The sequence below is a fragment of the Ursus americanus genome, chromosome 7, assembly GCF_024610735.1.
Source record: "Ursus americanus isolate L20-20 chromosome 7, mUrsAme1.1.p, whole genome shotgun sequence".
NCBI classification, from domain to species: domain Eukaryota; kingdom Metazoa; phylum Chordata; class Mammalia; order Carnivora; family Ursidae; genus Ursus; species Ursus americanus.
Window position 1 is genome coordinate 31311159 of NC_142133.1, and position 123457 is coordinate 31434615.

General features: G+C 46.9%; 1 protein-coding gene and 3 long non-coding RNA genes across 4 annotated transcripts; 2 read left to right on the top strand and 2 right to left on the bottom strand.

Moving 5' to 3' along the window:
- Positions 1 to 746: 746 nt before the first annotated feature.
- On the top strand, positions 747 to 22406 carry LOC123786120 (uncharacterized). Its single transcript, XR_006777897.2, has 3 exons — positions 747 to 904; positions 1679 to 1796; positions 22253 to 22406. It is a non-coding gene; the product is annotated as an uncharacterized LOC123786120 (long non-coding RNA).
- A 30849-nt stretch (positions 22407 to 53255) lies between these two features.
- LOC148109659 (uncharacterized) lies at positions 53256 to 64724 on the bottom strand. The gene is made up of 3 exons (XR_015725079.1): positions 64534 to 64724; positions 53764 to 53872; positions 53256 to 53440 (listed from the first exon to the last, which is right to left on the bottom strand). It is a non-coding gene; the product is annotated as an uncharacterized LOC148109659 (long non-coding RNA).
- A 7743-nt stretch (positions 64725 to 72467) lies between these two features.
- On the bottom strand, positions 72468 to 81459 carry LOC123785996 (uncharacterized). Its single transcript, XR_006777849.2, has 3 exons — positions 81325 to 81459; positions 73293 to 73426; positions 72468 to 72767 (listed from the first exon to the last, which is right to left on the bottom strand). It is a non-coding gene; the product is annotated as an uncharacterized LOC123785996 (long non-coding RNA).
- Positions 80778 to 105765, top strand: SLC1A4 (solute carrier family 1 member 4). Its single transcript, XM_045788114.2, has 8 exons — positions 80778 to 81629; positions 90299 to 90341; positions 92571 to 92633; positions 94001 to 94167; positions 98511 to 98744; positions 99931 to 100125; positions 100432 to 100566; positions 102887 to 105765. The coding sequence occupies exons 1-8, from the start codon at positions 81103 to 81105 to the stop codon at positions 103119 to 103121; spliced, it is 1599 nt and encodes a 532-aa protein (XP_045644070.1). The 5' UTR covers positions 80778 to 81102; the 3' UTR covers positions 103122 to 105765.
- Positions 105766 to 123457: the final 17692 nt, after the last annotated feature.

A 123457-nucleotide genomic window follows, 5' to 3' on the forward strand; every position in this document is an offset into this window, starting at 1 on the left:
AGCCTGCAGAACATCAGGCCTGGGCTGGTGGGCACCTCTCCCTCTCGCTACTTAGGGATGTCCTCGCGGACTCCCCAGGCACTTCCTGCCTTTGGATTCATCTAGAGGGCCTGATCAGGCCTCCCAGCCCTTGGAGTCTAAGTCCCAAGAAAGAGAGAATTTACCATTGCAACATTGTGCCCCAGACAAGGTGCCCAAGGGTGGCCAGCCCAGTGCAGAGAAAGGGTGTGAGCCAAAGCTCCAGGTTCCAGGAGCCACCTGGGAGCCTGCTCAGGAGATGGAGACAGAAATGAAGAAATCAGGGGACCCCCCCCCACACATGTATGTCCTCATCACCATCGGCCACGCCCTGCTACTTTATGGGTGTGGGGAGGCTGTGAATGTTAAAAATGCATCCTTGACAAGACTTCCTCTCGTCCTCTTCTTGCAGAGTATAATGTATTTCCTGAGTTCTTGGGTGCTTTTCTTTTGGGTACCATGATCACAGGTTTGGATAGACACGTCAGTTTTTGTAGCCTATGGACGGTAGTTGTCAGGAGTGTGCAGTTTTCATTATTCGAGGAGGAAAACGCCATTGTTGGTGAGGGTTTCCTCTTTGCACATCTTCCACTCTAGTAAGTACATAGGAGATAAACTAGGTAGCTGGAAAGGTGCCCTGCCTGCGCTCCATCCTGCCAGCCCCGCGTGTATTTCGAGCTCCCTTCCCCCAGGGTTGCTAAACCCCACCAGCTGACTTCTGCCTCGAGAGAGAGGAGCTGCGGCAAATGCATGTACTGGGGGTGCTAGGGAAAGCGTTGTTGGGCTCTTCCGTTGAACCCAGGGAATTCCCTGGATGGTGGGTGGAGCCGGGCTGGTGAGGAGGAGGAGCTGCGCTTCCCATCTGCTGCGGGGCAGGTGGGGACAGGTAGGATGATTTGGTTTTGGCCCGTCCTCTGGCTAATCTGGGGAGACTTTCCCGCCCTTCACTAGTTGGGTCCTCACACCACCGCACTGAGAGGCGGATAAAGACTAGCCTCAATCACAGGCGAGGACACGAGGCTCAGGGATTCCATGACTGCCCAAGGTCTCTGGTCAAAGTCCTGAGCGGCGGTGGGGGCGGGGGCGGGGGCGGGTGTACAAGTCAAGGGCCCTGACTCCTGGGCGAGGGGCGCCCCACCCCCGACTTGGCCCGCTGGGTGCTACAGTCTGCCCTGAGTGCCGGCTCCCTTTGGCCTCCTGGCTTGGGGCCGCGAGTCCGAGCTGGGCCCCCGGGGCAGAAGAGCCCGGCGCGGACGGTAGACAGCGGGGGCTGGGGGCGTGAGGCGGGCGGCTCCGGGCGCCGGCTGGCAGCCCTTCGCCTCCGGGTGCCCCAGCTCCAGCCGGGCCGCACGGCGCCGCCAGGGCCCCAGGCTCCCCGCGGAGGCTCTGGCCTCGGCCATTGGCCACCAGGAGCCTGGGTCGGGCGGGGGAGCGGGCCCGGAGTCGGGTTACTGGCCCTGCCGGCTGCGGCGGAGGGGGAGGAGAGGGGCGGCCGCGCGGCAGCTGGCCCGTGGGGGCGGGGTGGGGGAGGAGTGCCCCCCCCCCCGCATAAGGAACCCCAACAGCCAGACGATGGCCCCCACTCTTGGCCTTAAAGGGAACCATTACCTCATTTGTATCCAAATCAACAAACATTTGAGAAGCACCCATTTCATGTCAGGTGCTGTGCTGGACCCGAGTGGGTGCAAAGTGGCAAATCTGGGGTTCCTACCCAAACTTGCGACTCATTGAGGAAACAAGAAATCCACACGGAAGAAGAACGCTGAAGACACCTGGAAGTAGGTGATAAGGCCTGAGAATCATGAGCAACCAAAGTTATGGGGATTCTAGGAAAAGGAAGTCTTCCCAGGATAATCTGGGAAGCTTCCACAGAGGGGCCGGGTGTGGGTGCCCTGACACCTCCCTCCCAGGCCTCCAACAGCAGGGAGAGCAAACCCATCATGCTTCAGGCCCACTCATACCAGCCCCGACCCCTACCCCACCTGCTGACATCCCCCAGCCAACCCTCTCCCCTCCTTGCCCTCCCAAACCATACCCCCTGCCTCTACTCTAAATCTCTAAGACTAGGACCCTCACTGCCTTCTTCCTGGAGGCCTGTCTGTCCCCTGAGGACACAGCTGTCCCCACAGCGCTCTCCCCTGGAGGTTCTTTTCTCCCTCAGGCCATGCAGAAGCGGTCCTCACTCCCTATGAAAACCTCCAATCTGTTTCTTCCGCCTTCAAACCCCAGCTCCTTTGGAATGCATACCATCAGGTTTACCACCCACCACTTCTCCTAGTTAGTGTCACCTTCTCCTCCTCCTGGTCACTTTCTCTGTTCCCTGATGCTCTTGGCAACAGGCTGTTCCTCCTCCACTGTCACCATTCGTGGTGACCTTAACATCAGTGCTGATGATCCACTCAACACCCCAGCCTCTAACTCCCTTGAATGCCTTAGGCCTAGCAATATATTTTCTCCTGTCCTGCCTTAGCTTCGTGGTCATACCTTGGACCTTGGAACCATGACTATCCACACCAGCCCCAAGATCTTAGATTCAAAGATCTCCCCACCTGTCAGCACCCTAAGTTCACCCCCTCCAGTCTTTCTTTAAAAAAAAAAAAAGATTTATTTACTTGTTATTTTATTTTATTTTTTTAAAGATTTTGTTTATTTATTTGACAGAGAGAGACAGCCAGCGAGAGAGGGAACACAAGCAGGAGGAGTGGGAGAGGAAGACACAGGCTCCCAGCAGAGCAGGGAGCCTGATGCAGGGCTCGATCCCAGGACCCTGGGATCACGCCCTGGGCCGAAGGCAGATGCTTAACGACTGAGCCACCCAGGCGCCCCTATTTACTTGTTATTTTAGAGAGAGAGAGAAAGAGAGTGGGGGGAGGCTCAGAAGGAGAGGGAGAGAGAGAATCCACAAGCAGACTCCCTGCTGAGTGCGGAGCCTGATGCAGGGCTCCATCCTACAACCCCAAGATCATGACCTGAGCCGAAATCAAGAGTTGGACCCTTAGGCAACTGAGCCACCCAGGCGCCACCCCCTCCAGGCTTTCCATTTCACCTGCGACCTCCAACCCATCCTGCTACTGTTCCTCCACTATGTGTCTCCCCTCAGGTCTTCTCCCTCAGTTCCTCCACTATGTGTCTTCCCTTCTCAGCCAGCCGAGATTTCATGATCCAGCACACGAAATCTCCCTTGCAAACATTCTTAACTTCCTTACGCTGGTCTCTCTCCATCGTAGTCACCTGGCGAAAACTCAACTGTGCTTAAATCAAACTGTTTACTTCACACCTGCAACCGAGCAGTTGCGCACCGCTGAAGAAAATTCCCCAGCTGCTCTAGATGGACTCGCTTCAAATTCACAGCAATAAATTTCAAATAGGCATTTGAACTGCTGGACGATCCTACTACAGTTTCTTAGAAAATGTCTTTTCCCTCTCCACAGTGCAACAACTTCACACTTTCTCCTCTCTCTGCATATTTTCAACACCCTGCCTCTCTCACTCTCCGTGTGACCTCAGATATCCCTCACAGAGAAAATAGGTACAATCAGACCAACTGTGTGATCTTGCTGCCACCAAAGCCACCAGAGTGTCTGCAGCTCTGTATTCTCTGCACCCGTCTGTGGCCAGCCCCTGCCTCTGCGCCCTGGGCCCCTTCCCCATTCACAGCACAAGTATTCCCTCTCTTTCATGCGTCAGCGACTTCCTCCTCTCTATTAGATCCTTCCCATCGAAGCAAAACAGGATTTATGTTTTTATTTTTACTTTTTTTAATTCCTTTTTTTTAAAGATTTTATTTATTTGACAGAGAGAGAGCCCACAAGCAAGGAGAAGGGGGGAGCTGCAGGGGGAAAGGGAGAAGCAGGCTCCCCGCTGAGCAGAGAGCCCACCGTCTGGCTCAATCCCAGGACCCTGGGATCATGACCTGAGCCGAAGGCAGCCGCTTAACTGACTGAATCACCCAGGTGCCCCAATAAAACAGGATTTAAGTCCCTAACTTTAAAAATGTATTAGCCCTGGCCTCATGTCTCCTGCCAGCTACTCCATTTTGCTGCTCCTCTGCAGAGCGAACGTTCCTGAGCAAGCCAGTTGTCTCTAGGCTGACAGTCCTCTCCCTCACCTCCCATTCTCACCTCCACCCACTCCAACTGGGCTTTTATCCTTCCATTCTGTTGTAATAGCTCTTACTAAAAAGGCCAGTGACCCACATCTTGACTAGACTACTGGCCAGCTCATGGTCCTTGTCTCCTCTGGTCTCCCAGTGGCACTGAACATGTTTGACCACCCTGTGCTGGATTGACTATTGGTCCTAATTCTTGTCACTGCCCTGTGTCCGTATTTCTCTCTATATGATATTGCAGTCCCTCCCACTAAAGGCAGAGTATACTTTCTTACCCCTTGACTTTGGGCATGGCTGTGTAACCTGTTTTAGCCAATGGAATATAGGAGGAAGTAACATGGTGCCAGTTCTAAGCCTTGGCCACAGGAGGCATCTAGGGTTTCTACCGGCCTACTTGTGCCAGTGTTATCCCCATGGGAAAAAACCTGCCCTAACCACCCTGCTGGTACAAGGATGATAAAGGACACGTATATAGGACAGACTCGGACCCAACTGCAGCTTAGAGCTGCCCAGCCAAGGTCAACCACATCTCACTGACCTCCAGATGACCCACAGATGCATGAGTAAAAGAAATATTTACTGTCATACGCCACTGAGATTTGTATAGTTGTTTGTTAGTCAGCAAGAGCAGAACAATACATCCTCCTCCTTGAAATACCGCCTTTGCTCCGTCTCCTTATAATCCGGTCTTGTGGTTTTTCCCCCCAACTTCACAGGTTGTTCTTCTTAGCCCTCTCTGCTGGCTTCTCTCTCCCAGATCTTTAAATGTTGGCATGGCTTCAGTGTCCACACCTCTCTCTTCTGTCTTTACTCTTTCCCTAAGTAGAATTATCCAGATCACAGCTTTGAATACCACCTACAGGCTTGTTCTCAAATTTCAGTCTAAGGCAGACACCCCTCAATTCCAGACCCAAACCTACCTCCATAGGTCCAACTGATGTGTGATAGGTCTTGGCATGACCACAACAAAACCACGAATCCACCTCTTCCCGCTGAACATGGGCCTCCCTTCCATCCAGTTAGCCTAAAAATGGAGGCCTCATCCTTAACTCCTCTCTTCTGTCATAGGTCAGATCATCAGTAAGTCCTATCTACTATACCTCCAAAATTGCTCCGGAAATCAGTACTGCATCTCACCATCTCTATGGCTACCACCCTGCTTTTATCTCTTCTTGCCAGGACTTCTGCAACTGCTTCTCAACTAGCAGCTAGTCTATGTGCTGCAAAGCAGCCAGAGTGATCTTTCTAAAGGGTAAAGGAAGTCTGTTCACTCCCAGCTAAGAGGCTCCAAAGGCTTCCCACTGCAACCAAAATAAAACTCACCCTCCTTACCTTGGCCCACAAAGACTGATGATCTAGCCCCTGCCTATGTCCCCAGAGCCCCTCAAGTCTCCTTGTTCCCATTGCCCCAACAACAGTGGTCTCCAATCACAGCCGGCGCATGCCTGCCTCAGGGCTTTTGCACTCTATTCCGCCTGCTTGGAGCACTTCTCCCCAGATCTTCACAAGGCTGCCTCCTCCCCACCCATAAGGTCTCAAAAGTCACCTCCACAAGGAGACTGTCTCTTTGTCTAACTAAAGCAGCCCCATCAGCCCCGCTCCACTCCCATCCCCCTACTCCAGCACATTAGTTTAGCTTCTTTGTAGTCCTTATCAACAAGCGAAATTGTTTGGCTTTGTGTCTACTCTGTTCCCTCCCCTTAAAACATAAAATCCTCATAGACCAGTATTTGTCTTGACCTCAGGCCCAGAACATGCCTTGCACATAGTGCGCTCTCAGTAAATGCATGTTAGCTGACCTACTGATGCCAGAACTGAAAGGAGAAGGGACGTGACTGGCTAGATGGAAGATGGGGAGGGTGTCCCAGGAAGGCAACTGCAGGGCCACACAGGGAGGCTGGAGAATTCAAGACATGTCCAAGGGACCATGAGGGGTCAGGCTGGCTTTGGGGGAGAATGCCGGTGGGGAGCTGGAGAAGAAAAGTCTGCATGGTGGGAGGGCTTGCACGTGGTCATTCCAAGTCCCTTGAATTAGTGGGTGCTGCTGAGGATTCTGAGCCCAGGGCATAATATAGTCAGAGCAACAGTTTTAGGGTGATGAATATGGTTGAAGGGTATGCATTTCTGAGTGTCCTTAACTAAGTGCTGTCCTGTGGGAGCGCCGAATTTTAGGAGACAAAGACATCTAGAAGAATTCAGGAGCCCAGGGAAGCCCGAGGTCTGTTCCCTCGGATTTCAGATGCAAGAAAAACCCATTACCCAACCTTTTAGGGACCAGTATTGAGTTCCCAGTTTTGGAAGGTCTCCCTGAGTAATTATGGGTTTGCTGAGCGCACAGCAGGCACTCATACACATGTGTTAACGAGCTTTGCCCTATGCCTTGGGCTCCCTTACACCCTCCCCCCAGTACACACACACACACACACACACACACACACACACACACACACACACGACTAAATTGCTTTTTCGCCCAGTGACTGCACACAGCTTTAGCAGACCCCCACCCCATGGATACACCCGGACCCAGCTTCTTGCCTTCCCAGCCCCCTCCACCCAATTCCATTGTCAGAGCTGAACAAAAGGCCCAAGGCATCCTGGGTTAAAGGATTTTAACTCTGCCAATCCCAGGAGGCTCCAACAAGAAGCAGCTTCCTGCAGGAGAAAAGTGACTGAGAAATCTCCCCAGGGGACAGGCGATTTTTTTTCAGGTCTCAAAAACAGAACCTAGCCGCCAATCAAGGCACTCCCCCCAGAACCTCACCCCAGCTCCCACCCCAGGGATTAGGAGCTTTATCTGCCTGAGACCTCCCAGCAGTCAAAAAGCTCTTTGGGTCTTTTCGCCCATGCCTTCTATTTGTGGCGGGCAGGCTTGCCAGCTTCCACCCAAGCCCGAGGAACTGTCGCCGCCACCCCCATCAGACAGGACTCCCCCTCTGCTCTGTCCCGGAGCGCCTGCCCTCTGCCTCCCCGACTTCGCCCTGCGCCCGCACTGCTGCCCCCGCCCCCGCGGAACCTCGGATCCGGGTCCGCGCGCCCCGCTCCCCAAGCGCAGCACACCGCCGGGGGCCCGCGGGAGCTCGGGGCGCGGCGTGGCCCCTCCGCCCGGCCGCCGACACCAGCTCAAGAGCCCGGCCCGAAACCCAGGCTCCTCTGGAGAGGCAAGCCTGCGGGCTTGCTGGTGGTTGGCAAGAGCATTTTCAGGGGCTGGGTTCGGTGTGCTCGCTTCTGAGTGCCTCTGTCCTCACCCAGGAGTAGCGTCTGGGGAGCCCTTGCTGGCTGCTTGGCCCCAGCCCCCAGGGTTTCTGGAACAAAACTGCATTTGGTGTCAAACCCCTTTGCCCACCCTGGAACTAAAGTTAAGCATGATTTTTTTTTTCTTCTTAAGTTTTTCACAGAGAAGAGATACCGGGTAAATTAGAAACACATTTGGGAAAAGAGTGAGCAGTAAACGCTGGCATTTAAACAACACAAAAATGCCCACGCCAGGCCACACGCCCAGACGGCCGAGACGCACCCGGCGACTGTGCAGCGCCCTCTGGCGGCGGCGCGCGGGCTCGGCTGTCCCCTACCCCCACGCTCGGAACGGGGAACGGAGCCGTTCCCCCAAGTCTGAGAAACACTGGGGCAACTTTGGAGGAAGGGAATCGAAAGCGTCCGATGCCGAGGTCCCCCTTTTGTGGTTCCGTGGCTGGCACTGAGGCCAAGAGCCCAGCGAAGGGACCCACATAAAAGAAAAACCCTTGTTCCACTTTCGATGACCGCCTGAAATTCTACCAGTACAGCCTCTCGCTTTACCTGCGGGCTTGGATTCATGTTAAAATTCAAGTTCCTCAAGGAGGCGTGACCCTTCAAAACAAGGGCAGATGGCAGGCTGTGTCAAAAAATTACCCACGTCAGCACCAAAAAGACATGATTGTACCATAATATGTACATTTTAGATGGTGAGGACATGTAATGAGTATCATTTAATCTTCCCCTCGGTATTGTTTGTTGCCCGGCACCCTTTTGCACTCTGAACAGCGGTGTTATTTTAGGCTGCCCCTCCCCCAGTGGCCATTCCCTCCAGAGCAGCTGGCTCCAGGTTTTCTAGTCCCTGGTACGTCCTAAACACACACACTCCTCCCCCCCCCCCCTCCCCTTTTCCTCACTCTCACGGCGGCCCCTGGAGTGCAGGCTCCCACAGCTTGCTGTCTGCATCCCTGCTACCCAGAGGGAGCAGAGCCCTTCCTCTGAGCGCAGGATCCCGGGGTTGAGCGGCGGGGGTGGGGGGCTGGGGGGGGCTCTCTGAGAGGTCCCCTCTGCCCGCAGGCGACACCACCCCATCTGCAGAGAGGCAGCCACCTCTTACTGCTTGGGGATTGTCTTCCCAAAGGCAGCCGAGGACTCCTGCTCTCAGCTTCCTCACTGACCGAGCTGTAATGTCTCTCCAGAAAAGTACTGCCATTCCTCCACCTGGTGGAAGCCAGAAGAGGGGAGGGCACTGGGGCCTCAGGGACCCAGGCCGGTCCCCCCCCCCCCCCCCACTTCCTTTTCCTCTGAATCTCTTTTCCCTGCCTGAAGGATTTCTCCTTCTCCATCCTGCCTGGTGGGAATTCCTCCAACCTCCCCTATCTTCCTTCTCCTTGACGTATTTCTCGCTGTATTTATTGCTACATAACAACCCGCTCAGTGGCTTAGGACAAGAAACATGCATTTATTTGCTCATGGCTCTGTGGATCTAGTCTCTAGACAGGCTCTGCCGGGCTCGCTTCTGGGTCTGTGGTGAGCTGGCAGGGCGCTGGAGAGCTCAGGATGGCCTCTCTCACATCCGGCTGCGCTGGAGAGAAAGGGTGACTGGGCCCCACATCTCTCACCCAGCAGGCTCACCTCCCAAGCTTCTTCCCATGGCAGCAGGGTTCCCAGGATGGGGAGAACAGAAGCTACAAGGCTTCTCGAGGCCTAGACTTGGAACCTATCCACCCTCGCTTCCACCATATTCCCTTGCTCTTCTGCGCAAGTCACAAGGCCAAGCACGCTCACAGAATGGACTTCATCTCCTGAAGGAAGGCGTCACAGAGTCCTGTAGCCACGTTTGCAATCTGTCACGTTTGTCCTCTCCCTTCCGGGGGTGCAGGACCCATAAACGAAACGCACCTCAGGATATCCCATCCCTTATAGACCCCTGGGACGGGCCGCACAGCACACTCTGATGCACGTAAGCCCAGCACGCCACACGCCTGGCCTCGCATCCTGCCTCCATAGTTATCGGAGATGTAACCTAGGAAAGTTACCTTACCTCTCTGGGCCTCAGTTTCCTAATCTGTGAAAATGGGAATTGTAAATATTAAATTTAAGTTCATCCATACTAAGTACTTAGGTGACATCCGGCACATGGTAAGTGCCCAATAATTGTCAACTATTATGGCACGAGGTGACCACTGGCTGCCCGCCAGGACTGCTGAGGCCCCCAGCACCGTCTTCCACACCGGCTCCGAAGCCCCCTCCCAGCACTGCTGACACAGACAGCCCCTGGCTGGCAGCTCTGCCGGTCGTACCTGGGGTCTTGGGCGCCCATTGAGACGCCAGTGAAATGGCCTTGTCGGGTTTTACCAGCTCCCTTGCTGAAGCCCAGCTCTCTAGAGCGGCATAGATTAGCTCTTACAGGGGCGCCTGGGTGGCTCAGTTGGTTAAGCCTCTGCCTAAGGCTCGGGTCCTGATGGGGGGAGGGTGCTGGGATTGAGCCCCATGCAGGGCTCCCTGCTCAGCGGGAGTGTGCTCCTCTCTCCCCCCGCCCGCCCCCACACACTCTCTTTCTCTCAAATAAATAAATAAAATCTTAAAAAAAAAAAAAGATCAGCTCTTACAAGAAGGGCTCTGAATCATATACACCTGAGGTGTGCTTCCGGCTCTTCCTCCTGAGGGAGCTACACAAGTGAAATCCTCTCTCTGCGTTTCAGTTTCCTCGCCTGTAAGGTGGGAATACAGATGGCCCCCTACTTATGACGGTTCAACTTAGGAACTTTTGACTTTACGATGGTGTAAAGGTGATATAGATTCAGATGAAACCATACTCGGAATCTTGAATTTGGATCTTTTCCCAGGCTGGTGATACTCGGCACAACTCTCCGCCGAAGCTCCCCTTCAGCCATGTGACCACGAGGGTCAACAGTCGATACACTTACCAGCATTCAGCACCCACGCAACCTTGCAGTTTTTCACGTTCAGTGCAGTATTCAATACATTGCATGAGATATTCAGCTTCGTGTTAGGTGATTTGGCCCAACCGTAGGCTCATGTGAGTGTTCTGAGCACATTTAAGGCAGGCTAGGCTAAGCTGTGAAGTTAGGCTAGGCGTATTACATGCGTTTTTGACTTAGGATATTTTCAACTTATGATGGGTTTATCAGGACTTAACCCCATCTTAAGTTGAGGAAGATCTGTAATAGCAGTGCCTCCCACAGAGCATAGAAAGCATAGTATGAAGAAATTGAGAGCCTGGGCTTTAAAAATGTTGGCACCCACAGGACACAGAACGTGTGCTGTCCCTGAAATTGCCCTTCCCAGAGGTGCTGAGAAATTGCCATGGATGAATACTTTTTCCCAAAAATATCCATCATTCATAGAGCCCTCCTTCCCTCAGTCCACCAAGATGGGCCAGGATCCCGGGGACCAAGCTGAGCTCTCCTTACCAGCGCTAGTTTAACATCTGGTCCCTCCACGATACCTCCTAAGGCCTGATCTTTATTTCATTTTCAACCTAGTATCTCTAACACTTAGCGTATGACTTGGCACGGTAGGCGCTCGATATATACCTAATGAAAGAAAGAATGAATGAGGGTGTAGGAGAGGAAAGACTGTCCCTCTACCCTCCTAGATTCGATAAAAACTGGGTCTATGAGATAAATTGAGAGCAGACAACAAACAGGAGAAAAGAGAAACACATTTATTAATTTTAAATATTACACGGACAAGGGCATCACAAAGAAAAAAGAGCGAACACCTGAAAAAAAAAGATGAGATTTCTTATCTACCATCTTAATAGAGAAGGGGAGGGAGATGCAGTCACTTAGCGGAGAGTGAAAGATTTGGGGAAAGATGAATGGGCTCTCAGAAGAACAGACAGGAGGTATGAGGGTGTGACGACGTTTGTATGGGGTGCTGTGGACTTTTAGTCTCCTCTCCTGGGTTGGAGTCAGTCTTCCCTGGTTGGCATTCATGACAATCGAGTTCCTCTTGGAGGCTCTGTCTTTAGGCAGAGGACGGCAGTACAGAGAGAGCCTGTCCCTGCGTCTGCTGTTTTTCAAGTGCCTTCAGCTCAACAGAATCCATAAACCAAAGCAGCCTATTCGGGGTGGTATGTCCTTAACTCCCTGAAGGGCTTCATTCTGATAGGTTTTTTCCCCTTGGATAAAACCAACTTCTTTTGGATGCCTTCCAAACCAAGTCACCCTGTAACTGAACTAACGTGAGTTCGCTCCTTGGTGAGTCACAGGCAGAAATTACACCAGGTGGAGTTGTCGCACAAAGGAGACTTTATTTGCAGCAAATAAGGAGATCACAGGGAATAACTTCCAGAGCCTTGACTCCCCAAGCAAGAATGAATGGGTTCTTTTTATTTAAGACTAGGATGAATATTTAGAAAGGGGTGCCTTGTCATCAGCCGTAGAGATGGGCATAAGTTGGTCCCTTGCGCCTTAAGGAAACAGGCCTACACCTGCCTTGTGGGTTATGCAAGTGAGGCTTGCGCTCCTCCTTGGATGAAGATTTTAGTATTATAATGAGGTTAAGGTAACTGTCAGTCATCCTTTGGGTCCCTCCAAGGTCCATCGGCACAGGTGTGAGTGGGGGGGTTAAGTTCAAACTGGTCTGGGTGGTATGGGCCGGCTGGGATTCTGTGTCTGGGCAGTTGTTAGTGCTTGAGGGGTAGTTTTTGTTTCCATGGTTTCCATCATGGGATGCTAGGCCCCTTGGGTCTTTTGCCTGAGTGAAGATAATAAAGTTGGAAAGAAGAGCTTAAGGAAAAATGTGGGACAAAGGTCAGTGGATACAAGCAGGTGAGCAGTAATGGTCAGGTCTTGGGGTCTAGCTGGTGACAAACGCATTAGTGCAGAAGGGAAGATGTTTCCAAGAGTAGGGTGGGAGTAGGGCAATGCTCCTGAACCTGGCTGCCAGTTGCACTCCAGGGGGAAGCACAGCTCCCCACCCCCCACCCCCCCGCTGAAACTCAGCTGTAGCCGGCCCAGGAGCAGCCAGGGTGTCCAGAATTGGGAGATAGCCATGCCTCGTGCGCATTCATCATTCTCACCACGTCTCTCCCAGAATCCGAGTCTTCGAAGCTGACAGTGAAGAGCTCCAGATTTCGTGGATGGTTCCCATAGAGTTCAGACGACAGCAGAAAATGAACGATGCTGGGCAGGGGTTACTAAGGACACCACAAAACCAGTTCCACAGCTGTTTGTGCATGTTTAGACACAACCGAGAAAAAAAATCTGCTCATCACAACTCGATGCTTTACACAATTCATGAAATGAGTTAATATTCGGAAATGTGTGCCATGCAAAATAAATGTGAATCCAGGGGCAAAGCAGAGGATGAAGACAGCTGGCTGTGGAGCACATTCCAGGGACCCATGGACTATCCCTAGGGAGCTGGGGTCCAGGAGTCCTGCTAGGAAGTGAGCCAGCTGACAGGCGGTTCAGACCTGGGGAGGGGGAGGAGCAGCTGCTTCTGTGATGATGGGACTAAAGTATCCTCTATAGAAGGGGGAGGGGGAAGAAGCAGAAGCGGGGCTCCAGGTAGGAAGAAAGGTGAGTGTTTTGTTCTGTTTTGTTGCCCGCTGCACTTTTAGCTGAGCCCCTCTGAAAGACGGATGTGTGTCCCTCTGCAAACACATTGACCCACGCCTAGATTCGAAGTGTGGAGGTAGGTGTGCAGGCGGGGATATGTAGGCAGAGCTCGGGCAGGAGCCCGGATTGAGTTTGAGAAGATGGGGATCTTCGTGGAAGGTGTAGTTCTGGGGCTGGGGAGGAAGATGGTCACCTGTATCAAATGAGACTTGTAAACCCTGGAATTTAAATTTAGACCCCCAGGAAAAGGTGTGATTGTTCAAAGAATAAGGAAGTAAGGCTGATGGTGATCTGAGTCGGGCCCTAAAATCTCTCTGTGACCCGCAGGGCTGCAACAACCTGGAGGCAAAGGGTGGCCCTGGGTCATTTACCTCCGAATGACCTGGACTGCTGGTTCCCAACGTGCTCTGGGGCTCATCCCAGATCTACCAAAGCCTGGGTACCAGGCTTTCTAGGGATTAGGCCTGGGGAATTCAAAATTTTAAATGCGTGCCCCAAGTGATTGCAAGGTGCCTAAGGACAGAGGGTCTTTAGAGTTGGTAGACACGGCTGGAAGAGGGTTGAGAATGGGCCTGAAGCTTTGAAATTAGCCTCCACCCCCGGCTGTTCTGCAGTGAGACTAGGAATCCGAATTCTTATACCATTCCACAAATGATTAGGATAACCATTCAAGTTAGGTGTCCTTGGAGGGAATTAACTGGAAAGAAACTTTTCTCCTCTGTAACTTGATTCTGCAAAGTCTTCCCACATTGCCTCTTCATTCAAACTGGGGCATTCTGCACAGACCCCCAGAGCAGGCCTGGGGCCATGGAGAGGCTGGGGCCATTGTGTTATATCCCCCCAGCTTTACTGGGGTGTAACTGACACATACAACTTTCAGATGTACAGAGTATTGATTTGATACACTGATATATATAATGCCACCACGGCATTAACTAACACCTCCATTACATCTCATCATTATCATTTCGTTTTTGTGGCGAGAACGTTTAAGATCTACTCTCTTAGCAACTTCCAAGCATACAATACAGTACTATTAACTATAATCACCATGCTGTGCATTAGATCCCCAGAACTTATTCATCTTAAGACTGAAAGTTTGTTCCCTTTGACCAATATCTCCCCATTTCCCCTACCCCCCAGCTCCTGGTTACCACCATTCTACTCTGTTTCTATGCATTTGGCTTTTTTAGATCTCACATACAGAAGTGATATCATACAATATTTGCTTTCTCTGTCTGACCTGTTTCACTCAGCATCATGCCCTCGAGATCCATCCATCCAGGTTGCAAAGAGCAGGATTCCCTTCTTTCTTGTAACTGAGTAATATTCCATTGTGTATATATATCCGTCTATCTGTTGATGAGCACTTAGGTTGTTTCCATACCTTGGCTGTTGTGAATCGTGCTGCAGCAAACATGGGAAGGCACATGTTTCTCTGAGGTCCTGCTTTCATCTCCTTTGACTATGTACCTAGAGGTGGGATTGCGGGACCATGTGGTGGTTCTCCTTCTAATTTTTTGAGGAACCTCCATACTGTGTTCCACAGTGGCTGCACCAATTTACACCCCACCAACAGTGCACAGGGGTTCCTTTTTCTTCACATCTTCTGCCAACACTTATTATCTCTTATCTTTTTTTTGAGGTTTTTATTTAAATTCAGGTTAGTTAATATTCAGTGTAATATTAGTTTCAGGTGTCCAATATAGTGATTCAATATCTCTTATCTTTGTGATGACAGTGATTCTAACAGGTGTGAGTTGAGTGGGGCGTTGTTTTGAAATCTTTTCGAATTGATAAGAAGCCACGAAATGCTTTTGGCCTCAGGAGAGGGAGTCTGGCCACCATTCCATCAGCTCACCTCAGAACAGCAGGCAGCAAAAAGTCATCTTTAATAGAATTCTAACACCCACAGGATGTGCGTGAACATATAAATGGGCGTGTGTCTACACCAGCTGAGGTCCTGCTTTCTGGTACCACTGGCCATGGAGGCCCCATCTTTGCCAGTGGGTGAATTTCAAGGCAGCCAGGCCCTCACTCCTTAGCCCTCACCAAAGACAACCTTTATTTTACAAAAAGTCTTGCAATTCTTATTCAAAAATAACACTGTATGCAGTTAATACTCTATTTAATATCAAAATGGGCAGGGGGTCCACAAGGTCAGAACTATTCTCATAATAAAACGTTATTTGCCTTTTTCCCCTCTCATCTTCTCATGACCATATGAAGCTATGTGCTTTGGGAAAATTCTGCTGATATCACAGCAGAGTAAGTCCAAAAGCAGATATGAGACTCCATCTGTCTTTTATTAAGCTAAACATTTAAAAAATTTGCAGGAATGTAAAATGGTGCCACACTTCTCAGTAACTCATTTTTGTTTTGGAAAATACAGTTATTATTAAAATTATGTTAATGTGGTAGGTTTAACATTGGAACTTTAAGTAAATAAGTGTTTTTACATTTTCAGTTTTAATTTCTAATATGGTAAATTTGGGAAGGTAGACCCCACATAAATACAAGGCTCTTGTAAGTCTTCAATAATATTTACGAGTATAAAAGAGTCCAGAGATCAAGAAGTTTGAGAACCACGGCCTTATTTCTTCCCAAATTATAGACTGCCCTATAGGCTCCACCCCCAAAGTTTTCCAGTGCAAAGCTCCCCCTCCCCGCCAATGATTGGGCTCCACCCTAGTGACAATCTAGCATCTCTCACTCCTTTCCAGAACAGCTGCTGCCTCAAGGCTCCCCCACAGCCCTTCCTATCCCTCTTCTTGTTCCTCCCTTCCCGCCTTCTAGAGTGAGAATGCGTCCTGTGACTCTGCTCCGCAAACGTAGGATGGGGACAAGGGACTAGAGCCGTTGACGAAGTAAGGGACAAAAACAGAGTCACTACCCTCAAGGAGCTTCTGATTTTGTGGGGAGATACGGACAGGTAAAGCAGCTGCCCAGGAGGTACCTGTCCTTTCCGTTTGCTAGCTAACACCCTGCGGGGAGAACAGGTATTAAGCCCGCCCTGCCGGCACCCACCCCCCCACCCCCCCGCCCAGCGGTGCCGCCCCTTTCGCTCCCGCAGCCCAGCATCCCGAGATCCCAGGCCCGCGCGCCCCCTGGTGGCCGTGCCTCCTTTGTGCAGCCTTTTCACTCTGGAGCTTCAGGACGCGCAACCAGGATAGGACCTCAATGGAGTCTAGGAATCCCAGCGCTGGGGGCCCTTCCCTGTGAGGATCTGTCTCGGTTTTCGGCTGCCTTCTGTCTGTCCCTCTGCTCATGGTTACCCCTGGATGAGTAATTCCAGCCTGCTTCTGCCTCTGCGCCTGCCGTTTTTCTTGTGTATTCGTTTCCCCCACCAAGCCCATTAGCAGGTGACAGAGAGAGTCTGTCTAGATAGAAATAATGTGCTGCGGCTGGGACCCAAGTCCAATAGCACGATGCCAAAGTTCCACTTCCTACTGGTATGCCCCGTAGTAAATAATCCGATGTCTAAAGCAGGCCTGGACGTTGGCGAATGATGGATATTCTACGGTGGGGTCAAGTTCCTTCCGAAAGGGGAAAGTGAATCCAGAGCCTCTGAATCTCAAGGCTTAGGCTGGATTCCCTGCTCTTCGGGACAGTATTTCCCGCATTCCAGTGTGGGGGTCAATACCCTAAGACCTCCACCAGTCCTTTCCAGGGCTTTCTTCCAGGGAGGTAGCCCCTCCCACCCCCACAACCCCCCATCCCCCACCTCTGCTGGCGATTGCTGGAAACAGGACCCCAAGGGGTCTGCTATCGAATCTCAAAACTCCTCAGAGTGAGTCTGCAATGAACACTTTGACCCTGGCTTCCTCAATACAGAAAGCAAGCCCTAAAATCGAGGAAGGAAACACCAAAGTGCCTCTGTTTTAATCAAACCCTAGAAATTCAGAATGAAGTGAAGATATTGAGAACAGTATTGGGGGGTGGAAGGGAGTTTCAGAGAGAGCAAGATATCCTCAGGGACCAGCCTAAGGATTTCTCCAACAGTTCTGACCCAGAGTCCATTAGCAGGAACCTCACTGCCCCATAAACAAACTCAACCATCTTAACCTAGTGGTTTCCATGGTAACCATCAAAGAGTGCTCCCCTTTTCTTTCCTACCCTTCCCCTCGACAATCACTTGCAGGCAGGGCCTAGAACTGGATTCTATTCAACTATATTTGCAAATCGTTTCCCCCCTTTTAATCCATGTTTTAAGAAAGTACAAACCATTTCTTTAATTGACATGGAAATACCCTTTAAAAATAAACCAGTAATGTCAGGTACATGGAAGCAATGGGAGTTCATTTTATTATTCTTATTGAGTATGCTTGAAATTTCCTATAATGAACAAAATTTTTAAAGTAGATTAATTTTTTATTTTATTCTTTTTTAGAAGATTTTATTTATTTGACAGAGAGAGAGACAGCCAGGGAGAGAGGGAACAGGGGGAGTGGGAAAGGGAGAAGCAGGCAGAGCCCGAGGCAGGGCTCAATCCCAGGATCTCACCCTGAGCCAAGGCAGACGCTTAACAACTGAGCCACCCAGGCGCCCCTAAACTACATTAAATTTTTTTAAAGTAATCTCTATGCCCATTGTGGGACTCGAACTCACAACCTTGAAATCAAGAGTTGCATGCTCTACCAACTGAGCCAGCCAGGTGCCCCTAAAGTGAATTTAAAAAAAAATTTTTTTTTCTAAAAAATTTTAGGCAAAAAAAAAAAACTCTCTTTCAACATATCTGAAGAAAATCTGGTCTTTGTGAAGAATGATGACAGTTTACAAAATAAATACCATTTTCTACAAAAGGAACTAATAGATTATAAGCCTCAATCCTTATTTGGGATGTGGTAAAGATGGCATAGGCTTAAGACTTTCATTCTGAAGCACAAGAAGTCTATAACATTTAAAGTATAATAAAACATAGATATTTAGGGGGAATTTTTTAAAAATGAATGAATCACCTTGTCCTTCTTCCATAACTCCCTTCCCATCTTTTACTCATGTCGCCCCCTTACCCTTCAAAATCTTTCAGACTTCCACAATGAGAAACCCAGCAAGTGTGAACACCTGCTGTCCCTGTCCTACAACAGGGGTTCGGTAAACTATGGTCCTTGGGCCTATTCTGGCTGGGTGCTGTTTTTGTCCGGCGGTTGGGCTAAGAATGGTTTGTGCATTGCTAAGGGGCTGTAAAACAGGCAAACGCACAGAGAAGCGTCTGTGACCTACACTCCATGTCCTCCCTCTGGCCGAGTCTATCTGCGGAGCATCTCTGCCCTAGGCCGGCTGGAGCCCTGGTGAAAGGTGGCTTTTCTTTCATCCAGGCAGCTATGACAAGAGGTACAGCCAGGAAGTTGCCATGCCGACAGGGAATTCAGTTCTTAAAATAGTCCACTGTGCTGAGGCATTTTCAGGGTGGGTGGGTTTGGAGGGAGGGGGTTGGGGAGAGGGGTGGGGAGAGATGATAAACTAATGAGTCAGACCCAACGGGTGACAGCTGTTCCGTCATCCCTCCGGCAATGCGAGGTGGGAAGGGGGCAGCTCTCTAAAATGAGGTCGGAAAGAGACATTTTCCATTCAAAGAGCGGGAGAGCTCTGTTTCCTCACACTATTTTCCTGCCTGACAGAAGGAAGTTCCCCCTCTCCACCCCCCACAGTGGGTCCACCCTGCAGAGAATAGAAGTACACACCCCTCACCTCACACAGCGCCCACGGATTGGGGGAGTCATTGTAGGACTGGGAGGGGCAGGCTCTCACACACGGCTGCCTCAGGGCTCTGTCCACGGCAGGCCCAAGTCTCCCCCTCATCATCACAGTTAGCGTCCTCACTGGAGGGTAGGGGACAAAATTCGCCACCCCAAAATGTGTCTCTTCGGCATGTGGATTATTGTAGGCTGATTATTTTTAAGAAACAGAAGGCCTTCCTCTCACTGCCTACAACAATTTAGATGGAGGACCTCCTTCAGGAAGGGAGCTATCGCCCTAGATAACCACAGCCATGATATGGGCTAGGGGTGGCGGACAGGGAGGAACTTAGCAAAGTCTGTTTGCTAAAATTCCTCCCTGTGTCCCACTGTTTCTTGATGGCCCAGCAAACATTTATTTACCAAACATTTACTCTTTTCCATCTTCCTGTGAATTGTGTTTCTGCCCTCTGAAGTCCCAGACCCCTACCCCTTTCTCTTTAGCTCTGGGTGCCCTAGAAGCCTCAATTCCCTGACTGCCTGCAGACCTCATATTCCTATGGAGCCCCTCAGTATGTACTTAAATTTTATTTTCTCCTGCTAATCTGTCTCATGTCAATTTAATTCATAATCCAGCCAGGAAAAAAAAAAAAAAACACCTTGAAAGATAGAGAAAAATTTTTCCTCCCCAACAGGGCCAAAATGAAAGTATATCACTAAAAATGTCTTTTATCCAGACAGACCAATCAATCAACCATCATTCTTTGAGCATTTCCTGTCACCCCTCTGTTGTGCCCTTAATGCCTGGAAGATGAACAGAGTACTTATTTTTTATTGTGGTAAAATATATGTAACATAAAACTCACCATTTTAACCATTTTTTAACTGTACGATTCAGTGGCATGAAGTACATTCACACTGTTGTGCAACTCTCCCCACCATCCATCTTTGGAACTTCTTTATCATCACGTATACTGAAACTCTACACATAAGTCTCCACTCTATACCCCCACCCCCAGCCCCAGTCAACCACTATCCTACTTTCTTCTGTATGAATCGGCTATTCTGGGAGTCTTATGTAAGTGGAATCATACAGCATTTATTCTCTTGTGTCTGGCTTATTTCCCTTAGAATATCTTTAAGGCTCATCCATGTGGATGTATGCGTCAGAATGTCCTTCCCTTTCAAGGCCAAATACTATTCCATTGTGTATAGACCACACTTTGTTTAGCCATTCGTCCATCAATGGACATTTGGGTTGTTGCCACCTTTTGGCCATTGTGAATAATGCTACTGTGAACATGGGTGTACAAAGGGTTGTTGAGTCCCTGCTTTCAGTTCCTTTGGTGGCAAAGTCCATTTTCAGAAAGAGAACAAGGAGAAGATTGAGAATGCAATCTCAGGGCCCAGAAGACACTACTGCAGCATTTTCCTACCTTTTCCATTCCACCATCCAAAGTCCATCTCTGAGAAGGCCAGCAAGCCCCTGTCTCCTGCCTTCCTCCCTCATCCATCCTCCAGCACCCTGCTCTTACTGCCCATTATCATAAGGCCATTCCCACAGGCACCACTAGTCCCAGATCCATCATCAAGGACAACGGGCAGCTTTAAGGTTGATGGTTAATTCTCATATTTTTCAGAGTTGAGCATTATTAAAATAAAACCAATGTTATCTTTTAGCATGGTTTCAATGTGTGTTTGCAGTAAAGGACTCATTTCCTGCCAGAGGCAGAGAATGGAAAGACTCAGTGCATGGCATACCACTAGGAATTTTTTGTTGGGAATGAGCACATGGTCTCAGTTGGCTCAGGCTGAAGGGAATGACTTTTATCTCATGGCTGGGCATTGTTTTGTTTTGTTTTCCTCCAGAAGTGTCCCACTAGACACCAATCGAAAGGAAGCCGGGCTGTGGATGCAGCTGACACTTAGGAAGGAAGGCAGAGCTGAGAAAATAGCAGAATATGGTGCTAGAGCCCTGATCATACAAAGCCTGAAGCCTGAACTGCCCCAGTTACCTCTGAAGGAGCTAATAAATCACCTTGTATTTCAAGCCAGTTTTGATAGGGCTTTCTGACCCTGGGGGCCAAAAACACTCTAAAAGACGCAGTCTGCGTGGTGTCAGGATTTTGGTTTTAGCCTCAAAAGAAGAGTGGAATGTCATTATGAGGTTTCAGCAGGGAGATCCCAGGGAGAGGGTGACCCAGTCAGATCTGCAGGGCTTCAGAGGGGAGGGGGGTGGGGGAATGGGATAGGCTGGTGATGGGTAGTAAGGAGGGCACGTATTGCATGGTGCACTGGGTGTTATACGCAACTAATGAATCATGCAACTTTACATCAAAAACCAGGGATGTACTGTATGGTGACTAACATAATATAATAAAAAAATATTATTATAAAAAAAAAAAGATCCGCACTTCAAAGCATCTCTTTGGCGGCAGGGTGGAAACGGGTTAGTCGGGAGCTGGAGTGGTTGTGGTTAGGGACCTTACTGTTGTAGTCCTGCTGAGAGGTTATAGAGGAGAGAAGAGGAGATCTGGGAGATTTTAAGTTGGGTAACCTTGGCAGATGTCAGTAAGGTAGCAAGGTTGACAAGCCTTGGTAATGGTTTTGGGGGGAGAGATGGAGGGTGTCGGGGTGACCTCTCGGTTTGTAACTTGCTCAGCTGGATGGATGGGGTGCTACCCACCATGACAGAGTTGTTGTTGAGGAAGAAAGATTGAACGCTGTAGTGTCAGGTTGCTGGAGCAACTGGACTTCAGTGGGAGAAGCAACAACCAACATTAGCTTAGTGCCAGCCATGAACCGAGTGCGCTTTACCTGTATAAACTCATGAGCACAATGGCCTCATTGTCACTTTACAGGTGGGGAAACTGAGGCACGGAGAGGTTAGTAACTTCTCTCAGGCCACACAAGCAGCTAGGAAATGAGATTTAAACCCAAGCAGTTTGTCCTCATGAAGCTCCCAAGGAATATATGTGCCAAGAAAGTTCCGATGAGAAACAGCAGGTGACACAGTACTGTTTTCTGGGGCCTGAGTCCCCACCTCCATGTGGAACACTCTATAGGAAGCTGAATTTTAATTCCTGGCCCAGCTCCCCTTTTGTAAGTCAATTAACACCTCGATGACTTCTGACTAAGCAGCCTTGATCCATATCCCAGCCCCAGCCCCTCTAGTGGAGTCTCCCCTTTTACCCCTGTGATCAGTGAAATCTGACCCATTGAAACCCCAGTAGGGCCACCTCGGGAGGCTGCTTGCTTCCTCCATGCCTGGGGCCCACCTGCCCTCGCCGCCCAGGGACCACAGCTTCGGCCTGCTGCTGCCAACAGGGAGGAAGGGTGCCAGGCAGAAGGAAGGCACAGGTGAGCCTGCTCAGAGGGCAGGCCCAGCCTATGCTGTGGTCACCCAGAAAGAGAGAAAGGAGAGAGCCATCCCGGGTGCTCCAGGTCCTTGGAAAGCACAGTCATTAGAAGTCTGTGCCCTGGAGGCGATCCGTTGTCCTCTGCACCTATGGTTTCTCTTGTCAACACACAGTGCTAGGTAATGTCCTCAGCAGCAGGAGTCTTCGGGAGGACCACAGGTTCTTAAGAGACACTGATTCATTGATGGCTCTTTTGCACAGGAAAGACTGGGAATGACGTCATTAGCAAAGAGTTGTTGAGCGTTTCCTGGGTGCAGCATGCTGCGTGTGGAGCTGGGGGCGGACGAAGATGACATCATCCCTCTGTCCTGGAGGGCCCGCCGCAGAGGGGAGGACAGCACACACTGCTGATGGCCAAGCAGCGGGCCAAGGCCAGTATTGCTGAATATGCACAAGGGGATCCCGAAAGGAACAGAGTCTCTTTTGGGGTAGGAAGGTGGGTCGAGAGGGCTTCACAGAGGATGTGACCCTTGAGTGGGCGTTGGAGGTGAAACTGGAGAGCTGCGGAAATGCCTGGCCCCCTCTGAGAGTAGGAAGGGGTCAGCACAGGACCTGTGCCCAGAGCTGGGACCGGGGGGAGGGGCCAGGCTGGGCAGGACCTGTCATGCCTCACCCAGAGGGGTGCAGCTTTCCTGCAGCAAATGGCTGGGTACCCAGCAAGGATTTAGCTTGACTCCTTGTGTCCATTCCTCCTTCCCTTCACACCAGGGAGGAGTAGGGAGTGGGATGGGTGAACATCTTTAAGATGTTTGCTTCCTTTAATCAGCCCCCCTGCACGCCGCTGACATTCTGGCTCCCTGGAGTCTAAGAGGGAAGAAAAGAGTGGATTGAAAATGAGAAAATACTCGTATGAAGGAGTAAAAAGCAGCTAGAAGTACAACACTCGTTTGGAGATGGAATGATACATGAGATAAAATCCTAAATAAATATCTTGCATGGTACTAATTGCATTTTAAAAGCTGCCACCAGAGAACAGATAAAACGATGCTGTATTTCATTAGTGGCTCCTTTAATTCTATGGTATTTGCCAGCAAGCCCTATTAAAGCACTCTGTAATTAAAGACCAGTTCTGGGTCCTGTAATTTAGAACATTATCAAAATATGGCAAGTGGCTGGAGGTAAAGAGATGGAAACAAACACACTTTCATGAGGTCCTTGTAGATCACACAGCATGTGAATTTTAAAAGCTCAGCTATTGTACCGCCCCTGCCAGAAGGATCTGTTCACGTCAGTGTTTTTCATTTGATGGGCGACAGGTTACATTTTTATTATCCTACAGGAGTGTGGACGGAGAAGTAAATCGGTTCATTTTTAAAATGACTTTTTATTGCGATACAATTCTTAAAACATGAAATTACCACTTAAAAGTGGACAATTCATGGGGCACCTGCGTGGCTCAAACGGTTAAGCGACGGCCTTTGGCTCAGGTCATGATCTCAGGGTCTTGGGATCAAGCCCTGCATCAGGGTCCCTGCTGCGTGGGGAGTCTGCTTCTCTCTCTCTCCCTCTGCCCCTCCCCCTCCCCCTGATTGTGCTCTGTCTCTCTCAAATAAATAAATAAAATCCTTTTTAAAAAATGAAGTGTACCATTCAGGGATTTTTAGTGTATTCAAAATGTGGTATAGTCATTACCACTGTCTAATTCAAAATATTTTCATCACTCCGGCAAGAAACCGCATACCTGTTAGCCATCGCTCCCCATTTCCCCCACCCCGCCCCTGGCAAGCACGGATCTACTTTCCGCCTCTCTAGATATGCCTATCCAGGACCTTGCATTTAAGTGGGGTCCTACAATATGTGGTCTTTTGTGACCATCTTCTTTTGCTTCAAGTATTTCCAGGGCTCCTCCGTGTTGTAGCTGGTGACAGTACCTCATTCCTTTCTATGGCCAAATCACATTCTGTTGTGGGGCAGACCACATTTTGTTATCCACCGATCAGCGGAGGGACATTTCGGTTGTTTCCACGTTTGGGCTCTTATGAAAATGCTGCTTTGAACATTCACCTACGAGTGTCCGTGTGAACATACGTCTTCAGTGCTCTCGGGGATAAGCCTGGGGGTGGAATTGCTGGGTCGGATGGGAAGCCCATGCTGGACCTTTTGAGGAGCCGCCAGACCGTGCGGCACAGAGGCGACGCCATTTTACCTTCCCACCCCCAGCGCGGGAGGCTCCTCGTGCTCCACAGCCGAGCCAGCGCCTGCTGTTGTCCGGCCGTTCTAGAGATGGGCAGTGGAATCTCACCGAGGTTCCGTGTATCCTTACCCAGGAATATAGCTATCGTGCCCTTTGCCCTTACGGTAAAGCACGGCGGTGCTCTCTGCGTCAGGCCTGCGGGAGAGGGTCGCTGCTCCGCTCCTCCTGTCCCCTCCGCTGGGAAGTGGCCTGGACCTCCCGACCCAGGACACGACGACGGTGAGTGGTTAGCTGAGCTCAGCTCTTCTACTTTCGCCTTCAACTCTCCTCAGGAGGCTTAGCGGGTATCGTGATAGAGACCTGGCAGGAGAAGACCGGGAGAGGAGAAAAGAAGGCCAGGTTGCCCAGCCGGGAGAGGCAGTTTGAGGAGAGAGGCGCCAGAGCAGGGGCCCAGTAGGGGAAGCGGATGAGGGGAAGTAAAGGGGTGACGCCTATTATGTGATTGTTTTTTTGAATCGGTGATATATGCACAATTATAAAAATCTCCCCTCCCCCTCCCTTTGGGCTCCGGCACTCCACTGTTTTCCCTAGAAGGAAGTCTCTTTGTGCATCCTTCCAGAAATACTCCATCGCAAAGGTTCTCAAACTTCCTTGTGAATGAGAATCACCTGGACCGCTTGTTAAGCCAGAGAATGCTTGCTGGAGATTCTTTTCTGAGTCAGAGGGTCTGAGAATTGGCATTTCTAACGAGTCCCCAGATCATGCGGATTCTGCATTCAGGGGTCATACTCGGAGAACAACTGCTCTAGAGTATTGATAGGAACCTTTTCCATATTTAGCCCCTTTTTCTGAAGTCACTTAGTATCTGTTCCTAGCAATGGAAATGTCCCTAAGACACCATTGATATGGCATAATCCCTGCCTCAGTGCCTTCTCTGTGCTGCTTTCTTTGCCTAAAATACCTTCATTCCTCACCTCCATACATCCAAGGCCCAGTTCAAAGGCCATCTCTTCCAGGCAGTCTTCCTTGGTTCTTTCCCTATATGGAAGAAATCCTCTGTTCCTTTGAACTCTCATAGGAGTGTTTCTCTGTATCCCTCTAAGGGCACCTATTATTTACTAGAACAGAATGCTAAATGGGGCACTTTCTGCTTTGTTTTTCACAATTTTTGTTGAAGAGATAACCTAAAGTGGGTTTAAGAGATCTTCAAATGCAGAATTCAGGTTTCAAGACCTTTGGAGTTCCCCTGGAAGGTTTCTTGGGAGAAGGCTGTGCTGTAAGCCTGGGTAGGTGAGATCATATGGGGGTGTCACCGCCTTCCCCTTGAGCTCAGACTGGGCTTCAGTGGCTACTTGAGAGCTTGAGGTGGGCTCTCAACAGCTGGGAGCCTCTGTGGCCTGGGGCCAGACTCACGCCTGTCTGAGAGAGCGGAGCTGGCCTGGGCAGAGCAAATGGAGGGTCAGTGTTTCTTCTGGACCAAGGGCAGAAGTGTTGTCTCCAGGGAAGCCATTGTGGCAACATCTGAAATCCTACCCAATGTGGCCAGGTGGTAGGGGCTGCGAGGAAGTGGGAGGTGAACCAGATTCCAGGGCTACATTATGATAGAGTCCTAGCAAGAACCAAGCAGAACTACAGGGAAGCCCCCAGTTTGGAGGGATCTCTGAGCAACACAGGTGAGCACGAGAATCACCTTTAGGACCCCGCCGTCCAGAGGACCCCAATGTTTGCAGATGAGGGCACCACCTCGGATTATGCCCTTTCTCCCTGTGGCCAGGGACCTTGTCAGCCTGCTGGTGGGAAGAGTCTGTGGGGAGGGAAAAAAGCCACCCCACTCCCTTCTCCGACAACCAGGGAGATGGGAGAAAATGTAAGCCAAGTCAAATTCCAAGTTGGGGTTATTATATAGGACTGGACATACCACGAACAAGAGACTGTGGTTGTGCCTGAAAGGGACTGTTTTCCGAGAGTGGCCAGACAGTCTATAGCCCTGCTGGGGCTTTCGTCAGGGGCAGGCAAAGTTGTCCTTCTGATTGTTTATTCACGTTGGCTTAAAAGGCAAGGCAGGCGCGCGCGCACATGCACTCACACGCGCGCGCGCACACACACACGCGCGCCCTCTGTAATCTCTCTCGCTCACTCTATGTCTTACAACTACAGTGCGGCTCTTTGGTGCCCAGCACCACGCCTGGCACACACTAGGTACGCACCCACTTCTTCCTTTATTCTTTCAGTGCGTGTTTATTGGGTAACAGGCTCAGTGCCCGCGGTGGGTGGGAAATGAAACGGATGCGCCTCTTGTCTTCCAGGATCTTGCTGTCCGCCGGGGGGTGGGGGGGTGTAAGAGAAGCCTCGGCAGAAAGGGGGGGGAGCTAATTCAAATCGGGGCCACGCAGAGAATAGGATTGGGTGCAGTGGGCCCGGATGCGACAACAGGAGTGCTAGGAACTTTGGCAGAACAGGACGAGCACCGTGACCCTCGGAAGGCAGCAGCTGCTCTGAGAACCCAAGCCCGCCGTGGCCACACTGCCCGTTTGTTCCAAAGGAGTAAGAAATCTGGATTTTTGTGTGAAATGCCCCCAACAAAACACATCTGTGGATGGGTTCAGTCCAAGGTCGCCGCTTGGGGCGCCTGTGCTGGTGTTGGCTCTCTCCCTGCTAGTCTCATGAACAAAGAGGGGCTGCCAATAATCAAGAGCCACGTGCTGCTTCTTTAGGAATTAATTAGTCAGGGTTTGAAGAAGCTTTATACAAAGAACTTAGCTTTATTAAGATACTCCTTTGGCCCGAAGAATAAATATTTTTGAAATCCCAACCCTAAGTGCTTAATCTGCTAAAATGTGCAACAAATAGAATGAATGCTGAAAAGAACTTGCTTCCTGTTTCAGAAGAGCCCCTGTGACCTCTGCAATCTGATTACAGAGAAGTGGACTTTCCTGCCAGGAAAGTGACAAGAAGCCACAGAAAAACCAAGCCCCAGTTGGAGGGGAACTAGCCAGCAAGTTGGCATTGACTGCAGTTTCATTACCTTGAAAATGATTCCATCTGTTGGAGACCTAGTGACAGCTTCTGGGGCTGATTTTTTTCTTCTGGAGCTGTTCTTTGCTCCCTGCCCTGACACTGCTGGGACCGCAAGGCCTAGGAGCCAGGCTGTAAGTGGAGCTGGAGAAGTTCTGGGAGACAACAGGCGATATGGCAGGGAGCCCAGCAGAAACAGCTACCTGAAATGCCTTCCCTCCAAGTTCTGTGTCCTGTTCCGGGGACAGACCCGCCGGTGGCCCTCTATACAGGTATGACGGATGACTCCCTCAGGGTACAAATACAGTCCCCCCCCCCCAGCAACCACCAACTTGTTCTCTGTATCTAAGAGTCTTTTTCTGGGGCGCCTGGCTGGCTCAGTTGGAAGAGCATGGGACTCTTGAGCTCATGGTCATGAGTTGGAGCCCCACATTGGGTGTAGAGATTACCGAAATAAATAAATAAATAAATAAATAAATAAATAAATAAATAAATAAATAAATAAATTTTAAAGAGTCTTTTTTTTTTTGGTCTCCTTTTTTCTTCATTTGTTTTGTTCCTTAAATTCCACATGAGTGAAATTATATGGTATTTGTCTTTCTCTGTCAGACATTTCGGTTAGCATTATACCCTTGAGGTCCATCCATGTTGTTGCAAATGGCAAGATGTCATTCTTTTGTATGACTGAGGAGTATTCATATACATATGTATGTAATATTCACATATATGTATGTGTGTATATATATATATATATATGTATATGTATATGTATATGTATATCTCCAACACTTGGGTTGCTTCTATACTTGGCTATTGTAAATAATGCTGCAGTAAACACAGGAGTGCATAGGTCTTTTCAAATTAGTGTTTTTGTTTTATCTGGATAAATACCCAGTAGTAGAATTACTGGGTCATATGGTAACTGTATTTTTAATTTTTTGAGGAACCTCTGCACTGTTTCCCACAGTGGCTACACCAATTCACATCCTCACCAACAGAGTGCAAGGATTCCTTTCTCTCCACATCCTCACCAAAACATTAACTATTTTTACCATTAATAATGTTCCTCTACCTCTTTTAGTAGGAAATCATCTGCCTCTTGAGAAGTACCCTTCAACTTTCTAAGAATCCTACATTCTCTGTCCAAAGAGGTCATTATTGTATAACCAGCACTGTTGCTTCAGCTGCCGCCACAAGGTGTCGCTGTTGAAAACTGGTTTTGCACAGGCCAGCACACACTTGCCCATACTTTGGTGATGCCCTTGCTGGTACAGGTCCTTGCCAGCCCACAGTAGTGCCACATGCCAGACTTGAAGGTGGCAATGCTTTTAATTAATACACATGTGTATTCCCAAAGCCTGACGCTGAGCCCGGGTGGCTGTTTCTGGATTGCCTTTATGTAACTTGTGTGGAGATCACCATCCCAGATTCCCCATAACCGCCTGAAAATTTCCCCTTTGTGGCTGTATGTGTCCTTTCCTGACATCAGACTTGGTCAACGACATCCCAACAAGTTTTTGCAAGTTTAAATCTCAGAAGCTTGGCTTAAGGGGACTTAGTTCCTTTCCTCCTTTAAGCTTCTGAGATGGTTCTGCAAATGTGTCCCTCCTTCAGAACTCAGCATACCAAGGGTTCTTAGCGAGGGATCACATTGCTAAACCAAGCAAAACGTCCTGTTGCTCCTTTTAATTGTCAAAGATAAAGAGCTTATACCTAGGGGGCTCGTTTGCAAAATATATGTATTTTAAAGTTAGAGGAGCAAATAACAATTCCTCACTAACAAAAAAAAGCTTGCTCCAATATGAACTCTCTCCTTCTAACTATACAGAGAAGTAGTTGTTAATGTCTCCTTAAAAATTAATTCAGACCATGGGACGCCTGGGTGGCTCAGTCAGTTAAGCATCTGCCTACAGCTCAGGTCATGATCCTGGAGTCCCAAAATCCAGCCCTGCGTCAGGCTCCCTGCTCAGCGGGGAGTTGGCTTCTCCCTCTCCCTCTGTACCTCCCCCTGCTCCTTTTCTCTCTCTCTCTCTCTCTCTCAAATAAATAAATAAAATCTTTTAAAAAATTAATTCAGACCTTGCCTCGCCATGCTGCCTGTTCCAAGTTGTTGAAGACAGGAAGAGACAGTTGATACTTAAGAAGATAAATAAATTGTCCAAGATCACACAAGGAGTGGGAGAAGAGCCAAGACAAGATCCAGATCTTTCTGGCTCTAAAGTCTGGGGACTTTGCACTCTCCACTTCCTTATCCAAGAGGTTCTGTAGGAAGAGGGAAGATCATTGGAAGTCAGGAGATGCTTAAGGGAGAAGTCAAGTCTTGACCTGAGGTGTTGAGATTCTCCCAGAAGACTGGAGGAGGGCTCCCCTATGTGGATCATGTCTAGGAGTCAGGAACAGACCAGATAGCTGTAGAGAGTTCCCAAGGAAGCCAGAAGTGCCAGAGCCTGCCTCTCCCTATATTTGTCCTACCCTATTCTTTCATTAAAGGCTTCCCAGAATGATGCTTACTTGTGCCAGTCTCCCTTTCAACAATGTGTGATCATATGACTTGGTTTTGGTCAATGAGATATAAACAGAGTTTTATAGAAACTTCTGGGAAAGCCCCTTAAAATAGAACAAGTTCTCCTCTGACCCTTCTTTCTCCCTTCTTCTATCCTGATACCTGGAAGATGTATGTGATGGCTGGTTCTCTAGCCATCATATGAGACCAGGAGGACAAGAACCACTAGAAATGACGTAGTAATAAACCTGTAACTCTTGTAACTGTGTGGCATTGTCATACCATCCCTGGACTGCCAATCTGTGACCTTTATTTAGGTACTAGGAAGAAACCTCCATGTATAAACTAGTTTGTATCATATTTATTTTGGGTTTTCTACCACACTCAGCTGAAATTGTTCTTAACTAGTGTAGCCAGCCTAGATTACTGGGGGGGATCCTTGAATGCCAGACCATAAAGTGGTCTCTACCTTATGGGCCAATGGGAGCAGGAGAGTAACATGTCAAAAGCTGTGTTTTGGTAATGTTCCAAAATTTGGCCACTCAGTACACTATCCACTGGCATGAAGAAAGTCCTGGGCTTCAGACCAGCCAGAAGATGTCTGCCTCAGCACAGTTATTGGGATGCTGAGGGAGTGGAGGGTCTGCCGAACCTGATTTCACAGTCAGTCACTCTGACATAGAAAGCTGACCACTAGAAGTTCTGCTTCCAGAAAGACTCCATAGCTTTCTAGAGGGATAGCAAAATTTTGGGACTGACACGTCCTGGCACAGCAGGGTTTGCTCTCCTGGGTTAACAGAGGCAGTGGACAGGGGGTAAGAGCCGGGTTTTGGAGTCAGAATGACCTTGGTTCAAATTCTGGCCTTCCTTTTAGCAGCTGCCTGATTTAGGGCAAGTGATTTGATCGTTCTGGGCTTCAGTTTCCTCATCTATAAAATAAGGATGCAAATGCCTATGTCACAGGATCAAGAGCGACATCAGGTGAAAAGCTTAGCATGGGATCTGGAACGGCCACACCTAAGTGTTTTATTTGGGTGTGTATCCCAATGTTTTAATCAAAATGGACCTTTTTGTAATTTGGACCAAATTATAATTTAATAACTACAAGTATTGAATACATTTTGGCTTGAAACTTTTGGATAAACTAGATACGCTGGATTCGGCTGTCAGCCTGTTTTATGCCCTTATTTTTAAGAATATAAATCCTGGAGAAAACTTTGGTCTCCAGTCCTCTTCAGAGATGGCCTTGTGTGGCATGTGACAGAGCGAGTTAAATCGTCAGTGTCTGGTGTTTAGCTCCTGTGCTTTTGGACAGCAAACACAGACGGCCACGGGAAGGATGGCAGGCCACTCCCCCACCTCTGAATGCTCACATCAACTCGCTCAGCCCTACTCTCTTGTTTCTCTTTCCACCCTACGGCCCACTTCACTGAGAAAGTAGAAGAAGCCATTAGGAAGGAACCACCTCAACTTTCTGCTGCCACGTTTCAAGTCTCCTGCTCCTCCCTCTCCATCCCCTTTCCAAGTGGAGAGTGTCCCTCCCACCACCAGAGCCAGCTGGCCCCTCCAACTGGGCTCTGGACCCCCTTTCCTCCTGCCTTCTCAAGACCCTTGCCTTTAGCCATCATCCTGGATCACTGTTTGTTTTTAGCCTCACTCTCTAGGCTTCTTCCAACTGACCCTGGAACATGTTCAAAATTCATTAAGAACAAAAAAGTTTTAAAAACTTCCTTCTACCTGTATTAATTAGGAAGTAGATTTGACTGCTATAAAACCCCACAATAATAGAAGCCTAAAGGATGAAAGTTGGGGCACTTGGGTGGCTCAGTCAGTTAAGCGTCTGCCTTCCACTCAGGTCATGATCCCAGGGTCCTGGGATCAAGTCCCAGTCGGCTCTCTGCTCAGTGGGGAGTCTGCTTCTCCCTCTCCCTCTGCCTGCTCTCCCCCTACTTGTTCTTGAGCTCTTTCTCTCTCTGTCAAATAAATAAATAAAATCTTTAAAAAAAAAAAGATGAAAGTTTACTTGTCTGTCCCACCAGCATCTAGGCCCAAGTAGCCCAGGGCTGGCAGGGTGGCAGGCACCATGGCGTCAGGGACCTCAGCCTCTTCAGTCTCAGGGTGTGGCCCTTGTCTGCAAGGCCTGTGTGAACCCACATTCCTGTCAGCAGAAGGGGAAGAGCTGCAGGGAGGACAGGAAGCCCTTCCTTATAAGGGCACACCTTCCACTCACATTCCAGTGGGCCAGAATTTAGTAACCTGGCCACACCTAGCTTCAAGAAAGGCTGGGAAATGGAGCCATTATTCTAGCACCCACCTAAACACAGAGGCTCTATTACCATAGAAGAAAGGAAGATGGACCCTGGGCGTCTTCTACCAGCCCATACCACATTCCCTCCAAGAACACCCAATCTCCATTTTCTCTTTCTCGGTCTAGTTTCAAAGGAGTTGTCCACATCCATCATGTCAGTTTCCTTCCTGTGTTTCTTGTCCATATGCTGTGAGGATTTGAAAAAGTCTTTTGTAGAAAGAAAGGGAGAATATTACACAAATCCATTACTTGAGGGTGAGCCATATTAGTGGTTGGGTGGTCTACCTGAGAAGACCATGCGTGAGAAGAGGAGGTCAGGAGAACCAGGTCAAACCACAAGAGGTACAATTGTCCAGCCATGCTGAGCCAAAGAACAGACTCAAAAGCAGGCTGAGAGAGATGGGAAGGAAGGAGGTGAGGGTGTCAATGATAAAAAGGCAGTGAGGTTGGCAGCCAAGAGGGGGTGGGAAGAGGGCTGGGTGGGCCGGATGGGATACAGCGAGAGTCCGCCTTTCAAATTCCCTATCTTCCAATTCTTTAGGTATGTGGGTGATGGGGGGTGCTTTCCCAGAATGGGGTAGCTCTTTAAAGGAGTCATATACGGGTGCCTGGGTGGTACAGCGGTTAAGCGTCTGCCTTCGGCTCAGGGCGTGATCCCGGCGTTATGGGATCGAGCCCCACATCAGGCTCTTCCGCTATGAGCCTGCTTCTTCCGCTCCCACTCCCCCTGCTTGTGTTCCCTCTCTCACTGGCTGTCTCTATCTCTGTTGAATAAATAAATAAAAATCTTTTAAAAAAATAAATAAAGGAGTCATATAGTAAGACAAAAGAGTAAGACAAAAGTCTTATATACAGTGATTCCTTTCTGCTTACATCTGTTCATACTTACAGTGTTTACAGGATAACACATGCTTGGAGAGGTGCAGATAAAATTTGTGAAACTTGTGAAAACATAGCATTTGATATCAATGCAAAGCACATGTTAAGATTAATCTGGACTATGACTTTGGGTTAGTGATTTACCCTTCTGTTCCTAATTTATAAAGTGGGAATGATAACACTACATTTAGTTTCAGTAAGGTTGGTTGAAAGTAGCAGAAAACCCTATCCTAACTGGCTTTGACAGTAAAAGGGAATTTATAGGCTTATGTAACCAACAAAAAATCTAGTGGTAGGGCTCAGGTGTGGTTGATCAAGGATCTGGCTCAGTTTTTCTGAGATTTCCTCTGGCTTTGATCATGGTGGCAAATTGTGTAGGAATTCAGATTCACCTTTGCACACCGTGCCTTCCAGGGAAGAACGTTTGCATGCCATAGTTTCTGGCAGAAGTTCTGAGACTTACTCCAGCTGGATTGGGATGCTGATTTTGGGGGTGATCATCACTTCAGCCAGGGTAGATGGGCGTAGGGCAGGTGATGTGTGGCAGCCTGGATTTAGATAAGGGACAGGCTTCCCTGGAACCTGCTGGACAAGCCTGCTGGACTTCTCAGAATCAGAGGCCGAGGGGAAAACGCAAGCATGGGGAGCAAGCTGGAGGAATTGGTCGTGACCATGTGCATTTGCTCCAGCACCTTTCCCTCTAGCAGTTATGGCTTTCTGGGGTCCTGATGGGAACTTAGAGAGGCAAAGACAGAGCCAGTTCGTTGTAACTAGGGAAATTTGAACACACTCGTAAAGGAAAAGCACATTTACAAGTGGTGGCAATGCCATGTCCATACTCATCTCCAAGAAGTACGTGGTCACCCGGATTGATATCAGTTACAAAATCCTTTCTCCAGGGCTACAGTATGATTATTTGTGGGTCCCAAGCATTTAGGCCTTTGCGATCCCCTTCATCCACAAAAAATGTTAAAAATTATATTTTATTGAGTCAGTATAAGGATGACCATTATATATATATATTTTTAAGATTTATTTATTTATTTATTTATCTATTTTAGAAAGAGAATGAGAGCATGAGCAGTGGGAAGGAGAAGAGGGAGAAGGACAAGCAGACTCTGCACTGAGCACAGAGCCCAATGTGGGGCTCGATCCCGTGATCCTGAGATCACAATCTGAGCCGAAATCAAGCATCAGACATTCAACTGACTGAGCTACCCAGGAGCCCCTGAAGGTGACCATTTTATTTTTTTATTTTTATTTTTTATAAAAAATTTTTTTAATTTATTCATTTGACAGAGAGAGAGGCAGCGAGAGAGGGAACACAAATAGGGAAAGTGGAAGATGGAGAAGCAGGCTTCCCGCTGAGCAGGGAGCCCTATGCGGGGCTCGATCCCAGAAAGCTGGGATCATGACCTGAGCCGGAGGCAGACGCTTCACGTGAGCCACCCAGGTGCCCCTAAAGGTGACCATTTTAATATTATATGCTAAAACATTTGCCCAACTTAAAATTTCCTTTTTTTCCTCCTAATTCAGAAAAGAAATTAAAGCATTTTCATGGGCCCCTAAACATGTCATGAGCCCTGGGTACGTATCCATTAGGCACCATACTTACTGTGCCTAAAGAATAAGTAGGCCCTGCGTTTAACCCCAATGCACAACAGGAGAAAAACTTTTGATGTCCACTTTCCCAAGAATCCTGTCTTTGTTATGCTGCCCATCTCAACCCTTCTGGAACTCAGTCTGCCATCTTGCTTTGAAAACTCCAAGTTTCCATAGCAAGATAGGGAATCCAGTTCTCCACCAGGGCCATAAAATTTTACAGGTAAGATGGAGGCCTGGCAGAGATGTCCTAAACATAATTACTTGGACTTCCCCAAGAGTAGGAAGGAAAGTGTTCTGTGCAATTTCCAGCCGTGAAAGCTGTCTTAAGGCCATTGTAACCTCCTGTCAGTGAATGAGGAATGGGGAAGACCCCTAAAAGGGTCCCAACTGCCTGCATCCTTTCTTCCCTTCTGTTTTAATACTAAGGCTCTATAACCTTGAGTAGGTTCATTCTTTTTAAAAAATTTAATCAGTCAGGTTAGGTTAGGTTATGGTGTGGTAACAGATGATGTCCAAATCTCAGTGCTTAAAGCAACCAAGGTTTATTTTGTATTAATTCTACACACCCATCTCGGGTGCCTGGGGACTCTCCTCCACGGTCCCACACTGATGGAATAGCCACCATTTAGCACGGTGACAGCAGCAATGGCAGTAAGAAAGAAGACGTGACAAGTGGTGAATTGGCTTATGAGTCACTTCCACCAACTTCCTTGACACCCAAACTCACAGGGCTTCATTGGGGGGTGCAATTCCACCATGTTGCCAGAAGGGGGAGAATAAGAAAATGGGTGCTCAGCCTTAGCGATTTCTACAATACTTTCAGTCCTTTTCCCCCCCATTGAATTCTCATAAAACCTGTACAGGGTCACTAATAGCTCCATTTTAGGGTTGGCAAAACAGCCTGGGTCACCGCAATCCCTGGGGACAGGAAATGCATCCACCTGCCAAGCTGTTGGTGACATCTTGTGGCAGCCAAGAAGCATCTGACTTCCTGGGAGGAGCAGGGGACTCTCCAGGGGAGAGTTAGCAGAGCGGGCCTGGCCTGCTGGGCGGAAGTGAGGTGGGGGCAGGGGGTGTACTGGGGAGGCACGGGCTGGAGGCAGGGAGGGTTATTATTGGTTATGATAGAGCTGAGGGCTTCTGGGGAAGGAAGAGAATTTCTCCTGATAGGGTCCATGGGTCTGAGGAATGAAACAATGTGAGCTCACTTTGCACTCCCAGCCAGTAAAGCAGGACACGTCACGATGAGTGTCACTCTACATGATGGGATACTCTGTGGACATGGTTGGGAAGTACAGATAATGACCTTGCATCGTGTCTATAATATACGCTAAGTGAAAAAATCAGGATACAGCAAAGACTACAGACTACAGTTTTAAAAGATAGTGTGTGTGTGTCGGGGTAGGGGGACAGATGTGAATCTCAGCCCAACAACTATATGAGCAAGAAATATTTAATTCCTTTATTTCTCTTTAATCAACTTCATTCTGCCTTGGAGCCCTCACTAGTCCTGGTGGGAATCAGGGCTCCGCAACACCACAGTAGGATGCGCCTGTAATTTGGGGTCACATGTAAGCACAGGCCCCACTGACAGCCTCCCCGTCCACTCGTGGCTATGGGCTGTAGTGCCGGACCTGCGGCCCAGATACTCCTTCCCTTAGAGGCACCCGGAGTCATCACCCCTGAAGTCTTGCCACCTTCCTTCTCGTCTTTTCTCTCTTCATCCCTGACTCTCTCTCTCTGCTACCTCAAGACTGCTCTCCCTCCTGCCCCCTTCAGGACACATAATCTCTTCCCTGGGTTTCAGTTTCTCAAAAGGAAGAAGTATTATTACAACAGATCTTGAATAAAGGAACTCCCAGCAACACGGGAACCAGATGATTTGAAATTTTTCCTACTACAAACTCCTAGAAATGCTGAGCTTTCAAGAAGAAAAAAGGAAAAGAAACCTCCAGGTACCAAGTCTAGAGCCAAGACTTTATCTTGCTTCAGGACATAAGAAAAAACAGGGAGTAGAGAAACAGGTAAACCAGTGGGTAAATCTACAGATGGTAGTAATAGTAATTTATACAACTAATGTAGGGTACGTAAAAATGAGATGGGACTAAAATGCCAGATAACAATATGTTCAATGGGAGGTTGACCATCTGATTTAATGTTCTAATGTCACTGAATTGTTTAGGAGGGGAGTGAAGATATTAATTCCCTTTAAATTTTGTCACACCAAATATGCATGTTCCAAATTCAGTTATCCAATAAAACAATAAAAATTGAGTTTACATCTTCCAGGGGGGAAGGAGATTTTAAAGAGCTTGGATTTTCATCTAAAAAGGGAAATGGAAGAAAAATGCAGAGAATAATATATAAGTTAAGAGTTAGAAAAAAAAATCTGCCCATATATTTTTATTTTTATATAAAAGACATAAAGGAATTACCTGCCAGTGCTACAATGATCATTTATGGAGAGTGAGGGTCCAGGTGAGTTCTATCTTTTTTTTCATACTTGTGAAGGGCAGCCCCCAGTCGCCCCTACTTCCTGGCTGTATTAGCTCCTTGAATAGTCCCCTCCCAGAATGCAATGGGGTTGCTCTCACGGCACCTGGCTGGCTCAGTCAGTAGAGAGTGTGACTCTCGATCTCAGGGTCATGAGTCTGAGCCCCATGTTGGGTATAGAGATTACTTAAAAATAAAATCTTTAGGAGCGCCTGGGTGGCACAGCAGTTAAGCGTCTGCCTTCGGCTCAGGGCGTGATCCTGGCGTTATGGGATTGAGCCCCACATCAGGCTCTTCTGCTATGAGCCTGCTTCTTCCTCTCCCACTCCCCCTGCTTGTGTTCCCTCTCTCACTGGCTGTCTCTATCTCTGTCGAATAAATAAATAAAATCTTTTAAAAAAATAAAATAAAATCTTTAAAAAAAAAAAAAGCAGGGTTACTCTATGCGGCCAACAGAATGCAGCAGAAGTGATAATATGGCACTTAGTGTCGAGGTTTCAAAAGGCTACAGTTTCCATCCCGGCCTCTCTGTGTTGCTTTCTCACCATTTATTCTTTGGGAAAACTGTCGTTGAAGGACTTGAACTACCTCCATTTCTACCTCAAACTTTCTAATGAAGTTCTTCTTGCCAGTTTATCTCAACTCAGGCCAAAGACCCCGTGGGCAAAGCATTCCCGATGGGAACTGAAACTACCCCATCAAGCAGTAAGGACTGCCCTGAGCCAGCAAGATGCCACCCAAGACAGGGATCAACTTGACTTTCGCTGCCTTCCTGCAGGAGCCCTGACCTTTGTTTTGCATTTTGTCTCTCTGAACTTTCAGGCCAAAAGCACTTCGGAGACAGTCTTTGAGTTGCTAGTCTGCTCCCTTGCCGGGGCTGGCCTCACTCAAAGTCTTTCTGTTTCACCGCAGCTTGTCTCTCTGCCTTTGGATTTTGTCAGTGGCGAGTGGCCCCACCTGTCTGTTTGGGACCCCTGGAGCCAGGCGCTCTTCACCCCTGTGCCCTGGCTACATCACGAGTCACCCTATTAAGATGCCCACCTGCGGTCTCCTGCCAACAGCGGCATCAGTGAGCTTGGACGCGGTCCTTCAGCCTCAGTCTGGCCTGCAGATGACAATGGCAGCCCCAGAGGATATCCTGACCACCACCTCCCAAGAGCCCTTGAGGCAGAACCACGGGGCCAAGCCTCTCCTGCTGATCAAGGTAACAAAATGTTTGTTGGTTTAAGCTGCTAGGTTCTGGAAATAATCTGTCATGCAGCAATAGAGAACAAATACAACATGTTCTGTGCAATTTTATTTCTATATAATATACATCTATTGTTCTACAACCAAAAAAAAAAATTTTTTTTTACATGATTAATCAAGAAATCTTTCGTCCCGGGGCGCCTGGGTGGCACAGCGGTTAGGCGTCTGCCTTCGGCTCAGGGCGTGATCCCGGCGTTATGGGATCGAGCCCCACATCAGGCTCCTCCGCTATGAGCCTGCTTCTTCCTCTCCCACTCCCCCTGCTGTGTTCCCTCTCTAGCTGGCTGTCTCTGTCAAATAAATAAATAAAATCTTTAAAAAAAAAAAAAAAGAAATCTTTCGTCCCAGTGTGATAAAGGACGACCCGTTCCATCATCTTGTTACGACTGGGGTCCGGGCTTCTGTACCAGCTGCAGTCAGACACATCCCCTGTGCAAAGTCAGACACTCCAGCTACACCAGTGCGGACCCGGATAGGGGCTGCCTTTAATCTGGGTTGCCTTACAAAACATCCCAGGGGATAATTCTGTTCATGTGACCCAGGTGTTAGAGCTAACAATATAAATATGATATAGCTAAAAATCAGTTAATTTCCTTGGGAAACCGGGTAACTTTTAAATGTGGTCAGCTGATTCATATATTGTATAAACTAATAAATAACATTTGATTCCAATCTATTAACTGTGCCACTGAACTCACAGAGGAGTTCCCAAATCGGGGGACATACGTTTTTCTTTTCAAGGCCAGTGGGCCTAGAGGAAAAGTATGAGTGGTGAAAAGAATGCTGTATTAGTTCCATGGCTCTGGGACAAGTCACTTTGCCTCTCTAGGCCTCAGTTTGTTTGTTTGTTTATTTATTTTTAAAGATTTTATTTATTTATTTGACAGAGAGAGAGATAGCCAGCGAGAAAGGGAACACACGCAGGGGGAGTGGGTGAGGAAGGAACAGTCTCCCAGCAGAGCAGGGACCCCGATGTGGGGCTCAATCCCAGAACCCTGGGATCACACCCTGAGCCAAAGGCAGATGCTTAACGACTGAGCCACCCAGGCACCCCTGGGCCTCAGTTTATATGTCAAATGGCAAGGTTGGGGTACATTAATCTCTCTAAAACTCTGTTAATTGATAGTTCTGCTTTAACCTATCATGGAATTTGGCTCTTCAATGACAAGCCATCTCAAAGCAAGCCTGAGCCCCCCTCATGAGGGGCACTGCTCTGGCCAGTATGATAGACACTAGCCCCAGGGCCTTTTTATATTGAAATTAATCGAAATTAATTAAAATTAAAATTTAGTTTCTTGGTGACAGTAGCCACATTTCAAGCACTCAATAGCCACATGTGGCTAGTGGCCAATGTGTTAGACAACACAGCTTTAGAACGCTTCCATCATCACAGAAGGTTCTATCGGACAGCACTCAGTGCTCAAGGTCTTGGCTTTCAGTGTGGTCCACAAAACAGGATTGGCGTCACCTGAGATCCCTTAGAAATGCAGGCTCTTGGATCCCAACCCAAGTCTGCTGAATCAGAGTCTGCATTTTAACAAGATCCCCAGGTGCTGCCTGCAGGAGTGAGCTTCAAAAGCATGACTTTAAGGAGCATTCCCCACCAAGTAGGGTGCTGCAAGGACAGAGTGGGCTCAGTGGCTCCTGCAGCTTCTATAGACTCCAGGGACTCAGCCTGGCTGTCTCTTATTATCTGCGTGGATCTTATCTACCATATAGGAAAAGCTGAGGCTATAACAAGAAAAAGCAATTACCAGGGTGCCAATACATAGTAAATGCTCTTTAAATGGCTGTTATGTTTGCATTTGATGAGATTTAAGGTTAGTGCAGACTGCGTGGCCAAAAGTGGCTCTTCCCCTTGTCGCCACAGGGTGGCGCTGTGTCACCAACGTCCTTTCTTCTTCAACAGGTTTCCTGCTGACTCCCCAGCAGGAAGCCAGAAACTGCCCTGGAACTTCCAGGTCTCTGTTTCAGATTACCAAGCACGACTGGGCAGCTGGGACACCAATCCAAGCATTCATCTGACAGATAATGGGAAAACAGGCCTCAGCTTTGTGCCCAGTTGGAATGCAAAAGTAAGGTCGGCACAAAGAATTGAATGAGGACTGTGTGAAAGTCTTATTGGAAGCAAGAGGCTTCTGTTGGAAAGCTAGGGGGAGGGAAGCCTTCTGATTTTCTAAGTCAGCTTCTCAGTGACCTGGGCTTCTCATCGCAGACTCAAGCTATGGCTCTTTGCCAGTCAAGTGTGTGTGTGTGGGGGGGCGGCTAAGGATTGGGTGGTGATGGGGCGGGATTGTGGGGATTTTTTTTTTTACTGCTGGGCTCCATCTCAAGTTTCCAATTTTGTGGGAGGGCTGGGGTGGTGTGATAATTTGCATTTCAAACAAGTTCCCAGGTGATGCTGGGTCTGCTGATCCAGGCCCTGCCCTTTGAGAACCACTACTCTAAACTTCTGAGACGCTCACATGGAGCAAATTATATAGTCACAGTTCAAAAGAAAAATGTGACCGGGGCACCTGGGTAGCTCAGTTGGTTAAGCGTCTGCCATCGGCCTGGGTCCTGATCCCGGAGTCCTAGGATCTAGTCCTGCATCCAACTCCCTGCTCAGCGGGGAGTCTGCTTCTCCCTCTCCCACTCCCCCTGCTTGTGCTCCCTCTCATTCTCTCTAAAAAAAAAAAAAAAAAAGAGGATATGACTCCAAAGAAATTACTGGAAACCACCCTCCCCCACCCCATTTCCTCCCTCCTTGCCCCACTCCATGATGTCCTTTGCTCTCTCAAAAGAGGAGTCAGAAAGCTAGTGTGGACAGGTCGGAGGGCTGGGGAGCTGGGAGCCAGCATTCATGTCCCAGTGATGGTGCCCCTTCTTTCTCTGCAAGGCTCCCAATTCATAATCTTTGCTCTGTTCTGGGAAGGGTAATTAAGACTCTCCAAGCTCACTGAGCCCCACTTTGGGCACAAAACCTACAAAGACCACTCTCTGTGCCTGGCGCCATCAGCCCGGGGCAGGATCACTCCCCCAGTAAATAGATGGAAATGGCAGGAACCTGGATTTTAGTGGGAGTGTTGGACATCTCAGAGGAAGTGCAGACAGATCAGATGGGCCCCTGATGGTTGGAGGAGGAGTTATAGAAAAAGAACTGGTGCACTTGTCACTATAGGGGGAGTTAGAGGAAAAGAACCTGAGTCCTCCTGAGTTCCTCAGGTGTCAGTTTCCATGTGTAAAGGGGTCTCCTCCTCCATACCGGGAAGAGGAAGACCATCTTAATGACCAGAGAGCAGACTCTTATGAATGGAGAAGGCCCCAGCTTCAGTCTCTATAATAATAATCCTTATCTTCCATTAATTTCCCCTATATATTTACCTTCCCACAATTTATACACCTAGAAGCCAACTCCTCCACCTTCCTTTGTCTTGTGACTTCTCTACAGTGTATCACCCTTAGTGAGAACAGTCTGCCTCGGCTCCCCTGAGCATGGAGCCTGCTTCAGATTCTCCTTCCCTCTGCCCCTCCCCCCTCGTGCGTGCACACGCGCTCCGCTCGAGATCGCTCTCTCTCAAAAAATAAAAATTAAAAAATAGAGTGGTATGTAAGCTCCCCCAGTCTCATCACTTCTTTGGAGTTTTCACTTTTTTCTGTAAGACTTCCTCATATATATACAAAACAAACATTTCTCCTATTAATCTGCCTTTTATCGGCGTGATTTGTGTGCCCTGGGTATTAAACCTAGGAGGTAGAGGGAGGATTCTTTCACCTCCCCTACACCCTAGGAAAGAATTTCCCGGAGTGGGCAGTGCGTTCTACGGGTGGCCCATGAGGCGAGTGAGGGAGTTTGGAGCCTAATGTGTTTCATTTGGATAGTTTTTTAAATAGTTACCTTTTTAGGATTGAAATGAAGATGAACTGAATTTGGTGGGAGTGAATTGATTTAGAGAAAAGTAATAGGCTATGGAATGGGTGTTTATCTGAAGTTTGGGAAACACTGGTCCGCAGAATCCGCTCGCACAAGAGCGTTGGTGAGCAGTAAGGATTTCACTGGAGATTTTACGGGGGGAGATTGAAGAGAGGTCTCTACATAGCATAGCCCGTGCCCCACATGCCCATAAAACCCCATGGAGACATTTGTGTTCTCCCCAACTCCATCAGTGGCACACAGTCACTGGGTCTTTTCATTTTCTGCTTCTGCCCCAAGGGCCCAGATTCCTGGCTCCGCCTAGGGGCTCTACCCCACACAACCCCTCTCTTCTTTCCCTTTATTACCAGGAAAAACTTAGCTGTCTCCCCGCTCCCACCCCAGATTCAGTGACTGAGGAGATCTTGTATAGTTTACATGTAGGGATCAGTAAATACCGGTAAAACCATTTTTTAAAAATTACTTTCATTTAGTTAAGATAGCAATGTGAAATGGGGCAACTACTTGGGAAAAGAGTTCAGCAGTTTCTTAACATGTTAAACATCCACCAACTGTATGTCCCAGCCCGATACCTACTCCTAGGTGTTCACTGGATTTGCCCAAGGTAAATGAACAAGTACGCCCAAAGTCTTGTACACGTACGTTCATAGCAGCTTTATTTGTATTGGCTAAAAACTGAAAACAACCCAAATGTCCATCAACAGGTGAATGAATAAACAAATTAAGGTGTACTGATTCCGTGAAATACTCTCGGCAATAAAAAGGAATGAAGTATTGATACACAGAATAACATGGGTGAATCTCACAACAAGAATGCTGAGCAAGAGAAGCCAGATGAAAAGAGTCCAGACTATATGATTCCATTTCTATAAAATCCCATAGGATGCAAACTAATCCTTGGTGATAGGAAGCAGATCACGGGTTGCCTGGGGATGGGGCAGTGGCAGGAAGGGTAATGGGAGGATCATAAAGGGGCATCAAACTCCTGTGGATAATGGATAAACTCATCTTGATCGTGGTGATGGTTTCACAGCTGTAGGTTTATGTCAAATTTTAACAAGTGTACATTTTAAATACATGCAGTTTATTATAGGTCAATTATACAGTAATAAAGTTCTTAAAAATTGTAATGCAAGTCAACAATAACAAAATAATAGAACAAAAACGTGTAAAAGATTTCTAACAGACACTAGACCCAAAAAGATGGCAAATAAATGAAGCACATGAAAGGAGCCTCAGTGCAATCAGTCAGCAGGGAAAAGCAAATTAAAACCACAATGATGTAGCCCCACACACTTATCAGAATGGCTACAATCAAAAACACTTGTCATATCTAGTTCAAGTCCCAGAGAACAGGCAGAGCTGCTGGAAGTCTCATGTTATTTGGTTTCGGAAAGCAGTTTGACAATTTCTTATAAAGTTCAGTATATACTGAGGATATGACCCAGCAGTCCTATTCCTAGAGATTTACCCCAAATAAGTTATGTTCATTTAAAAACCTGTACGTGAATGTGTATAGCTGCTTTCTTCATCACTGTCGAAAACCACGAACAACCCGAATGTTTTGCAAGGCGTGAGTGGGTAAGCAAACCACAGACCTCATACAACGGAGCGCTGCTCAGCAATAAAAGAGAAAACTCCCGAAGCACGCAACAACACAAAGGAATCTCAAGATAATGATGTCGAGTGAAAGAAGCCAGACCCAAAAGGCTACATACTGTAAGATTCCATTTCTACGACAGTCTGGAAAAGGCCATCTAGAGCGACGGAGAATATAGCTCACTGGTTCCAAGGATTCAGTTAGAGGGATATTTTTGTTTTCTAGGTGATAAGAACTAGGTGATTGTGGTGGTGGTTACACAATTCTATACACGTGGCAAACCTTGCAGAAGTCTACACCAAAAAAAGTGGATTTTACTAACTGTATGAAAATTTAAGAATAAATGTTGGAATAATAATTCATCGTGTTATAGAAGTCTGAAACAATAAAGAAGCGTGGGAAGGAAAAGGGGTAAGGGCTCTTTACGCAAACACGACGCAGAACATTGGGCCTCACCATTGTTAGCTATTTACCAAGCATCCTCTCAGATTACTTCCTACAGGTACAAATGAATTTATATAGGGCTTTCGGTCTCCCAGAAATGGATTATACCGTACATGTGGTTCTGCAGCTGCTTTTTTGTGCAAAGTTGTGAGGGTCTTGGAGCAGTAAATCTTAATCCAGTGTACAATTTGGTGTAACTTAAAACCACTGTGCCCTTTTCTGGATCACATAAGCTATGATGCTATTCCCGTGCCACCATTCTGGGGAGAAATCAGGCTGGGCCTAAGCCAAATCAGGAAATCCTCAAAGAAAATTTAGAATTAAATACCCATTTCCCTGCTTTATTAAATTCTTCATAGGGATGATAGTTGATGCGCTGTAGGGAAGGAAGCACAAGCTTCTCTCCAGACTGGGGGCTGGGGTGGGAGTATCTTTAAAGAAACCTGATAGGGGCGCCTGGGTGGCACAGCAGTTAAGCATCTGCCTTCGGCTCAGGGCGTGATCCCGGCGTTATGGGATCGAGCCCCACATCAGGCTCCTCTGCTATGAGCCTGCTTCTTCCTCTCCCACTCCCCCTGCTTGTGTTCTCTCTCTCGCTGGCTGTCTCTATCTCTGTCAAATAAATAAATTAAAAAAAAAAAAAAGAAACCTGATAAGCATGGCAGGGCTGACCATGGTCAGGGTGGGTAGAGCCAATGCCAATTTTCTAAGGCAAGGAAGAAATTTAAAAAAAGAAAAAAAAAGATTTATTTATGAGAGAGAGTGTGTGCACAGGTGCAGCACGTTGGGGGAGGGGCAGAGGGAGAGAATCTCAAGCTGACTCCCCGCTGAGCAAGGAGCCTGAGGTGGGCCGATCCCACAACCCATGAGATCATGACCTGAACCCAAACCAAGAGTCAGACGCTCAACCAACTGAGCCACCCAGGTGCTCTGAGAAAGAAAATTCTTATTAACACAGCAGAATGTTTTAAATCTGTTCTTTGAGATCCTGTGATATGCTCCCTTTCCTTGATGCAGCGTCTAAATCACGTTCTTGTCCTCTTTGGGACCCGGCCCTGAGGAAGGAACAGGCTCTGTACTGGGGTAGGTGGGCTGGAGTCACAGCTCTCACCTTTGCCGGCTGGATAACCCAGGGCAAGTCGCATGACCTTCCCTACTGGATGCACAAGCGTGTTGTGCAGATTAACAGGCAAATGCCGGGCCCTCGGTAGCCACTCAGTAGGATCAGTAATTTTACTGCTGTTCTATGTGAATCCTGCCCCTTGCTTCGTGTGGAGGTCGCTGACCTCCGATCTAAGAAAGGTTAGATTTCCGTCTTGTGGGGACTTCCCTGAGTGGCTACTAAATGGGTTTTGCCGATCGCCTGCCCCTCCTCGCAAGGCAGCTGGGGCCCCTCTCAACTTTCCAGTTCAGCACCCACAAACAGCTGAAACTTGCAATGAACTCTCGGCTCGCGGGGCCTGTATCGATTGTGTTCTCAAAGCCTTTCAAGTGGCCGCGGCCTCTAGTCTCCCTGTCATGCCCGGTTACAAAACGTGGCAGCTTCCCTCCACAGCTGCCGGAGACACGTATCTTTCTGGAAAGAAACCCAGGTCCCTGCACCCGTAAGGTCAGCCTTGTGTTTATCTTCAGACCGCAAGGTCTCTGCACTCAGCACCTTCCAGCAGATCATCCCACAGATAAGGGCTAAGGGGTGTGGTCAAGGACTCGGGCCTCATCTCTACCTTCCTCTCCCCATCAGTTAGCAAATACTGACCTCACCCTGCTGTGAGCAAGTGGGGAACAAGACTCTACCCTGCGCAGTGCTCTCAGGACCTTTTATGGTCCGGTGCTGCTAATTGGCTGGGTCAGTGGGAAACCGAGGGCAGACAACCTCAGCTGAGGCCCCGCACCATTCCAGCCAGTATTGAAACCAGGTCAATTCTTCCAGCCTAGCGCACCATTGAACTCTTGTGGTGGCTGAACGGTCTGCTAGTCCTGATAGCTAAGTAAGGGCTTGGGAGGGCAGGAGGTTCTGGAAAGAAACCCAGACCTAGGGTTAGCCTTGTGTGCGTCTTGAAACCACAAGGTCTCAGAACTAAACATACCGAGAAGAGACGAGGCCCATGGCCCAGCTGGGAGCCTGCAGCTGCCACCACCACCCCCCCCCACTGCTAACCAGGTGTGTGGCCTTGAAGTCATTCCTCTCTGTGCTGGTTTCACTTGCCATTTTTCTAGTTCTTACAGAAATAAGGCAATAATCTCAGAATATTTTCAAATGTGACTTTTCCAGTTTACTGAAAATTCTGCAGGGAGGAGTGAGGGGAATAGCCACCAACCCAAAGTGGGAACTACTTTTTCTGTTTTTAACCTAGCATTTTATGGGTCCTCATTTGCATGAGCGGTCCCCTCAAGGGGCGCCTGGGTGGTTCAGTTGGTTAAGCTTTCTGCTCAGGTCATGATTCCGGGGTCCTGGGATGGAGCCTCACATCAGGCTCCCTGCTCAGTGGGGAGCCTGCTTCTCCCTTTCCCTCTGCCCCTCCCCCCCCACTCGTGCTCTTTCTCTGTGTCAAATAAATAAAAATAAAATCTTAAAAAAAAAAGAGGTCCCCTCAAGATCCCTCCATAGACACCTCCCACCCCGTCACACCCACTTTTCCAGAAATGTTATTGGGATTCACAGAAGAGGGAAGTCTTGTCCTTACAAGTACACAAACTTTTATTATACATTTGAAAAATAGTTCAAGTAGCTATTTTGAAAGCAGGTAGAGTCATAGTAAACAAAATATACTCTTGAAAAGAGATTCTATATAAAACAAGAAGAATCTCAGCAAACAAGATAAAGCAGACATCTGAAATAATTCAGTTATACTATAAATTTAATTATATAAAGGGGTCATGGTCATTAAAGACTTGCAAATTAAAACAACAGCGAGATACCACTACATACCTATTAAAATGGCTAAAACCCAAAACACTGACAATACCAATTGCGGGCGAGGATGGGGAGCAACAGGAACTCTCCTGCATTGCTGGTGGGAATGCAAAATGATACAGCTACCTTGGAAGACAGTCTGGAGGTGTCTTACACAGCTAAGAATACACTTACCATAAGATCCAGAGATCACCTCCTTAGTATTTACCCCAATGAGTTGAAAGCATACGTCCACACAAAAACTGCACATGCTTATTTATAGCAGTTTTATTCATAATTGCCAACGCTTGGAAACAACCAGGATGTCCTTCAGCAGACGAATGGATAAATCACAGTACATCCAGACAGTGGACTGTTACTCGGTTCTAAAACGAATTGAGCCATCAAGCCCTGCAAAGCCATGGAGGAACCTTAGATGCATATGACTAAGTGAAAGAAGCCAGGCTGAAAACCCTGCATGACCGCTAACCCTCAGCGGTCTGGAGTACAGCTCTGGACTTCTAATAGGTTTTGATTTTCATTTTCCACACTGTGGCCAAAGTAATCCTTTTGACATGCAAGTGAGTACAATTACTCCCCCTGCACGAAACCATACTGTGGCACTGGCTGCCTCCAGATAAAGCCCAACTCTGTTCATCTTCTGTCTTCATGATCTAGCCCCTGCTCGGCTCTCTGGACTCATGTCTCCCCACTTCCTTCCTCACCCTCTCTGTTGGGAGGTCATGGAACTGCGCTGGTGAGATCTGCTGCTGCAGGGGGCGGAGTGGACTGGTGGCCTCAGCTTCCATCCTTCTGGAAGCTTCAGTGCATTCACAGCAAGGCCACTCACCCCTTGAGCTCCTCCCAGTCAGGAGCCGAGCCCAGCAGGGCTCTGGACCAGACCCGTTGCATATCTAATCTCTTCTTGGCTTCTGCTTCTCCGCAGATCCAGACTAACACACACTTAACATATTGAATTACTTGCTGTAATATTCTGCTCTCCTTCCACCAGCCTTTGCCATGCTGTTCCCTCCATCTGGAAGATCTTCTCTTCCCTCCTTGATTCTTTCCTTGACCAACCCCATCTGTCCTTCAGGATCCAGCCTAGAGCTCACTTCATTCATCAGAGATATTTATCAATGGCTCCCTGTGATCTAGGCATTGTTCTGTGCACCAGGGATACGTAAGGGCTAAAGAACCCGCAGTCCCTGCTCTCCTCAAGCTCACTTTATAGGAGGTAAATCGGGACACCGGGGTGGCTCGGTCAATTAAGCGTCTGCCTTCAGCTCATGATCCCAGGGTCCTGAGATCAAGCCCTGCACTGGGCTCTCTGCTCAGCGGGGAGCCTGCTTCTCCCTCTGCCTGCCGCTCCCCCTGCTTGTGCACACGCTCTCTCTCTCAAACAAATAAATAAACAAGATCTTAAAAAAAGGGGGGGGGGTGCCTGGGTGGCACAGCGGTTAAGCGTCTGCCTTTGGCCCAGGGCGTGATCCCAGCGTTATGGGATCAAGCCCCACATCAGGCTCCTCCACTATGAGCCTGCTTCTTCCTCTCCCACTCCCCCTGCTTGTGTTCCCTCTCTCGCTGGCTGTCTCTATCTCTGTCAAATAAATAAATAAAATCTTTTTTTTTTAAAAAAAGGATAAGATATTAGAATAATGAAGGGGGTGGGGGGGGAGTTATTTTAGACAGAAAGATCAGGGAACGCTCCTCGGGAGGAGGTGACATTTGATCAGAGCCTTAAAGGATACGAGGGAATGGGTCATGCAGATGTCTGGGGGGAAGATATTTCCAGGCAAGGAGAGAACATTCCAGACCACAAGAGGGAGGCTGCTCGGGCTGGGAACCCCAACTCTGGGGAAGGTGCCCCTGTGTGTGCTCCTACTGCACCTCCCGCGTCCCTAGCAGAGTGCGTGTGTACTAGTCAATGCGTTACGGTTAACTTGTCTGCCTCCCCTCCAGACAGTAAGTCTGAGGACAGCGACCCTGCCTGCCAGGCTCATAGGTAAACACTGTATCCCCCAAGCCTGGCACAGGTTGGGCACTCAGTGCTGATGGCAAATGCTTAATTATGGGATAGCCATCAGTTAATTGAGCACTTACAGTGTGCCTGGCTCTGTGCTAAATGTTTTGTGGGTCTTTTCTCACTTAATATTCCTAAGAGCAAAGTAGGTAGCATTATCATCCCCCTACAGAGGGCCACAGTGGGGCCCACCACGCTTTCTCCGCAGGCGCGAGGAAACTGAGGCACAGAGAGTCCAAGTCACTTACCATGGTGATAGAGCTGAAAGTACATAAAAAGTGCACAGAAAAGGGTCAGGCTTTGAACCCTGCCAGGCCAAGGACTTAGCCACACCACTCAAGAGCCTCTCCCATTTCTTCCTTTTTTTTTTTTTTTTTAAAGATCTTATTTATTTATTTGACAGAGAGAAAGAGCACAAGCAGGGAGAGCAGCAGGCAGTGGGAGAAGCAGGCTCCTCACTGAGCAGGGAGCCTGGTGCGGGACTCGATCCTAGGACCCTGGGATCACGACCCGAGCCAAAGGCAGGCACTTAACCAACTCAGCCACCCAGGTGAGCCAAAGGCAGGCACTTAACCAACTCAGCCACCCAGGTGCCCCAGAGCCTCTCCCATTTCTAACATGAGGCAAGGCCTGAAAAACTTAGCAAATGCTCAGCTCCGAGGCCGGGAGCCCCCCAGCTTGGTGTGGTGTCTCCAAGGCAGGGTTCTAGCCAGGGGCTGCCAGTAAGGCAAGGTCAGGGGAACCTTTAGGAGATCCGGGCCAGCCCTTGCCTACGAGGAGACTGAGCTAGAGGGCTAGAGTGATTTCAAAGAGTGTTCACTCCTTCCTGCTCCCTAGTTCCAGCTTAAGCCTGATGGTGAGAATTGCAAAAGCCATTCGATCAGAGGCCTGGCAACACCCGCCTGGGAAAACATGCTGCTGGGAAGACGGGGATGTGATGAGAGGACACAGCTCATGCCAGCACTGCCGGCCTCGGGCTGGAGCCCTGCAGCCGTGACTTCAGCGTCCTGGCCACACCCGAGAGCCTTGGCCGTGCTTGCTTGCTTGCTCCTGGCCTTAGCCTCGCCCTTCTGCTTGCTGTGAGGCCCAGCGGCCCGCGTGTGCCCACCGTTCCTGCCATTTCGGCCGTTTCTCTGGCACTCCTGTGGTGTCAGCACCAGGCCACGGTACAGAAGCCTCGGAGTCATCGCAATGGGAGAGACGGCATCGAGCGCCACAGTCTCACAGAAGCAGAAACTGAGTCCCGGAGAGATGCTGTGACTTGCCCAAGATCGCAGGCCTAGTTGGGGGCAGAGCCTGAGCAAGACGCCATCTGTAGTTTCTCCTTCCTGTCTGACTGCTGCCTCCTCTCGGGCTCCTTCCCCAGTGATGCTCTCCAGACCCGAGAGTCAGCCTCCCTGTCCTGCCCGAGGCCAGCACCAGTCCCACCCACCCTTGTACTCAGGCCCAAAGGTGGCAGCAGCCTGCCCTGTGCCTCTCAGCTCGCACTCCTGCCCCCTCCACTCTGTCCTCCCCCTGCAGCCAGATTTACCTCTCCAAAACCGCAGTCACGCCATGCCACTCCCTACAAAAAGCTCCTGGTCACTCCCTGTCCCCCGTGGATGACCCTTGGCATGGCACCTGGTCCTCTCCAGCCCAGTCCCGGCCCTTCTCCGCAGGTTCGCTCCCAACGCATCCTCACACACACCTCACACCCCAGCCGCAGAGCTCACCAGCTCAAAGCTGCCTCGGGGGTTAAACACTGTCTGGCTGCACAGGGCACCCAGAGCGTAGCAAGCTGGGAGTCCTGTGTCCTGGGCATCTCCCCACCAGGCCGGCTCCTAGTACCCGCCCGTGCCGGCTGATGGCTGAGCTTTGCTCGGCTCTCTGAGCCAGGAGACATGCCCTTAGCTGGGACCCCAGCCAGCCCTCCACTCCCCAGATCCAGGTTACATACTCCAAGAAAAGGGGTAAAATGAAGAACACCTGCCCTGCCACTATTTGTCAGGGATTTTTTTTTTTTGAGATTTTATTTATTTATTTGAGAGAGAGAGAGTGCGTATGCTCAGAGGGGGAGAGGGGAAAGGAGAGGGACAAGCAGACTCTGCACTGGGCTCGATCCCATGACCCTGAGATCATGACCCAAGTGGAAATCAAGTCAGAGGCTCAACCAACTGAGGCATCCAGGCACCCCTCAAGGATTTTTTTTTTTTAAGAAAACATTGAGGGCCGCCTGGGTGGCTCAGTCAGTTAAGCGCCTGCCTTCAGCTCAGGTCACGATCCCAGGGTCCTGGGACTGAGCCCCACGTTGTCTCCGTCCTCAGCAGGGAGTCTGTTTCTCCCTCTCTGTCTGCAGCTTGTGCTCTCTTGCACTCTCTGTCTTTCTCTCTGTCAAATGAGTAAGAAAAAAATCTTTAAAAAAATAAAAGGATTAAGGTAGTGCATATGGAATGGCCACGAGCTCTGTTCCCTTCCTGCTGAAAGCAGGTGAGCCACTGTCCCCTTGGGCTCCTATGCCTCCTCCTGCAGGTCTCAACTTGGGACTGGGGGAGGACGCCAGGGATATTTCATCCCCTGGCACCAGGGGGATAATTGGCAGTAGGTACTTTGTGTTCCAACTGCTTAGTAACACATGTAGGTACTTGTGGTTTGACAGGCAAAAGCACAAGGGGCCTAGTTTCATGGATGCATTGTATCACATCGGGAAGTGGGCAGCAAGCAGTCCATCGCTGCAGGGGATGGCCTCCGTGAGCCTCCATGATGAAGGCTGATGCCAACCTGCACCGAGAACCTGGAAGCTATCGGTTCATTAGGATGTCTGCTCGCCCCTCCATCCATCCATCCATCCATCCATCCATCCATCCATCCATCCATCCATTCTTCCATCCATCCATTTCTCCAGAGTATGTTAATTTTGCCTCTCTCTTGTTTATTGCCAAATAAGACATTGTGGAAGAATACTATAGACTATTTGTGTTCCCCAAAAGTCATACGTTGAAGCCCCAATCCCCAATGTGATGGTGTTTGGAGGTGAGGCCTTTGGAAGGTGATTACAGCTAGATGGTATCATGAGGGTAGAACTCTGATGGTGGAATTAGTGCCCTTATAAGAAAAGGGTGCAGGGCACATGTGTGGCTCAGTTGGTTATTAAGCGTCCAACTCTTGGCTTGGGCTCAGGTCATGATCTCGTGGTCATGGGATCAAGCCCCTCACCAGGCTCTGTGCTGAGTGTGACGTCTGCTTCAGATTCTCTCTCCCTTCCCCTCTGCTCCTCACCCCTTCTTGCTCACACTCTTGCTCTCTCTCCAAAATAAATAAAAATAAAATCTTTAAAAAAAAAAAGAAGAAGAGGATGCAACAGGATGGTGGCTGTCTGCGAACCAGGGGGAGGACCCTCAGCACACATGGATTCTTCTGGCACCTTGATTTTGAACTTCGAAGCCTCTAGAACTCTGAGGAAGAAACGTTTATTGTTTAAGCCACCCAGTCTACGGTATTTGGTTATAGTAGCCCCAAGTGACTGAGACAAAGAATAAGGGAAATTAGAAAAGCAGAATAGCTCTCCCAAACTCATTGCGATCCTTCCTTCCTCCCTCCCTCTTTCCTTCCCCAATTTCTTCTATCCCGACAATGGACAGGGAGTTGCTAAGATGATAAGTTACAAATCAAGTAAACTCAGTCCTTTTCTCCCCCTATTGCAGCTTATCTTTTAGCTTATGAAGTATTTCAAACGTATGGAAAATTGTGGAGAATAATGTTAACAGTCACCCAGCTACCCATCACCCACTCCAATGAACATTAACCTTTTGCCATATTTGCTTTGAGGTTTTGGGTTTTGTTTTTTTTTTAAGGAAATGAAATGTCATGGCTCAAAGTTGCCTCCCTCAACCCTGCTGCACCTCCCTTCTGTACCAGCTCTCCACAGCTGGTATGTAGTGTTTGGGCAGGTTGGGGGGCTTTTACTCTGTGGGTATAGCCCCATACACAATGTACTGTATTGTTTTTTGTAGTTTTGGATTTTATATACATGATATTATACCGTATGCATCCTTTTACAACTGGCTTTTTAATTTTATTGCATTTTTTTTAAATGGCATATGTTGTAGATGCCGGTTGTAACAAGTCCGGCAACACAGAGGTGGGTACAGGAAAAGTCGATCGTCTCCATCTGCCCCTCCAATCCCACTGCTCAAGGGAACCACCGTGAACAGGTGACGCGTGCCTTTCTGCGCCTTTCCTCTGCCCGCGCAAACACACAGAAGGGCTCCGATGCCGAGGGAAGAGCCACAGAAGGTTCGGGACAGGCTGCAGCAGGCAGGGGTGGCCACATGAACAGATGTTGCTCTCTGGTGCTGCAGCCGGGAGAGGAAGGGCAGTCAGAGGCTGTCGGGGGAGGTGTGCAACTTCCCGGCCCGGCCGTTAAGCCACAGCCGGCAGGTTTCACCACCCATACCCCTCTCACCACGGGCCCTGCGGTCTGAAGGCTGTCCAGGTCAGTTGATGAGCAGTGTCCTTTCTATAAAGTGCCCTTGGGCTGGGACATGAACAAGGTCTGCCTCTGGACAGCTGGGTGACCATAGCAAGTCGTGGAAGCTCTGCAGTGAAGAGCCCAAGGCCTCTCCAGTCCTTTCCCATTGATGACCTTCCCCCCCGATCGTCCTAGCCAGAAGCTGACCTGCCAGTGGGCCCGAGATGTCGGAGAAGCTTTGGGAGGCCAAGCTGGCTTTAGCCGCAACCAGGAAAGGGTTCACAGAGGATATGTGTTTTCTGACCCCTTCAGGAACCTGGAATGAGAACACAGAATGCCAAGAAAGTTTCCAAGTTTGGGGGGTTTTGTTTGTTTTTTACTTTTTATGAGTGAATAGGACCAGACACGTTATGCTTAGAGCTGGACTGGAATGTTGTTGTTGTTGTTTTCTTGCCAAAAAAGAGCCAATAATTAGAGCTTAAGTTATTTGTCTTCAAAATGCAAAGCAGTGAGAGAACGTGAATGGGAGACAAGTTGCTCCAGGGAGGAGGCCTGCCGGGTGCTGGACTCCTGAGCCCACTGCGGTGTGAGAAGTATCAACCTGGCTAGGGCTTACAAATCGGGATCTGAGCTTGACCCTAGGACCCCTCCCATTGTTAAATTCTATAGTTCTGTGTTTTTCCTTTTTCCCATTCATTCATTCAACAATTTTTTTGAGTGTCTATGATGTTTCAGTCGTTGTGCTAAGAGCTGGGGATATCCGTGAAAAATCAGACAAACCCTCGCCCTTGTGGAATTCAGAACTTTTTACAGTCATCTCAAAACACAAAGACTTCTACTCTTTATCAGTATTCCAACAATTCATTCATTCATCTTTCCAATGATTTCCACAACACCCTCATGCCGATTGGATATGGGTAGTCCTGGCCCCATCTCCTCATTAGGCAGACCTAGAACTAATAAATATGAGAGAGAAGCATCAGCATGAATGTTGCAACCTTGAAGGAAACACACACAGAGGTGGAAAGGCCCAGATCTCACTTCCTGGAACCTCTATCCAGCTCTTCTCATGGCCTGGAAAAACTCGAATGTACGGATCTCCAGATTTCATACCAAGAAGGAAGTTGAGTTCCCAGACCTGACTGAAGAAGCAGGTGTCGAATTGGGGAAAATGACACTGGGGTAAGACAGCTAAGGCTTCCTGACTCCTTGGGTCACACAAAGTCTCCCTAGCCTGCTCCATTTCTCCAAAATGTTGAAATCCCCATCTGGCATCCCAAACGACACTGACTGGAAGCCCCCCTCCAGGCTGGGATACTGACACCTCCTCGGGTCCCACAGAGAGCCTGGTGCCATCCGGTCCCTTCCGTTGATGCCATCCAGTAGCCACGCCTGGGCTTCCTAATGTGTCCAGTGGGGCTTTCACAGGGCACTTAATAAGTTACCCACGCCCTGGTTCCCCTAGCTCCAGGCTCCCAGCCAAGTTCTCCAAATTGTGTTCATTAGCAATGAAAGGGCTTTTTAGCCTTGCAGTGGAATGCAGCGGCTTTTGTCTATTTCCTCACAGGGCTGTGAGTTCCGTTTCAGGCTGCTCTTCTCTCCCAGCACGGCCCACCCATCAGAAGGCCTCCGGGCCTGAATGTGGGCCTGCGGGGCCGGAAGGTGGCTCCCAACAACTCCCCAGGCGGTCTCAGCTGGCAACACAGGCAGAAGAGGTTATCTGAATCTAATGTTCCTAAAAATATGCTGGACATGTTAGGATATCAAATGTCTGTATTGCATTAGTTATAACACGGGGAAAATAATAATGCATTCCCAAACAAAGAAAAAACCTCAACCAATATCCTCTCAATCACTAAAACACTCAAACACTTACAAACAACCCACCACAGAGCTCTAAATAATCCGAATCGGTGGTTCCTAAAAGTGTGGTTGCAGACCAGCAAGCATCAGCATCGCACGGGAACTTAAAAATCCAAGTATCAGACTCCAAACTAAACCTACTAAGTCAGAAACTCTGGACCAGGGACCAGCAATTCTGAGTTTTTGCAAGATCTCCAGGAGATTTAGATGCATGCTAAGGTCTAGAACCACTCATAGAAAGCATTTAACAATTACTAATTATTTAACACTTAAAGAACTCCTTAGTGGGTATCTTAAGGGATTTCTCGTTCTTAAATTTTTATTATTTTATTTATTTTATTTTAATTTTTTTATTGAGGTATAATTGAACTATTATATTCAGATGTACAACATCATGATTCAACATTCGTAAACATTGCAAAACAGCCAGGGCAATAAGTTTAGTTACTATCTCTACCTTACGGGCCGATGCAACGTTACTGAGTGTACCCCTGTTCTGTGCATTACGTCCCCACGACTTACTCATTCCATGACGGCAGCTTTGCACTGCTTGATCCCTTTCATCCATGTTACACCCACACACCCTCCCCTCTGACAACCACTAATCTGTTCTCTGTATATATGTATCTGGGTTTTGTTTTGTTTGTTTTGTTTTTTAGATTTCATACTTAAGTGAAATCACGTGGTGCTGTTTTTCTTTGTTGGTCTTATTTCAGTTATCCTAATACCCTCAAGATTCACCCATATTGTCACAAGTGGCAAATTCCATTCTTTTTTGTGGCCGGGTGGTATTCCTCTGTGTGTGTGTGTGTGTGTGTGTGTGTGTGTGTGTGTGTGTGTGTGTATACATACCACATCTTCTTCACTCATTCTTCCATCGAAGGGCACTTAGGTTGCTTATGTTGTTTCCATATCTTGCCTGTTGTAAATGATGCCACAGTGAACATAGGGGGTGCATGTATCTCATTGAATTAGTGTTTTCATTTTCTTTGGATAGATACCCAGTAATGGACCTACTGGATCATATGGTATTTCTATTTTTAATTTTTTGAGGAAACTCCATACTGTTTTTCATAATGGCTGTACCAATTTACATTCCCATCAAGAGTACACGAGGGTTCCCTTTTCCACATTCTCACCAATACTTATTTCTTGTCTTATTGATACTAGCCATTCTGACAGGTGTAAGGGGATATCTCATTGTGATTTTTACATGCATTTCCCTGACGATTAGGGATGTTGAGCATCTTTTCATGTGCCTGTTGGTTATCTGTATATGTTTTTTGGAAAAATGTCTATTCAGATCCTCTGCCTATTTTTAAATCAGATTGTTTCTTGTTATTGAATTGTATGAGTTCTTTATATATTTTGGATATTAACCCCTTATCAGATATATCATTTGCAAATCTTCAGTAGGTTGCCTCTTTGTTTTGTTGACTGTTTCCTTCATTGTGCAGAAGCTTTTTAGTTTGATGTAGTCCCACTTATTTACCACTCGTTTATTTTTGCTTTTGTTTCCCTTGCTTTTGGGGAGTCAAATCCAGAAAATCATCGCCTAGACCAATGTCAAGGAGCTTGTTGCATATGTTCTATTCTAGGAATTTTACTTGCCTGAGCTTTATTTTTTTTTTAAGATTTTATTTATTTATTTGACAGAGAGAGAGAGAGAGACAGCCAGCGAGAGAGGGAACACAAGCAGGGGGACAGGGAGAGGAAGAAGCAGGCTCCCAGCAGAGGAGCCTGATGTGGGGCTCGATTCCGGAACGCTGGGATCACGCCCTGAGCCAAAGGCAGACGCTTAACTGCTGTGCCACCCAGGCGCCCCTTGCCTGAGCTTTAGAAAACAAAGGCCTATTAATTCCCCCATGAGGCAAGAGAAGTTGCTAGTCCAGGACATAGCCATAGGGGCAGGGAGGCAGGTAGAAACAAGGATAACATTTATCCCTCAGTGAGCCCTAAAAAAATAGACACTACTGATTTCTTCATCAGGAGAAGCTGCCAAAGCCACCCATTTGCACAGCACCTCACGTTTTCCAGGAAGGCATCCACCCACATCACAGACTACAAACTTGGATTGGGAAGATCCCCCACCCTCCCCAAACACACACCCACAGAGACCCTTGTCCCCAGAGGTCACCTGAAGCAGCAGTGTCAAGGTAAGGACTCCCTCACTCTGCAGCTTCTTATGGGAAGCAGTGAGCACCTGAGTTTCTGTTTTGTTCTTACAAAGAATGCAATGCATTCTTTATAATGAGTATTTATAGTGATTATGCATTAAATCATAGTTATTATTTAAAATGAATGAGAGGTATTATGTGGTGAGTACAGCCTTCCCAGGAGACAAGACTTGAGTTTTCAGAATTTCCCTTACGACGACTCTAAACTGTAAGCCCTCGGAGGTCAGTGTCCCAGGTCTTTTTTTTTTTTTAAGATTTTATTTATTTATTTATTTATTTATTTGACAGAGATAGAGACAGCCAGTGAGAGAGGGAACACAAGCAGGGGGAGTGGGAGAGGAAAAAGCAGGCTCCCAGCGGAGGAGCCTGATGCGGGGCTTGATCCCAGAACTCCAGGATCACACCCTGAGCCGAAGACAGAGGCTTAACGACTGAGCCACCCAGGCGCCCCAGTGTCCCAGGTCTGAATCACCTCTGTCCTCCCACCCTCAGACACTACTGGCCTTTGTCATGATTTAGTGAATTACCTCCTTTTTTCCCCGGTTCTTCAGGGAAGTGCCCAAATGAAGATAAAAGATAAAGCCCTTCGAGCAATTCCCTGTGGACCTGTGCGAGGAAGCGCTTGTGATGTTTGCATCTGAAATGAGACCCTTGTGCCAGGACTGGCAGAATTCTGTGGATGAGGGGAGGGAGTAAGAGCTAGCCTGTGAGGAGAGCCCACTGTACACGGCAGGTCCAGAATCGAGGCCAGCATCTATCTATCCAATGGAGAAGCTTTTCCCAAAGAGGGAGGCCATCGTTTCTCTTCATTAGACCGCCCGGCACCATCCAAACTCCCACCCTCCAAATGTTTGCTGTAAAAACTAGGCAACATTTTTACTCAAAATTCACTATGTGAATCAAAAATCATTCCGTCAGAGAATTGCTGTTGCTTCAACAACGTTGAGGATTCAGGAATCCTAGGCAGAGGCTATGCCATAGACACCTCTCTGCTCTTCTCCTAGCCATAGAAGCAGCTCTCGTGCCTATATTGCTCATACACATTGTGAACCAATCTTGTAAAAAAGTTGAGAAGCCTATGAATTAAAGTAATTAGCCTAAGAGGCTTAAAATCCCATAACTTAGAAGAAGAAAAGTTGGGAAGTGATAAAGTATATTGCAGGAGGTGAAAACATGAGAGGCACAAATGTAGCCACGCACATATCCCATCTAACATGTGTGCAATGTATTTCAGTGCCTTCTAAGCATTAATTCTGGATCTTTAACAAATAATTTCATTATCTATTTATATTATATTAAGGAACTGCCTATCAACTCCTTGAGGGAAGATGTGATGTAAAATGGGGTTCATGTGAATATAGGCCTAGGTGTAAAGCTATTTGTGATGTTTGGCAAAAGGATATGAAATGAAAGCAATTGCGGGCTTGAATTTTATCAAACAGCCAAAATTTTTATCATGAGCACAGTTAACTGGAACCCTTCAGTAACCATGTTTTTCTAAACTCTAAAATTCTGAGGAAGAAACAAGTCCCCTGACAATAACTTCAGATTAGGAATATAACTAAAATGAAGGAGCCCCAAAGCCATCTCAAAGTGCTGGAATATGGGACCAGCCTTGTTCATGCTCATAAACTACAAGGAAGGACCTCACATCGTGGAGGATCCCGATTAAGAAACTGGCAAAAAGGGGCGCCTGGGTGGCATAGCGGTTAAGCGTCTGCCTTCGGCTCAGGGCGTGATCCCGGCATTATGGGATCGAGTCCCACATCAGGCTCCTCCGCTATGAGCCTGCTTCTTCCTCTCCCACTCCCCCTGCTTGTGTTCCCTCTCTCACTGGCTGTCTCTATCTCTGTCAAATAAATAAAATCTTTAAAAAAAAAAAAGAAAGAAAGAAACTGGCAAAAAGCACTGGAGATGGATGGTGGTTGTAGAACAGTGTGAACGTACTTAACGCCACGGAACTGTACACTGAAAAAATGGCCAAAATGGTAAATTTCATGTTAGGTATATTTTACTACAATAAAAAAAGAATAGGGTGAGTCGTTGACTTTCTTGGTTTTGTATGTATTATTACAGGTGTTTAGTAAAGACTCTTTGGTAGTAAGACTCTGTGATTGCAGAAAAGGAAAATTACAAGGATGCAGGGGTATATCCCAGAACCCAAGGGCAAGAATGCTAAGAGATCTCAAGGATGAGTAGAATCAGGAACTGAAGAGCCGTTGAGACTCTTCTTTGTCTCTGCATTTCTCTGTGATTCTGTTTCATCCTCATTCTCTCGACAGCTTGGTGTCTCTGTCTCTCTGGCCCACAAAATGGAATACGCTCATTGCCTTCCCCTCTCCATGGCTCCCAAGTTCACTCGCCATGCTATACTCCCATGCAGAGAAACTTGCAGCAGAAATTTGCACTCTCACTCCCAGCTCCATATTTGGAAGAAAGGGAAGCTGATTGGCCCACCCTGGGTCAGGTGACCTCCTTGGTCCACTCAATCCTAAATTAAGGGGTGATACAAACATGGCCAATTTCTCTGGAGAACCCGGACTAATGCACCATATCATACATGTTTGGGTTTTGTTTTTTTTTTTTTTTCCGTTTTGCTCCTTTCCTTCACAGTTAAATACAAAAGTCAACTACCATAAACAAACAAATATCCAAATCGAGGTTAACTATTCCTGGCATTCAGCATGCCTAATGATTTCCATCTTTGCCTTAACCGAATCAGGACTAAGCTCTTCATTTTTGATCACCAGGATGGGCATTTTCATTTTCCACTTTACGTTTGTTTTATAAAAGAACCACTGCAAATATAATAAAATATTTAAATAATTAGCCCTAAACTGTCACATTGACAAAAATGATAAAGCTGCAGAACAGAGCAGTCGGCTGGCAAGCAACGCTACCGCGTGAGAGCTGGGAACGTTCATTTTTCTCCGCTGATGCATGAGAGTCTGAATTTGTCATACAACCCTCCACTTAGCAGTGTCAGTTAGAATGTGAAAAGGAAGTTTCGGCTGTCTGAAAGCCCAACCATTAAAGTTGAGAACCACCTGTGCTATGTAGCATTGAGGTGTAAGCACAGAACTCACTCTCAAGTCCAATTTGGCAAGTGACCAAAAGTGAGGCAAGGAAGGACATCCAAGAGACTAGAGCAAGGACAGATTGTGTCTGCTTTCAGGAGGAGGGGAACTAGGGATGGCATTTGTTCTGGGCCTTAAAGAAAGGTGACCATTCCGACACATTGATAAAGATTATTAGGGTTTTAGGAAGTCAGAGAAATAATATTCTTTTTTCCCCCCTCCCTCCTGAGTTTTGAACTATTTGAGAGGCAGACGCAGGAGTCTGGCTGGTGGAAATGAAAATATCACTCTTATTGTCTGTAGAGCTGTTAAGATAACATGACCTAAGTCTGTGGCCAGTGGGTTTAGGAAGGCTTAACCTCTGAATTAGACACACTCCCCAGTCTGGGGCCCAGTTGGGTGAATGCTTTATATGCACAGCAGAGGTGTCGGACCAGAGGTCTATCCCAAAAGAGGAAGGGGCTGGGGCCAGCCTGCCCAGATCTTTCTCTTAGAGCCACCTACCAGATATTATTCCTGAGATGAAGATTGGGGTGTGGGGGGGTGTTAACAGTTACGCATGAGAGGGAGCTTGTGCTGAGCTAAGACACGAATGTGTGTTGTTTTTTGACAATGAGCATGTATGATTTTCATAATATGATTATTTTTATTGTAGAAATGAAGTCATTCAGAATTGAGTGTAAGAAAGGAGAATCAGTTTCACTCAGGACAGGGACTAGTGTCAGCAGAAAGAGTAAAAGAAGACTTGTGACTATAGCCGGGAGAATGCCAAAACCATCAAGCAGAGACTAACAAAGACTTAGAGTAACGAGCACACATTACTGTTTTTAAAAGAGCTACCCAGGAAGTGAACATTGTGTTACTATTGAGCCATTTGGAACTTGGAAGTGAAAATTTGTAGTCATAAGGAGGATGCAATTGGTTCGGTGCTGAGAGGTACAAATCAATTTTTAAATTTTAAATTAAGTTAAAATTTTAATCTAAGAGAGCATATACTTTAAAGAAATCTAGAGATAAGTTTTCAGTTTTCTTAATGTAAACTGTATTTGTCATATGGAATAAGTTACTTCTACGATTTGGGCCAGAATTTTCCTAAACTGTGCTCTGAAGAAATTTAGTGATGTTCCATGAAAATAATTGATATTGATCTTATTTTTCTACCAAACCTTATTCTAGAAAAACATATATAGAAAAAATCAACCGAGCAAATATCATTATTTAATGATCTGCCTTTAGCACACCCTCCTGCAGCAATCCCTGGAGGACATTTGCTCTGTGCTTTGAGGGAAGGGCAGCATTTACCGACTGACATGTGAGCTCATGCTCTCATGCCCTGAAATTGCTTGCACAACGTGCACTCTAACTGCCTTCCTCACCCGTAGAACCCTCGTGTTGTTCAGGGTGCCCCGGGCTGTAAGACTTGATTGTTCTGAGCTCCCTCATGGTTAGTAGCAGCCACATAAAAGCATTTGGTGGGTGCAGGGAGATTAAGGATATATCTACTAAATGGGCTTTCTGGAAAGATGTTTTCCTGATGAAAGGGAAAGACTCAGCTGCTTTGCAACTTTTGCCTTTTGTCCTTGATCTTTCTCCCGCCTGGGATACAGACTTCACATCTGGAGCTGCAGCAGCCAATTTGTGACCATGAGGACAAAAGTCACATGCTAAGGATGGCAATCCAAGGAACGAGACAAAGTTGGGGTCCTTCATGACATCATAGAGTCACTGTACTAGTTCTGGCCTGCTCACCTCCAAATTTCTTGTTATGGGGGGAAAACCGATTTACTTACACCATTGTCAGATTCTTGTTAAATGCAGGCAAATGCAATCCTATTATATGGCCATGTCCATCACTTATTGACTGATTACCATTAATATCACATACCTGGTCATCTAATTTCAGTATATGTTCATGACATTTAAGCACTGCTTATTCAATAGCAAGCAAATGCACAGTACTAACATGTTTAATCTATGGCCAAAATAAGAAAGCTTTAAATCCAAAGAAGGGCCTCGGGGCTCTAAATGGTATCTGAACCTAACACAAATTTAGAATACTTTAAAGCGCAGATTTAAAAAACCGAGCTTCACCTTCCTAAAAGAAAAAAAAATCTAGGTGTCTGTTGCCCGAGATGAAACAAGGAACACTGTTTGGAGTAGCCTAATTTAAGAGGACACAAATATCACACAACCTATAGCTGACATCCTTTCTGTGCTCCAATGTGTCTGGCCAAGGTAGGACTTTTCACAAGAGACGGCACTGGAACCGGAGGCCGGAGGCTGCACTCAGCAGCCGTCTTGGCCACAGCAAGGCCGCTCCCAGTAGAAAGACAGGGGATTTTTAAAAGACACACAATATTTAAAACACAATATAAACAAATAAAATCTTAAAAAAAATAAAAATAAAACAAATAAAACACAATATAAAAGACAAAATATACGAAAAGTTAAAACACAGGACACAACATCTATTAAAATTATTTTACAAGTCTTATTTATAAAAACATGAAAAGTTGAAAGATGTTTTGCTTGAATGTTTTTCCTTGAGGAAATCCCTCTGTGAGACCCTTCCCCCCCGCCTTCTTTATACCAGCTTACATCACGGCAGATCTATGTCTCCCACGGTTCCGACAATACATTATCATTTTTAGTGCATTCCGTGGTCAAGGTTAAGGACGTTTGGGAAACTCTATCCTCAACTGATAAGATTTCTAGTTTAACCTACAAAAAAAAAAGTGTTTAAAAATCATAGTGCAAGAGACCTGGCTGGCTCAGTCAGCAGAGTGTGCGACTCTTGACCTCAGGGTCATGAGTTCGAAACCCACACGGGTGTAGAGATTACTAGAAAAAATGAATAATTAAAAAAAAAAAACATTGTCCAAGAATAAGAATCAGTGTGGTCTAGAAAATCCAGGTTAACATTCATAAGGAGAACCTGTTAGTTGTCACTTTTATTCAACTCCCAATCATATTTTTTCATTCATAAAAAATCAGATGATGAAAGTGGGTTATATTCATTGAGAGAAATTCCAGCAATGCCAAAGTACACTCTGCCAGGGCAGGCCACATCTGTTTTATCTCCTCCAGTCTCTCCAATCCCTAACCCTGCACACAGTAGGGCTTCAAAGTGGCAGTCCCGCCTTTCCACGGTTGATGAGCTAAGGTGTTGCATGGTGGACCTCTCCTACGCAGGATTTTAAAAATAAGCTTTTAACTTTTGAATAGTCTTAGATTTACAGAGAAGCCTGTGATGGTAATACAGAGTTCCCATATACCCACACCCACTTTCCCCTATTTTTACCATCTTACTTTAGAATGGTATGTACATTTGTCACAATAAATGAACCAATATTGACACTGTATTCAGATTTCCTTAGTTTTCACCGAATGTCCTTTTCTGCTCAGGATCCCATCCAGGACACCACACTACATTTAGTCCTCATGTCTGTTTAAGCTCCTCAGACTGTCATTGTCTTTGGTGACCCTGGCAGTTTTGAGTACTGGTCATGTATTTTAAAGGCTGCCCCTCTTTTGGGATTTGTCTGATCTTTCTCACATGATTAGACAGGGGTTATGGATTTCAGGTAGGAAAACCACAGAAGTAAAGTGCATTTAAGGTATATATTGTCGGAGCACCCGGGTGGCTCAGTCGGTTAAGCATCTGCCTTGGTCTCAGGTCCTGATCTCAGGGTCCTGGGATCAAGCCCTGCAGTGCGCTCCCTGCTCCATGGGGTCGCCTGCTTCTCCCTCTCCTCCCTGCTCATGCTCTCTCACTATCTCTGTCGCTATCTCTGTCTCTTTCAAATAAGTAAATAAAATCTTTTTTTAAAAAAAGGGTATATATTATCCATATGACTTACCATTGTTGATGCTGACCTTGACTCTTGCACAAATTTAGCCATTCCTCATATACTACTAAATGGAACTTCTGTCTTTCACATCAAAATGAACATCTGGTTTCAGTTTAGAACAGTCAGGGTTCCCAGTTAGCTTAGACTTGGGCAACCTAAACACGGAGATGATTCAAAAGAGAGATGTGTGACCTTCACACGGACCCTGGGCGTGGGAGGAGGTACAGGGTGGAGAGGAGTCAGGATGACCTGCCCACTCCTACAACATGCCAAACCCGTGGGGGAGGCTTGCCAAGGGCCAAGGTCAGCTGCCAAGCAGGGCCAACTGCCCAGGCTTCTTCCTGTTCACTGGTGATGACCTTTCATGGTACGGCTCGGATTTTCAACCCCCTCTCTTCTGCAGGCGCCTTCCTGAGGGTAGTGACTCACCCCAGCACTCTCAGAGGCAATAAGAGTCCAGGGAAGCTAGGCCAGAATACGAGGGAAAGAAAAAAGAAAACAAGGATTTGCATTTGACAAGGTCACCAGAAGATGTCTACTCTGCCTTTCCGTTATACTGCAAAGCTTTGCTGCATTCTTTCTCGCAATAATCAGACAAGATTTCAAATTCATTTTCCTTGGATGGAATTAGGATTTTGAGGGTTGCTTTTCTTTTCTCCTTATTCTGATACATTAACCAGTTCAAGTAACTGAACTGGACCACACAAAATAGTAATAAAAATAGGTTGTATAATTATTATTTTAGACAACATTTATTAAGCATTTTACAATGTACCAGGAGCTATGCTAATTCTTTTATGTCTATAGCTCATGCAGTTTGCAGGGCACGTTGTGGTTGTTAGCTCTATTTCCTAGCTGATTATATGTGGCACAGGAAGGTTAAGTAACTTGCCCAAGATCACATAGCTAATAAGTAGCCAAGAAAGATAGAAACACAGTCTGACTCGTCACTCCATATCCTATACCATTTAACAAACCAGAACTCCATACTTTTTTTTTTTTTTAAGATTTTATTTATTTGACAGAGAGAGACACAGCAAGAGAGGGAACACAAGCAGGGGGAGTGGGAGAGGGAGAAGCGGGCTTCCCGCTGAGCAGGGAGCCTGATGCGGGGCTTGATCCCAGGATCTTGGGATCATGTCCTGAGCCGAAGGCAGACACTTAATGACTGAAGCACCCAGGCGCCCCAGAACTCCATACTTCTGCACAGTTCAACAAACCACCAGACCATACAGCTACTCGTCAACCAGCCACCACCCCCACACAGCTACACAGCCCAACAACTCCCCACATTGTAGCGGAGTGTCTGCGATGCTCTCAGCAACTTGCAAGGTGCTGGGAATAGGTGGGTAAATAAAACAGTCCTGGCCCAAAAGATCTCACTGTTGATTCACTTTTTCCCAGAAGTGCAAGGGATCCAGAAGTCCCCCACGCCCATGAGCAGATTCAGGGGTGTTGGGCGAGTTGGCTGTCCAAAGGAGACCTCAGGTCAGGATAAAGAATTTCAGGCTGTGGTGACTTTGAGACCAAAGGAAATGGCCATGGAATGTGGCCATGATCCAAAATAACTAATATAGAAGATGATGAATAATAGTCCCAACCTATTAGAAAGGACACACACCCATCAAGATGGAGGACAGGCTGATCAAAACGGTAGCAGCCATGAACAAGTAGGAAGGACTGGACGTGAGCCCTGAGACAACCCCCAGAGAGGGAGCAGTACGTGCCCCAGAGGTCCCTGTACCAGCACAGGATCACTAGGTGCCCTCCACGCCATCACGAGGAGCACTGAAGGAGGAGGAGGCTTGGTTGGGTTTTGGGCACCCACAGGTGGTGTCGTGTGTCAGCAAGAACACTATGGGACCCCTGGTGGCCCAGTCGGTTCAGTAGCTGCCTCCCAGGATCAAGCCCCAGTCATGGTCCCAGAGCCGAGCTCCCTGCTCAGTGGGGAGTCTGCTTCTCCCTCTTCCTCTGACTCATGCTGTCTATCTCTCACTCGCTCTCTCTCTCTCAAATAAATAAAAATAGAATCTTAAAAAAAAAGAACACTGGACGTTACTTGTGTTTTCATTAATATTGTGTTAGCTTATAAATCTATAAACCTATTTTTTCTAAAGGTTCTAAGCCCAACGTACAGATTCTTTAATTTATAAATTCAGTAATTTTTGTGTGAAAATGAAAAACACTCACTTTCACTTTCTCTTTGATCTATTCTCAATGAGTTTATACATTTGAAAGATTAATTTTTCCTAAACATTGAACACATTTACAAACTCGATTCCTTGAATTCCTTTAGAGATTTCAAACCACAGTCACAAATATATCTGATTCTCCCAAGAACTTCAAACACCAAACAGCAGACTTATACATCTAAAAAGTAGACTCTTCCTAATTACTCATGTGACTCATAAATCGAAGCAGATTTACAAATTTCATAAAGAAATCAGATTAACTTTGATCACTTTAAGGCATCAGAACAAACAAACAAACCATAGATGAGCCATGCAACAATGTAAAAACTTGCTGTTGTATTATTTAAGCCCACTTTATACTAAGGTCTCAATGTTGTTGGTTCCTCACTTCACCCTATAGTAACAAATTACTCCTGTAACCAAGGGAAATTGCCGTGTAAGCCTTGTTATATTGACTCAAGTCAATGGGTTCTGGGTAATGGTGGTCCTCGGGGCTCAGCCCTTGGACTTCTCATTTTCTCTATCTGCGCTCTCTTCCTGGCTGTCTCCTCCACTCCTTTGGCTTTAAATGCCACTTGTGTGCGACTCCCTATCGTGTACCTTCCGGGCTAGTAGGCATTCATGTTTCGCACCCACGCCTCCGGGTCTTCTTTTTCCAGGAACACAAGAGAACTGTACTTCCTCACGCCTTTCAGGTGAACTGTGGCTACAGGACTTACGTTGGTCAAGGAAATGTGAGTGGGAGGTATGGGCCACTTCAGGGTGGAAGCATTTTCATTGCTGGTGTGAGGCTCTCCAGCTCTTTTTTCCCTCTGGTCGCAGCAACGGTCCCAGTAGTGAAGCCTCTATTAGACTGGATTCCAGAGTGAAGAGGCCTTGGAGCAGAGCCCTTCGTGAAGAAATCCCCTTTGGTCGGGTTAGTCTAGTGAGGGTCTGCAATCGCTTGTTACCTCAGCCTAGCCTTGCCCACCCTGACTGGTATTTATCAGCCCACACCTCTCTTCCGGACTTTGGAAGCCGACTCAGCAGCTCCACTGGGATGACTAGATAGATATTTCAGATCTAACAGGTCCACAACTGAAATTCTTTACTTCCTCCCTAAAAATCCTGCTGTTCTCAACCTTCCCCACCTCAGGGGAATATCAGTTCCACTTTTGTAATCATTTAGGCCAGAAACTCAGAGTCGTCCCTGTCTCTTCCCTTTCTCTCACATCCTATGTCCGATCCATTAGCAAATACCTTTGGTGCCACCTTCAAAATACATTCAGATTCGAACCATGTCTCACCACCTCCCGTGCCACTGCCCTGACCTAAGCCTCCACCACCTCACGCCTAGGTAATTACCACAGCCTCCCAGCAAGGCTCGCTGCTTCTATTCTAGGTCCCCTGACAGTCTTATTCTTAACACAGCAGGTCATTTTAAACCAGCTGAATCATGCCCCCAGAGCTCTGCAGCCACTCTCCACCTCACTCATAATAAAAGCCAAAGTCACGGTAGTGCCCCACGAGGCCCTGTCCACCGGCTCTCTCAACACCTCTCTGACCACAGCCCCTGTCACTCTTTCCCTTATTCATTTCGCTCCAACCACACTGGCCTCCTTGCTGTTCCTGGAACACACGGGGTACATTCCCAAGTTAAGGAATGCTGTGGCCATTCTCCATGCCTGGAATGTTCTTTCCAGATACCCACTTGGATAACTTCCTCATCGCCTCCGTTTTTTGCTCAGATCTCATATTCACAGTGCGGCCTTCCAACTTCATCCTGCAAGCTGCCCATCTCTGGATCCTTTTCACCCTGTTCCACAATGTTCACCATGCTCTAACCTACTATGAGTCTACTTTATTAGGCGTATTGCATTCTGACCTCTCTCCACTAAAATTAAGCTTCATGAGGACAGATGTTTTTGTGTCGTTTTTTCCCTCACTGTTGCATCCCAAATGCCTAGAATAGTGCTTAGAATAATAGCCACCCAATAACTATTTACTGAAATAATCGGTTGAATTACCAAATACCTGAATTACGATTTGGGACTGAAACACAGGATCAAAGTTCTCTTTCCAGGGTGATCTTGTCCCAAGCAAGTATTTTGGGGGATAAGCTGAATTGCTACTTCCTGGATTTTCCTGGTGGTGCTTAGGTGTTAACTAAATCCGATGTGTGTATGGTTTGCATTAGCACAAAGAGCATTTTCTGCAAACACTATTCGAGACTCATGATTGCCTTTACCTTGAACGTACTATATTTTAGTTGTTTCTTTTGAGTATCATCCTGTTTTGCACAGAATTTTTTTTTTCTTTTCAATGCTCAAGTTGTTACAGTCCAGTCAATGGGAGTCCCTGAAATCTCTGCAAGCATTTTTGCTTTTCACAACAATGAGATTTTCCAATCCATTTCTACTTTCTGCTCCAGAGAGTCATAAAGTCAGCCACTCTCCAAGGAGCCGTGATTCCTTTTAGTAGAAAATAATATTAGAGGGGCGCCTGGTTGGCTCAGTCGGTTAAGCATCCCACGCCTGGTTTCAGCTCAGGTCGTGATCGCTGGGTAGAGATCAAGCCCCATGTCAGGCTCTGCACTGAGTGTGGAGCCTGGTTGGGATTCTCTCTCCTTCTCCGTCCGCCCCTCTCCACTCGCACTCATTCTCTCTCTCTCTTTCTCAAAACAAACAAACAAACAAAAAACTTGGAAAACAGTGTTAGAGTATTCGAAAATCTTGCTGCTGTAGGGATCCCTAGCAGACTGTTCCCTAGGAAGACAGGCGGAGAGAGCCTCACTAACAGATCGCTTTACTGACTGAAGTTGTACATCTTTCAAAGATTCCATCAGTCAGGATCCAGGTGGGAAAACAGCAATCACACCAGGAATTTCCACTGGATGAAAGATAGTACAAGCAGTTGATTACAAAGGTGTTTGATAACTGGGGGAGTAGGGGAGAGGTGTGTAAAAAAGAAAACTGGGTAGTGAAAGCCAAAAGGGATGCTGGGGTAAACCAGAGATTAATGATGTAGCAGCTACTGCTAGGCTGGGAAGCAAATGGGAAGAGGTGGTGTTTCTAGAAACCAAGCCTTCCGAGGAGGGCTCCGCAGAGCCGACCCAGCCCGGAGTTCTCTCTGCAGGTGCATGCTCGGTCCTCCCTGAGGGGCGCAGCTCCGCGGGGGCTTCGGCTGCTGAGGAAGATGCTGGCACCCGTGAGGGCTGTGCAAGGCTGGGGACTGCGGTGGGGACTGCGGAGAGAAGCTAGAAGCTGGAGCTAGAGCTGTCTGCTGCTGCCAGTCATCTCCCAACCGGAGGAAGGAGCAGGAAAGAAGCCCTCCTCCCCTTACTTCTGCCCTCCCAGAACCACAGGCAGCGGGCTGGCAGGGGAATGTGGGAAATGTGGCAAATGTGGCTCAGCCCCAACACCCCGACCAGCGAGAAGGGTGGGCCTGACGTGGACAACAATAGCTGGATAAATAGCACAAAGGTCATGAGGTCACAGGGACTTTCCAATTAAACTCCAACTTCTTTCAGTCGTTTTTTTGTTTTTGTTTTTTTTCAAAATCTTGTTCTGGTATAAAATATTTCCTGAGTTACCAGTTCTCCATGTGTCATATTTCTTGTCAGTTTTAATATGCCATCGAATATATATGTATACACATTTACACGTGTATTTGAACATCAGTGTAACATTAATGGACACTATTACATGCTAGTGTCCATATCTATTTCACTCAGAGTCTGACCTGGGGACTGGAATTACACTCCCTTTGTTTCTCTTTCTTTTATTGTAGTAAAATATACATAATATAAAATTTACCATTTTGTTAAGTTCAGGAGTGTTAAGTGTATTCCTATTGTTGTGCAACTGATTTCCAGAACTCTCTTCATGATGCAAAACTGAAGCTCTGTACCCATGAAACAATAACACAATCTCCCTCTGCCCAGCCAGTGGCAGCCACCGTTCAACTTCCTGTCCCTGCGAATTTGCCTACTCTAGGTAACTGGTTTTGGTAGGATCATACAATATTTGTCCTCTTGTGACTGGCTTATTTCACTTAGCATAGTATCTTCAAGGTTCATCCATGTTGTAGCATATGTCAGAATTTCCTTCTCTTTTTTCTTTGTAAGATTTTGTTTTTAAGTAATCTCTACACCCAATGTGGGGCCCAAACTCACAACCCAAAGATCAAGAGTCACATGTTCTTCCGACTGAGCCAGCCACGCGCCTCTTAAGGCTTTTTAATATTCTGTTATGTATACACGTATATACACCACATTTTATTTATCCATTCATCTGTCAATGGATACTTGGGTTCCTTCTACCTTTTTGGCTGTTGTGAATAATGTGGCTATAAACATGGGTATATTTCCCTTCTCTTTGATAACGCTTATGTAGTTTTTTGATCCTAATTCTACAGGAGTGGTTCTTATCCATGCCAGACCTAGCACTTTCTTTCATCCAAAAATAAAGTTTGAAAAGAGGGGTGCCCAGGTGTCTTAGTTGGCTAAGCGTCTAACTCTTGATTTCAGCTCAGGTCATGATCTCAGGGTCGTGAGACCGAGGCCCACGTGGGGCTCTGCACTGAGCATGGAATCTGCTTAAGATTCTCTCTCTCCTCCCTCAGCCCCTCTTCCCCCCCCAAAAAAATAAATAAACAAATAAAGTTTACCTACCACATAGTTTCAGGAAAATCGATATAATGAAATAATATATATTTTATTGTGAGTAAATACCTGGGAATGATCACACAGGGAATATAATGAAACGATCAAATGTTTGCATGGTGCACATGGTGGCCCCAGCCATAAATGTAGCCTGTCTCAGGAGCATTGTTTGGTGATTCAAATACCACAAGTAATGTTGCTTGGTGACATGATTTCCAAATATGGGTCACCAATGCTTAGTCAAATTTGAAACAGAGCAACCTTTCTTCATAATCCACAATAATTGTAATCATAGAAACACAGTGCATATTTGTATTGGGCAAAAAATATTTGATGTTTCTGTCTAAAATAGAACTGGGTTCTTGGCTCCGATCATTTTCAACAGATTCCTCCCCTTGTGGGTATCATATAGGACACAGGACGATTGGTCGTGCAGGTGGTCCGGGGATTTACAGGATATCGAGCATCTTTGGCCCATGCCCACTAATCGCCAGTAGCACCCCCTCAATCATGATGACAGCCAGGAAATGCCCCCGTTCACTTCCAGAACTCCCCCTAGGAGGCAGTGCCACCCATGTTAGGAACTGCTCTTCTACAAGTAAGCAGAGCCTCCACGCCTTGTCTCCCCACAATAACGCTGTGTAATTTTGACAGCCATGAGGAAAAAACCTCACAGACTTATTAGTCTAACTGGCCAATTAGTGTGCTCTGAAAGCCATTGCCCATTTTGTGCCAAGGCCATGCTTCGCACAGGTTTCTCCCAGCCAATGGCTGAGTGTAGTGGGCACACTAAGGCACACCTGTTCCTGGGAGGTTCGAGACTCCTCTGACAGCTGATTTTGGCTGAGATTGAACTTTCCTTAGACTGCATGGCAGACATGTCTACCCAACTTTCCTTCCCTCCTTCCTTCATTTGGGTTAGACCTGGCATTGCCTTCCGACAGCCGTCCTGGTGCGCAGTTCCCTCCTCCCTTTTTCCTCCCGCATTGATATTCCCTGCATAAAATCCTTGTACGTTTTATTCCATCTCGGCATCTGCTTCTCAGTGGATTTGGACTACCACTGTAACAAAGAACCACAAAACCTCATGGCTCACAACAACGGTGTTTATTGCTCACATTTCGGGGGGGGGGGTGCGGGCTACTAGACAGCTCCGCTGATTGGCTGGGTCCACTTCCATATTTGGGGTAGTCTGGCTGATAGTTGATCCAGGATGACCTCTGCTGTGAGGACCGAGGACTCAGCTGTGCTCCACGTATCTCTCTCCCCCAGCAGGCGTGTTCTGATGGCAATGGCACAAGAGACAAGCCTAACTTGTAAGCCTATTTCAAACATCTGCTTGCCTTGGGTCAGCTATACGCATGGGCTAAAGAAAATCATACGGTTGAGCCCAGACTGAGTTGGAGGACCTGAAAAGTAACATAACAAAAAGTCAGGATACAGGGAGAGGTGAAGAATGGGGCTATTTTCAGAATCTACCGCAATGTCCATGCATTTTTCCTATTGGTGAAGCACTACTCTTTCCCAGTTTCTAAACAATGGTAACCTCTCTTAAAATTTTCTATAACCACCTCACTGTAGAATAACTTGATAGAGAGGAAGTCTGAAATGCTGAGTATTTACCAAGGCACTCTGAGTTATCTGCATAACTCAAAGCTATTTAAACTGGAGAAAAACTTCCGTGACATTCATTGTCAAGTTAAGGCCATTTTCTTCCCCACCCCCTCCCCACCTCGATGACCCAGTGCTGTGACTGCCCAGGACAAAGATTAGGTCAGCTACAGACAGCAAGTAGTCTACATTTTCTTTGTGCATTATAGCTATCTGTTGAATTTTCAAACCCCTTCCACACAAAAATAGAGAAGTTCAGGCATGGTTGTTTTTAAAATAAATTTGAATGAATTCAAAGTTATCCATATGATAACATCACTTACTTGCAGGCCAACATTCTTTCTTAAGTAGGAGGAAAATCTGTTGTGTTACAGGTCAGTAGCCAGGAATTACATCAAAGCCTAGGTTCACCTGTAGCTGTGGGCACTGAGTATAAGCATCATTTGTCATGTGTGTCCTAGAAGAAAGTAGAGAACCTGAACTGTAGCCCACAGTGACCTCTCTCTCACTCCTTCAAGCTTCTGTAACCCATACCTTTTGGGAATGTTACTCAAATCTCTTGTGCAACAAAATCAAGAATGGAGTCTTCCTACGCCAGGCACTTTTCAGCCTGGAGCAAAGTCTCAAGAGCAAAGCAGTTAACATCCATATACTCCTCACCCAGTTTAATCAGCCAGTAATGTCTTGCCTCCTCCGGTGCATTGGTCTCTGTACATGTACATACATTTCCCCCTTTGCCAAGCCATCCAAGAATGATGTGCAGACACCATGACACTATCTCTAAATACTTCTCAGCACTCTCCCAAGAATGGGGCCATTGTCCTATTATTTAGAACGCTGTTGCCACGTCTAAGAAATTCAACATTAGGTTTAACATACATGAAATTTCCCTAATGGTCTCAAAATTATACTTTGCTTTTCTTTTAATTCAGATTCCATTGGATTTGGTTGTTATATCTGATTACTCTGTTAACTGGAAGAATAAAAAATATATAGATGACTGGGTCCTACCCCAGAGCTACAAAAATAAAATTTCCAGGGTTGGAGCCCTGGAATCTATTCTTTCTAAACTCTTTCTAGATGACTCTGATGAGACTCGAGTTTGGGGACCACTGAGTTCTACCTGTAAGGTTAGTTATCTTTTCAGAAGTCCACCACTGTTTCCCAAACAGACCTCCGAGAATTCTAGGGCCAGGCTTAAATTAAATTAGACTAAATTCTTGGGAGAACCGTAACCCATTCTAATAGATGTCCATTTCTTTTCTCCCCTATCCAACCTCCCTCACCTCTGATTCCACCTGCTTCTCTTCTTAGCATTGTACAGTTGGTATGGCTTATGATTTTTTGACTTTACCATGGTGTGAAATTGATGTGCATTCAGTAGAAACAGTACTTTGAATTTTAAATTCAGATGTTATCCCAGGCTACTGATATGCGGTAAGATCCTCTCTCACGATGCTGGGCAGTGGCAGCCCCGGCTCCCCTTCAACCGCAGAGTCAACAACCGATACACTTACAACCAGTCTGTACCCATACAACCATTCCATTTTTTTTCACCTTCAGAGCAATAGTCAATAAATGACATGGATATTCAACACTATTATAAAATAGGCTTTGTGTTAGAGAATTTTGCCCAACTGTAGGTTAATGCAAATGTTCTGAGTACGCTTAAGGTAGGCTAAGCTAAGCTATGACGGGCTATAGTTTAGGTATATTAAATGCATTTTCAACTTACGATATTTTCAATTTGGGGACGTAACCCTATAAGTTGAGGAAGATCCCTACTCAGGAAGAAGGATTTGATTGATAGGCTTCAAAGGCCTAGCCCTAGACCTTTTCTTGGATTTCTCTTTAATTCTAAACTCTGTTAACTCAATGCCCTTGTACATACTTTTTGATTGAATCATGGGGTGGGGTAATGCAGGAGAGGAGGATTGGATTGTTGAAATGCAGGTTCCTAGGCCATCAGCCAGGCTCAGGAATATGCACTTTGATCAGCTCCCCAAGTAATCCATATTCCTTTCTTTCTATTTCACTCAATGGACCTTGCAGAGTGATTTACGTTCACTAAGCAACTCAGTAAACACCTGGTTGTGTCAATGAATTAAATCCTTACCAGTAGAACCCTTGCCCACAAAACACAGACACCAAACTAACTTTTATTCCCATCTTGAACTCATTTCTTCTGATGCTCCCAGTTCACTGTTCTAAGAAGAACACGTCGGCTAACAGCTTTAGCTACTCTCTAAAACCATAGAAACAGACATCTTTTTTCTGTTTCATTCTGCCTTTTACTCCCACTCTGACCAAATTCCCTTTTAGTGTTGACTCACAGTGTTTATCTGAGTCTGCACCTGACCTTTTGGTTCTAGGGGCATCTTTATGGCCCACTTTTCTCTTTTTCTTCTTTTTGCTGGCTTGAGATGATACTGAGGGGAGCCTTGAGGAAGGATCACAGATTACAAAGTCACCAGGACTTTGATGCCGCAACGTCTCTGCACACTAAGTTGTCCACCATGGAAGAAAAATAACGTATTTATTATTTTGGGTTTTCACCTCACTTGCTTTGTTTGCTAAGTAATCTGATCTATTTGAAAGGCAAATATTCTTTTTAAAAAATCACATTGCATTTTCTACAAAGCTGTGTTTTGCTGACATGGAAAGAATGAGACTAAAGTTCAACTTTTTAAGTATGATTGTTAGTTATAATTGTTAAGCTATCTGGTATCACTCAGTAAAGGTAAAGAAGTACTCTAGAATCCAAATTGGCCTGTGTGGGATACCATTTTCCTTTTTTAGTCCATTCATGGCAGAAAATAATCCCTGCTATGTGATTCTAGTGATGCCATTATCATTCTAGTGAAATAATGTGGAAAATACTTAACTGGCATTAGGTGTGAAATCAGAACTGAGACTATCTCTTTACTAGCCGAAGCCTGCAAGTGTGTACAATACAAAATATTGGCCAATACATAAGCATACTAGGAGTGACAAACTGTCACTGTTGACAACGTAGGAAAAACACCATTCTTACTTCTTAAATAAAAAACATCCACCGCATTGCTTTAGTGAGGGAAACTAATTCTTCTTCATGATAGATGATGCAGTCACGGTTTTAAGAACATGACTAAATGATCCCAAAGGAACTTTCTAACAGAGTTGTCCAAAGAGACCTTAGAGTGAGGGCACTTCTGGGAGCAGTGACATATGTGTGCGGATCTAGAAGGTATGCACGTTTAAGCTTTAAGGATGTTACTGTGGATCAAAGATGGCAGCAAATTCTTTGCTACTCCCTTTCTTGGAGGTGGTGTCTAATTCTCCTCTGTTGAATCAGGGCTGGTCTTAGGGACTTGCTTGACCACCAGTGTGTGAAAGAAGTGAGTGATACTCGAACTTCTGAGGCGACGTCAGAAGTCTTGCAGCTCCTACCTAGATTTCTTAGAACACTCCCTCAGAGGGAAGTCAACCACTCTAAGAAGTTTGGCTACACTGAGATCCCTATGCTTCGAGGAAGCCCACGCTAGCTACACTGATAGACAGTCAGAAGAGAGAGAGATGCCCAGCCAGCCCCAGCTATTCCAGCCACACTAGCCCAGGCGCCCGCGGTGTGAATGAGAGAGCCATCTTGGACATTCCAGCCTCAGCAGACGTAATGTGGAAAAGAACCGAGGATCCCAGCAGACGGCCAGGCACGTGGCTTCGGCGGAGCTAGCACAGCCATGTCCAGTCATGGAGCCACCCCAGCTGAGGCGCCGGTCTGCATTTCTAGCCTACAGAATCATGAGCATAAAAAAATGGCTGTACCTTTATGCTGCTATGTTTTGGAGTGGTTTGCTGTATAAAAATAAAGAACTGGAACAGATGTTGAAGAGAGGATTTATATGACTCAGCTATTGCCCCAATGATACAGCATAACGCGTGACTCCAGAACTCAGTAGGTTTCATCAACACCATTTTATTTTTCTCACTTAGGGGTCCGTGGGCTGCCTGGGATGTCTCCTCTAGGCGGCAAGGCAGTTGGGGTTTCAGGGGCAGGCTGGATTCAGACACGTTTCTCACCTTTGTTCTGATGCCAGGCTAAAAGTGGCAACGTCTACCTGGGACGTGCTGACTCACACATAAGCAGGAGTCCAAGTGCAACTCCGCAACACATTTCAATGCCTCTGCTTGCTTCACATCCACTTATTTCATTGGCCAAGTAGGTCATATGGTCAAGCTCAAAATCAAAAAGGTGAGTAAATATACTCCCATCCCAGTGGGAGAAACAAGAGAGGAAATACCTACCGAACAGTACTCTAACCTATTAAGAGTTTCAAGCATCAAGTGGTGGTGGTGGTGGTGGTGGTGATGGCGAGTGGTATCAGACTGGAGCACGTCTACGGTATTTTGTAATTTGGTGCTTACACATCTAAAATCCAGAGAACATGTAAGCGTTGTGGGGGATGTGTCTAAATACAGGAATCAATGATTTTTTGTACTAAATACCAACAAGGAGGAGGCATGTAGAATTATGAAAAGACAAAAGAAATGTAATGGAAGCACAGAAGGAGAGGAATTAAGAAGAAAAAAAAAGGAGAGTAAAAGAAAGAAAGTTAAATCCTTCACCAACTGTTGGGGAAGGCCAGGAGCAGATAACCTGTTTCTTGGTTTGCGTCACATGGAGGCAGAGCAGCTCTAGGGCAGCCAGTCCCTGAAAGAAGCCCCCAGATACCAGCTCCGACTTAAAGAGAAGTGTTTCTAATTCAAACAGTAGGCCCAGCATAAGGCACCCTCAACACTGCTCTCTCACTCGGCACCACACTTATGTCCAGGGAAAGTGCCAGCAGGGCAGGGAGTTCCTCACTCCTGATGGAGGGTTAACTATTAACACAGCTCTGGGGGCGGGGGGCATGAAGCTGTGGGCAGCAAGCACAGTGGGAGCAAGGGGGCTTCGGAAAGGCTTTGGGTGAGAAGGGAACTGGGACTGCATGGAGAGGCAAGAAAATGTAGCAGCGGCACACAGCCCTGTGTTCGTAGCATGCATAGAGGGTACGTGCCTGGGGAGGGAGCCGACCCAGATCCCAGTAGGTCTTGAATGCCAGGATGAAGAGCATATTCTTAATTCAGGGGGAGCCCCTGAAAGCTTTTGAACAAGAAGTGGTATGAAGGAGTTGTCCTAGAATACCATTCTTTTCTGCTTCTTTTGTAATAGAAGCACCAATCTTTTTTTAAAAAAATATTTATTTATTGAAGTATAGTAGGCACACAGTGTTACATTAATTTCAAGCGTACAACATAGCGATTCAGCAAATCTGTATGTCCAGCTGTGCTCACCCCAAGTGTAGCTACCATCTGTCACCATACAAAGCTATTACAATATCATTGACTATATTCCCTATGCTGTTCCTTTCATTCCCGTGACTTATTCATCAGAAGCACCGATTTTTAACTGGGGATATCCTGTGCAAAATAAAGATTACATTTCCTAACTTGCAGCTAGGTAAGGTCATGTTGTAAATTCTGGTTAATGAAATACAAACCACATAGTGTGAACAACTTTTAGGAAATGTTCTTCAAGGGAGAGACCATTGCTCCTTCTTTTTTTCCTGCCGGTTGGAAGTGGAACCTAATCCTTACACGTATATTATTCATTAGGAAGACTGGCCTGGGGCAAGGCAAAATGCAGATGGCGGGAACAAGTAGAGCATTGGAGATGGCAAGACTCATTAGGAGAACATTTTGATAGCCGAGATAAGAAGTGAAGAAATAAGACCTGAGCCAGGACAGTAGCAGTGGGAATGGATGGGAGGGGTGGATGTGATAAATATTGCGAAAGGAGTGTCTGTGGGACTTGGCAATTGATCAGATGAGAGGAGACGCTAGAGAAGGGAGAACCAAAGGTCACGCTGAGGCTTCAAACAGAGGTGACTAGGTGGTCAGTAACGTTAGTAACAGAGATAGGGACTCCTGAAGGGTGAGCAGCCTTGAGAGATGCCACCGTGAGTTTGGTTTTGGACATGTCGTGTTGGTGTGCCTGCAGGATATTCAGGTGGAGATATAAGCCAGATAACTGAAAATTCATTTCTGGAGCATGATTTGAGAGTCCTTTGGGTGAAAGTGGTCATCAAAACAAAGGGAGGGGCTGGTTGGCAAAATAGTGTGTCTATAGAAAATCCTTTCTTCAGCACACACAGAGAAATAAACTGTGTTATGAAAACATAAAAATATGTCCGCTCTTCACCTGACACATGCTCCCCTCCCTTCATCAAAAAAAGCTACAAACTCCAGCCAATGGCTGGCTGGCTGGCTGGCTTCAAGCAAGGAAATCCTCCCTGGTTTCAAAATTTGGATAGTTCCTGGGCGCCTGGGTGGCTCAGTCAGTTAAGAGGCTTCCTACAGCTCAGGTCATGACCTCAGGATCGAGTTCCACGTCAGGCTCTCTGCTCAGCGGGGAGTCTGCTTCTCTCTCTCACTTTCCCTCTCTCTCTCAAATAAATAAATAAAATCTTTAAAAAAAAATTTTTTTTGGACAGCTCCTTAAAGTTCCTTAGGAAGGCATTGTGATTTGCACAAGTAGCTGTCATGACATGTTCTAAGACGACTCCTTTTCAGCAAGAGATCTAGAGTAATCGCCTTCCTCCTTAACTTAGGTTAGCCACATTTAAGAAGACTCCCCTTTCACAGAAGTCTTAAAAGACCAATTCCTTTCAAAAGCAGAATGAGAAAATATGAAAAAACTAATACACGTGACAGAGTAAAACAACTCTGCAGAGGTCTCTCATATATCCACGATGACCAGAACAGATAGTACATAAAAGTTGAAATAAAAAGGAAATGAATCGAATGTTAACATTAAGAAACCATCTTTGCAGGCTGGCTAACCGCTGTATGTACTGTTCTCCTGCGACGGCTGGGGGCCGGGAGATGGAAGAGCTTAAAATCCAGCAGCTTGTGTGCTATGTGGTAGAAACGCGACTGGAAGTCGTGGCGAGACAGCTGTTGATTCTAGAGGAGTTTTGCGTCTTCAGCCTACGTACAGCCCACACACAGCCCGCAGTCAGCTGTCCGGCAACCGAGGGCCTATCCGGGAGGCTTTAAGCCCCTGCCTTGGAGAGCACTAGCGCGCACAGTGGCGAGCCCCGGCGCTGGGTTTGGTGCCACCCGGGATCCCGTTTCACTTACAGGTGAAGCTTTGTCAGAGCTCTTACTGAATACGGGATAAGGCTTTTCTAATTCATCCACCTATCATCCATCTTCTGTCTCAGGGCCAGGCCTGCGCTGGGCACGCCGGCGTGCTTTATCGTACAGGACTTCTGGAGGAGGGGATTTTAAGCAGGAGTAGGACGCGGCCGGGGGACCGTCTTGGGGAGAGGGGGGCTCGCTGCGCGCGGCCCTTTTGCTAGAGAGGCCGGCGCGCTCTTTGACAGACCGCGGGGGCGAAGGCACCAACCCTGGAGGGAACCCCTCCCCTCCTCCAATCCCCAGGACAGGGAACGCGGGTGGGTTCCACATTCTCCCGGGCCCTCTGACCCCGAGGGCCGGCCCGAGCGGCCCCGGCAGGTGCCAACGAGCCCGGGCCGTCCCTAGGGCCGCGCCCCGCCGCGGTCACCGGAGCCCGCCCCAGATAGCGGGGCCGGGAGGCGGCTGCGGGCTCCCTGATTGGCCGGTTCCGCCGGCGCCCCAGCTGCCCCGGCAGCGCCCCCAGCCCTGCCGCCCCTCCCCCCGCGCCGGCAACCAGGGCTAGGGGCGCGCGGCGGCGGCTCCCGGGCGCTGATTGGCCGAAGCTGCGGGGGGCGGGGCGGTGGGTGTGAAGGGGGCGGGCTCGGGCTGCTCCCGGCTCCCTCCCTGCTTCCCATCTGCGTCCTCTCTCGCGGCTCCCGCGTTGCATCATCTCCAGCCCGCGGCGGCTGAGGGAAGGTTGGGCGCGGCGCGACCCCTCAGGCCCGGCTTCAGGCTGCTCTCCCACGCTTCTCCTGGCCCTTTCCACACCTGCTTCTGCACCCACGCCGGGAGCTCCCCGCGGGCCGGCTCCCAGAACCCGCAGGGCACAGCCGGCGGGCGTCGCCAGCTCTGCCAGATCCGTTCATTGAGAGCTCCGGCTTATCCCAGAGCCAAGTCCCCCGCCTCCTCCAGCTCGGGGCCTCGGGCAGCGCCATGGAGAAGAGTAGCGAAACCAACGGCTACCTGGACGGCGCCCAGGCGGGGCCTGCAGCCGGGCCTGGCGCGCCGGGGTCCGCGGCGGGACACGCGCGGCGCTGCGCGGGCTTCCTACGGCGGCACGCGCTCGTGCTGTTCACCGTGTCCGGAGTGGTGGCGGGTGCCGGCCTGGGCGCGGCGCTGCGCGGGCTTGGCCTCAGCCGCACGCAAGTCGCCTACCTGTCCTTCCCTGGCGAGATGCTGCTCCGCATGCTGCGCATGATCATCCTGCCGCTGGTCGTCTGCAGCCTGGTGTCGGGCGCTGCCTCCCTCGATGCCAGCTCTCTCGGGCGCCTGGGCGGCATCGCCATCGCCTACTTCGGCCTCACCACGCTCGGCGCCTCGGCGCTCGCCGTCGCTTTGGCGTTCATCATCAAGCCTGGGTCCGGCGCGCAGACCCTCCAGTCCAGCGACCTGGGGCTGGAAGAGTCGGGGCCCCCTCCGGTCCCCAAAGAGACCGTGGACTCTTTCCTCGACCTGGCCAGGTAACGCTCCCCCACCTCGATAAGCGAACTGTGAGGGACACAAGCTCTCTAATGCTCTCCAGTGCGCGCGCGCGTGCGCACACACACACACACACACACACACACACACACACCCTCATAAACCGCTAAGAGTTCATTCTTAATTGGCCGCTGCTGATGAACCAGCCCTACCGTTAGGTGGGTGTTAGGGAAGAGGCAGCTGTCTCATCTGTACTGTACTTATACTATCTGGCCGCCCTTACCAGTAAAAATGTTCCAGCCACACCCCAATATCTTCACCCTATTTTCTCTGCACGGTGCCCAAAGGCTTTTGGGAGCATTAGTTAAATTTTGCCTGTATCATCCTCACCTGTAATCTCTGGCCTTGCCTGTTTCAGCCCTTTGGCTGAGAGCAGGGTGGCAATTTTTGAAGACTTGTTAGTGGACCCAGGGATAACAAGGCTGGAGTTAGTTGTATGAGGCCCATTGCGCAGCAACATGGCTCTCTGGGGGGCTTGGGACAGATTGCTGTCCACACCATAGTCAGGACTACTGTAGAGTATTGTGACTTTCAAGGAGCTTATTTCTGGAAGGGTGAGTTCTAGAGGGGAAGGAGTTTTGCCTGCCTTTGCGACTCGTAGAAGTTGCATTTTATCGCTTGAGATGCAGTGTTGTTTCTGGATTATCGGAAGCCTCAGCCTCTCTTGGTTTCTCCGTTAGCCCAGAGTTCACAGATGGGAGAACTGCAGCCTGGAGGCATTTGTGGTCCTGGCCAGGTTCAGCTGAGTGGGGAGCTCAGCTGGCTCCTTCTCCAGGTTTCCGAAAATTCTGGATTCGGAGCCTTGGAGGTATGTTTTGTCTTGAGTCACTGAGGCAAAGCTCCTCGTGGCTGAGGCTGTGAAAAACAGCAAACCCTGGGCAAAGTGACTTGACTTCCTGCTATTTCCTTTTCTCCCTCTGGAAAATGTGATGACCGTCTGCCACTTGAGAGTGTGTTCATTTGAAACTACAACAACAACAATAAAAAGTCCAAGGCTCTTGTATTTAAAAACACGCACACACACACAAAACCAAAAAACTCCGATGAGGGGGACCAAAAAGTTCATACCAAAAAGGCAGGTGGAGGTGGCCTATTAGGTCTTTGATTTGATCACAGTCTTTGGTATCTGGCAGCTTGATATTTGGAATCTTCTGAGATCCTTAAAAGTTTTGGGACTTTAAGGTGGGTGCTGAAAACAAACTCTGCTGAGGTTGAGAGTGCCTTTGGCTTTTTACATTCAGTATATCAGGAGGGAAGGTGGTTGTGGAGTTAAAGAATTCTTTTTTGCAGGGATCAGTGGCCCAGGGAAGAAGGTATGGATGCCCAGCTCTGACTTGCTAGTGGTACCCCAGAGGGAGGCTCAGTAGCATTCTTTTATCTCCAAAACAGGGACAGTGGCCCCCAAACAGTGCAAGGTAAGGTGAGGGGTTACTTTATTACCACCTGTCTCAGAAGAGACAGCTTATTTCCTGATCTTGTGGTTTTCTAGCTTTAGATCCAAGCCCCTACAGTGGCTGCTTCTGAAGTGAATGGTGACCCAGCATCATGGCTTAGTGGTCAGTCTGAGTGCAGACTTTTCAGTGAGTTGGACAGCAGATACAGGAAAGGACTAAGAGAACCTTTGTCGTGGCTTGTTGGGAATAGGCAGCAAGCATTTCATAATGCTTCCACAGCCGGCCTCCAGCAGCTCAGGGATAAAGGTAGAGCGGGTGGTATGATCCTATTTTACAACTGAGGAAACTGAGACTGAGAGAGATTAAGCGATTTGCTCAAGGTCACAGAGTGGTTTATCAAAAGAGGGATTAGCAGAACTATGGGTCTCATGCCCCACAAGTTCAGGGCTCTGTTTCTCCCACTTTTCCCTCCCCTAAATCAATATGCTATAGTAATGGTGCCATGCTGCTGGTCTAGTCTGACCATCTCAGAAATGCTTGCTCTGGGCCAAAAGGGAATCAGATAAGAATATGATTCGGGTCAGGGCGGATGCCCACTTCCTCTAAACAGAGGACCAGAGCCCGGTCAGTGAAGGAGAGCCTGTGTGCTGCTGCTCAGATTGGCCTTCACGTCGAGCAGCTTATGAGAGGGAACTGAGTTCTGCGCCATGTCTAAGGGCTTCCTGGGTCTCTGGGCCAAAGTTTTAAATTTGCTTCCTTCAAAGAAACCCAGCAGATGCTGATTTTATGTGACTGGCAGGGCACAGTCCTTTCTGCCTGTGGGCACTGAATGAAATGAGACGGCAGGCAGACACCTCAGTTATCCAGCAGGCGCTCACGGGGTAACTGCCCGGGACTCAAACACCCAAAAGGAGTCGGAAAAGTCTCTGGTGACTTAGTGCAGCTGCTGCTGAGGCTTTCCTGGTGGTGGCGTGCCTCGGGGTCTCTCTGCTACGATTTCTAATTTTTCTCAACATGGAACTACAAGTCAGAAAGAAATGAAGCTAATAAATATTTGTTATAACTCTGAGAAGACTTTCAGAATGCCCTTGCTAAATGGTTTGATTTCCCAACACACAATGGATTAGAAATAACAAAGGCCGGGGAGTACATGTGAGGCCCAGGTGCTAGACGCAGGCCCTGGGAGAACTGAGAAGGGGTGATGGAGAGCAACTAGCAGGTGGGAAAGTCCCAGGCTCCTCCTGAGCAGCCCAGAGCTTTACACCTGGGGACCCAGAACAGTACAGGACTCTCAGAACTGGGTGTGACCCAAGTGATGGATCTGTGACTGTTCATCCAAAATGAAATTGTTTCGGCACCAAAGAGACCGAAACAGGTTATAAGGAACTCAGTCATTATGGAACTTCTCGGTCCCTAACAGGACTTACTGAGTGTGAGTCCTAGAGCATGTCCCTAATTTCTGTGTCTTAGCTTCCTCATCTCTGTAACAGGGATCATGAAAGTACCTACCTCAGAAGATTGTTCTGAGGGTTACATGAGTTATGTCTGTAAAACTTAGACCAGGGCTGGCCCATTATGCTTGCTCTGGTTATAAATGGAGTGGTATTACAGAGCTATCGGGAATTTTTGTTTGTTTGTCTCACATGAACGTAAAGGGATGGCCCTCTTTTCATAGTCTGGAAGAAAACAGAATAAATGTTGTGGGGAGGGAATGTTTGGGGGAGCTCAGAATGACTTGAAGCTAATGTTTTTAGGTGTGGTGGGAACTTCATGGAGCTTGGAGAAAAAGAAGTGAACAGTTACTATGTTTTGGACTAATAGAATCAACACTGTGGGGAAAAAAGGTGGGAGGGAGCCCGGGTGACTCAGTTGGTTAAGCATCTGCCTTCGGCTCAGGTCATGATCTCAGGGCCCTGGGATCGAGCCCCATAGCTGGCTCTCTGCTCAGCAGAGTCTGCTTCTACCTCTCACTCTTCCTTTATGCTCTCTCTCTCTTTCTCTCTCTCTCTCTCTCAAATAAATAAAAATCTTTTTAAAAAAAGAACCAACACGTGGGAAATTTGGAAAATGTAGAAGAGTCAAAACTGAACACAGAAGAGCCTTCCATTCTAAAAGGGAGCAGAAATCCTCACATAACCTCTCTGACATTACAGTTTCTGCATCCCCCCTCCCCAATGCATTACATGTTTATGGTGTTCAAAGTTGACCAGTCGACCTCAATTTTTTTCAGGTATAAGTGGAAAGAATTGAGACCACTGGCTTCTAATATTCCCTGGGGTGTTAAAATTTGTAGTTTTCAAATGGAAAACCAGAGGCTTATCTGCAAAGGTGGCAGGTAGGGACAGCTCCTGGGCCCAGGCCTCTGTCTGCACCGGCAAGCGGAAGAATGGCCCTGGGCCGCTATCTTTTGCAAAAGCATAGCAGGGTGCAGCCCTGTGCCTGGTAGACACAAGTGAGATTTTGCCTGTTGCCCAGTTTTCTAGGCTTTATTGTTTTTTTCTTGTGCTCATTTTCTCAACAGTGGACAGTGCTTTGAGCCTTTCCTTTCACAGAGGGAGGCGTGAGGGACTTACTTTCCTGGTCAAGGACTGGTGTGAATATGATGCCTCTTAACCCGCAAAGAACACATTTCTTTAATAGCTTCAAAGAAACCTATAGGAGACTGAGCTCTAATATTAGCCCCTGGATCACAGTCAAGGGACTGAATAGTCAATGGTTTCTTTTTTTTTTTTTTTTTTTTTTTTTTTTTAAAGATTTTATTTATTTATTTGACAGAGATAGAGACAGCCAGCGAGAGAGGGAACACAAGCAGGGGGACTGGGAGAGGAAGAAGCAGGCTCATAGCGGAGGAGCCCGATGTGGGACTCGATCCCATAACGCCGGGATCACGCCCTGAGCCGAAGGCAGACGCTTAACCGCTGTGCCACCCAGGCGCCCCGTCAATGGTTTCTTTTAACTGTTGGCCATGGCAGGCTGTTTGGCCTATGCCTATATCTCTCTTCTATACTCAAGTTGAAGACTTAGCAAATCTAACAAGGATTCAGATTAATGGAGGTTTCTCAGCCTAATTAGTCACTAAAGGGGAAAAGTGGCAGCTTGTTATTTAAAAAAATAATAAAAGATTTTACCTTAACACCTTTCCTTCTGCTACCCAGGAGACTACCTGAATAGTTCAGAGACTGAAAAGAGCATACACCCAGCAAGGCAGCGTGGGTAGTGATTAAAAGCAGACACTGGGGTCAACTCTCTGAGTTTGAATCCAGCTCTACCACTTGCTAGCTGTATAGACAAGTCTTTAAGCCTCTCTCTGCCTCAATTTTCTTATCTGTAAAATGAGACTAATAATAGTATCTACTACCTACATTTGTTATGAGGATTAAGTGAGTTAATATTGGAGTGTCTTGCTAATATTCTCAAGTGTCCCAGCCCCTCAGGGATAGCCCTCAGGCCATTCATTACAGAGGAGTAGAACTGTTTTTAATCTTATTTCTCCAAAAGTCCCCCACCCCAGGGTCCTGGCATTAACCTTTCCAGCTGGAATCAAAAACTGGATATGGGCCTTAAAAGAGGGTAGATTACTCCCCTGCCCCCCACTGTCACCAGAGTGTGAGCCCACTACCCCCAGCCCTTCCTCTGCTCCCAGCCTTGTGGGGGGTACCAAGATCTGAAGGGGCATGTCCCTGTTAACTGACTCTGTAACAATAAACACTAAGGATAATAAATATTTAGCAGGTGTACATACCGTGCCGTATCCTGCTCTGAACAGTCTTTGAAATTTTCATAAATTCAGTAAAGAATTTTTGAACTTAAATAAAAGGAAATATCTCTGGAACAAAAAAATATACCTAAGCAAAAGTAAATTGTTTTCCATTCTTCTCATATAGGACAGGGAAACGCATACCACCCTTGACAAATAGGATCAGAAGAGCAAACAGCACCAGATGTATAAAGAAGGAACGTTTTTGAAGTTTTTCATTGTGTGAGCTGCCTGAGTGTACACCACCGTTAACAGCAGTCCAGCCTCTCATACCGGGTTTTCTGTTTAAGTTATGTACCCAGAGGTTCCTATAGCACTGGAAAGGATTGTCCGTTCATTCTTTCCTAATTTGGTCTGACATGGGTCTCTGAATTTAGTATGGACCTAACATTTTTGCAGATGTTTTTGACTTAGACCTACTCTAAGAAATACACTTTAAATTATGGCTTCAGTACACATATATCCCCACCCCCACATACACAACATGAAGCAAGTGCCACAAAGCAGCGTTTTAAATGTGATACATGCTGGTATTTTCAATTCTGTCTAATGTAGTACATATTTTATTAAATGTTGGCTGTAACTAATAAATGCTTTCACAGCTTACTAATGTTAGAGGAACTCTGGTCCAATGTAGATCTGGTATTTTATAATTTAAGCAAATTTCTAAGGATCAAATAACAGAAAAAGGAAGTATTTGAAAGTTTGAATAAGAGGAAGAGCTCAGTGGTTAGAAGCACCCTAACACCCAGTGAAATTGAGTGCTGTGTAGACGTAAAGCATGGGAAGACCACTTGGTCCTTCTTACTCCCAGACTCTGGATCTCAAAACTCCAGACCTGCAACGTCCAGTGTGATAGACACTAGCCACAAGTGTTTACATTTAACTTGTTTCAATGTAAATAAAATAAAACAGTTCAGATTCTCCCTAGCACCAGCCATATGTCAAGTGTCCAACAACCACATGACTACCATACTGGACAGTGTTAGTCTAGGTGGAGCGTGAATGGGAGATGTACCAGCTTAATGTCTCTGGGTTCTTGGTGTCCCCATGTGCTAAATGAGGGTGTTGATCTTGATCACCTCTTAAATCTCTCCCAGCTCAAATGCTTCTTATTTTGAAAGCACATGGAGTTATTGTATGAATGTGAGGAGTTAAAGAAAAGTGCCTGAAAACAGAGCTCTGAGGGGCAAACGTACTTGCATGACAAACAGCTGATCCCTGAATGCAGGAGAGCTCAGGAGTAAGGAAGCCAGAGTTCATTCACAGCAGTGTCTGTGTTTAAAAGCCAAAGGGAAGCGGGATAAGCTTGCAGAGAGGAGATCAGAGTTGGAGGGCTGACACTACCCGACTGTACAAGACCTACAATAAAACAACCGTAATCAAGACAGTGTGGTGTTGGTGAAGGAACAGTCAAACAGATCAATGGAGCAGAATAGAAAGCCTGTGTGAATGTAGTCAACTGATCTTTGACAAAGAAGTAGAGGTGATACAATGGTGCAAAGATAATCTTTTCAACAAATTGTGCTGGAACAACTGGACATCCGACACCTAGACACAGACCTTGCACCATTCACAAAAAAATGACTCAAAATGGGTCACAGACCTAAATGTAAAAGGCAAAACTCTGTAACTCCTGGGGGAAAATGTAGAAACCCTAACTAACCTTCAGTATGGCAATGACTTCAGAACAGCACAAAAGGCACAGTCTGAAGAGTGCAGAGAAGTGTTCTGCTTACTCGCACAGCCTCGGCTCCCTGCCCTTAGTATGGGCAGGAGGGACTGCGCCTGGTCTGTGGCAACGACAGGGACAAGGGAAAGGAGGATGGCCTTGTGGATGCAGGAGCTACATCTCCCTGCCCCCAGGTGGTGCCTTCTCAGGGACCAGTATCTGAGAGCTGAGTTATAGAAAGTTCCGTCATCCCTTTGAACGTATGTATGTTTTTGGTTGTAAACTCTCTGCAGTTAGCACTATATCTTATTTTCTAGCCTTTTAAGCAATTTTGAGATACGATTTCAATACAATAAAATGCACCCATTTTATGTGTACAGTTCAATGAGCTTTAATAAAGAATGAGTTGCAATAAAGAAAGTCTAATAGTGAGAAGGAAACCCCAATTTTATGTAACCTAATCATGAAAATGACATCCCATCACCTTTCCTGTACTCTGTTGGCTAGAAGCAAGTCATAGGCCCTACCCACACTCAAGGGGAGGGTGTTGTACGAGGTATGACTACCAGGAGTCTGTCTGAGATTGCTTGCCAAGCTGGGTTGCAGTCAGACCTGCCTACCTCTGAAACCAAATGCACTGCAAATGGTTACCTAGAGATTCCAGTGCTAGGTAAACAGCTCAGCCACAGAAGTATGTATTAATGGATAAGTTTGGCACAAATTGTAAAGGATGATTCAATCTTTTACAAATGGACTGGCCCTGGGATTTTGTTATATATCAAGACCAGCATCCTGCATAGTGCCTGACCCAAAGGAGGCCCTCAGTAAAAACTGTTCACATGCATAGATTTTGGTTTCTAAATCTAGCTTAACTTGACCAGTCCTATTGCCCTCCTTTTACAACAAATATTTTATAAAATCCTTCATCCTGAAATGAAATCCATAAATAGAATTTCAATTCACTTCAATTTCAAAGCATCAGTATGACTCAACAGAAAGATAAAAGGAGAGTAAATTATAATAAAAAATAATGTGTTTCAATATGTAAAGATCCTAAAACGAAGTGGTTAGGTGCTTGCTTCTGAATTTACATTGACCATTAGTGAGACAGCTGTAAATGCAGGATGGTACTTGATACTGGTCTGTGTAATTAAGGACCCAGATCCTACAGTTTGCCATTGGTGATGTGATTTTCCAGAAAGATGAACTATCTTTAGAAACATTCTGAACAAAACAAAATAAAAACTAATTCCACGTTTTGCACAGTAACTGCATTCCCAGAAAATTCAGTGTATATGTTCAGATTGTACCAAAAAATACCTTGATTTGGAATGAGTTTAGGCTGAGGTCATGATAAACAAGGTTTTCGTCTACAGGTATATCATATAGGGTATTTGGAAAGTATGAGGGTCACACTCAGTAGAATGAATGGCTGGGACCTGGCACTCCCCTCTCTACACACTCCCCCAATAACAGGAATACCCCCCAATTATTTCGACCATGAAAACACTCCCTTGGATTTCACCAGTGGGCAATACCACTCCTGTTGAAAACCACTGCAAAAGAGCTCAACTTCTAGGGGAAGGGAAAGTGAGGCAGTTTTTCTGGAGTACCACGGTGGAGATCAGGGTAAAAATCGGTGCTCGCGGAGTATCTGTTGTGGCCTAGCAGCTGAAGCATAGCTGGGTGTTGGATCAAGCGGGGACCACAGGAACTGCTGGAGGGGGAGGGAACACGGTGTTGGGCTGTCAGGAATGGGCATCTGAAAGTAGACACTTTGAACACTGAATTTTAAGAACACTGACGAAGTACTTTCTTTTCCCACAGAAACCTGTTTCCCTCAAATCTTGTGGTTGCCGCTTTCCGTACGGTAAGGGTTGATGCTTTGTGAAAAATAGGAAACTTATGGGGGCGGTGTATAAATGATGGTACAGAGTTAGGTAAGGTGGGCCAGAGAGGGGAAGTATTGTTAACAAAACTTGGTAACCCTGGCCTAAATTTTTATAGAGGGGACCCTGGAGTGAAAACAAACAAACCAAGCAAAACAACAAAAACCAAAAAGGTTTTCTAATATATCCCACTGGTTCTGCCATCTTGTCATATCACCTGAGTAATACCCTTAAATCACATTGTGGGGATCTCTTAAATATTTTAGAATCTTAAAAAAATACACTTTTATCTTTTTTTCTGATTATAAAGGTAATATATGCTCATGCAAAAAATAAAAAACGAAGTGTAAAAATACGGAAGAAATTAAAAATCACTCATAATCGCTATCTAGAGATACCCATTAACATTTTGGTATACATCCTTCAGATATGTTTTTTCTCTGCATGTGCACACACACATGTTTTAAAAATAAAAACAATTGTACTACACATCTTGTTAGTATGTACACATCTACACATATTGTTCTTAATCTCTTTTAAGGCAGCGTATTATGAACATCTTTCATGTCAGTAAATACCCTTCTGCATAATGTTAATTACCGTATTCCACTGTGTGAGCATATCATAATTGTATTCTGTCAGTCCCTTACTGGTAGACATTCAGATTGTTTCTGGTTTTTCTTAATTTTAACAAGACTGCAAGTAACATCCCTGTAGCCATGCTTTTTGAGGAGAAGGAGTATAAAGGTCTAGATTAGATGGACTAATCTCATTGCCTTTTCCAAGCAAAGTCTTTTCAGTTTCTATTTACTGCCTCTCCCTCTCTTTTCTCTCTTTCTCTCTCTCTCTTTAAAAAAAAAAAAAAATCTACGGGTGCCTAGGAGGCTCAGTTGGTTGAGTGGCTACCTTCCGCTCAGGTCATGATCTTGGGGTCCTGGGATGGAGCCCCACATCAGGCTCCCTGCTCAGCAGGGAGTCTGCTTCTTCCTCTCCCTTTACCCCTCCACCCCTCCCCTCTGCTCGTGCTCTCTCTCTGTCTCTCTCTCAAATAAATTTTTTTAATCTGCTTATTAAATATATAAGTTGTGGCTTATATATATAATGTGAGGTAGGAAAAAAATAAAAGGTTTATGGGGCTTTCAGTGCCCATCCCAGAATATGGGGTGGGTTTTGTTTCCCCTGTCACCCGTAGTCACAGGACAGCTGAACACCTCTGATTGTCTGAAAACGTGATAAATCAAAGGTAAGAGAGACCAGACCGCATCAAAGGCAGGCACAACGCAGTACCCCATAATGGGCTCCTCTTGACAGTTCAGAGGCAGGTGTCCGTAGAAGGGGTCAGAAAAGGCATTTTATAAGAGATGCCATTCATTCGTGCATTCTGCCATAGGGAGACACCTGTGTGCATAGTGCAGAAGTATGTGAATTCAACTGTAGGACCTAAGTTTGGAGAGTCATTTCACTTCCGATAAGTGAGTCTCCCAAAGACTTAGCCAGAAAACGCCATCTTGCCCCACATCCTTTGCTTTGGAGAGTGGAGGCCAAGCAGATTAGAGTAGATGCTGAGGGGTGCCTGGGTGGCTCAGTAGGTTAAGTGTCTGCTTTTGGCTCAGGTCATGATCTCAGGGTCCTGGGATCACCCTGCACTGGGCTCCCTGCTCAGCGGGGAGTCTGCTTCTCCCTTTCCCTCTGCCCCTACCCCTCCCACTCCCAGCTCATGCTCTTGCTCTCTGTCTCTCTCAAATAGATAAATAAAATCTTAAAAAAAGAAGGGGGTAGATGCTGAAAAGCATTTAAGCACAAGTAAGTTCTAGAACAAAGTGGAGCATAAATATATGAATGAAAATAAAGTGACATTGAAAAGTGAACTTCGACATTATGAAATTAATACTAAAGTTCAAATAGTATAACATGTCAGCTGTTTGAGATCTCAAGCTATCAGCATGAAATTGTGCAGACCTCCTCCAAACCATTGTCCTTAATGGTGTGGGTCCCTAGATGACTCAGAGGCCTCCTGGGGTGTATACTGCCTTGGTCTTAAGCAACTTTTGTACAGTTCTCAGAAGCCTTTGTCAGGCCAACCAAGTGAGGAATTCCCAGAACACTTGGAGTGAATAAGAAGAGCAGCAAGAGGTCCAGCGGTCCTCTCGATTTCTCTGGTCAGCCTTCACCTCTGAACTGACAGCGTCCTTTCTTTCTCTTGTTCCCAGTATGCAACTGATTATAGAGAGGTGACCCGCAACACGAGCTCTGGAAATGTAACCCGTGAGAAGGTAAAGCTCTTTAAAGATCATTTGTGGCAAATAACTTATAAAGCAAATAATGCTTTTTAACGGAAGGAGCGTACAAGATGCATCTTCTCAACAGGACTGAGAACTCGGGGGTTTGAAAGATGTACCTGAAGAACGTAGATTAGGGTTGCTCCTTAGGTTATTCAGCAACATGGCCAAGGGCCAGCATTGGAATCTTCAGCAGATCCATTTCATCACCTTAGAACTGCTGTCCCGTCCTTCAAAAAATATCTTATAACGCCCCTTCTGCTATCCTGAAATATAATAGGTGATTTAACCTATCTCTACGCGTAGAAATTGTCTCGGGGACTTAACTCACTATAGCCATCATTCACTCACGTGTATTTCTTGAGTAGCTGTTATTGGCTGGACACTGGGCGAGGTCCCAGCCTGCATGATAGAGCTGAAAGGGACAAGGGACCTCAAGGATTATTCTGTGCTGCTACAGAGCTGTCACGGGAAGAAGGAGGTAGTTCGCCTTTTCCCCACCCCCACACAGACAGCTTCTCAGGACTGAGGGGCTCTGAGCCCTACCAGCCTTTCTTTGAGGAAAAGTTCTACTTAAAAAAAAAAAGTTGAAAGCTCCTAATTAGTCCCATTCACTTCATCTTGCAGATGAAGAACTGAAGGTCAGAGAAGTTATTTAATACCAGAGCTGGGACTAGAACTCAGGTCTATGGTAAAAATGCTCTTTCTCTTTTTACCATGCTGATACATGTTTCCTATTCAGAATATCATGTGTTTTGATGGAATAAAACATTTGTCCAATATATGCTAGTAGTCGTGAGATTGAGCATTATGGAAAAAAGGAATACAGTATATCTGTATATTTTATTTTAAGTTAGTGACTCAGGAAAGAATATCCTGAAAATCTTGCAACAAAGAATTTGTTGACATTTGGGACGCACAGTTGCAATCATTGACTCTTGATCTGAAGGAACTTTTCACCAGACCAGCTCTTTTATTTTTTTTAATTTTTTTTATATTTATTACTGCAGTGTAGTTGACATACAATGTTATATTAACCAGCTCTTCTTTTAAAAGCAACCCTTTGGGGGTGTCTGGGTGGCTCAGTCGGTTAAGCACTGACCCTTGATGTCAGCTCAGGCCTTGATCTCAGAGTTGTGAGTTCAAGTCGTCTTGAAAATGCTACAAATAAAATAAAATGAAATGAAATGAAATGAAATGAAATGAAATGAAATGAAATGAAATGAAGTGAAGTGAGGTGACATAAAATAAAATACAACAAAATAAACCAAAAGCAACCTTTGAAGTGATTGTCCAACCTCTACTTGAATTCTGATTCATCTGTTGTAAACTTAGACCTTCTGTCCCCTCTCATCCCACAGATCCCCATTGGCACAGAGATTGAAGGCATGAACATTTTAGGATTGGTCCTCTTTGCCCTGGTGTTAGGAGTGGCCCTAAAGAAACTCGGCTCTGAAGGAGAAGAGCTCATCCGTTTCTTTAATGCCTTCAATGAGGCGACGATGGTGCTGGTGTCATGGATTATGTGGTAAGTTTGACCCACCTGCTACTCTCCCTCTCATTTCTCCTGCCATCCATAAAAGAACCCAAGTCTACTGTCCTAGGTCACCCCTGTGGGACCACCTGGCTAAGTGCTTCACCTGTGGTTGATGCACCATAGGCCAGACTTGATACAGGGTGTGGTGGAAGTGGAGACAGTTTTTCCTCTTGTCCAGGACCTCGGAGAATCAGGCATGTGCCATGGTTACCAGTCCCTTCTTCAGCACCCACAGTGACCCCTTATGTTCTATCCCTGGTGATTTATTTATGAGTTTCCACCATTGCCCATATCATATGGGATGCCCATATCATCTTTTGGGGCTATGAACTCCATAAGTGTGCTACCTGCTGCATAAAATAAGGCATGTTTATCTTAAAACAGTAGACTCCAGCCTACAAAGGGGCACCTTCCTATAATATTTCACAGCATGGAAGGCAAATTCATTTTCACCCGTGCATATATAAACTTGGAATGGTCTCTTTTCACATAAATGTTTCTTTATGTAGTATCAATAAAAGCACAGTTGTTTAATAAAAACCATTGGATTGATTTCTAGCTAACAAGTAAAAATTTGGCCAGAGCTCTCAAAGTGACTTCTCAGAAATCATACCAATTCCAGTGCCTATCCCTTATAAGCTTTATCTTGCTGTTTTACTTGAGCCAACCTTCTGTGGGTTTTAGCTTCTACTCGTACATTGTCCAGAAACGTAGTTTATCCTTTCATACATGAAGCATTTTCCTTATTGTCAACCCTTAACTGTCCCAGAACTTCCCTCTCTCAGATGGCACGGGGGTGGCAGATCTCAGGAGGGAAGCCTGAAATTTGGTAGTAAAGTTTGGAATTGAGTGGGAGGCCAAGTCCAGAGCCCCCATGGGTGGTGTTTTATCTTCCCCAATCAAAAATTCCAGAATCTAATTCTGTCATTGCAAACATGACTGTTCATATGACTGTTGTTGTTCTGGGGAGAAAAATATTTTCAGAAAGGAAAAAGTGTTTTTATCACATGTCAGGTTCTTTTCCTGGCTTATTTTTTTAGTCTTAAAATCCTCCCAAAGTTTGGATTAAAGGAAATTATGCAAGAAAGTGATGTTCCTGTGTTCAGACATTTGTTTTCAATCTGAAAACCAATTTATCGTCATTCCTTCAATAAGCGGGTGTTCAGTAAGGCAGACCCTGCTGTGTGTTTGACTGCAGTGTGAGATCTGTTGCCCAGCCAGTGCATCTCACACAGAATTAGGGTTTAAAATGCCTACCTGGTTAAAGGATCTCCACCAGGTTTGAGAGGGATCTCCCAATGGCAGCTCTTTCTTCTTTCTTTCCTTAGCTAATTACCTACTGTAATGTCAAAGCACCCCCCTACCCTGCACTATTCACAGAAATAATGCCTCAATGGATTAAATACAGGCTCAGCAAACGTGGCAGACCATATGGTCTCTGTCACAACTACCAACTCTGCCATTATAGGATGAAAGCAGCCATTAGACTATTTATAAATGAATGACCGTCGTTGTTCCAATAAAACTCAGGCTGCCAACCCATGCATTAAACTATCCAAGGAGGAAGGAAGAAAGGAGGAGGGGAGTCCCCTAAAAGTATTAGAAGAAAACATAGGAGTATGGAAACTCTTCTTAAATGAAATGCAAAAAGGAAAAGTCATAAAAAGCTGCTAAATTTGACTACATCAAAATATAAAATGTTTGGATGCAAAAGATACCTTGAACAAAAGAAGACACTTACTAAAAAAAATTTATATATATTTACATATAATGTATATATGTGCACACACACACGAATCTCAAAGCATTCCAGAGGACTGGTACCAGCTCACGAACTGTTTGTCTGCAATGAGGTTTATATGGAAATGAGAGTAAGTGTTTAGAAACTTTTGTAGCAATTTCATGTTGCTGCAACATCTGAGCACATGATCACTTTTCTAATATTTTATTTCTGTTGTCTTTTATAAGAATATTGGTCCATGACCAACTGGATAGAAAGACACCAAAGATAATTTGAGAAGCCCTAATCCAAAGCATTCTGGTTGTTGAAAAAGAAAAAAGACTGAATATACTATTAGAAAGTGGACAAAGTATGTGAGCAGGTAATTCATAGAAGAGGAAACCTGAATGACCAATAAACATTTTAAGGGATGCCCAATTTACTAGGATTAGGAAAATGAGAAGTTTGGTTGTATCAGGCATTGATAAGAGTGAGGATAGTTTCAAGCAAAGGGTGGAATGTTTAGAAGCATCCCTGGCCTCCATCCACTAGATGCCAGTGATACCCCTCCCCAAAGCTGTGACAACCAAAAATGTCTCCAGACATTGCCAAATGTCCTGCAGGGGCAGAATCATCCGTGGATCAGAACCAGTGGTAGAGGGAAAAGATTGTTCTCCTGGACAGCTGGTGGGAATATGAATTGGAACAGCTACTTTAGAGAACAATTTGTTGATATCTACTAAAATTTAAAATATGCACACCCCATAACTCAGCAGTTCTATTTCTTGGTGTCTCTACCTAGAGAACACAGGCAGGTAGGCACAAAGAGGCTGCTTGCAACATTGTTTGTAGTGCTGAAAACCTGGGAACAGTCTGGAGGTCCATCAACAGAACAATGGCAAGATAATCTATAGTGTTTCGGTTTTGAGGCTAATATTTAAAAAGAATAAGGTAAGGTGGAAACAACCCAGATGTCCACTGGTAAATGAATGGATCAGCCAAACGTGATAATACACATACAATGAAATACGATTCAGCCTTAAGAAAGGATGAAATTCTGACGTGAGTGAACCTTGAAGACATGACGCTACGTGAAATAAGCCAGTCACAAAAGGGCAAATAATTGTATGATTCCGTTTACAAGAGGTACCTGGAATAGTCAAATTCATGGACAAAGAAAATAGAACGGTAGTTCCAAGGAACGGGGGCGGGGCAGGAAGACGAGGTTATTGCTTAATGAATACATAGTTTCAGTATAGGACACGGAAGCATGCAGGACATGGATAGATGGATAGTGGTGATGGTTGCACAGCAATATGAATGCACTTGAAACCACTAAAGCGCACACTTAAAAATGGTTAAAATGGTAAATTTTATGTTATGCATGTTTTGCCACAATTTAAAATGACAAAATAAGGTAGATTTCCATGTATTGACATGAAAAGATCTCAAAGACATAATGTGGGGTTCAAAATAAACATACAGATTTAAGTACATACCTATGCATCTAAATGCTTAACAAGTAGAAGTAGTTATCTAAGGAGGGGTCTGGCATGAGCATGGTGCTGAAAGAGGATTTTGGCCTAATTTGTGTTTTAATTTTTTGAAAGGAGAATGCATTCATGAGTTGCTATGGAATTTTAACATTAATAACACTGGTTAGAATATCTCCGTAAAGAAAATTCAGGAAACCAGTGACAGTGGCTATCTCCAGGGAAGGAAACTTAGTACTTGGGGGGCAGATGTGGAAAGGACACTTTATTCGTCCTTTTGAACTCTTTCAAATTTGAACTATGTGATATTATTATCTATGTAATTGAAACTTACAAATAAAGTCAATGATTATAAAATTCTTCCTAAATTTATGTTAAATTCAAAGCAGCTGACTTTTGGGGTTTTGTACCTCCCATAGTTCATTCCTTCCCTTTCTTCTTTCCGTCTCGCCATTTAAAAAATTTTCACGTTCGAGGAGTGTTCCCTGAGGGTCATTGTTAATGACTTTTTCCCACGGAATCATGATTTCCAAACCACAAAGAATTTAAAACTTAACAAAAGTCCCAGCTTTGGCTCAGTTCTGTATCACAGCAATTCTGCAAAATAGGTGTTAGTCTTTTGTGTTTCTAAGTTCTCAGAACAAGCCTGACCAAGGCTGAAAGTCAAGTTCTCAGTCCCAGCAGCTTTGATCTTGAGGAGTTCCTCGGCTTTCTACTTGGGAGCCCATGTGGTTGGTAGCATTATCCAAGGGGAAAGAAATCTGGGTTCTGGTCCTGACTCTATTACCCATGGTGATTTATCGTGTTACTTTTACTCAGTTTCACAGCCTATAAAATGGGCCCATCCTTTTCAATTCCTCAGGATCATTCTAGGGAGAGCTTCTTTTTTTTTTTTTTTTTAAGTAGTTTCCATGCCCAGTTTGGGTCTTGAACTCACCACCTTGAGATCAGGAGTTGCATGCTCTACTCACTGAACCAGCCAGGCACCCTTAGGATCATCCTAGGGAGAAATGAAGACCACTTAGTTGAAAGTCCCTGTGTTGTGTACCAGGAAGGGCCTGCATCTCCTGGGCCCATTATCGCATCACTCTTACTGACAGGTACCTGTGCTCATGCCCTAGGTATGTACCCGTGGGCATCATGTTCCTGGTTGGAAGCAAGATTCTGGAAATGAAGGACATCATCGTGCTGGTGACCAGCCTTGGAAAATACATCTTCACGTCTATATTGGGCCATTTTATTCATGGAGGAATTGTTCTGCCACTTATTTATTTTGTTTTCACACGAAAAAACCCATTCAGGTTCCTCCTGGGCCTCCTCACGCCATTTGCAACAGCGTTTGCCACCTGCTCCAGGTGAGTCGATTCCAGGTGCCCTAGGCTGCTCTGAGCCATAGTCATATGGAACCAGGTGAGTCCAGTCGTAGATGCACAACCAGCATTTGACATATTTTAATTTCTTGAAAACTCTAAATTGGTCTTGTCTGGTTTTTTTAATTACCAGCCCCACACTTTTATGGAAGTAGGTTTCTGGGATTGCCGGAGGAGGGATTGTCTTATTCCCTTCTCCTTCTTGCTCCTTAGAGGTCAGATCATTATTTAATCCAGTTGTGGGTCCTCACCCTAACTGCCTGAGTAAAAGAAGGCAACCACTTAACTTAATACGCGTCTCAGGGAAGTTTCTAGAATAATGTCTGCCCAATTCTCCCTCTGGATACATGAAATAGAAAATAAGACCAAGGCATCATGGTGATGAATGGGTGCTTAGCTCTCCGGCAGTCCACAGTATTGTGGGATTGTCTAATTTAGTACAAAAGATGCACCTTGTCATTATTGGAAATCCTTCCCCAAAATTGGGCTTTCCAAGTATGTTAAAGAAAACTTTCAAAGGATGGTAGCACATTGCGTTCATACATTTGGGTTTTGCCTCTCTACTGCATGTTTCCTCCCATCCTGAGTGGCTATTTATGTGATAAGGTGGTGGTGGTAAGAAGAATTAGGGAGGTAGATTTCTTGGCTTAGAAATAAATCTGCTTCCCAGCTATTCCAGCCACCCGCAGGGCTAGCTGGAGAGAGCAGGGCTTGTTCTTCTAGTTATCCAGTAACATAGTCCCTCTCCAGGCTCTCCCAGCCATTGCTACTTCTTGGCCTAAAAGGAAAACTAGCCGTGGTTTGCCTCTTGCTTCTGGTGGGGAACAATTCAAGAGAGGAGATGCGCATATGGAATAAACAGTTCCTTGTTGTCTTGAGACCATTTGGCACCATGAGGTGGTGTGGGGTTTCTGGAACCGTTTGGAACCGGAGTATCCAGGTAAGTAACGTAACAGGTGAATCTGGGAGTCAGAGTTTGAATACTTTGCAATCGACATTACCGCACATTGTGACAGAAGCTTTATAACAATTCCAATTTTTCTCTTTCTTCAAGGGAAAAAAACCAGACACTAGGATGATGCTAACTGCTCTGTTTCTGGGTCTGAGCCGAGCAGTCTGTGAGCTGGGCTGGGAAGGACTGTTGTCATGGTTGGCCATTTCTCCCCTCCAGCTCAGCAACCCTTCCCTCCATGATGAAGTGCATTGAGGAAAACAATGGTGTGGACAAGAGAATCAGCAGGTTCATCCTCCCCATTGGGGCGACTGTCAACATGGATGGGGCAGCCATCTTCCAGTGTGTGGCCGCGGTGTTCATTGCCCAGCTCAACAACGTCGAGCTGAAAGCAGGACAGATTTTCACGATTCTGTAAGTTCATTTTTCTTTTCTCCATCTTTAGGTCTGGGTCCAAACTTGAGGGGTTTTTCTTTGTGTGTGTGATTTCCTTTGAAACACCTCACGAATACCCATCTCGCCATGACTTGGAGAGGTCCCCTTTGGAAAATGACAGCACAAATTCATTACTTGAAGAGAGTGAATCATCTCTGAAGGGCCCAGCCAGCAGCATCTAGGGTTGTGTGGTTTTCGGTTTCCAAACCATGGCTGCCATATTTTGCATTTCTCTGTGCCCACACCATGCTCTGTTAATGGCCAGTCTTCTGTGCCGTCCCCTAGAGTGACAGCCACAGCCTCCAGTGTCGGAGCAGCAGGCGTGCCAGCCGGGGGGGTCCTCACCATCGCCATTATCCTGGAGGCCATCGGGCTGCCCACTCATGACCTTTCTCTGATCCTCGCTGTGGACTGGATTGTGTAAGTAGCAAGCCCTAAGGGCACTGAATAAAAGAAAGTCTGTGGACTTCCCTAGGAGCTTGGCACCGCGCTGGGTTTAGGACATGCAGAGAAACTTCAGACATGCCTTGTGAAGGAGCGTACAGTCGAGCTGGCCAGACAAAAAGTTTTTTAATGATTTTATTAATTATTTGTCAGAGCACAAGCAGGGGGAGCGGCAGCCAGAGGGAGAAGCGGGCTCCCTGCTGAGCAAGGAGCCCCATGTGGGACTCGATCCCAGGACCTGGGATCATGACCTCAGCTGAAGGCAGATGCTTAACTGCCTGAGCCACCCATGCGTCCCAGGCAAGACAAAATTTAGAGCTAGGAAAAATTAAACAGTGTAAGAGTCAAAGGCCCATGAATGACCATGAAATGTCATTACTGGGAACTTGGTTAGGGCATCCAGGAAAACAGGGGTCCAAGACCTAGGCTGGGCCCCCAGTGCAGGCCCAGGGGGGACGAGGGTCTAATGGACATTGTTGGCTGCATAGGAGTCCTAGCTGTTGGAGCAGTGAGCCTTTGGGAATGATTGTCCTTGTCCTGGAACATGCAAGGAGTGCTTTCTGCAAGGGCAGTGAAGATGAACCCAGCTGATATGAGTGGTTTGGGCTCAGGGAAGGAGGAGTTAGGCAGGAGGTATGATTGAGGCCACCATCACCAGGGCTCCCGTAAAGGCACAGAACAGTGAGCATTGATTCTGAGTGTGGGTTCCTTGAGTCACGTGATACCTTCTTCAGGTGGAAACAATACTTGTTTTATAGGGAAGGTCACCTGAGGTACTAATGTTGGACAGTGGAGCATGGACAAGAAAATGAGCTCTGGAGCCCAGGTACCTGGGTTCAAATCCCAGCTTTGCCATTTACTAGTTGCATGGTAGGAACTGTTCTGTGCTTTGATCTGCTCACCTGTCAAACAGGAATAATAATGGAACCTGCACCAGAGCTGTGTTGGAGATGCAGTAAGTTAGCATATCCACAGTGCATAGAAGAGTTCCAGGCTTGTGGTAACGCATTCAGTAAACATCAGTGAAGAAGGACACTGCTGGCCAGGCGAGCCAGAGCCAGGCACGGCATAGCCTAAACACTGGAGTCTGGCACTGGGCTCGTGGCTCTGCCCATTGTGGTTGGGAGTGGTGGTTTCCAGCCTTTTGTGTAAGCCCCGGAAATTTGAAGGGACTTCTCAGAATCCTTACAGTTTCTCAGAACAAGGAGGGTGAACTGTGCAGCAGAGACCCACGTTGTCCGCACAGCTCATCAGCGGGAACTCAGTCCCTGAGCTGGTGAGTGCACAGGACCAGAGTGGTGTGTCAGAGGCCCCGTCCGCTTCCTCGGCAGCTGCCTCTGCATGAGGGAGGCAGGCCTTGAAGAGGCTGTTAGTCAGGAACAGGGACACAGGGCACCAGGCAGACTGCCCAGTAGAGACCTGAAGTCACAGGAGCTGCCGACCACCGCTCGGGCCCTGCTTGTACAACCCTCAGCTTCTCCGGTGCCCGCAGGCGAATTCACACTTTTCCCCTCTCTCCGAAAGGGGCACTGTCCTTGCTCCGAGCCCTAGGGGAAAGAGAGGGTGCTTCTTGGGCTAACCTGTGGGAAGACAAGCTTTGGAAAGAACAGTGCTAGGAGATGGTGTTTGCCAACTTCCATGGAATACATGCGGAGTTGAACATTCAGCAGAGATTCAGTGTTGAGGTGAGAGAAAGAAGGGGCATTTCCACAGTACCCCGGAGCGGGAGAGAAGTGGGATCCGAAACCCTGTCTACACTCTCCGTCCCAGCTACGTGTGACTCTCATACGATGTTGTCCACTACACATAAAATACACACATAGAAAGATGTTACCAGATTCGCTGGGAGTTGTGAAGTGTCAGAGTGACTTTTGTTTTCTTCTTTATACTTTTTTTTTTTTAAGATTTTATATATTTATTTGACAGAGAGAGAGAGAGAGACAGCCAGCGAGAGAGGGAACACAGCAGGGGGAGTGGGAGAGGAAGAAGCAGGCTCCCAACAGAGGAGCCCGATGTGGGGCTCGAGCCCCAGAACACTGGGATCACGCCCTGAGCCGAAGGCAGACGCTTAACGACTGGCGCCCCTCCTCTTTATACTTCTTTCCAGGTTTTCCACAATCAGGGTCTGTTACTTTCCTGAGAATAAGAAATAATGAAAGAAACTTAGTGTAGAGTAAAGTGAGGCCTGTGCCTCTCGTAGCGTGCTCTCCGGACCCCGGCAGGGCCCCCAGGCTGCTGGGGCGGCCGCCCGGCTCGGGGGCACCCACGGCAAGGCCTGCCTTTTCTTCCCCCGCAGGGACCGCACCACCACCGTGGTGAACGTGGAAGGGGACGCGCTGGGCGCGGGCATTCTCCACCACCTCAATCAGAAGGCCGTGAAGAAGGGGGAGCAGGAGCTGAGCGAAGTGAAGGTGGAGGCCGTGCCCAACTGCAAGTCGGAGGAGGAGACGTCGCCTCTGGTGACGCACCAGAACCCCGCGGGCCCCGCAGCCGGCGCCCCCGAACTGGAGTCCAAGGAGTCGGTTCTGTGAGGGGGCTGGCTCCGGGTTTGCCCTCCGGCGGGGCGCCCCGCCGTGTGGGGGCGGCCAGCGGGCGCCGGCACTGCGCTCACCGACTTTTAGCCCCGAGCAATGCTTTGGCCCAGTCAGCGGTTCGAGGATTACGTCTCCGTGCGGGCATTGGGCTCCCCAGCGGGAACTGGTTACCTACCGGAGAGCAGGATACTCTGCCATATGGCTTGATCCATGTACAGGTGCAACTGTGTGTGCTTTGGAAACCCGTCCTGGAGCCGCGGGCTGGGGCGGAGCGGGCTCCCAGGGACCGGGTAGTGACAGCTTGGAACCACGCACATGTGCTCTCCACTGCGCCAGGCAGCTCTGCCCTGGGGGGCTTTCTGGGCAAACGTAGGGGGTTTACAGTCCTTTGTCACGCTGCCTCGTGAGCCAGAGTAATTGGAAAAATTCCCAGATTCTTACCCTTGGCTGGAATTCACCGAGCTGGGACTCGAGGTGTGGCTGGTTCTGATTGACTGGTTGTTGGTGGGCTTGAAGGCGCTGCACGTTGTCCAGTTAGAAATACTCCAGATGGCGCTTAGCACTGTGGGGGTCTCTGGTCAGTGGCATTAAGTAAACAGTTTAAATGCTGAGGTCGGGGAGTGGGGGGGTGCAGCCGGCAAGGGTAAGTTAAACACCCTATGAGGACAGATGGACAGACAGACACACACATACACACACAGGCATACACCATTGTCCTCATTCTCATCCCAGCCCCAGGGAAGTTTTCTGTTTCCACTACGTGGCCTCTGACAACACTGTAGCTTTATCCCCATCCACTCTGATCTGGCAACAGGCCAGAGAGGGGCCTCTTCCTCCATCATCATTTCAGGACCTGCTGGTTTATCAATCCATTCTTATAATTCAGCTAGCCCCCTAAAATGCTGCACTGTGCAAAACAGAAACAAAAATGAAAACACATAAACTCACTCACTAATTGGGGTGGGGTGGGTGCCCCCATTCCCAGGTCCCCAGGTCCCCTGGCTTCGGCTGATTGCTGTGGGCTCGGTTTCTTTTCCTTCCAGTAGATCAAAAGTTGAAACCTGTAAGCCAAATGTCCCCGTTCCTCCAGATACCTGCCGACCTGGTCTGAATCTAGGTGAGGGGGGTGTATCAAGAAGACTGGTGTTGCCAGGGACAGGGAAGACCGAAAGGCACAAGGATGTTCTTTCTCTGTGGCTGTTGGTGTGTTTCCATGGTGTGATCTGCATGGTGATTTGTAAAATGGGGCTGATGTCACCTGCCTCTTACCTACCTCAGAGGGCTTTGGTGAGGGAAACTGAGGGAATCCGTGAAAACAACCCTTTCGCTTCTTGGATATCAAGCGCTAACACCCCTATGCTCTTCTTATGTTTTACCCAAGTGATACCTTTCTTCACGGAGGCCTCGCGCTCCGGTAAAGACAGCTTCTCTGAGCAGAACTTTGTTCTCTGTGTGCGTTAGTAGCTCTGTCCCGCCGCTGGTTCTCTTTGCAGATACTTGCTAGCATCCAGTGCGACCTCTTCCTCACGTCTCAGGCGTTCGCGAATGAACCACCCCATCCTGCAGCACATTTCCGCATCCCTGGCTTCCCTGTGACTCCCAGACCCCAGGCACCGGCTCGGCCACCTCACAACGGGCCATTAACAGCTTCGGGATGTCCCACCTCATGTGTTTTCTTGTTTTCCCTGTTGCTGTGGCATGGCTGTCACCCTGGCCCTGCAGAATGGGACACACCATGAAGATGTGTGTCCCGTGCTGTTGGGAATGGGCGGGCGGGGACAGAGGCAGCCAAGCTCCTCCGTTTTAAAATCGGGGGTGTGTGCCTGAGTGGAAGGAGTGGGCAAGAGCCACGGGGCACAGGGCTGGCCCGGCCAGTGGGAAGGCCCAACTCGCTCCAAACTTCTTTAAACCAGCTGAGCCACCCCCATCCCCTGTGAGGCCAACAGGGACCAGGAACTGAGCCGAGAGCTGCCTGGAAACCTTGACCCTCTGGCTCCTTGCTGATCCCCTTCTGTTTTGAAAGGGGAAACAATCACCTTGTCCCAAATTGCAAATGAGCTTTCACTATTTCTCTGCCTTCGCCTTCGGTAGATCTTACCTCTCCTTCCACGTGTATATGGCTCTGTATGCACACACACGCATATATATGTGTGTGTATCCACATTGTTTTAGCTCCAATCCAGGCAAGTTGAATTTGGATAGAGGTGAACTAACCACAGCGTTGGCTTCTGCAAACTGGTTTTCCTGTTTCTAAAAGTAAATTTCACAAAAGGTAAAAATCAGAGTTGCACATGCAGTGAGCGTACCTCCTCTGTCCCGAACCTGACAGTGCAGTGGGAGAGTGCTGGGGCCTGCAGCAGGGTGCTTCTGTATGAAGTCCCCCACGACGGCTCCCCTTCTCCTGGGAGGAAGAAGGTGCTGTTGTCTTCCTGTTTTTCAGTCTGTAGGAGCAATCAGACCACGACCCAGACCCGGCTGGGGAAAATCCTACTTTCTCACTGTCTGAAGCTGTCTCCCCCACTCTTCTAACATGTTGTCGTAAATACTGTTCAAATACTGTTCATCTCTGACTGTTTTGTGTGCGTGACATTTGCCTTAAAACATAGCAGTCCTCAAAATGAATACAGTATTTCTGCTAGGATCTGCACGTTCCTTTATTCCTTTCCTGTGCTCTGAAGTGCCAGTTACCAATGGAGCTCTTCTAGGGGATCACCTGGGGGTGACTGAGTTGATTTTGTTCTCGCAGCGTTTAGCCAGCCTGACCCCCTGAGGCAGGATAGCCGCTCAGGTGGGCCAAGCTGCTGCAGGGCGGTCGCTGATGGGGCTCACAGGAGGTGAGTGTCCAGCAGCTTCCGGGATGCCTCCTAGTCAGCGCTAGCAGGGCTCATGAGAAAGTGGGTGGTTTCACTACATACCTCTGTAAAATTAAGTCTTGTTGGAACAGCTAGGTCAACAGATCTTAACTGAGCATCTGTAAACCAACAGCCACGCCGGAAGAATGCCCTAGTCCATAGAATTACTGAGAAAGTCCCTGCGGGAGGCACTTGCTCAGGCCTCCACCATCATCCACACCCAACCCAGCCCATTCTTCCGTATAATCTCATTTTCAGTGACACCACATTCCAGCACAATTAGGGAATTTAGGAGCTCCTTATAAAAGATTAACCGACAAGCTCACACTGGTAGCCTTAGTTTCCAGGCTCTGGGGCCCCTGAAGAAATAGGTCCCGTTCTGACCTGCACATTTCCAGCTCTTCATATCATACAGACACCGGTTTTAATTTCTGGACAAGGCCCAAAGGGATGAGGACAGAGCTTACACAGACCAAGGGCCTGATGGGGCCTGTTAGTAACGACCAGGTTCCCACCTTGGAGGACAGCTGTCTTGCTTCTCGGTTTTGAAGAGTGTTTGAAGGCTGAGGTTGGTACTCAGTGCCTCAGCTTTTTAATATAGCCAAATCAAGAGGAGCAGTTCCATAAGCTGCCTCTTCCCAGGTGAGCAGGAAGTGTGCAGACCTCTGGGGTCACCTGAGCCTGTTGAGGGGAACCTCACACGGCACCCATGAAGGACATGAGCGATGTAGCAAGGGGGAGTGTGCACTGTCTGGGTCCCATCCCCGCTCTGCTGCTTGCGTGCTCTGTGACCCGAGACGCAACAACCCCTCTGTGCCTCAGCCTCCTTATCTTTTTTTTTTTTTTTTTAAGATTTTATTTATTTATTTGAGAGAGAGTGAGCGAGCACAAGCAGGGTGAGCAGGAGAGGGAGAAGCAGACTCCCTGCTGAGCAGGGAGCCTGACGTCAGGACCCCAGGATCATGACCTTAGCCGAAGGCAACGCTTAACTAACTGAGACACCCAGGCACCCCAGCCTCCTTTTTAAAATGGGAACAATAATCTTACCAGGGGCATAGGCTATTGTGAAGGTAGAGGAGTTAATTTGCGTAAAGTGCTCAGAAAGTGCCTGGCACGTGGCATGTGCTCTGGTAGTGTTGGCTCTCAAATCAGACACCCAGTGGCAGGAAAGGTTCCCAGCCAGCCTGTGTCCCTTCATGTGCGGGCCCAGCAAGTGGCATCTGATTCCTCGTTCTCCTGTGGAGATAGAGAGGAAGATCTCTTACAGCTGGTGGGTCTGTGGCTGGAGAGTAGAGGAGCGTGCCCGTTTTGAACATGTATTCTAAAACTATTTGGGTAACTGCTTGAAAAAACCGGCCCTGTAAACAATGGTCAGGATGCCTTCGAATTTCTCTTATTCACAAAAGAAGCCCGCTGCTCATGCTTTTTCTCTTCAGCTGCATCCTTCCAACTTGCCACTCAGGGTGCCAGCAGCTCCTGGCAATACCCTATTGTCTAGACAGAAATTTGCTCTCCTGGTGAGACTCACCCCTTCCTCATCACGCTCAGGGAGGCACAGGCAGGATTTGTGTGGGGGTTCTGGTCTCCCTCCCCATCTCAAGGCCTTTGCCCGGCAGTCCCCCTTACTTGGGGCTCCCAGCGAGTGAGTACATAGCAAGAAGGAGAATCTTAAGTCATTTGAAAGAAAACTTCCCTCTTCAAAGGAAGACAGCCATGAGTTCTCACTGGCTTTTTGGGTATCCTAAAATTTCTGAAATCAGTCTCAAACCTGAATTGTGTGTCTTAGAAACAATATGTAAAAAAGTATTGGGCTGAATTTTTAGCAGATGTAGGATTATTTAGAGCAAGACACAAGACTGAGATGAGAGCCTTGGGATCCCTCGAGTGGACTGTAACAGGTGAACTTGCCCCAGGTTCTAGGACACAACTGCCCCCAAGCTCTGCCTTTAGGGGAAAAAGAAAATCATGCATAAAGCTCAGAAGTTTGCCTTCTTTGAAAAAATAGTTTCCAGGGTGTCCTGAGCTCAGTAAAGATGCAGTGTCTTCATTTTTTAAAAAATATAATGGTTTTATTTACATATAGTCCACATACCATAAAATTCACCCTTTTAAAGTATACAATTCAGTGGTTTTTTAGTATATTCACAGAATTGTGCACCCACTACCACATTCTAATTCCAGAACATTTCCATCACCCCAAAAAGAAACCTAGGACCTCTGGCATCCACTAATCTGCTTTCTGTCTCTATGGGTTTGCCTACTCTAGACATTTTGTATTTATAGATAGAGATGTTTCCTTTCATAGATACATCCCAGATAAAGAAAATTGATGTTCAAAATGTAATCACTGTCCATGTTCCCAGTACACTCCATTCTGCCCACACATACCCAAAGGAGATTCTGTAAGATCTTAATCATTAAATACAGACTCACTCATTTTAGCGTGTTGAGCCAAAAAAAAAAAAAAAGAAAAAGAAAAAGAAAGGGTTTCTGGTTAATGGGAACACCTAACTAATTTGAAGCAGCTCTCCCCAAACATGTATAACTGATGAAGGCCTACGCATCTGACCATGGGCTAAGTGAAAATGGGGTCTGGATTCTGCTAACATTCTGCTAACCACTGGTGTTGTTCCATTGTATTCCATGTAAATGATGCTGCCTGGAGCTGGGCAGTGCTCCAGCTTCTCAATTCTACAGGACAGCCCCAATTTGGAGGTGAGTTGCAGTTTAAAGATTTGACTCACACTCAAAGCATGTTGAATGACCTGTAAAAAAAAAAAATTCTAGGGACGCCTGGGTGGCTCAGTCGGTTAAGCGTCTGACTCTTGGTTTCCTCTGGGGTCGTGATCTCAGAGTCGTGGATTTGAGCCCTGGGTCAGGCTCTGCGCTCTGTGCAGAGTCTGCTTGGGATTCTCGCTCCCTCCCATTCGTGCTCCCTCTCTCTCTCTCAAATAAATAAATGAATCTCTTAAGAAATTATTTTTAGTAAGTGGACGCTAATGAATCTCAGAGGCCATAAGGTTGAGGTCAAGAGGGACCAGCTTCATCAACTTTACCAGTCAGGTTGGTTTTCCCAGGTGCGAGCAGGCTGTCACAAGGCATCTGGGCCTGTTGCTAGGCATTTTGTAGCCTCAATGTACCTTTTGTCTCTAGTCTGCAGAGCACCCTGGGCGGGCTGCCTGAATTATTCATTGCCCCCATGCCCCCCCCCACTTACCTCCCGCCAAGCCCCTCTAAGAGAGCTGATCTCATGACAAAAGGGTGGCCCCAGGACCTTGTGAGTGGTGATCCACTACATTCAGTTCTTCCAGAAACACAAGAGCAACAATGGCCAGTACTAAAAAACAACAGATACCTAGGAGTAAAATGCTATGTTTATATCAACAAACTGAGGTATAGGGTTAGAAGTCTGTTTAGCAGCCTCCTGCAGGTGGAGATTGGAAGGGGGGAAAGAGGGGCCTCTGGAAATGCTGGCAATATTCTGTCTTGACTGGATGGGTGTCTGCCATAACTCACTTAGTTGTACACCTAGGTTTCCTGCACATTTCTGTGAGTCATACTTCATTAGGAAACCAAATGGGGGTGGGGGGTAGGACCTGGTAGGAGACTTAACTCTGCTGTGGCCACCAGTTGCTTTGGATGAGCATGTCTTTTCTTAGGTATCCTACAGCCCATTGGAAGTTCTCAGCCAATTGCATCTTGGCCATCTAGGGCAAAGGTCAGCTAACTGTGACCCACAGGTTAAATCCAGCCCCTTGCTTGTTTTCGTTTAGCCCTCAGACGCTGTTCCAGCAGACTAGCACTGTGAGCCACGGAGGCCACGCCTGGGGGGCTCCCTCCCCCAGTGTCTAGGTCCCATCCACACCAAGCAGGCCTGATCTGTGTAAGACAGGCAGTCTTTGAGTAGGAAGCTGACCCCTAGTCAAAAATATTCCTTATTAGAAAAATCTACCTGATTACTTCATCTTAAAATCCTCAGACACCTGCAGAGAGAGGAGAAAAAGCCACGTTCACAAGGATGAATGTGGCAAAGTAGCAAGCCCTACCCAGTGGTTCTCAACTTCCAGTGCTTATTAGAATCACCGAGCTTTGAAAAAAAATTGCCTCAGCCCCATCCACAGGGATTCTGATTCAATTGGTCTAGGTTTGGGCCTGATCGTTTACCTTTTTTCTTTTTTTTTTTGTAAGTCCCAGATGATTCTAATGTGCAGTCAAGGCTGCAAACCACTGGGTTAGTGCAACATGGTGATTCATAAGAAATACATATTTGGTCTTTGTCCACGGTTCCTGGCTCACAGTGCCCCACGACTTCGAATTTCCTGAGCAATAAGAGCAATGGGAGCATCTTTTATCATAATATTTGGTCTCTTGTCCTCAGTTCCTGAAATAATGTCAGAGCCATAGAGGTAAAATGGGCATCTTGTCATTCATAATAAGCCCTTTTCCACCACAACTGAGTTCATGTTGACGAGGTGAATTTTAGAAAGTGCCCAAAGATGGGTGCTGGTTGCCAGGGGAAGCAATCATGAGTGAAGTGTTGGAACTTTCAGTCCTACCCCCTGATTTCTGGGGAGGAGAGAGGGGCTAGAGGTTGACTAGATCACCAATAGACAGCGATTTAATCACTCATGCCTACATAACGAAGCCTGCCAAAAAGTCCAGAAGGGCAAGTTTCAGAGAGCTGAGAGCTTTTGGGTGGGTGAATGTGGGGAGGTGCTTGGTGGTGTGGGAACCCTACACACACACACTGGAATTTGGTATTAGAATCAGAGCTAGCCACTTCGTGTCTTTTCTTAGCACATATGCCTTCTTCCACTATCTAGTTAGTGCTATTGACATGAAACCTCTCTAGGTGGCTTTTAGTACATATATTCAACCTTCCTGCCATCTGCCTTTTTGTACAATAAAAGTATACTCCACTTAGTATTGCTCTGTGCAAAGCTGATAGTGCCATTCACATGGGGAATTACAGGACTGAAGAAGAGTTAACATCAATTTTCTTCTTCTTTTTTTTTTTTAATAATACCTGTTAGCCAGTATTTAGGGAATTATCCTGTGTCCTCGGCCAGTGAGCGCTCTTATGGCATGCCCTATCGTCAGCTCTGGATCAATGAGCACTTCTGTTTACTTTTTCATTTTGAGTCATGTAAGTCAAAGTGTGTATTTCCCCATGGTGTTTTTGTTCTCATGGCAATAGCTATCAAAAGACGTCCAAGTGACAGGGCAGGAGGTGCCACCAAAGTGCCAAGGAAGAGGGTCCAGCTGGACGTCCAGATGAACACCTTCAAGGAACCAGATGAAGAAAAAGAAGTCGGCAGTCAGGAATGGAGCACTAGAACCCCTCTAATAAACATCAGAGCACGTGAGAGGACAAGATCGAAACTGTGAACAGTAACTAGAAGAAAAGGTAACAGGAAACTTGTCACAACTTCAGAGGATTTGAAGAGAATGATATCCCAACACATCTCCTTGAACCCAGGCTGAATAGCTTTGGTCTGGATAGAGTCCTCTACTAGTAAGGATTCCAGGTTGTAGACAACAGCATCCACTGTAGTGACGAAAAGCAAAAAAGCATTGATTACGCAGTATCAGTGAGGGGTGTACAGAATTTCTGAGGATAGGGAAACAGGTGGGTTGCTAGTTGCCAGAAACAATGCAGCTAAGAGTTCTGAGCTCTGTAAGAACTGTTCTAACAGAAGTTGCATCACTGCCACTGCCCACACACCTGGGACATTAGGAAGCAGCCAGTGGAACACCCACCCCACCCCGCTCCCCCCCCACCGCCAGCAACTGCAACCTCCCAGTGTAGCTCTACCCTGTACTCCTCACTTCCACCTTCCCAGGCTCACCTTCGGAGTTTCACACAGGTCCCTGTGCTTGGCAGAGCTTTGAGCAAATCCAGGAAAGCGGTCTCCAGTTTCTTAGTCCTCACAGCTCAGGAAGCTACGCCTGAGGGAGGTTAGAATGGCCCTTGAGCCCCTGGGTCTGCCACAAACCCCACTTACAGGACTCCTGCCCCTGCTGCAGACAAGGTCGGGAGATCCCTAAATGCCTGCTATGACAAACGCAGACTTCCAGACGAGTGAATGAACGCCTCGAACCTCATGGTGCTGCTGCCCACCAGCCAGTGGGTCCGTCTGTGGCGTCACCAGCACTGCTCAGCAGTATTCGTTTCACAGCTATGTGGACTTGCACTTCTTTTTTATCCCTCAAATGAGAAAAACAGAATAGAGAGTGATGATGTTTATGATATTAAGCATAGGTCTATGATATCACAGGTTTATGATATTAAGCATAAGTTTAATAAAACGGAAACAAAGATTACCAGGAGTACCCAAAGCAGTCAACCTATAGCCTCAATGAGACCCTTACTGAGGAAAAAAAGATGAGTTGCCTATTCACATGTACAGAACACATTTAAACTTGTAACACTACATATGTATATATTTAATATTAATATTAATAATATATATATATATAAAATTTTGTTTTAAGTAATTTCTACGCCCAACATGGGGCTCCAACTCCCAACCCTGAGATCAACAATCACACGCTCCGCTGACTGGGCCAGCCAGGCCCCCCCGCTAAAACTGTATCATTGAAAAATAGATCTGATGGACAAAGTGTCATTAGATAAGCCACTTATCTGGCTGAGAGTGAAGTGAAGACATGAGGGAAGGGCAGCAGAGGGAAAGGGGCCCTCCTCGCCACGGCACCAAGGGGTTTGAAGGGGTGTTGGGCTGATCCGTCTACGCAATGTCTATCGTGGGCAGGGTGCCATGGGCTGCACAGAGCTCAACACTTGTCCTGTGTATGCTGCTTCCTGTTGGCTACAATGAAATCTCCTTTCACCTTCTGACTAATGTCTTCTCCCACTTACAAGCATACTTTCCCCTGTGTCATTTCCACCTGAGGGATGCTGGTGTCTTCCCACAGAGCCCGGAATTGCTCGTTGCTGAGGAAGCCACCAGCCTGCTCCTGAGGCATTCTTTTGTGAACAGCAAACTACTGGTCCTACAACTAAATTCTCATCTTTTGCTTCTTTTTTTCCTTTTTTCCTTCTCTTTCTTAAAAAAAAATGGATTGGAACTTCACCAAATAACCAAAACCATATTAGCTGGGGACCAATGGAGTCATTACTGGAGCTAGAGGGCCACCCTGTGGCTAAGTGTCCAAAAATGAGGTCCAGGGTTCCTTCCTCCCCCATATTTCTGCAATGAATATTTTCATCCAAAGAGCAGACAGAAACACCAGGACAACTTTTGCTAAGTTTCTGCTCAGAAGGTTCAATTGGCTTTCCAAGCTAGAATATTTAGGCCAAGCAAGTGCCTAGACCAGCATCATCAGCATCACTTAGAAACTTATTAGAAATGCAGATTCCCAGGTACACCCCAAACCCACTGAATCAGAAACTAGAGGTGGGGCCAGCAATCAGTTTTAATAAACCCCCCAGGGATTCCGATGAACCACCAGTTTAGACGGGGTAGAAGAGCGTCTCCCTGGGCTGGGCTAGCCTAGCAGCTGTACTGATTGTTGCTGATGATAATTATTGTGTCACTCATTCAGCAACCGTTGCATTGCGTTCATTCAACAAATACCTAGTGTGCGTTTAAAGGACATCAAGAAAGCCTACGTGATTGGAGCAGAGTGGCTGGGGGCAGTGGAGGAAAGGAGTTTTGAGAGGCAGGCAGGAGCCAGGTTGTGTAGACAAGCAGACCACAGTGGGGACTGATCTGTCATGGGAGCTGCTGGAAGGAGCTAAGCAGGGAAGAGATAGAAGACTGTCTTATAAATAATCGCTTCGGCTATGGATGGAGAGCAGACCGTCGTTGGAAGGAGAACAGATAAGAAGGGGCGCCTGGGTGGCTCAGTCCGTTAAGCATCCGCCTTCAGCTCACGTCATGATCCTGGGGTCCTGGGATTGAGCTCCAAGTCGGGCTCCCTGCTCATTGGGGAGTCTGCTTCTCCCTCTCCTTCTCCCTCTCCCTCTCCCCCTGCTCATGCTCCCTCGGTCTTTCTCTCTCTCAAATAAATAAATACATAGAATCTTAAGAAAGAAAGAAAGAAAGAAGAAAGAAAGAAAGAAAGAAAGAAAGAAAGAAAGAAAGAAAGAAAGAAAGAAAGAAAGAAAGAAAGAAAGAAAGAAAGAAAGAAAGAAAGAAAGAAAGAAAGAAAGAAAGAAAGAAAAGGAAAGGAAAGAAAAGAAAGAAAAAGAAAAGAACAGATAAGCTAGAACAAAGCTCAGGAGAAGGAGAGTGGTGACTTGGATTGGGGTATGGCAGTTAGACCTGTTGAGATGGCTGGTTCTGGATGGATTTTGAAGGTAGAGTCAGTAGGATTTACAGATGGATTGTATGTGAGATGAAACTGAAGGGAATCTAGGTGGACTCCAAGGTATTGTGCGGGAGCAAAACGTATTTAGTGAGAAATAATTAAGTGCCTCCTAAAGATACACTTAAAATGTATTGCATAAAGATCAAATGTTTTAGTAGGCAAGACCAATTAAATGAAGATTATGGGTTGTTTTTCTTTCTACATAATTTACCTAATTCTTTGTTTTAGTCGATATATTTCATCTTTTAGAAAAATGTTTTAATTTTGGTAAGTAGCTTGTTGGAATTTCACAGGCAATACTTTCATACACTGGTATCTAAAAAGAACATAGAGGTTTTACTTGAGGTAATCAATGGCTATTCTTCATATTAGAAGTAGAAATAGAACCCCTTTACCAATTTGCTACTTTTGTTCTTCCTGCGGTACAAATTAGCAGCAATTATGCATGCCTGCAGACATACGTTTTAATATTTAATAGAGCCATATCCTCCCCCATTTAACTTAACAGCCAGATACCTGGCAACCTCAACCATGTGGAACTCAGGTATGAATTCCCAAACTATACTCAGCCGCTTAAGTGATGTGTCTAAAATTAAGGGTAATGGTTTAATCTTAATTGTTTGATTTCCTCTGGCAACCTTCTGTTCCCAGGTTTAATCCAGTTCAATAAATAGTTACTGAGGGGCGCCTGGGTAGCGCAGTCGTTAAAGCGTCTGCCTTCGGCTCAGGGCGTGATCCCGGCGTTTCGGGATCGAGTCCCACATCGGGCTCCTCTGCTGGGAGCCTGCTTCTTCCTCTCTCACTCGCTTGCTGTGTTCCCTCTCTCGCTGGCTGTCTCTCTGTCACATAAATAAATAAAATCTTTAAAAATAAATAAATAAATAAATAAATAGTTACTGAGTGCTTACTGTGAACAGGGCACCCTGTTGGGCTGCCATGAGGTGTGTAGAAGGGATAGCAGAGAGTAGATTACAACCACATGAGGGTGGGGGAACAGACCTGCTGGCTGCCTCAAAGAGGAAAGAGAACACGGAAAGACCACCACCTACGAAAGAAGTCTCAGAGCTTTTGAATCAGCACTAATAACACCAGATAATTAAGTAGCTCCCTAGGCTAAATTACAGCGAGCTCAGTGCCTGAGCTTTCCTAACAACGACAATGAGTTGTAAAATTAAAAAGAAAAACAATTGTTAGTAACTTAATTTCTTACTGGGAAATGATACAGACATTTTAGAAAATGTTTAACCAAAATAATTAGCATTTAACTTAAAGGGTCTTCCCTGATTGTCATAAATGATTAATTAAATTTGGACTATCTCATTAACATTACAATTAATAGGATGTTAATTAAGTGTAAATGTATTGTAAATGTACCCGAAAAGTTCTATTAAGGAAGAATTTGAAAACTGAATCTTGCCTGGCCAAATAGACTGCTAGTTTGGATCTTTTCACATTAATGGGCTACAGGCTAGGTGGACTGGGACTGGGGAGCAATCGCTGACTTGTTACCTTGGGCTCTTTCTTTAACATTTCTCATAATAAAAGTTTTTTTTCAATACACACAGAAGTAATAGAATAGCATAAAGAACCTCCATATGTTCCTCACCCAGTGATCAATCTCCTCTTATCTATATCCACCGACATCCCCTCCTATATTATTTTGAAGCAAATCCCAGACCTCATATAATTTTAATCCATGAATATTTCAGTATATATCTCTAACAGGTAAGCACTCTTTTTTTAAAGTTTTTTTTTTTTAAGATTTTATTTATTTATTTGAGAGAAAGAGAGCACAACCAGAGGGGGTAGTGGCAGAGGGAGAGGGAGAAGCAGGCTCCCCGCTGAGTAGGGAGCCCTACACGGGGCTTGATCCCAGGACCTAGGGATCATGACCTGAGCTGAAGGCAGACGTTTAACCAACTGAGCCACCCAGATGCCCCAGGACTCTTTTTTTAAGGATTTTATTTACTAACTTGAGAGAGAGCGAGAAAGTGAGAGTGCGCGTGCGCGGCGCGGGGAGGAGGGGGCAAGGGAGGGTGGGCAGGGGAAGGGAAAAGCAAACTCCGCACTCAGCAGGGGAGCTCAGCCCAGCCTGACACCGGCCTCAATCCCAGGACCCGGGGATCATGACCTGAGCCGAAGGTGGACACTTAACCGACTGAATCACCCAGCCGCCCCCAGGTAAGGACTCTAAAGAAATCCCCAAAATTCCATTATCATATCTAAAAAAATAAATAACAGTAATTATTTAATAAAATCAAACTCTGGTCAATTTTAATTTCATTTGCTTTATAAAGTTACAATGTGTATTAGTTTGATACGATTTCAAATCCACTTGTTTATGACTTAAGTGAAGTTGTTTTAATCCACTTGCTTATGACAAAGACCAAAAAAAAAGTTCTTAGAAGGAAAGTTGTTTTGATATAAGAATGGAGTAAGTTGTGTCAGGATGGTATCGTCTGTTCTCACTGAGAAGAGATCAGGAGCTCAGTGCAGGGGGGCCCTACTGCGCTTATCAATAAAGACATGAGAAGCAGCTCTGGCGAGTTAGACTATAAATACTGAGAGTTTGTGAGGACTACCAGAGAATATTTGTCTGGCCTCAGCTATACTTTGCTGATCTAAATAGCTCTCGAAGACCTTGGGGCAATTAGCTCCTGCCTTGGTAAAGGCTGCCGTAAAGGGGACTCTTTTCTCCAGTCGTGAAAGCTGAGCAGCAGCCATAATGGAGATCCTCTGGCTCGCGTCCCCAGCAACGAGCCCTAGCAACCGGGGATTTTTACTTTCGCCCTGGCAGCAGGAGGTCAGCTCCGCTTTGGTTAAACTCTCCTGAGTACCAACTGAGTATAATCATATACCTCAATTAAATTTACTTTACTCCTTTCATCTTTCCTTGCCTGGAACAATTATGTGATTAATCTACCATTGGGTCTGGAGTGTGTTGTTTACTGGCTTGAGACATTATCCTGTATGCTATTGACTTGTGAATTTCCCACAGTGAACCGGTGTTAAATACTGCTGACCCTTGGACAACATGGGGTTGAATTGCATGGGTCCACCTCTATGCAGATTTTTTTCTATACAGTACAGTACTATAAATATATTTTCTCTTCCTTAATATTTTCTTTAGCTTATTGTAAGAATACAGTATGTAATATATATAACATATAAAATACATATTAATCGACCGTTTGTTATTGGGAAGGCTTCCAGTCAGCAGTAGGCTATTAGTAGTTGAGTTTTGGGGGAGTCAAGGTTATATATGAATTTTCGATTGCTTGGAGGGTTGGTGCCTCTAACCCCCATGTTGTTCAAGGGTCAACTGTATATTGCTGGCCAAGTCCTACTCAGTCTCTGATCATTAACTTGCCTCCCCAAACAAGTTATAACTTTTAAAAGGTTTCTTTGAATTAGGATCTATATCAGGTCCACACTCCAATTGATTGGTATGTCTTAGTCCATATGTCCCCCACCCCAACCCGCCTTGCCCTTTAAAACGTTCAGACTACTAAACAAGAACTTCTCCCTTCCCTTGAGCAGTGTGGTGTGAAGATGTATGATTTGGGACTGCTACAAACCATTTTGCTACTGTGCAAGGGGAAAGCCCGTTAAAGTCCCAGCAGGAAACAGCTGGCACAGCCAAACTGGGCAATTTGAGGAGCAATTAATATATATAAATATATATGGACTATCCACAGTTATGGCAAGGTGTAGGGAAAACTCAAGAATAGGGAAGTATCTTGGGACCATTACCACTCTAGACCTCTGGGGAGGGTGATGACCGAATGCAGACAGCAAGAGCTGAATGGAGAGGGTCACCTCACAGGTGAGAGCTGAAAGCAATCTGTTGTGAGCCCCAACAGAGATGGAAGTTTGTTTATTTATTTATTTAAAAGATTTTATTCATTTATTTGACAGAGAGAAAGACAGCGAGAGAGGGAACACAAGCAGAGGGAACCAGGGAGCAGGAGAAGGAGAAGTATACTCCCCACTAAGCAGGGAGCCCCAATGCAGGGCTCGATCCCAGGACCCCAGGATCATGACTTGAGCCGAAGGCAGATGCTTAATGACTGAGCCACCCAGGCGCCCAGAGAGATGGAAGTTTAATAAATACCCCAACCATCCTCTGAGCTCTGCTGGTACTCCACACTGGCCAAACCCAGGTGGAAGGCAGAGGGCAAGGGAGTGCACTAGTGTAATCCAGGTTAGCCTCCAAGATCACTGAACAGCATGCAGAAGAATAGAAAGACATGAAGAGACAAAAAGAAGATATGGAAAAAAGGAATGCCAGTTGTAGAACCAGACTATTTGGGTCCAACTTTTGGCTCCATCACCTATTAGTTGTATGGCCTTAGGAAGTTAATCTCTATGCATCTCAGTTTCCTCCCCTATAAAATGGGGATAAAAAAGTACATGAATACCAGTAATTAGTATTTGATAATAAAACTCTTGGTAAGATTAAATGAGAATTATTAATATGTGAATTTCTTAGCACTGCCTGGTACATAGTAAATGCCCATTAAATGTTAGCTGTTATTATTGTACTGGATATTACCTTAGAAGTTTCGATGGAGACACCAGCATACAATAGATTGGGATACTAATGGAAGTTGTGAGTTAGACTAATTTGTAGGATTTTCAAAGCAGAGAGCTGAGATCTGTTAGACAAATTACATGGATGGAGGCTGTCAAAGAGTACTGGTGGCTGGAAATGAGGAGAGAAGAATTTCTGGAGCATTTCTTTAAAGTAATAAAGAAGGGGTTTGGCAGTCATTGAGCTGAGGCCCCTCAGCTTCAAACGCGCCCTCTGCTCTAGGCTTCATGATGCTGGGTGGGGTCTCTAGACCCAGGCCAGCTGCTCTTTTAGTCTCTGCCAGTAGGGGGCAGCAGAGGCCATCACAAGGCTGGACGAAGCAGGGCTTTTTCCTTCCTGCGTGTGTTCTCTCCCGACTCCGCCACCCTAGCAATGCTTCTTCAGCTTGGCAGCCACATGTTCATGCCAGTGGCATCAGCTGATTGCAGTTTCGTTTCCCACCTCTCTCTGATGTAGCTCGTCATACCCCCTTAGGCGTCCAGCGCCAGTTGGCTGGCACCCCCTCTTCAGAGGTCTGAGTTGCTGTCCTGCAGGCCCTTCAACAAGCTTCTACATTTAATAATTCCAACTGCTTGTCTTTGTGCTCCCAGCCCTCCGTGTGGTAGCGGCTTCGCGCAGATGCTGTCTCCATGAAACCTTACTGTTCTTTTGCCTTTCAGTTCTGCCTAGTTAACAACTCTTATGCTAACTTTTCTCAGTTACAGTAGTTGATGTGGTTTCAGGTCTCCTGACGGGACGCTGACTGACCGGGTGGGGTGGTGCCTGCCTTCATCCAGGCTAAGTGAGAGGGCCAGCAACCAGAGTTCTTGGAGGGCTGGGTGTGTGTCCCCTGCAGCTAGGGAGGCAAGTGGATGAGTGTCTCCCCCTCATTCAGGAAATCTACAGGCAAGAGGTGGGCTGATGAGCTGCTTTGGAAGGAGGATGGATGGGAAGTTTTCTATAAAGTCTGCAATAATCTCGTGGAAAACAAAAAAAAAAGAACCCTGGGGTGGAGTGGGGGGGACTGGAGCTGGGAGCAGGTGGAGGCCGATTACTTCTCCCCCCCCCCCAACACACACACACACCTACCTCATGGCATGTCCTTGTAGGGGGAAGGGAGAAGATATAAAATCAGATTTGGAGTTCTGGTTACTTAGAACTCACATCTTAAAGGCCAAACTGAGACCGTTTATGATGTAAAGCGATGACCTCTGTTTACTTAAACTGACTAGAAAATAATGAAGCTTACAGGGTTTGATGCAGATGCAGGGGAAGAATTACTAACCTAACCCCTGCCAAAAGGGATGATGGGATTAAAAACTGAATTTGCAGGGGTGCCTGGGTGGCTCAGTTGGTTAGACGTCTGCCCTTAACTCAGGTCATGATCCCAGGGGCCTGGGATTGAGCCCTGCATCCAGCTCCCCGCTCAGCGGGGAGTCTGCTTCTCCCTCTGCCCCTCCCCCCATCGTGCTCCCTCTCTCTCTCAAATAAATAAATAAAATCTTTAAAAAGTAATAAAATAAATAAAACTGATTGCTGACGAACACTGCATTCACACCCAGTCAGTCCACTGTCTGTGAAACTCTTTGTGACAAAATGGACTCCACCTTGTGGTCATACTTGAGAACTGCACCACTGCCCTCCGGTTTCCCCCAAGGGCAGCAGGATCTCTGTCCCCTCTTCCCTAGTCCTTTTCATACCTCAAGGTCTCTTAAAAAAGAAAAGTATACCAAAATAAAGGCTACTGTGGGGAATTTCATGCAGACATCTTAAACACAATTTGCCTCAAACTGCTGTGGGATCGTTGAGCGTGATGGGCAAGAAAGAATTCTTGAGATGTTGTACCAAGCAACTTTGTTTATTTCAGTAGCTCGGGGACAGGACCCTTGGGCAGAAGGAGCTGCACTTTTGCTGTGTAAAGCTGGTGCTCTAGGGGGAAGGGATGTGCAGGGAGTACTAGATCATAGATGTTCGTCGAATTTCTACTTGTAAAACTACTTTCGCAAGATTTCTCTGGTGCTTATCATTCAGCTTGATATTAACTATCGGTAAGATGTAGACGCTGTCATGAGACCCTTTAGCGATCAGTACGGATTTGATCCTTGTCAGAACTATGCAGGCTCTAGGTCAGCCTTCTGGGCTAAAGGTGAACATTTTTCTGCTTCTATCCCTCATCGGAACCACCTATATTCTTTATTCTCCAAGTCTCTACATTCTCTTCTACCAGTATTATCCATTTTCTTTGGTTTCTTCAAAGCCACAAAAGGCCAGGTGCTTTAAAAACACTTTCACATTTAATCCAACAATAACCTGAGAGACAACAAGTGTTACTGTGGCCATTTCACAGATGAAGAAATCTAGGCAAATGGGCTCCAAGTTTAAATAACTCGACCAAGGCCACACAAGTAATGAGTAGAGGAGTGGGATTTGAACTAGGTCAAGTAGATTGACAACTCAGGCTCTTTCCACCCAGCCACGCTGCCTCTTGGTTGATAAGATTTTCATCTACTCAGGCTTTGAAGCTGGAAACCAGTAAGGTGTTTTTTTTTGTTTTTGTTTTTGTTTTTGTTTTTTGACAGAGAGAGACAGCGAGAGACGCAACACAGCAACACAAGCAGGGGGAGTGGGAGAGGAAAAAGCAGGCTTCCCACTGAGCAGGGAGCCTGATGCGGGGCTCTATCCCACGACCCTGGGATCTTGACCTGAGCCGAAGGCAGATGCTTAACGGCTGAGCCACCCAGGCTTCCCGAGTAAGGTGTTCTTTTATTTTTTTTTTTTTAAGATTTTATTTATTTATGTGACAGAGAGACTGCCAGCGAGAGAGGGAGCACAGCAGGGGAGTGGGAGAGGAAGAAGCAGGCTCCCAGCGGAGGAGCCCGATGTGGGGCTCGATCCCAGAACACCGGGATCACGCCCTGAGCCGAAGGCAGATGCTTAACAACTGCGCTACCCAGGCGCCCCATCCGAGTAAGGTGTTCTTGATGCTGTCTCTCCTTCACCCACATGTGGAGATGGTTTACTGACCCCACCTCCTAAGGGACACTGGGACATGTCCTTTCCTCTTTTGCACTGTCATAATCTTCCTTTGGCCCTTCCCTGTCTTTCCTTTGGAATAATGCAACAGACTCCTAACGGTTCCCATCCCTCCTGCACACTACGCCACGGAAGAGAGAGAGGTCCTCGTTTTAAATCTGACTCTGAAAAGGCACAACCCATCCAGAGGACATTTAGGCCCCATGTATCAAGAGCCTTAACAATATCTATACCCTTTCAATTGGTAATTCTATTTCTGTGAATCTACTTCGAAAACAGAAGCCTGCGTATATAGAAAAGGCGAAATGCACAAAGACAGTGGGGGCAGTGTTAATGATGGGGAATATTCATCCTCTGCCACTTCTTAAAAACTCCATTATGGATAAATTATCTACATCAGTTTGTTTCAACTCCAAGCCAACAGGAAAGTGTGGCCCAGGCCATCCTGGGGAGGTCCTTGGAAGACCCTGCAGCGTGGGTCCTCCTTGGTCACCGTGGAGGCCCCCGCTCTCTCAGTTTGCCTGGTTCCCTCAGTTCTAGGAGCTCACGAGCCTACCTGCCACCCTTGGGGACCTACAGATACACAGTGGGGCTGTTCCTCGCTGCTCCTCTGTGAGGTCTGGCCACCTCCCTGGAGTGCCGTCTGGGAGCTGGCACAGGACCCTGGGCTCCTCCCCCAGCCTGGCGACCTCGCCTGGGGAAGAATGACCCCTGCCAGCTCAGCTTTCCCTCGCAGCCATTTCCTGTCTCCTCTGCCTGCGGCAGTCACTAAGTCACCTCAGGGGGTTTCAGCTTTTGAAAACAAAGGCAGGAAGAGCAGTGTTTTGTGGACAACGTCTTCCAGCAAGCCACAGACCTCCCTGGAGGAAAGTAAGCACAAAGCCCCCTGCTACCTGCTGGAGGAGGGAGAAACATGGGGGAAATCCCACATTCGTGTCTCAAAAAAGTAGCCTACCTTGAGAAGCTCGAGCAGGCAATGTCAAAATGTGAATATTACACATGAAGTCTGTGGGCTGCACAGAGATGCTTCCATAGTCTGGACATCACACAGTTTGCACAACCCCATTCCCCCCACTCGTTTACCCCAGATGCAGGTGTCTGAAGTTTTGGCGGAAATGGCTGAAAGAACAGTTATTTTTACAGCAACGGCACTTGGTTTTTCCAGCTTTACCATCTCTCCCATGCCTGTGGAAGCCCCTCTCCTGTCTAGAGCTTTAATTCTGTCGGCCATACGACCAAGCACCCCATCACCATCTCCAGCCCTGACTTCTGAACTTAGCTCCATGTGTACCTGGACACCTCCTCTCACTTCTTGTCCCAGACCAACCTTGCTGTTGTTCCCCGAGTCAGCTTCGCCTGCGCGGGTCTCATTTCTGTCAATGGAGCGGCAGTGTGTCTAAGCCCAGCAGCGTTCCTCTCTACACTGGCCCCTTCCAGAAGCCTCAAAATGCCTGCCAAAGACCCCAGTTTAGGGGCTTCTTTGCAGAAATTGTCCTGTCTGGAACCACCTCACAGGCGAATGAATGGACTATAAGGAGCCC

Coding starts and splice junctions, on each gene's coding strand:
- SLC1A4 (XM_045788114.2), top strand. CDS start 81,103: ATGGAGAAGAGTAGCGAAACCAACGGCTACCTGGACGGCGCCCAGGCG. Junction 92,634..94,000: donor GAAATGTAACCCGTGAGAAG/GTAAAGCTCTTT, acceptor CTCATCCCACAG/ATCCCCATTGGCACAGAGAT. Junction 94,168..98,510: donor CTGGTGTCATGGATTATGTG/GTAAGTTTGACC, acceptor CTCATGCCCTAG/GTATGTACCCGTGGGCATCA.